Genomic DNA, 144,179 nt, shown 5'->3' on the forward strand with positions numbered 1-144,179 from the left:
AGTGAGGGAGAGAGTGACTGTCTGGCCATTTTGCTTGGCTGTGCTTTGTCTCAGAATTGGTCTACACATTTACTTGACTCTCAAGAAGGGTTCATGACACTCAAACATTTAAGAACTGCTGCAATTAAATTTGTTTTTTTGACCCATAGTTACAAACCACCGAGCTGGGTGGTGGTGGCCCATGCCTTTAATCCTAGCACTTGGAGGCAGAGGCTGGTGGAGGACCTCTGATTAGAGGACAGCCTAAAGTTCTAAAGAAAGGAAGTTTAGGACATCCAGGGATATACAGAGAAACCCAGTTTCAAAAGAGAAATAAAAAAAGGAAGGGAGAAAGAAAGAAGGAAGGAAGGAAGGAAGGAAGGAAGAGAGGAAGGAAGGAAGGAAGGAAGGAAGGAAGGAAGGAAGGAAGGAAGGAAGGAAGGAAAAAACAAACCACCGAGCTAAGAATATGTTATATGCACGTTTTCCTGGAGTCAAGGGCTGCCTTTCAGAAGTTCAAATCTTTGAGTATAGTTAAACTGGTGAGTGGATGTGCTGACAGAATTGTGTCATTGGGAAAGAAATGACGAGATGCCCAGAGGAAGGGACCTACATACACAAATGTTTGAATTGATGTGAAGTGGGACAGAAAAAGAAGTCACTGTAGTAAAACAATATATACTTATTTTTGTTTATTTTATTCCCCAAAGAAATATCTCCTAGTCAGTTATTAATATTATTAGACATTTTCTGTGTCCTCATGGGTTACTCACTGTGAATGCACGATCCTATATAATCTTTGTGATACAATCTCTACTTCCCACATAAGGAAGCTGGGATTCAGAAAGACCCCGTGCTTTGTTAAGCAACTAGTAAATTACAGTTTTTACTTTTCTTTAAAATTATTTTTTAGGCACGTTCTCCAACCCAGAAAAAGAAAGACATTAGTTAAGATGACTAAAAGTGACAGCAATTCCCATCTGAGCTGTATCGAACAATAGAGGAAATTATTTGGTCCGTTGGAGAGGTCACAGTGGACTCCAGGCAGGACTCTGCAAAGGTGTGTGTCTGTGAGTCTCATGGTCCTGACACCTCCCTGTTCCTGCATCTACACAGGGACCAGAAGGGCAGAAGTCTGAGATAACAGTCCTTTTCAGACTTGGTGGTTAGAGAAATCCCTGGGAACGGTCCCTTCTTGGGTCTCTTGTGAACAAGGAGCTATTTCCAGAGGGTCAGGAAAACTCTCTGATGCTTCCAAGGCAAAGGCATGGTCAAATAGCTTCTAAGGGTTTTGTGACATGGTTTGAAGGTACCCCCCAAAACATGTGGTGAAATCTCGAGGCCACAGAGGTGAAGCTTACTGTGGGGGTCCCCAGGGTGGAGCTAAAGGGCCAGTAATTATCACAAGATGAGGTTCATCATAGTGGTAGACAGTTCCTGTTAAAAAAAGGAATTTTGTCCCCCCACCCCCAGAAAATAATGACTTCTCCTAGAAAGTGTTGACCCCTTGGTGTTGGACTTCAGTTTTCAGAATAGTGAGGTTAGAGTGTCTGTGTTTTTAATGTGGCCAGCCTGTGGGATTCTGGTGTAGCAGTACAAGGCAGATGAAGGCAGAATAGGTTATTCTGATGGCTTTATGAGCCCCCTGGAGCTGGAATGACCTAAAGGAGATTCAGCCCCGCAAAGTTGCGGAAACAAGAAATGTTGAGGGTTGGGCTGACCCCTGGTTTTCCCTGATTGTGCCCTGTTTCTCCCTTTGTGTGATGACTGCAGTAGGGAACACGTCACAAACATCCTAAGGAGTGGGTGGTGTGCTATTGTGCTATTGTGAGATGATCTTTTTTCTTTTGACAAAGCACCGAAGTCTGACCTCGAAGGAGAGGGGTAACTAGATAGGAGCCAAATATAAAGGGACAGTGGCATTTGTCACAGGTTGCCCGGGTCCCCCCTTTTTTGCTACTTGTGGACAAAAATGTCTTGGTTAATTTATTCTGTAAGGGGGTGGCAGTTATTATAATCATCACTGATATTTACTGGTACTGTTTTTATTCATGATCCCCCAAATCTGCTCCAGAAGGTGCATGGCTTCTAAAGAGAGAAGAGCTTGCTAGAGACCTTAGAGACTCAAGTCAGCACCAGGCCACTTCATAAAGAGCGAGAAAACACTGGAAGTAAGAAATACTCACCCCCCCATGCCAATTCCATTGATTTTTTTTAATAAGAAAGAAAATTGAGAAACCTGATTCCAAAACAAACCCTGTAAAGTGCTGTCTCATTGTGCTTTGATGTTGAAGACCGGGTCTCACTTCATAGCCTAGCCCAGGCTGGCCCAGGACTCACTGTGTAGCTCAGACTGACCTGAGATTCATAGCAATCCTCCTGTTTCAGCTTTCTCAGTGCAGGGATTAGAGCTACAAGTCAATGGAAATGGCCAGGACTCTGGGCTAACTTGACTGAGGCCATTCTCAGCATCACCTAGAAACTTCCCAAGGATAAAACTATCCCATGCACAGGGAGGGCGGGAGAGCTAGTGTGTTCCACCGCTCAGTACGCATATTTTTCCTGTGAGCATCAGCAGCAGTCCAGCCATGTGAAGAAATGGAATGGTTTCCTTGAAAGAATTTCTTGGAAAAGAAATCCTTGTCAGAAGAGAAGTGTTAAAATGTCTGAAGCAGAAAGGCCTTGGGTGTAGGGATCCATGTCGGCACAGAGTACCCCAGTGCTGCTGGGACCAACAGAGAGGGTGTACACCTGTTGCCAAGCAGGGCAGGCTGTCAAAACGAGTCTGCCTCTGTGCATTGACAGCGATGGAGGCTCTGATACCACTAATGGAACGGTCAGATGACTGTCTTATTGATGGTGTGCACGGCCCTGGAGCCAGAAATCAGAGGACTTGAGGATCGTTTTTCCCGGGGGCTGGACACTGGCATACGTCTGGTCCATTCTCTTCCTGAGATACGTATTTGCTCTGTGGCTGACTTACTCCTTCCCAGGGGCCCCAGAGATGGGCACAGGAGCACAAAGCTCAGTAAACCAAAAGCACACTCACTGGTATCTTTGCTTTCTGTTACAAGGAATTGGCTTCTGAATTTTTTTATGTTCCTCATCCACTTCATGTGGAAGAGGCCTTTCCACAGCGTGTTTACACCTCCAGGCAGGCAGTCACGATTTCACCAGATGTTACTACCTCAGCTGTTAAATTAACACCACCCTCTTACCCCTCTTCCCACTCTGACAGAAGTCCTGTCTGTCCTCCTTGGCTCTCCTCTGAAAGAGATATAGAGGCCAGGGATAAGTCCAGGCAGTTTGAGAGGTGCAGAGAACATAGTGGGTACAGATGACAAGAGACCAGAGAGTCCCACAGGGCGACGAGCAGCTGAGGAGGAGTTATTTAGCTGGCAACCACAGTGTACAGCGGCCACCAACCCCGAGGGGAGATTCTGGGGAAAGGCACAAACGCATGCCTCCAAGTTGTGTGTGTGTGTGTGTGTGTGTGTGGTGTGTGGTGTGTGTGGTGTGTGTGTGTGTATGGTGTGATATGTGTGTATGATGTGTGTGTGTGTGGTGTGTATGTGGTATGATATGTGTGTGTGTGGTGTATGTGTGTGTGTGGTGTGATATGTGTGTATGGTGTGATATGTGTGTGTGGTGTGTATGTGTGTGTGTATGGTGTGATATGTGTATATTGTGTGTATGTGTGTGTGGTGTGTGTGTGTATATGGTATGATATGTGTGTATGGTGTGCATGTGTGTGCTTGTAGGGTGTGTGTGTGTGTGTGTGTGTGTGTGTGTGTGTGTGTGTGTGTGTGTGTGTGTGTGTGTGTAGGCCTTCCCTGAAATGATTTGTGCCTCCAGGCCTCTGGAGTGTGATGCAGCAGCCTCTGGGATCTCCGGACGCATCCAGTCCCTCCTGCGTTGTCCCCACACAGAGCCGTGGCTTCTCTTTTCTGCTCTAACGTCTCAGCCACTGGTTTAGTCAAACTTGTCCAGTGAGAGGCCCCGCCTCAAAGACAAGGTGGAGGGTGCTAGAGAAAGACACTCAGCACTGACCTGTGGCCTCCATGGGGGAGCATGCCTGCACACACACACACACACACACACACACACACACACACACACACACACACACAGAGACAGAGAGACAGAGAGACAGAGAGACAGAGAGACAGAGAGACAGAGAGACAGAGACGGGAAAAAGAGAACTCATCACAGGTGTAGCTTTCTTAAACTAGCTTAGCTGTAGCCTTTGTGGGTCTTCACTGAATTTCTGAATTTTTCCTTTGGTTCTGTGACCTCTGCCCCTTGGAGGTACCTCCCATCAGGATAAACAGGGATGGGCAGACAGTGTGGTTTTGCAATCTGTGAGGAAGCTGAGTCATTTAGGGCATGACTTTCTCTCTACATCCTCTTAAAGATGGCAGTCGGCATCTTCAGATCAAATTGGAAAGTAGTTCTGGAATTTTCTAGGAAGGGCCTGTAGAAATTCACCTAATCAGAGAGCTCGCAGCCAAGCCTCTCCTCCCACTCCCAAGTTTACTTTCCCAAGACTTTTTTTCCCCAACAAGAGAAAGTAATGATGGAATTTTACATTCAGAACCCCAAGCAAATAGCTCTGTTTTTCTGGCCCTCCTTCTGTCTCTTGAATCAGTACATTTATTTTGGCTGTGGGGAGTTCTGGCAGACAGTAAAAGGACTTGTTGTTGGAAATATGAGAGGAAGAGACCAAAGACAGCTGGGTGAGGGACTGGGGATTGTTGCTTCCTGTCAACAGGGAGGGCCTGGGCGCGGTGGCACACTCCTTAATCTCAGCAATCAGGAGGAAGAGGCAGGCAGACTTCTGTGAGTTCAAGGCCAGCCTGGTATACGTAGTGAGCTCCAGGCTAGTGAAAGCTATGTAAAGAGACCTTGTCTCAAAAAACCAAAAACCATCCAAAACCAAAACAAACCACCAGCAACAACAAAAGAAGACAACAGGGAGGAAAACAAGCAGGTCACAGAAACCCCTAAGTGTGATAAATGTATACACATACAAGAATACAACAGATTAGACACACCAGGGGCACCCAGGCCCATGATATGCCCTTAGACTGCCATCAACAGAGTTCACTGAAGATTAAAGGATTGAACAGACAGATGTGAATGTAGCCTGGTGTTACCTATTGGTGATATCTTGGAGACCAATTTCATAGCCCCCATATTTAACTGTCTACCATATCCAGGCACGGTATCTCAAGCCTCTAGTCCCCGACTTTGAGGCCAAGGCAGTCAGATCTCTGTGAGCTCAAGGCCATCCTGGTCTACAGAGAGTTCCAGGCCAGCTAGGCTACACAGTGATACCCTATCTCTAAATAAATAATTAAATAAATACTGCCTACCATGGTGACCTCCGTGAGTATGTACAGTGAGTATTTAGAAATGTACATGGCATGTATGTGCCCATAAAAGTACCCCCACCCTTTTCCTGTCAATCACTAGAGGCAAATGGTCAAATCTTTGGCTCATGTATACTGAGTCTGGCAATAAGATAAACATTCTTGCAAGTCGGATAGTCTGTAATTTCACAAGGAACTTTGAATTGGTGTTTGTGAATGGAGGAGAGAGGCCGTAAGAGTCCGGAAGCTACTTTTAAACATCTCCTCCTTTTCTTAGTCAGTTCTTCTGCCCAGGTTTCCCATCAACCTTCACATATCCCAACGGGGCAGGTACTTTCACATGTGCCCCATAGATATGGAAGCCAAGAAGTCTGGTAGGCTGGGTTCTTTTAAGAACGGCAGAGAAACCAAGTGTCTGGGGACACTCCACAGGAGAGGGCTGGGACTGCATGCCGGTTAAAGCTCTCATCTGTAGGTAGGGAGCACACAGAGAATGCTGTGGGCCCTGTAAGAGAGTTCATCTTCCAGAACATTCCAAGGAAGGACTAATTGCTAACTGCTCAAAGGAACCAACCTAAATAGGTTGGAATGGTTAAAATACGTTAGTCATAGAATCACCTCTCTCCAGGAGAACCCCTCAGCCTCTCCTGAGAACTGCTAGAAATGTCTGTAGTTCCTGGGGTGCGGATGCAGTGAATTCCTCATCAGGCACTGCTCAGTGCTCTCTGCAGTGCTTTTGGCTTCAACCCGTTGGCTGCACAGACTTCCCCATGGGCTGCTCTGAGCACTCACCCACCCTGCACAAAGTCGTCTTCCTATAGGTCGGGAAAAACTGAAGTTAAAAGTTGCTATGTGGGAAACCCTGTGTTTCTAGGAAGGAAAGCATCTTTTCAACGTACGACTTCATCCTCAGGGGTGACGTTTCAGCTTTCTGGATTCTTCTTGTTTCTTAGGAGCCCCAGTCACGCCGCCGCAGAATCCGCTTTCCCTGTGCGGCACATTATGGGTCCGTCGTTGTGAACATTGCTTTGCCTACGCTGCCCGTTGTGATGACCATGACCATCTTGCCTTTGGTGATTCAGTGCCGTCCCATGGCCCCTGCTACATCAGGCCCAGCTAAACCCACCGCGTTTAATTCATCCGACAGAGCAGCAGCAGCGTCTCTACTCTCAAGATCTGGCACGAAGGAGAGCACAACGAGGCTAGTCCAAGGCGCTGGTGCCCCCTTGCCATTTTGCGTCTTACAGGACTAGTGAGGGGCGTGTCTTGTGGGCCTTCCCACTGTGGAGGATCAGGTTTTACCCACTCTAACATAGCAGTTTTCCTGAGCCTTAAAATCCCTCCATCAACACTAAGCCAAGGGCTATCAGGCATCTCCAGCTCCTTCTCAGTGGGGCATTTTTCAACAAATGCTTCAGCCAACCATTCAAATAAACTCCTTACATGTTTTTTTTTAACTGTGAAAAATTCCAATATTAAATCTATAACCCTCACTCAGTGACCCATATCAATAAGCTCAGCCTGATCCAGTTTTATGTTCCTTCCACCATTAACCCACACCCCTCAAGTCCACTCCCTCACGCGTTCCCAGACTTCTGCTTGAGTGAATTAGCAAACTCATTAAGCTCTTTAGTAGTGTGGTGCACTTCCTCATGGACTACACTTTCCACCTGCCCCCTAGGAGCCTGATTAGCCTTGAGTCTGGTTATAGGTCTAGAGGCGAAAATTGGTGGGCCCAAGGGACATAAGTGTTGTCTTGCCTGGTGTCTCCATCAGGGAAGGTCACTGCTGGTTTAACAGTGAGGATTGATTTCCTCAGTCAAAGCTGACAGGCAATATTTCAGGGTTGGGGATGGGGTACATCTGCTGAGGGTAGAGAGACTACTTCCTCAGGTGAGATAAACCCTTGGGGATCCAAGAGCTCAAGCAGGGTACCTGGGACACAATCCCAGCAGAGGCAGGCAGATCTCTGAATCTGAGGCCTTTCTGGTCTACAAAGTGAGTTCCAAGACAGCCAGAGCTGTTGCACAGAGAAACCCTGTTTTGAGAAACCACCACCACCACCACCACCACCACCACCACCACCACCACCACCACCAAAAGCAATTGAGGGTTCAAAGTTCTAAGCCTCAATGGGCTCCTTCCACACATCTCTGTCCCAAGTTACAGGATTCCATTCTTTGTCGGTTGATGCCCTTACTTTAACTGCTGAAGTCCTCTAAGGGTAGGCCTTGGATTTTCTTTGTATTTCAATCTTACAATGAGGGCTTCATTTTGATTTTCAAAAACCTGGGCTCTGTGGGTGCTGGAGAAAGATTCTCTTCTGGGTCACACTTAGAAACCTTTAGGGTGCTTGTGTGTATCTGGAGCTGGTCAGTTTTATCATCTTTGTCCTTTATTGTATTCTGAGCTGCTAGAAGCTGGCTAATTTATCACCGAGATGACTTTTTCCCTTTTCAGTTTATCTAGACATGCTAGGAGCAGCCAACTAACACCACCATTTTCCTTATTTTTTTCTACAAATTGTCAAAAGTTTTATACACAGAGTCACCAAATCTGTTGCTTCTCACAGTTGGTGAATCAGGGTAATCAAATGCGAGTGTCTCCTTAAGTTTGTAAAGTAGTTCACACCATGGACTGTCAGTATTCCCGGAGATCCCAGGAGAGACTGCATTAACTGTAGCAAGGTGGAAAGCCTCTTCCAGATACTGAAAATTCATCCTTATACTTCTGTTGCTCTAGAGCCCTCCTGGTACCACAATCCACATTAGTCAGGGTTCTCTATAGGAACAGAACTGATACATAAAAGGGATTTATTAAAGTGGCTTATAGGCTGTAGTCCAACAATGGCTGTTTACCAACAGAAAGTCCAAGAATCCAGTAGTTAGTTGTTCATTCCACAAGAATGGCTGACTCAGCTGGTCTTCAGTATACACTGGGATCCTGCAGAAGTAGGTTCTAATGCCAGTGAAGGAACAGACTTGCCAGCAAGAGAGAGAGCAATCAGGCAAAAAGCGGCAGCAAGCTCCCTTCTTCTATGCCCTTTAGGTAGGCGGCCACCAGAAGGCTGGCCCAGACTAAGGGTGGAGCTTCCCGCCCCAGAAGATCTGGACTAAAAGGGAGTCGTCCCACTCCAAATGATTCAATTAAGAAAAAAATCCCTCACAGGTGTTCTTAGCTGCTTGGGTTTTAGTTCCTTCCAAACATAGTCAATCCACAACCAAGAATAGTCACCACACAGACATTTTGTTTCTCACACACTCTCATCAAGAAAAAAAAAAAAGTCTCCAATCATTCTATTTGTGTCCTGCTTTGGAGGCCTTCATCGTTTTCTTGACTTAGAATGTCCTGTTTGCTTCCCTCTGAGTGTTGTCTGTGAGCTGGTCACTGTACCGTGCTGTAGGTGCTCTGGTTTTATGTTTATTGCTATGATAAAATAACTTGACGAAAGAAACTGAGGGGAGAAAGGGGTTTATTTCTGGGTGCACTTTCAGCTTGCAGCCTGTAACTGTGAGGAGGTTTGAGGAAGGAACTTGGAACAGCTTCTCACAACACATCCACGGTCAAGAGCACGGAGAAACAACCATGTGGATGCTTGTGCTCAATTCAGTCTCCCTACTTTTTACAATTTATGCTCCGCCCCCAAGTGGGCTGGACACAGCAATTAACTTCATTAAGACACAGACATAATTTTGTGTGACAAAACTTTCCTGGGGAGATGTAACATACATGTCTACTCACCCCAGATAGGGAGCCCACAACAGACCAGAGCGTGGATGCCACCAAAGTCCTACTTAGTGAATCATGAGTTTTATTTGGGTTAATTGAAGAGGCAGAAATAATTCAAATACAGCAGCATCACCAAAGCCTACCCCAGATTCCAACAAAGCTGGGAACCGGGAACACACTGCACAGCCTCAGGCAGTTCAGCAGGTTGGAGAGCATCCTTCCAGGTGCCTCAGTTGGTCTAAACCTCTCCTAGGCAGCTCAGCTGGTTTCTGCTTCTTCCAGGCAGCAGGTCTAGTCTCACAGTCTTCTTTGGAGCTTGGCTTGTCTGAGAGAGACTCTCAGCTTTTATTGCTAATTCTGGAGGAGATGGGTCTAGTGAATCTGGTTAATTTCAGGGACTTCCTGAAGCTATTTTGATTTGTTTGCCTTCCTGCTTATACGGAACTTCTCTGTAGGATGGAATGTTCCCATCTCGGATGAAACTGACACAACACAGCACATACTCTCAGGCCGACTGAAGGTAGACAGTCCCTGATTGAGACTCTCTTCCAAGGTGAATGCAGGCTGTGTCAAGATGACAAGCCTAACAGTCACAGAGCAGTAAACAGAATGGTTAACTTAGGGCTACTAAATCATCTCTGCTATTCAAGCCAGCTGGCATCAAACTTCTTAACTGTGAGATACTTTGGAAGCTATGTCACTATCATAACTCATATGATCTTCTCTCCAAGGAAATCTCTATGAAGGTTTTCAATGTTTTTGTCCCCCCTGCTGCGGTTTGGATGTGTCTCCCCAAAAGCGGCCCTCTGGAAACATAATCCCTAACGCAACAGTGTTAGGGGATGGAATCTTTGAGGGCATTTCTTCGTGAACAGATCTATGCTGTTTGCAAAGGGTTTGAGCTACGAGCTCAATTCAGCTTCTTGTTCTCTTTGCGCACCTGACATAGGCATCCCCGCTTTGGAAGAACAGAGTAACAACTGCTGTTTTCTCCCTCCCTCCGCTCCTTCACCCAATGCCTTCCCCTTTCTCTCATGTCTACCCTATTTCTTCTTCTTCCTTCCTTCCTCCAGCCAGGGTTACGTCTTTTCTCCAGAGTCCAGTCTCCCTTCCTTAGTAGAGGGAGCCACCATGACACTAGTCTGGCCAATTAAGTGGTCTCACTTTGTATTTTAAATTGAAACAGGTTTCTAGAAAGACCAAGAAGAAGCTGGTATTTGGGGGATCCCCACCCCATCAGGCTGTTTTAAGGAGAACCCTTCCTGTCCTTTCAGCCTCCTGGCTTTCAGAGCTATCTTGCTCCCGTGTGCCTCCAAGCACTGCTCCTGGGCCTGACTCTCCTTTCCAGACGCCCTTCCAGCAGGCACCCCGTTCTTACATTAACCCGTGGTTTCTGTTGCTGATATCCCAGACACCCCAAGTAACACTAAAGATCCCAGCTTCAGAGCCCGTCAGCTTGCTTGAGAAGACGGACGCCAAACGTGAAACAACTTAAAATTACAAACTACTGAAAGATAGGTGACCTGGGTACTGCTAGAGAAAGCAATGGGGGCCTGGTTGACATGCTGGGGTTCCTGTAAGCCCCATTTGAGACCTACACAAGAGCAGGGGGCCTGGTTGACATGCTGGGGTTCCTGTAAGCCCCATTTGAGACCTACACAAGAGCGGGCGGGCTTAAGGCAGACAAAGAGAGCAGGGAAAGAGCCTTCCTGTGGAGGGCCCAGAATGGGCAAAGGCCCCGAGGCAGGGGTGAGTTTGTTGTTGGTGATTAGGGGGAGGGGCTGATCTGAAGCTGAAGATGCAGGACTGAGTTTGACTTTAAGACAACAGGAAGAAGCTATGACAAAACCTATCTCCCTCTCCCTCTCTCTCTCTCTCTCTCTCTCCCTCTCTCTCTCTCTCTCTCTCTCTCTCTCTCTCTCTCTCTCTCTCTCTCTCTCTCTCTCTCTCTCTCTCTCTCTCTCTCTCTCTCTCTCTGCTTGTGGTCGTGTCTCAGGGTGGGAGCTCTCAGTTGCTGTCCCTGATGCCTGTAGCCTGTTCCCTATGCTCAGGCATCATGGACTACAGCCCTCAGAAAACATAAGTCCCAAATAAACTCTTTCTTCTGTAAGTTGCCTTGGTCATGGTGTCTTAGCACAACAACAGAGAAATAACTAATACAGTGGGCATTTCTGTGTCAGGCGGTACCTAAATAATGCATGTGTCTCTGGAACATCTTTGCTTTTAAAGGGCTTCTGTATCTGAATCTCCTTAGACCCTTGCAGCAACCCCAAAGGTTCATGGAAACGAAGTGAACAAGGCTGGAACTTAGGGATAGGTGTCCATGGAATGTAGTTGTTGATAACAGAATGGACTGGCAAGATGGCCTAGTGGTTTGGAGCTCTTGTGGAGGAACCTAATATGATTCCTAGCACCCACATGGCCGCTCATAACCATACATAACTCCAGTTCCTGGGAGCAGGATGCCCTCTTCTGGCCTCCACCCGAAACTTCTGGCCTCCCTAGGTACCTGACACTCACACAGTGCTTGTCTGTGTGCACGGACCACAGAGCCAAACCTTCCATGTGGCTCCCCTCCTGTGTTGCTGCTGTCTCATTGACGGCCTTGGAGTCAACAGAGCCTCCAGCAGTGCCTGGAGACAGGAAGCTGCGTCTCCGTCCATCCACAGCCCCGTCGCAGGCCATCCCTGTGCTCTGCAGTATGATCCATTTCCATCCCTGGCCCTGTGTGACCACTGCTAGGCTTTGTACAGCACATGCTAAGCACTTCTGGCCAAACCATGCATTCCTGCCTCTTTGTATCTTAGCTCTGTCTGGGTCTGCTTCTACATTGTTTTGTACCTATTTATTTTAGGTGCTTGTCCTAGAATCTTGCTTCCTTTTGCCCTGTCAGTGTCGGGACTGGTGGCATCAGCGTCACTGGGCCTGCAGCAACATCACATGGTAGCTTGTTAGAAATGCAAAGATTTTGGGCTCTACCCAGCCAGACCTGTGAATGAGAACTGAATGAGAATATGGGGGTGGCCCTGCCATCTGCACTAGAGTGAGCCTGCCAGGTGATTTTGAGGCATGCCAGAGTTTAAGAACTACTGCCCCAAATCTTTCCAGGAAAAGCCAGCCAGGCTGTAACCAGATGAGCTCAGCTAAAGCTATGTTTATACAAACCTACATCAGGGGCTGACATCACTGACGTCATTCAAACACTGGGGCCCAGACTGCTAAAAGCTGGTGAGATCTCAAAGCTGAGGAACCTAGTGGAGTTGTACTGGGTCCCCACAGGACCCTCTTAGAACCTCTTCGGCCCCTGCAGCCAGAGACCAAAACAAATCTCCAAGGGGACGCTGGGAAGAGGGTCAGCAAGGGAAATTGTCTGGCCCTCATGGCCGTTGTCCTTGACACTAATGTCTTTGTTGCCCAGAAAACATGTCAAGCTAGCCCTGGTTGGTGGTCCCCTCTTGAAGACGAGGATCAGGCATGGGGACACATAGAAATATTTGTGTATTTATTTGGGGGAAGGGAGGCATTAATAAAATATCACAGAGTGGTAGCTTAAACAGTTAAAATCTTATTTATTTATTATTAATTTTTCAAGATAGGATTTCTAGTGTACCCTTGGTTGGACTGGAACTAGCTCTGTAGTCCAGTGTGGCCTCGAACTCACAGAGATCCACCTGCCTTTGCCTCCCGAGTGCTGGGATTAAAGACATGCACCATCACGACCCAGCTTGAAATCTTAATTTTAAATAATGTCTTTTTTATCTTTATGTCTTTTTAATGGTTATGGTGTGTGTGTGTGTGTGGTGTGTGTGTGGTGTGTGTGTATGTGTGTGTGGTATGTATGTGTGTGGTGTGTGTGTATGTGTGTGTGGTATGTATGTGTGTGTTTGGTGTGTGTGTATGTGTGTGTGTATGTGTGTGTATGTGTGAGTGCACGTGTGTGTGTGTGTATGTGTGAGTGTGTGCATATGCGGAGGCACATAGGTGGAGGTCAGAGTTCAACCTTAGAGGCCAGCCATCACCTTCCACCTTGTTTGAAACATTTTGCTGTTTGCCACTGCAAAAATTCAGGCTAGCTGGCCGTTAAGCTTGCTGGGATTCTCCTGCAGGAACACTGTGATTATAGATGGGCACTACTGTGCCCAGCTTTACAGGGGGCCTGGGGATCTGAACTCTGGTCCTCCCTCCGCCACTCAGAGAGATAAGGCAGGAGGACAGAGTTTCCAGGTATCGTGGGTATCACCACAGGGGGTCACGACAGAGATGTTGAACATGGTGGCTGTCACGTGGTGGCCAAGAGGGCTTTTCAAAGATCACATCTGAGACACTCTGTGTGTGTGAGTTCCCAGGAGAGAATGCCCTGCAGAGGAACAGATTGCTGGTAAGCATGGCCTGTGAGAGTGTAAGCTCCTGAACTCACCGCAAGTGATTCATGAATTAAGTTATTATTCACTCAATGTTAGCAAATGGAGAATCTGCTCCCTGCCGTTTCTCCCAACAAAGTTTCCCTGGGTCACTGTGTTGAAGGCTGGGAGGAAGCAGCGGTTACTGCGGAAGAGGAATGCTTTCTCGACTTTTCAGGGTCAGAAAAGGTGATGATCTCGTTGTGTCAGCGCTGCTGTGATAACCGAAAGCTAGCTGAGGGAAGAAAAGGCTGATCGGGCTCACAGGTGACAGTCCATCGTGGAGGGAAGCTGAGTCAGGAACGTAAGGCAGAGACCAATGGAGGAGTGCTGCTCACGGCCTGTTCCCGAGCTCCCTGTCAGCTGCTTTTCCCATACAGCACTGGCCTACCTGCCGAGGACAGCACCTCCCACAGTGGGCTGGACCCCTGCATCAGTCAGCTATCAAAAACTGTCCCCACGTGCCCACAGGCCATCTGATGGAGGCACTCCTTTAGTTGAGGTCCCTGCTGCCAAGATAACAACGAAACTAACCAGGATGGTTGGGGCGGGGGTGGGAGTGGGGAATTTAGCTGTCCCTTAACCTCTGTAGAAAGAGATAAAAATACCAAAAAAACCCCCCCAAAACAAAAAACCTCCAAAACAATACAGAGAAACCCTGTCTCAAAAAAGAAAAACAAAAACAAAAGAAAGAGATGAAAACAGGAGGTTTTAAGTTTCCTCCTATCTCCAAGCATCTTTATCATCCTCCTCATAGCTGCTGGGGTCTCTAGTCCTTACAATATGTTAACACAGCAAAGAAAATTCTCCAACCAGCATTTGTGGCGCCGCAGTCAAAGTGGAGTTGAGGAAGGGAACGCTGGGCCATCAGGCGATAAAGACAGCTGGGAAAAATTATTTTAGCTCATGGTTTCAGAGGTGATAGGCCACGGTTGACTGACCTCGTTGTCTCCAGGCCTGGAGCAAGGAGAGAGAGAGAAAGGGTTGGGAGGAAGGGGGGGGGGGGGGTCCTGCACTCTCTGCTTCTTCCCCACCTAGGTCCCTGCCTATGAGACAGTGCCATCTTCCCCTTCATTTCAAGACCACAAACCAATTTCCTCACAAACATTCTCGTAGACACACCTGGACGGTTATTAACCTCTCTGGTGTCTCAGTCAATTCACTATGTCAATCAAGACTAGCTCCCAAGAGGGAGACCTTCATGGGGCATTGTAGAGAAGACTGTGGAGACTAGACCTTAGGGAGAGATTCAGCAACTGGAACCTGAATGGTTTTGGGGTAGGCATTCTGAAACCTCGTGGATAGAGTTGGGTGCCTCTGATAGAATCTCTGCTGGTGTACGATGGATGTTCAGCCAAGGCTTTCCTTTTGCAAGGAAGGTGCAAATCCTGGATCCAGTCTGGAGTGAATGGAGCTCTGTACCCCCTCCCCAGGCCCTGTGTTTCCACGAACCCATCTGCACACCTGTCAAAGGCAATTATACCCCTGTGCTACCAGCCCACAAATCTCCACAGTGGGAACCAAACATTGATTTTCCTCTGCAGAAATCTTTCCACTTTTAAGTCAGGGAGCTGAGGACGCGGGGAGGTTTTCCGGGACAGAATGGCCAGTGCCAGCCAGGAATGGGTGGGAAAATCTCGGAGGATGGGAGGATGTGCCCTTCGGATGTGGCGGCCGTGAAGAAGAGTTTTGTTTGTGCAGCCAGCAGGGCGGAGAAGACAGCATTGGATGCGGGGACTGAAGGGCAGCTCAGCCAGGCCCCTGACTTCACACTGATATTTCTGATCCTAGAGTTCACGAGCTCCAGGCTGCTGTGTTTTGTGTGGTTTCTATGAGTTCTGAAAATGGTACCATGTCGGTTACTTTTCTCTTCTTTGTGAGCAAATATCAGACAGAGGCAACTCGATGGAGGAGCGGTTATTGTGGTTCCTGGTCTGGGGATATGGTTCACTGTGACAGGAGACATATCCTGACATCATTCAGTTGTGGTCAAATATCTTGACCCAAAGGAACTTAGTGAAGAAAGAGTATGTTTGGTTTAGAGTTGTCTGTGTGCATTCATGTATGCAAAAGTAATAAGAGAGATAGAGCAGGGATGGGAAGATGTTCCTCATTGGCAAACAAGATAAATGGTTTGTAAGAATTCAATTAGTAGAGCACCAAGGGGTTTTCCAACCTCTCACCCATCTCTTCTAGTTTTATGAAGATTTGAACTGCTTCAAAATAAATGAGTAAGTAATAAACCAGTGTTCTCCGGTTCAATTAGTTTGGAATAAAAGCTGAATATTAGTATAAAATTTCACTCTCTTGATTCAAATGTGCACCCAGTACCAAGAGCCTGGGTTCTATTACATAGATGTTTTGTTGTTTTGGAATCAGGGTTATATTATGTCACCCAGGCTGGACTTGACCTTGTGATCCTTCTGCTGTATAGCCTTTGGAGAGCTCGGATTTACAGGTCTAAGCCACCACAACTCAACTGCCTACAGGCAATGTGTCTCAAACAGGATCATAGATGCATTGGTGTGTCTGGGCCACTGGCTTAAAACGCAAATCCTGAGTCTCAGAGATGCCCAGGAACCGGGGAGTCTGGAGCAGAACTGCAGGGAAGTATCACGGACCGTTCTGATGATAATATGTGAGAACCCTTCTTGGAAGCTCCATCAGGGAGTATTAAGTCACAGTTCAGATGGCTACCACATCCCAGGCATAAAATGAACAAATGAAGCAGGCTAAATTCAAGCTAACAGAGCGTGACTGGGACTGAAGCCGATGAGAATACCTATGCTCAACTCAAAGCTCCAGCTTCCAGCTGATGGTAACAAAATGCTTTGATGATGCTCCCAGTGTGGCCAGCCATTCTTGCTTTTAATGCCATATAAGGCATCCTGAAAATGTTAGCAACGTAAAGGCTATTCAAGCACCACTCGAACTAAAAAAAATCATGTCTCAGACTATAGAATTCAGCCCACTGATAATCTCTGCCATCGTGCTCGAGGGCCACTTTCAAGTGTGCCCTCAGTTCTGCCAAGAGGAGCCCCACACCCCACACTCTGACCATGGCACCATGTCCCCAACTACGGCTTCCTTTGCAGAGGTCCTCCCAAGCACCCAGAGAGAAGTTCCTCTGATGGTCTCTAAAGGTGCTGTGTGTCCACAGTCTCCTTCTTGGGTGTTAGCTGAAGGAGAGGATGAACTCAACATAGTAGAGTTGACCTTCTGGCAGGAGCTGGGTGGTGTAGCATGCCAATGTCTCTCACCAGCAGCCAGGAAGCCACAGGGACATTTCATAGACTTCAGCACCTCTCACCCCTTGGAACTATTACAGAACAAACAGATGGAAAGTTACTTAACGAGTTGTCTTGGGACAGAGAGGCCTGAAGGGCTTCTACAACAGCTCCCTCAGAAGGGGTTTTTCTTACACTGAGGACTTCCTACAGATGCTGATGCATATCTACAGGATATAATCTACAGATACACATATGTAAAAGGCAGGATATGATGGCTCTGGTCCCACCAATGCATCCTGTTGACTTGGGCAAGTCACAGCCCCTGTCTGCACTATCAGATGCTCCCCCATGAAAGGAGACTTTGTTGATGATTCATCCGCATCAAAATACTTAAGAAACAGTGAAATTTACAACAAAATCCTCCAAGTAAATTAATCACAACGGAGGACTTCCTGGGGCAGGTTCAAGGCTGAGCAGAACTTGCTCAACTTCACATGTACCCATGAGATTCCAGGGAACAGAGTTCGAAAACCAGGAGGATTGCTTGTTTTCTGTCTTATTCCAATTTGGAAATGCCACATGCTGGATGCTTATGAACAGCTTCATGCTCTTAACTAAAGCTTCAAGGAAGGAACCTTCTCCAGACAGATTCTGAAGCCTCCCGGTTATAGAGAGCTCAGTTAGGTGCTATAATGGAAACTAGTTATGGTCTCCAGTTCCCAGAGCTAGCTAGGGTTGACCTGTGTAGTTATGATTGTTTAAATGAGAGTGTCCCCCACAGGCTCAGATGTTTGAATATGGGGAAGCACTGTTTGGGTAGGGTTGGGCTTTTCTGGAGGAAGGGTGTCACTGGGGGCAGATTTGAAACTTTCAAAGCTAGGTGACATTTCTGGTTTATTCTCTCTATTTCCTGCTTTCATTTTGAGATACACGTCACAATAAGTCCTTCCTTCAGTAAAGTGCATGGTATTTTATTACAGCAATAGTAAAGTAAGTAATATAGGGCCAAGGAGGAGAAGGACCTGAGGATATTCCAGCCCCGTGTTTTATAACCTATCATGGCCAGTCGCTCCTTTCTCACAGCCTCTGCTTTGATGAAGCTCCTTTCTGGCTTTGCCTTCCATCATTTATATCATGAAAACAATATCTATGGTTGTCATGCTCTGATATAAAAATTATATACTAATAGTGCACGGAGACAGGAGGGAGAGGAAGGCAAACATGAGAGCATATGGAATATCATGTGAAATATTATTTTGTATGCTAACTAAAAGGCAACTTTAAAAATTTTAAAAGGTAGTAGAGTATCGTAGGCTACGGTTCGTCCACAAAGAATGAGATATAATATGTCTACCCTTTCCTCATCTTGAGGCTAAATCCTAACCCTTGAGAATAACTCTCTCAGATCACTCGCCTCACTCAAACTTGAATCTTGGTGTCCTCAGTTGTAAAGTGGGTGGACATAGTATGGGGATCCAGGGCCAGAGAGCCATAAGGATGTGGAACCAAGAGTGGCCTTCGGTCGATGGTTTGGGACCTGGTGACAGGCATAGAAGGACTTCTTGCCAACTTAGCATGTTTTGATACATAAAGCATGTAAAATGAAGATGTTACTTGAACTATTTCACCCGGTTGGAAACTCAGAAGCATTTTAAACAGCATGTTCATTTGCTACAAACACGTGTGACCTGGGTTCTCACACCAAGGCCACTTCCTGACTATATACCTAAAATTTCATATTGTGAGCCCTGAGGACAGATGATGAGTTTCAGCAGTCTAAATTCCTACTGGAAAGCAGCCACTAGCTCGGCAATAACTCCTTCAGCCACCTTCAGCAGGAGCAGATGGAGCTGGCTGGGTTCCTGGGAGTCCGCAGAGTCCCCGGCAGAAAGGGTTAACACAGAGCCCCGGCAGGCACTCCCATCCCCCACCCCACAATGACTGGGTTTCCAGCTCACACTTGTCCATTGACTCTGGTATAAGTTCACGTGACGCAGTTGTGAGCATTTGGTGACAGACTAAGAGGTATATTTGAGAGTAGATGACACTAGACTCCGCCAGTCTGAAATCCCTCGCCTGAGTCCTGAAGGCTTCCCTGAGGCTGCGGGCCTCAGAAGATGGGCAGTGTAGTTTAGGGTGGGCAGGGAAGGTTGTTGTTAGCCACAGATTCAGTGAGGCCCAAGTGTGGGGAAGGGAGAGGGGGATTAATCAGGAAACCAGAGTTGCTCACATCCAAATAATCTGCCTGTGACAAAATGGCTTCCTACTAATTACACACAGAAAACCCTCTTTTAGTGAAGATAATCCTACTGAATCAACTTGATGGTTTGTTTGGTTTTTTTTTCTGCCAGCTTCTGTCTCTTGGAGCTTCAATTAAAAGCTGTTTCACAGATGGCAGACTCTGAGTCACAAAGTTAGACTCTCTGGCAATCACATGTGCTCTGGTTTCTGGGGGATTCTGGCCACATAGGCAAGGTAGAGAGCTCTCTCTGGTGCCCAGTGAAGTGCACCTCATCTAAGGTGGGCCGGACTGGCTCTCTGCTAATTCAGATATCTGGGGGCCCTGGAAACCATAGCAGGGCTTGAAGAGAGTTTGAAATCTAGATGGGAAACTGAGGCTCAGAAGAGATTGTGTTTGAAGTTCCCTCGGAAGAAAGATATGGAGTCAGAGGAAGATTGCACAGCCACGTGTCTGTACATTGGGTACCTAATGAGCCATCCCGAATTTCTCTTATATTCAAGGAGCGTCTTAAGGGACATTTACCAAAGGCCTGACAAATTGGCCAGGAGGGGACCTAGGAAATGTCACTCTCCGTCCACTCTCTGTCCACCTGCCTCTTAACAGGACAACAACTTCATCCCTTTCTCTTTAAAACGTACTAATGCTGAAGTCACAGCCATCAAACATCAAAGTCATACAGTAATTAAAGGCAGCAAGCGTGATTTTACTGGGGACTACTGCCATAGCGGAGATAGCCTGAGCTAGCTCTACCAAAAACCCAGGGTAGAAAGGGCATGCTCCAGCAAAATGTGGGGGTGAGCTAGAGCAAAGGCTCTGAGGGAGGGCAGCTGTGTGACGTCTGATCGCTGAAGCTCACTAAGGACAGGCTCCCACTCCTCCACAGAGCCGAGGAGGCAGGGGCAGGAGCCCCATCTTTCTTGGTGTTTACAATGGTTCCTGGTTCCTGGAGAAAGACATTTCTGAGTTGTACAAGACATGCCTTAAAGGGACACAGAGGTGATTTACGATGGTTAAGTATTTTGTTTACTAAGTAAGCATTTCGAGGCGAGGGAGGGTAAGAACTGATGGATTTCAGGACAAATAGTAAATTCTTTCAACAGCATTGAGCTTTCTTGGTAGGAACTCAAGAGGCCTGGGGTTGTCATTTTAGGGATGTGGCACCAGGCTGTTAAAAACTATCGTTAAGTTCCAGGCTCTTAGCACAGCCCATAAGAAAAATGATCCAGAGAAGGAGATGCTGCAGTTTTATAGGTCAAGGTCAGAGTGCCACCCACCACTGTGTGCATGTGTGTATGTGTGTGTATGTGTGTATGTGTGTGTGTGTGGTGTGTGTGCGTGTGTGTGTGTCTGTATGTGTGCGCGCGTGCGTGTGTGTGTGTGTGTGTGTGTGTGTGTTTGCTAACCATTAAGCCTTGTGGCCTTGCAAAGTGCTCAACCACTGACGTATCTCCTGAGCAGTGTTTCGAACTTTTACCTTTTATTTTGAGACGGGGGTCTTACTATTGCCCAGGATGACTGTGACGTCACTATCACACTGGCAGATCTCGCACTTCAAACCTTTCATCTTCACCTCTTGAGTGGCTGGGATGGCAGCCTGAGCCACTGTGCCCAGCAGAGTGTCTTGGTCAGTGCTCATCAGTGTCTGGACAGTCAGTTGATTGAAATATATTTTCTGTATTTTTCAGGGCAGTTTAACCCTGTGACGCCCTGTTCTTTACTGGTTTTGTTTTGTTTTATTTTTTTTAAAGCTGGTCAGTGTTCTATTCACTTCGACTCTTTGTATACTTACCCAAGCTGGGTTTTACATTGTTTGAATACAGAGAACACACATTGTATACAGGAAGAAATAATGCTTGCTTATGCCTTCTAACTAGTCACCCTGATAATTGTCCATTGGCCCTAAACTCCAGATTACATTCTATTCTCAGTGCTGCCACACTGACTGCCAGCCACGTCCTATCTCTGTAACCTTCTCTGTGATTTTGCTTTTCACCTTGAACTCTGTTTTCAGCATGAGACCAAAATAAGACTCATTGACTTAGTCTTTTGTTTTAACAATCTGCCTTCCAAAAATGTTCCCAAGGATTCTATTTCTGAAATATTCACTGAGCACCAGGGTCCCGGGCAACTTTAACCTTGACACAGCCTAGAGACATCTGACAAGAGAGGCTCAGCTGAGCAACTGTCTAAATCGGACTGCCTGTGGGTGTGCGTGGGGGGATTGTCTTGAGTGTTAATTGATTCAGGAAAACCTGCCCACCGTGGGAGGTGCCATTCCCTAGGGAGAGGGGTCTCTGAGCAGTGTAAGAAAGCAGACAGTGAGCAAGGGTCTGTGCATTTGCTTTCTTTTTGTTCTGGATTGTAGATCTGACGCTCTGCGTTCTCACCTTTTCAAGTAAACCCTTTCTACCCTGTGCTGCACTTTGGTCAGGGTATTTATCACAGTGACAGAAATGAACTGGAGCCTGTCCTGGATGTTAGTAAGAGATCAGTTGGCCAGGCTGCCTGCTCTTAAGTCATCCAGGAAGGCCGCGGGTACAACTGTGACCCGGATTCCTAGCTAGAAGCTCGGAGACAGAGGTGAGTGCACGGGAGAAACCTCCTAGCTTTGCATGCGGGCTCTCAACAGTGACAGGTGGAGCTTTTGTGTGGCTCCAGTTTACAAGGCGATGTTTACGTTTACTCTCAGTAGAAGGGGTATTTATCAAATCTCTGTCCTGTTTCTTAGAGGAGGTACTTGATTTGTTTAACCCGCAGAGAAAGGTCTCTGACGGGTCCCACCACAGTCAGCTATTGCTCTGTGGTTATTTCTTCAGCCTGTGAACTCCTCCTCCCCCCACAAGTCATTAGCTGGTCTTGGCCCTAAATCCATTCTCTTTTAGCCAAACTGGTTGTTCGGGACCTAGTTCTGTCTGAAGCTTGCAAATTGATAAATTGGTATTTCGTTTTGTTTTTCTCCTTTCTTCAGAACTTGTTTCCTTTTGGAAGGACACTGTGGTAACCTCCCTGCCCTCTGACCTCGGTCTCCCGCATGTTCTTGAAAAATAATAGCTGAGTGTTTTGCAATAGCACTCATCAGCTCCGTGGGTCCACAGTTTGTGTCAGACATGTTTGTCTCCAAACACGTTTTCCTCTGTGCAGTTTAACTTGCCTGAGTGTAACTCTTGTTTGCTTATGCAATTACAATTATATCCCTTATAAACACATGAATAAAGAAAGTTTCTGGATCCAGGAACTTCCACTGAATCCAACAGGTGCCAAAAGACAATTATAGGCTTTTATTTCGATAGTTTTGTGAATACTTAAGAGCGATTGGATACGGCCAAGCTAGTACAGTTAAAACAGGTATACTGCACTGGGTTGGTGAATGCGAAACAAACTGCAACCCAGTTTGCGAACTCCACAGGTGTCTTACAATGTGGAATTGCTTTCCTCATATTCCCTTTTTTTTATGTCTCTCTCCCTGCTTTGAAATTTTTTATTTTATGTGTCTGGTTTGCTTGCATTTAAGTGTACCATGTACATTCAATGCCCACAGAGGTCGAGAGGGCATTAGATCTCTTGGAACTGGAGCTACAGATGTTGTGAGCCACCGAGTGGGTGCTGGGAATTGAGCCTGGGTCCTCTGGCAAAGCAGTCAGTGCTCTTAAGTGTTGAAACTCTCTCCAGTCCCCGTGGGGCAGGTCTCATATTATATAGTTCAGGCTGGTCTAGAACATACTACATAGAACAGGCTGGCCTTGAACTGGTGGTCATCCCTCTGGCTCAGCGTCCTGAGCTGTATCTTCCCCCATTCTTCTATAACCAAAATGATTTGTTCCTATCTTTAGGTACTTGGATGGTATACTGATGTACTATTTTAGATTGTTGTACATACATATTTATTTATTCACGATATATATATATATATATATATATATATATATATATATATATATATATGCAAGAAGACCTGCTGACTGTCAGAGGCATAATTTCCCTGGGCAAGGAGGCGCTGAGCATTGTAAGTTAGGAGTAAGCTGCTGAGTATGTATATAAGGTTCATAATAAAAAAAAACTTGTAACAACTTCAAAGTGTCCAGTGGGGACCCTCAAACTGGTACTGGTACTGGTGTTGACTGGGCTCTCCTGGGGTGAGGCATCACCTCAAAACTTTCTTTGACTGAGAAGTTTCCTAGCTGAGGCTAGAACATCTGGACTCTTCATGTATCTCTCTCTGTCTCTATCTCTCTCACTCTCTCATTCTCTATCCCTATTTTGTATTCTCTGTGTCTCCCTCTCCCCTCCCTCTCCCCCACCCCTTTCTCATTGTATGGTCCCTCAGTGGAGCCATCCGGCATGGTAGCTCTTATATATATGGTCAGACTTGTCATGAGGTGACTGATGATTTCCAGAGTATCCCAGCACAAACCAGAGGACTGTCCATGACCTTTTCTAATTAGACAGTTGAAAATCTGGCACTGTCGTTGCTGTCACATGATGCTCATCTGGGCAGTCACAGAAGCCCACCTACTTTTATGCAGAAGTCATAGATTTCTTGACAGTAGGACTATGACGTCCACACAATCATGAGCACCAAACTCTCTTGGCTCTTTTATCTTTCTGACATTTGCTGTGCCATTTGTTTAAGACATGGTCTCACTATATAACCCAGGCTGGCTTCAAAACCGAGGTCCTCCTGCCTCAGCTTTCCAAGTGCTAGGATTACAGATGTGCACTCAGTATGTTTTTGGTGTGTGTGTGTGTCTGTGTGTGCGCGCGCGTGTGTATACAGAGGCCAGAGGACAACCTTTGGGGTCATTTCTCAGTTACTGTTACCCTTTTTGGTGGAGTGACTGATTGAGACATAGTTTCTCACTCCCCTGGAACTTGCTAAATAGACCAGGCTGGGTGTCGGGTGTCTGGGTGTCCAGGGAATCCTGTCCCCCCTCCTCACTGCTGGGATTGCAAATGCACACTGCCGTGCCCAGCTTCCAGGGATTGGGTGCAGACCTCGTATTTGCTGGGCAAGCACATTACAACAGCAGCACCTGTCCAGACCTCATATGTCACTTCCAAACACACTCAGAGGTCATTGAAATCTATGCTTAAAGTCATCCCCCCTCTTTTTCTTTTTTCTTTTAGGTCATGACTATCAAACTGAGGTTGCTTTTTCACAAAGAACCTTGACAGCTACAAATCTCACCTCCCGAGGTCTTTCTTATGAACTCGGGCAGCCACTGGCTCTGAGACGCACAGTGACCATGGGGCGTGTCTCTCAGAGGATGACAAGACAGGCAATGCAAGAACTTGCCACACACATGTTTTTAAAAACCTCAGTTCTTTTGGCTAGTTGGAGAAAAAAAACGCACTGATGACTCATCAGTTGAAATCAAATCCTTCATCTCTGAAAAAGTGGTTTTTTCTTTTTTAAGAAAAGAAAGTTTTTATTTTTAAAAAGTTTTCTCCCTTTCACCAGACTGTGTTATATTTGGTACTCCTTTTCTCTGAGTAATACATCCCATCTCCATGGAAACTGATGGCTTCACCTTCAGAGCTCTCGCTTGCAGTCGGGAGTGAGTTCAGACATCCCTCATCTACACCAACATGGCACTTTCTTTGGACATCAGCCTGTTCTTCTAAAGACTCCAGAATGGAACAGAGCGCTAACGAGATCATTTGGAAACAGTGTCCAGGTACAAATGAGCACGGCAGGTCTGTTGTCGTTCAAACGCCCAGGTACCTCAGTCTGTCTGTCTTGAAGCCAGCTCTCCACTCACGAGTCACTGTTACTCTCAACTCTCTCCACTACTAAACATTCTCTCTGGGTCCTTCCTCCCTGAACCTATAATTCTGAAAGGAAGCCACAGGATTGGTTTCTAGTGCGTGAAAACAGACATCGCACACAGTTCCTCTTGTCTCCTTAGAAGCCCCAAAACATCTCCTTGCTGGAAAACAGAAATGCTGACGTCCTACTCATGTGTGCTCCAGAACGAATGAAGTACACAGGGGAAGAAACGAAGCCCGTGTGAGACTCAGGCCTTCCTAATCAAGAGGGTGTTTACAGGGACACGGCCGGAGGGAGACAGCTAGGAGCCAGAGGGATTCAAGCAACAGCTCTCACTTTGGTTCAAGACAAAAGTGGGGCTGGATTTAAAGTGGCTATCTCCTATGCGCTGAGCTACACCATACTCCATGTGGCTGTGGCTGTGCTTGTAGCGGACTTGTGGCGGATACTGAGGCTACGTGGATTGTAACCGCCAATCTCTCTCTGTGGGAATAGTGCGCTCTTGAAAGAGAAGACAGAGCCTGTGTTCTCCAGCTTTCCTCCTCCCCTCCCCCAATCTCCTCTTTTTCCCTGTTACCCCTCTCCTCACTGTGGGGACACCGTGGTAAGGCAGCTATCCACAAGCCAGGGGCAGGCGCTTATGGGAAGCTGAGCACCCTGGTGTCTTGAGCTTGGATTCCCATCTTCTAGAGCAAGAGAACACACGCTCCCGTTTGCACCTCCTAGTCTCAGTCGCCCACACTGACCCAGGGGTCACAGTTTCCTGGGACTCTGGGGTTCCTGAGATACACAATTTCTAGCTTTCCAATCCAGAAGATCCCAGGAACACGGAGACAAGTGATAGTATCCGGAGTCTTCCCTCAGAAAAAAGTCTAAAAGTTGGGAAGAAATTCAAAAAGTCTCATGACCTTCATTGCTAACCCTAACGGACATTGACTTTCTCGTTCAGTTACTAGTTACTCTTTCAAAAACTTTAAAACTTCTTTTATTTGTGAACACGTGTGTGTATTCATCCGAGAGCTGTGTGTCTTTGGAAATGCATAGACTTTGGCAGTTGTCTTCCCTGACCATTTTTGGCCTCCTTTGCATTCTTAAAAATGCAGCTCCCAGACAGGGTTATGTTTGTGACTGCAATCCTAGCACTCAGGAGGCAGAGGCAGGAAGATTGGGAATTGGAGGCTAGCATGGGCTAGATGGCAAGATTCCATACCAAAAATCACATCAAACAAACAGATCCACAGAGTGGCCCTTCCCTAGGCCTGGCATGAAAAGTCAAACATTCTTCTGCGAGAGGAATCAGTTAATCTTGGAATTATAGATTGTAGTAAACTCTGGAAAATACGACATCTAACAATGAAGAAAACAGAAAATTATGGTACATCATAGTATTATTGTAATGTAAATATCATATGGTAGCATTTAATATTACACAACTAAAGGCACGGCCATCATAGAGACAATTACAGCAACACAGAAAATGCTAGAACTTTAGGAAAGTGTCGCATATACCAAGAGAGGCAGAGTAGATACCCATGAGCTCACCTGCTAGGAGAGGTTTTGATATTGCTCATCATTGCAATAACAAGACTGAAAATGAAAGTCTAAAGCTGGAGGAAACTGCGCATGATTTTAATGTGATGCCAGTTATGGGTAATTATGATCAATGTGGTCCTGAAACCAGGACCTTTGTTAATGACCTGAAAGCTTCTCACTCTTCCTCTGCCCCTCCCCTCTGAAGGCTGTGAGCTCTGATATCACTCTGGCTTTAGGTGCTGGGTGACTGCATCTGGGAAAGGCCACATCCTGTCATGATGAGTAGATTTGGGGCAGGGGGCTTCCAAAGGTTTATGAAGACACAAGAGACCTCAACTCTCAGAACCAGGGATGGGAATGTTAGCCTTGCTGTGGGCAGGCTCGTGGGTAGGCGTTCGGTGGGACGGCCATGAGTTCTGTCTGCCCACTCCTGACTTCATGGCATCAATTCCAGTACCAAACATCCTATTTAGCTGACTCCAACACACCATTGGGCCAGAGTGGTAAATATGCAGTCAACAGACCCCTAACTAGGACCCCAGGCTCATAACCTAGGCCCGTTTGCCTCCCATGCACTCGGAGCACCTCTGTCTAAACTGGCCTAGAGCCTCTCGTACTGGGAGCGCCATGGCGCCTGACTGTTCTGTGGAGGACAGACCTTTGCCTCCCCACTCTTTTGGAAGAAGCCACAAAAACAAAGACGGAGCCAGCTTCAGTCTAAGGGGACTATTTTCACCCATCTCCAACACTGTTCAGGCGATGAAACCTCCATGAGGCTTCCCGGAGGTGTCATGCAGCCGGTTAGCACGGGCTGGCTCTGGCCTCATTTGGCACCGCTTTCTTTTCCATGGAAGCTGATGTTTTTTTATATTTGTTCGCCTCCTAAGTGCCAGTATTTACAAACAGACCTACTTGGTTCTCCTAAAAGCATGCCTTTCCTCTGAGTCCTGCCTTCATCTCTGTTCAATGAGTCAGTCATACGCTGTTTTCTATGGTGGTGTCTTCTTGGTGGTTTTGCAAGGTCATGCATTGCTCATGGGTCATATTTTGCATTTCTTTATAGTCTGGCTGCTAACATAGTGCATAACCCCGAACCAATGGCTTTCAGCGATGTGGAACCAGCCCAGCAGAAGAATGGATAAACAAAGTTTTCATAACAGAATATTTCTCTGTTTAAAAAAAAAGAATGAACCACTGACATGTATCCAAGCAACAACACAGATGACCCTCCAAAGTAATTCCCTTGAGCGAAGAGGAGAGAAACCCACCTGGCGTGTAGGAGCACAGACTGCCTGCTTCCGTTTGCACGAAGCTTTGGAACTACTGGTCCTAACCCACGTGCTACAGGCCTGATGTGCACTGTGTGTATCTTCGCTCCCAAATCCGTATGTTGAACCCCAGTCCCCAATAAGAGTCAAACCCCCATGTTCTAAAGGAGTAACTGAAGTAACAGATGTCACAAGGATTGGTGCCCTTATTCGAAGAAACACCGGGAAGCTCACACTCCTTTTCATTTCATCATCATGATGGCTACCCTCAATCATCTACTAGACTCTGAGAATCTAGGCATGCCTGTGAGGATATATTTTGATTAGGTTCATAGAGACAAGAGCTGTCCACTGTGGATGGGTCATTCCCTAGGCTGCGATCCTGGACTACATACAAAGGAGAGAGCCAACTGAGCAACAACATCCATCCCTCTCCCTCTGCCTCTTCCTGCAGCTGCAGCCTAGCTGTCTGCCCCAGGATCCTCTCTCCACGCTTTGGCTGCCACGATGGACTGACTGTTCCCTGGAACTGGGGGCCAAAACCCTTCTCTCCCTGAGCTGTGTTTGTCGCAGTGTTTATTACAGCAACAGAAGAGTAACTACTAAGAAAATACCGTTGAGGGTGGACAGAGAAGAGGACCATCTTCAAGAAGCAGAGAGATCAGTCCTGAGGAAACTGGGCTGACCAGAGCTTTGACCTTTGAATCTTAGCTGCTGGAACTGTGGCATTTTGCTATGAAAGTGGGAATAAACCAGATTAAAGCAAGGTCAGAATAATAGTGTTTTAGTCAGTTCAGCCAGCTATAACAGAAATGCAACATACTAGAGGCCAAGCCATGGGTATATCTGTGCCTGGTGACGACTCTCCTCCTGGTTTGTATATCAAAGTCCTTTTGTTGGAGGGGGACTTTTGTCCCTTCTTCTTTTTTTTTTTTGTAAGAACACAAATTACATTTTGGAGATCCACCTTAGCGACCTCTTTAGACTTAATTATGTTCAAGGCTCCCTACTGCAAACACTACCCAGCTGGAGACCAGGTTTTCAACATACAAGTCCTGGAGGGAAAACATCAGTAGCCAGTGGTTGCATAGGGCTAGTAGGTGAGGTGTTTACTGACTGGACAGGGAACTTGTAGGGTGATAGAAATTTCTGGATCGAAACAGCTGACCTGAGCAAGTGGGAACCAGCATAGTACTGAACCAGGCCCCCTGAACGTGGGTGTCAGTTGGGAGGCCTGGGCAGTCTATGGGGCCTCTGGCAGTATTTATCCCTAGTGCACTAATGGGCTTTGGGAGCCCATTCCCTGTGGAGGGAAATGCTCTCGGCCTAGATACACAGAGGGAGGGCCTAGGTCCTGCCCCAAATGACGTGTCAGACTTTGATGATCCCCCATGGGAGGCCTCACCCTCCCTGGGGAGTGGATATGGGCGGGATGGGGACTGGTGAGAGGTATGGGAGGATGGAAGGGAGAAGGATCTGGAACTGGTATGTAAAATAAGATTGTTTTTAATTTAAATAAAAAATTATTTTAAAAAAGAAATTTTCTGCATCTTGGTAGTCCAAGAGTTGGTTTTTGGTTTTTGGGTTGGTTTTTTGTTTTTGTTTTTTCAGAATACACAAAACCTCAGAGTGGCATGTGGAAGGTGTATGCATTTTACATACGTGTACATACATTTTACATATGTGTAAAACTGCACCTCGGTAAAGAACCAAAATCAAAGTGTGTTGGGGTAATAAGCACTTCCTCCTCCTCTCTATTCTCTGTCGGTTTGGGAAGGTTTATCAGGTACAGCACAGGCTCTGGCATCATAGGCATAGCAGGGCCCTGGGGGCTGGGGATCAGCAGCCCCACTTCCTGGGTCTTTGGGAGACTTTCCAGCTCCAAAAACAGTTTCTGGAAATTCTCAGATCACAGCCACGGAGCCAGATTGTGCCAATGCTAACAGCTCGTTAGGAGGTGCAGGCGCTAGGGAAACAGCATTAACTCCTTCATGTTTCCATGGAGGCAGCTGTGGCCGGTTCCTCCGAGAACCAGGCAAGGCCTAGATCTGCTCAGCTCCTGGCCGACTCCGCTGTGAGGAGAGAAGAGACAGGGAGAGCCTGCGCAGCAGAACGTCTTCTCTTTCAGCTCCGGTTCTGACCTTACCGACTCCCCGCACTGGGGCAAATCAGGCAGAGGATGACTCACTCTGTCCTTCTGCAAGGACTTTTCTGGATGGTGTGGCATTTAAGTGGGTGCTGGCACCTTAAAACAAAAATAAGGGCCTTACCCAGGTGGTGCACATTCCTTTCTTTCTGGGACTTAGTCAAAAATGGTGAGAGGTAGTTAGACACCACAAAAGCTTTGTGACTGTAGGCAGGCAAGGGATGGGGGACTATGCGCTCTCCTTTGGGGGCACCAAACTGTTTGAAAAACACCCCCAACCCACACACACAAAACTACCACCTATTTTCATGAGTCACCACATGTGGGATGTGATATGTGGCACTTGTGTCCTTTATCACTCCCTCTGTGCCTTAGCAGACATTATTAATAGATCACAGCCTAATCATCGCTGAACCCAGTTCTGGAATCAATAATGTGCTGGTCTTGCTGGTACAAGCTCATGAGAGCCAATCATTTTTTTTTCTTTTTTGCTAACCAGTTGTTAAATACATTGATTTAAAGTTTATTTGTGAGGTCATACTTAAATGAATTATAGCAAAATATAATGGTTACCCCAAGACACTTGTTATCTTTTTATTTTACAATTACCTATCTTCTCAAATTTGATTACTTTTGTATAACTGAATGTCTATAGATTGGTAAATGCACATTCTTCCCAACCCTGAGTTCAGAGGTCAGTGGCCTGGCATAAGCAAGGATGTGGCGTGGCAGTATTTATAGCAATCATGGAGTCAGGAAAACGTTACAATGCATTTCCACAGCCTTTGCTCCCCACGGTGAGCCAGCTAAGTACCCACCAGCACACAGCTGGGTCAGACAACCCTAGAGAGAAGTCTGCCAATCAAGTCCCTGCTGGCTGTGAGAGAGGCGGGTGTGTGTGTGTGTGTGTGTGTGTGTGTGTGTGTGTGTGTGTGTGTGTGTGTGTGACCCTCTCACAGGACACTAGGCAGGAGGGGTGCAGGTCCAAGAGCTAGATCCAGCCATGTCTGAAGTTGGCCTTGTTCTTAGACCAACGTGAGGCTTACTGAGGGGATCATTTTCCTAGTCTCAGGTGCTATATGGGCCAGCATCTTGGCCCTGGAGGATGTGGGCTTTCCCCGGCATCTTCTGAGCCAGTACCTGAGACAGTCAGTCAGCCAGGGACACCAAGCCAAAGTCAGCCAAACCCAGGGGCAAGGACGTAGAACTCCAGCAGCAGGCAGTGACGAGAGGGTGGGCCTTGGGGAAGCTGTCGGTCCCGAGTTGGTTGATAGCCAGGGAAGCCTCAGAGTTGGTAGGGTTCCTCCCAGGCCACTTGACCTGGATGCTTGGGGCAGATGACTTGAGGACCCTGCTTCCGGGAATCATAGCAGAGAGATTTTCCCCTCACTGCTGGCCCTGGAGGGAACCACTCGACAGGGATGACCCTGACAATGTGGGTGGAAGGGGGAATCCTAGGCAGGGTGGAGTGGCCCCCAGTTCTGCCCCCAGTTCTCCTCTCCCAGCCGACAGCTTCCTCCTTCCTCCATTTCTTCACTTTTCTTTTTCCTTTTCAGCTGTTTGTTTGCTTAACTAAAGAATCTGCTTCTCTAAACACCAGAGCATGTCTCCCTGTGCATCACGGCGCTCAGGAACTTCTAACATGCAGATCTGGCACCTCACTCCCTGAACATTTGCTGAAGTGCATCAGGTCTGAACCTGGGAACTGACTGAGCCTGTGAGCCCAGTGGCCAAACACCTCCATTGTTTTGTCTTTTTTTTTCCAATTATGGCACCCCTGGAAAAGGCAGCAGAAGCACATTTCCTGGGACTGCATGAAAGTGGGTAGGTCTCCTTGAAGCTGTATGGACAGGCAAGACCCTGGGACAACTTTTGGAACCCAAAGACGGTGAAAACCTGGGCCCCTTGTACAAATATAACTAAGGCTTGGAAGACAATGGCAGCAAGCCTGAAGGCCACTGTGCCGCCTTACGTGAGGCTGAGGGGACTACATGGTCACATGCCCAGGAAGCTGTGCCAGTGAGATCTTTTTAAAGAAAATTTATTTATTTATTATGCATACACACTCCAGGTCTCATTTTACATGCTTATGAGCCACCATGCGGCTGCTAGGAATTGAACTCAGGACCTGTGGACGTCAGAGCCAGTGCTCTTAACCTCTGAGCCATCTCTCCAGCCCCACCAATGGGATCTTACACTACCAGAGTATTTATAACTCAGGATATCCCCCATCCCTGGTTTTCAAAGGTAAAACCTCCAGCCAAAGAGAGGTAGAGAGGTCAGCAGACCCTGGCCTGGCCTCGCAGGACATTGGCAGCTGTGAAGGACCCAACGCGGTAGATGTCCAGAACTTTGAGGTAGTCTCATCATCTCCCTAGTCCCAGAGCTCTGGCTGGGTCCACATATGCACATATGAAACAGACACAGAAATGTCTTGGAAAGGGAGAGCAGGACTCTGCAAACTGCAACCTAGGGATAAGGGAAACCACAATTGATCAGATCAGCAGCACCCAGGAGGGACCCCACCCTGCTGTCCTGCGACCGATCTGCAGTGGCCCAGGTTGACTCTTCCCTCTGGAAGGGCAGTCCATTCCACACACTGTCCTGTCTCCAGAAATCAGCTGAACAAGCACCCATCTCATTCCAATCCCAGTAAGCCTGGATGTCATCAGTTGGGACCTGTAAAGACGGCCCTATAAGCCTGGCGAGCCAGGACAGGTAGCCACCTTACAAGCCAGTTTGTGGCAAGTGACCCCTGTGTCCCATTCTAAAAGAGCTCAAATTACCCTCTTAGGGAACTGTCCATAAGGCCACACAGCTACGACTTAGCCATCCAGAGCAGCAGACAAGCACCTCCGTGATATCCAGGTTCATCTTCCTCAATGCTCCCCCCAGTGTTTTACATCATTGCCTACCGCGTACAAAGGGCATCTGGTTACTGGTGGCTGGGCTGGGGCCTGGTAACAGCTGCAGTAGGTTCTCCACGTGGAGTTGCACCCGTGCCTGGGAAATGCTCCCAACTTTCCCTGCTTATTAGAATCCCTTGGAGTGGGCCTGCTCAGGGACCCCAGATCATTCTGATGTACATCCCTTCCTCTAGGGCCGGGGACGTGGGCACGGATTCCTTTCTCCAGAACAACACTGTGAGGGAACTCCAAACCCTGCAGATATCTCCACAGCCTACCTCCCGGCAAGAGTGGGTTTGACTTGTATCCAGGCATCAGGCCTAGCAGAAGCAACTCCACTTCAGATTAGAAAGTGGGTGTGTTGGGGAAGTCTTATGTTAATAAAGCACTGTCTGGCCAATAGGAATCTAGATAGGTGGGGCTAGGAATCCAGGAGGATTCTGGGTAGGAGAAACACAGGAGAGTCGACATGTGACGCCATGGAGGCCGGGCGTTGGTGGCGCACGCCTTTAATCCCAGCACTCGGGAGGCAGAGGCAGGCGGATCTCTGTGAGTTCGAGACCAGCCTGGACTACCAAGTGAGTTCCAGGACAGCCTCCAAAGCCACAGAGAAACCCTGTCTCGAAAAAAAAAAAAAAAAGAATATGCATACTGGTCAATGCTTTTTCTCTTACTGGCTAGCTCTGCCTTAAGTAATTACCCCATAATTGTTAATCTAAGTATGTTTCTTACCGGAGAATAGTTCCCAGCGTCCTACCCCCATGGCGTCACATGTCGACTCTCCTGTGTTTCTCCTACCTAGAATCCTCCTGGATTCCTAGCCCCACCTATCTAGATTCCTATTGGCCAGACAGTGCTTTATTAACATAAGACTTTCCCAACATGGGTGGCCTCACATTTCATCTTTTGAACATTCTAGCATTGAGCACTCCTACTGATTACTTGAGCCATTTTCTCTCTGGGTTCCTGTCTCTAAAAACAAAGGTTCTGAAAGCTCCAGGTTTTATAGACAACCGTCAGGAGGCTCTATTGCTAAACAACTAGACCATTCTTGTTCTGTGGACCTAACAATGTCCCTTTCTTTCAAAGGCTGCTGGAAAGCTCAGAGTGGCTTTGTAGCAATGGTGCAAGATTCACAAAATGCACACTCAGTGTGCTATCTGCACATTTGCTTTCCTTTCTAAGTTTACTTTCTACCCAGTTGCTAAATTGAATGTCTACTGTCTTAGTTAGGGCTTCTATTGCTGTGACCAAACACTGCGACCAAAAAGCAAGTTGGGAAGAAAAGGGTTGATTTGGCTTATATGTCCATATTTCTGTTCATCACCAAAGGAAGTCAGGACGGGAACTCAAGCAGGACTGGAACCCGGAGGTAGGAACTGATGCAGAAGCCATGGAAGGCGCTGCTTACTGGTTTGTTCCTCATGGCTTGCTCAGCCTGCTTTCTTAGAGAACCCAGGACCACCAATCCAGGGACGGCACCACCCACCAAAGGCTCTCTCACATTGATCACTGATTGAGAAAGTGCCTTATAGCTGGATCTCATGGAGGCATTTCCTCAGCTGAGGCTCCTTCCTCTCTGATGACCCCAGTGTGTGCAAATTAACACATAAAACCAGCCAGGACATCTACATATGATGCCACAAACCCTTTCAGAAGTGAAGGGTATAACACACACACACACACAGTACAAATGGTGATTGCCATTACTAGGGAAAGGTAGAACGAAAACTACTGGACAGTCTGATATAGGCCACGCGGATTCTCGTGGTGCCGTCTTTGGGTGTTGATGCAAAGCTGCCTTCCAAGGATGCAAAGGCTTTCTCTGTGGCTTGTGTAGGAAGGAAGGTACTTGTGATGGGCTAATCTTGGTTGTCAACTTGATTGGATCTGGAAACAACTAGGAGATTGGTTTTGGGTGGCTCCGTGGAGGGGTGTTTCCTGTAAGAATTAACTGAGGGACGAAACCCCTCCCACACCAGAGAGGATAGCACCTTCCGGAAGTTTTCCCACCTGCCTTTGCTCCTTGTTAGCGAGTGCATCTGCTCTGCTGCTGCTTTGCTGCCCTTCACTGACTTCCCCAGCCTGCCAACATGGACTGAAAATCCTCCAGCTCGTTAGTTCCTGACCTGGACTACTGAGGCACCTATGAGTTGAGCAGCTGCTGGTCCTCAGCCTCTCCAGTGTACAAACAGCCACTGTGGGCTATTCACCCAGAACTGTGTAAGCCAACCTAATAAGACTCCTTTTATAATAGCAATCATTCTGCCACCCCGTTCTCTAGAGAACCCTAACAGAGAGCTGGTACACAAACACCCAGGTTGGTGGGTGTCTTTCAGACCTCCCACTGAGGCTGTCCTCTGGCTTCTCCCCACCATTGCAAAGAAGAGTGGAGGATGCTCTCACCAGCCCTCCGTCCTCCTCAGTCAAGCACACAGTTACTCTGACTAATTTACAAGCTCCACTCCACAATCTAGCAGACCTTGCTGCTGCTTGGAGTGCTGCCACAGTCCGCTGTTTTAATTAATTAATTAATTAATCATATTTATTTGCAGAGTTATGAGAGGGCTTTTTGAAATAAAAATGCAAATATAATTTAAATTTTAAATGGTTACTTTTAGCCAAAGACACAGACAGGCAGGCTAGTCGTAAACACAGGATGTGGTTTTCCCTGGGGTAACAGCCTGGTTCTCTCAGTATACAGATGCCAGGAGCTCAGAGAGCAAGGAGGTGGTATCAGATGTTGTGACTCCTAACCCCCATTGTCAACTTGACAGACCAGTCGCCACAGAAACAGGCCTGTGGGTGTGTCTGGGAAGGACTATCTGGATCATGCTAATGCACATGGACTGCCCGCCTTGACTGTCCCTTTCTACCACCAGGATCAGACTGCGCGAGAAGCTGGGCGCCAGCATCCATCAGGCTCTGCTGCCTGACTGCAGATGCAGCAGGGTCGGCTGCCTCAGGCTCCTGCTCACAGAGGACTGCACCCCTTCAACTACAGCCCCCAGTACATCCTCCCTGTCTCCATCTGCTCTCCCCGGGTATGTGTTACAATGGTGAGACAGTAAGTAACACAGACAGGCAGAACCTTTTCACTTTTCCCCTACTGCCTAATTTAGAAGTCCTACATGAATTTCTCAGGCATGGGCTGTTGAGATGGCTCACCAGCTGACTTGGTACCAAACCTGGCAGCCCAGGTTCAGTCTCCAGGACAAAATCCCCACAAGTTCTACACACACACACACACACACACACACACACACACACACACACACACACACACAGAGAGAGAGAGAGAGAGAGAGAGAGGATAAATACAATAAAAGTTTTAACTCCTCAGGCAAAATTCAGCGCTGATAGTGTTGGGGAGGGGTAGTAATTCCTCCTGTGAATAAAAAATTAAGAGGCTTGTCCAGAATCACATAGCATTTGGTGTTGCCATGGTGTTGCCAATCAAGCCATAATCAGGTACAGAAACTTCACGTCTAGCATCCTAGAGTTCAATTTTTCAAGAGATTTCCTCCAGTCCCCATGTGTCTCCAATCTACCCACTATGTTCAAGATGTTCCCACAACACCTTTGTGTGTCAGCCATCAGGATGCGTGGCCATCTGTACACACACTGGGGACTCTCAGAGGCAGCAGAGGCCTCTGCACAGCCCAGTCTGTGTCCTCTGTGTCCTCTGTGTCCTCTGTGGTCAGAGAACCCCTCCTTCTTGCCAGCCCCGCTCCTGCTTATAGCAAACCCAACACCAGCATCACCTTCTAAGAGAACAAATCACACTTTCTAAGAGATCGCTGATGGAGGACGTCCTTCTGTATACGTGTTTCACTTATTGGTTGATGAATAAAACACTATTTGGCCAATAGAGGCAGGAAGATAGGTGGGACTAGGAGATGAGGAGAATTCTGGGAAAGGTAGGCAGAGGGAGACCAAGGAGAGATGTCAAGCAGAGACCGGGAGGATAGGATGCACCAGGCATTCTCTGGTAAAATAAGGCCATGTAGAAATACATAGATTAGTAGTTATGGGTTAATAATTAAGACAGAGCTAGCCAATAAGAAGCCCTAGATATTGGCCAATAGTTTTATAACTAATATGATGTCCATGTGTTTATTTGGGACCTGGCGGGACAGAAACCTCCAGCAACAGATGGCTGTTCAGTACTTTCTTCAGAGACAGCCTGAACTTGAAAACGGGAACACACTTCAAATGACCTACCAGGAGATGGCTCAGTCCACCATCCAGGGGGTGGCTGCCCTGCCTTGCTGGACCTGGAATTTCCTACCTGCCAGGTATTTAGGAAGGACACTGTGTGAATTGTAGCAGGTGAAAAGGTGAGAAGGACCAGAGGGACAGTCTTCTCTCTGCCCCCACCCCCCAGTGACGGGGGCTAAGTTTTGAGCACTCACAAAGTCATCTCCTCCCCATCAACTTGGATTTTATACCGTCAGTGACAGATTCTCTCTCCAGTGCCTCTCCACCCCAAAGGGCAGCTGAAAGTGGGAGTGCTCAAGCCCAGCCAAGCTTCACAGAAGTCACAAGCTGAAGATTACTTGGTGTTCAAGATTCTAGTTAGCTGGCTGGAGTTCTTTACACACACACACACAGACACACACATAGACACACACAGACGGACACGACAAACACACAGACACACACATAGACATACACAGACACACACAGACAAACAGACACACACACACACAGACAAACACAGACACAGACAGACACACACAGACACAGACACACACACATACACACAGACAAATACACACAGGCACATACACATAGACACACACAGACAAACACACAGACACACACACATACACATACACACAGACACACACATAGACACACACACAGACACAGACAAACATACAGACACACACACACAGACACAGACACATACACACACAGACATCACACAGACACACACACAGACATACACACAGACACACACACAGACACAGACACACAGACACACACACAGACATACACACAGACACACACACAGACACAGACACACAGACACACACACAGACACACACACAGACACAGACACACAGACACACACACAGACATACACACAGACACACACACAGACACAGACACACAGACACACACACAGACATACACACAGACACACACAGAGACACAGACACACAGACACACACAGACACACACAGACACACACAGACACACACAGACACACACAGACACACACACAGACATACACACAGACACACACACAGACACACACACAGACATACACACAGACACACACATAGACACACAGACACACAGACACACGCACAGACATACACACATACACATACAGACACACAGACACATACACACATACACACACAGACACACAGACACATAGACAGAGACCCCCACACACAGACACACACAGACATAGACACACACACACACACACACACACACACAGCCAGCTGCAGGGAGGCAGAGGCTTTCCAAAGGGATTGTAAACAATGAGCTCACAGTCCCAAGCAGCCCAGCCCTCCACAGCTCAGCCAAGAAAACAGTCTCAGTGGTGACAGAAGGCACGAGGCCACTCTGGGTCAAGGAGACAGGTTGGTGGGGCTGAGCAGTCAGGCTCACAGGTTGGGAGAGCCTTTTAGAGCAGTCCCTCAGGACCGGAGAAGCTCACACACAGCCAGCTTGCTTTCTACCCTGGCTTCGAGTCCTTAGCACCTGCTGCAACAACCAGCCCACCACTAATAACCAACTCCAGAAACGAACACGGCAGCGTCACAAGGGTGGGTGTTTGAAAGGCGTCAGCCAATCTTTATTCCCTCCATGCCTCTGCTCTGGATCCCCACACACATATGGGCTGGTTCTTCAGAAGTTGCTAGGTCCGGGACACTCACTCCCTACACTGTCAAGATGGTTAATATTGACTGTAAACTTGGTAAGGCCTGGAACCATCTAGAAGATAGACCTCTGGGCATATCTGTGAGGGAGTTTCCACACTGAGCAGGCTGCACCATTCCAAGGGGTGGGATCCCAGCCAGAATAGAAGAAGTGAGCAGAGCAGCAGATCTCTCTCTCTCTCTCTGCTAACCCTGGATGCAGTATGACCAGCTGCCTCCCACTTCTGCCAACATGCCTCCCCACTGTAATTGACTACACCCCCAAACTGTGAGGCAAAATAGCTTTAATACAATCATAAACAGATTTTCCTGTACCAATATGGCAGCCCCAGAGCACCAAGACCCATGGACAGCTGGTTGACTTTGTAATGTCTGAATGAGCTGGACAGATTCTCAGAATTTATTCCCTGTATGTTTTCCGTCAGATGTGGAGTGAGGATTGTTTCCATAGTTCTCTGATGGTGAAAAGTGTCTGAGTGACGAATCACCTTGACCAAAGCAAGTTGGGGAAGAAAGGTATTATTAAGCTTGCAGTAACTTCAGCATTGCTGGTCACCCTCAAAGGAAGTCAGGACAGGGACTCAAACAGGACAAGAAGCTGGAGGCAGGAGCTGATGCAGAGGACATGGAGGGGAGCTGCTCACTGCCTTGCTCACCATGGCTCGCTCAGCCTGCTTTCTTAGAGAACCCAGGACCACCAGCCCAGGGATGGCCCCACCCATAAAGAACTGGGCTCTCCCCCACCAATCACTAATTAAGAAAATGTATTACAGTGGATCTTCTGGAGGCACTTTCTCAATTGAGGCTCCCTCCTCTCTGATGATTTTAGCTTGTGTCAAGCTGACATGAAACTAGCCATGACAAAAGGACTTCCCATATTCTACAGAGTTCTCAAATAAGACGAAAAGCAGAGATGTCACTTGTGTGTGGTGGTGCACAACCTTGACCCAGCTCACAGGAAGCAGAGGCAGGAGGATCAAGTTTGGGACAAGCGGTCTACCGGTCAAGACCCTATCTCAAAACACACTAGGAAACAGACAAACAAACAAACAAACGATGCAGCTCAGGGCTGGGCTTGTAGCTCAGCTGGTACAGTGCTTGCTTAGCATTCACTAAGTCCTAAGTTTGATCACTTAGTGCCGAATGGTGCTTCATGCATGAAACCCCAACACTTGAGGGGTGGGTGGAGGCAGGAAGACCCAAAGGTCACCCTCAACCACCTCGTAAGTTCTCAGGAATCCTGGCGTCTGGAAACCCACCCCAGATGGGTGGTTCAGGCATAGGCAAGCCTAGCCTGTCACACTGGTCAGGTGCTTGCAAATTCCACTAAAGAAAGCTGCACTGGGCATGGCGGGGAGCTTTGGACTTTAGCCTATGGATTCTACGACACTTGCCTCGGGATGAATCAGGACTTAGATACTCAGGCACGCTAAAAGTCAGAGAGCTCTGCCAACCTTTGAGGTAAGATGCAAGAAAGACCCTCAGAAGCAGGTGAGCAGAGGAGGTGACGGCCACTGAAGCACGCACGTGTCGCTGCTGATGCACCTCACTGGTAGGAAGGGGCTGTGGTTGCTCTATCTTCCTGGTTTTCCATCCAGCTTTCTTCTCCCACAGTTGTGGGCCATGCCTCAGTTTCTCCAGCAAGCCTGTTCCAACTGTCAGAAGCAACAGGAGTTAACATGGATGTAGTCTACCTTCATGCACTCTTACTTTGGGCTTATTTGTATCTCCAGTGGGTATCATCCATCTGTCCTTCCCAAAAGTCCACCCAGAGGTAGAGTATTCTCAGCCATTCAATGGGCTAGCTGGATGTTTCAAGAATTCCTTCCCTGGGGAGACATATGCATCTTCTATCTCCCCCACACACATAAGGTCCCAATGACAAACCAAAGTAGGAGTCCATCACCTTTCACTCTGGGCAACCAAAGAGTTTAAGCTTTGTTGTGGGATATTACTTTAAATATGTAAAGATGTGCTAGAATTGTTTATTCTGTGCAATATGACTTTAACTATGCAAGCTGTATTGTATTCATTTATGCTTCATTCGTTTAGCTGTGTAAAGATGTGTTGCTGTTTCACCTTGCCTGCCTAAGTCACCGGATTGGTCTAATAAAAAGCTGGACAGCCAACTGCTAGTCAGTAGAGGGATAGGCAGGGCTGGTGAGCAGAGAGTAAGTAGGAGGAGGAAGCTGGGCTCAAGAGAGAAGAAAGAATGAGGGAGAAAGAGAGAGACACCAGGGCCAACCAGCCAGCCAGACACAGAGGAAGCAGTGAATGTAGGACACACAGGATGAAAGGAAGGTAAAAAGCTCCTGGGCAAAACACAGCTGAAGAGGAAACAGGCTAAATTAAGTTATAAGAGCCAGCAAGAAATGAGCCCAAGCTAAGGCTCATTCATGACTCATATTGACTCTCTGTGTCATGATTTGGGAGCCCAACAGAAAGCCTACCACATTTATTTTGTTGTTGCTGTTTTCAGGGTGAAAACCTGTGAGCTCAGAGAATTAGAGTAGCAACTGGCTGTTTTTCTCTCATAGCTGGTGTCCCAGGAAGCCTCTCTCCTCCCTGCTACTTCATGCAACCCCACCTCTCTGAGTCCTGGTTAATTTTATTTAATTAACACAAACGCAACACATCTTTACATAGTTAAACAAATGCGGCATAAGCAAATGTAACACATCTTTGTCTAGTTAAGCAAATATTCCACAGTAAACCTTACTTACAGGGTGGGAGAGGGCTGGCAGTGATGTAGCTGACCCTAAAGCAATTGTAGTGAAAATGTTTCACCTAGTGAGAATGATGACTCCCTGCACAGACAGAACCCCTCTCCCTTAACCCTCCTAAGATTCAGAAGACACCTGCAACCAAGGCAGAATTGCGTATAAATGGCTGGGAGGAGGGGCTAGTATGTCAGGGGAAGGTCAAAGAGCCTCCACACCCCTCATTTCTGCAGGAACTGTCAGCAGTCAGCACACAGCACAGATTCTTGCAAGCAGGCACAGCTGGTCCGATAAAGATGGCAGCTGTTTGCTTGAAGGACCACATTTTACAACACTGGAGGTGCACACCAGCCGCAAGTAGATGGACAGCTCAATAAGCAGGGCCAGTTTCCCACAAGAAGGACGGCACCAACTACATACCAGAGACCTCCACAAGTCTTGAAGAACAAGGATCCTTGGACATCTCATAAGCCTTAAGCATGTGGGGTGATCCGGCTGCAGCATCTGTCACTCCATTTGGCACCAGGGTCAATCCAGCTGATCTTCCAGCTGATCTGGCTGGCTAGGCAGGTGTCCCTTTCTTTCCTCACCACTCTGAGTGTCTTCCTCCTGAAGCTGTGTGCTCAGCTCAAAACGGTGACCTTCTCTAATCAGGATGGTTGGTCTCAGGTCAAGTGTATACAAGTAGATGCACTCTTTTGATAGTACCTCCGAATAAGCTCCCATAATCCTTGAGGCAGCTGTTGAGGTGCTCAGTGACTGGCTCTGACAACTCCCAGTGAGCATGTGCAGAAGTTTCTCCTAGGTGATAATTCAAAGCTATAGCATAAGAGCCTCCTTGACGTCAATGGACGCTGCCCAGCTGTTCACCTGCCAACACCAACTTGCACTCCTGCTAACAGCACTGAGAGGTCCCTTTTCCTGTGTGTTTGAGCGAATTGTACTTAAGCTATTGAAACTTTTAAATAGTTTAGCTTCTCTGTGTCTAGATTCCTTGTTGTGGTCCACTGACTTGTTCTCCCTCGTGTGCCAATACCACGAGTTTTAGCTAGCAGTTACCCGCCTGATAGCATGAAGAGACAGGGGGACCTCTGGGAGGTGGGGACTACGGGAGGTCACAGGCTATTGGGGTGTGCTCTTGACAGAGGTACCAAGCCTTGGTCCCACCTTCTCCCTCCTCCTTCTTGTGCCTCAGCCTGCAGTTTTCATCCGCCATGTTGTGTTGGGGCCAACTAATCACAGACTGAAATATCTGAGACCACGAGACAAAGTAAACATCTCTTTATAACTTAATTATCCCAGACATTTGCTACAGTAACAGGTGCCATTACTGATTAACATGAAGTATGGAGGTAGAGGGATTTCTCGTCTTGATCCTAATAGTTAATGCATCTTCTTAATTCCTTTGCGCTTCTGGAAGAACTGACGAACAGCTTCCTGGGGCCTGTGGAAGGACGAGTTGTAGCTTTGAATATGACGCTGGCAAGTTTGTAGATGAAGTTGAAGAGAGCTGACTGACATTTTCGGTTCTCTCTCCGTCTGGGATGCAGCTGTGTCTGTCCAGGTTTGGTGTTCCTGCAGTAATAAGATGCCAGATACCTTAAAGTTGTTTTTCTTTGTGGGATGCCGTTTTTCACTTACCAGATTGGCAAAGATCAAAAAAGTTAACAACACTTTCTCCTGGTGAGATTGTGGGGAAACGTGTGTTTAAATTAATGTGAAGTCTAGAAGGGTCTGAGAGAGTCCACCCCATGTCACACCTAGCCTGTGGGGCTAGGATGGCCAGCTAACATTCTTGGTTACACATAGATGCCTCACCTCAGACTTAACCTTCATCTTGTGGGGTTTCTCCCCATGCTGTGTCACTGCCCAGTTGTCCCCTCTGAGAGGACACCAGTCAGATTGGACTAAAAATGCTCTTCTGACACCATTTTATCTGATCATTCAAAGGTGTGTGTGTCCTGAGAAGGCCCCATCCCAGGTCCAGAGGAAGGGGTAAGTTCTCCATGTCTAAGAGGACAAGATTCAACCCATCCCAGGAACAAAGTGGGGTGAGGGGAACAGACGCTGAGCCTCCTGATGGGTGATAGAGGAAAGGGCATGGGTTTTAGGCACTAGTACCCCAGAGAGCTCACGAAGGGAAGCCCTGAGATGCTGGGCCGCAAGGAGCCGCAGGAAGTCTCCTGTTTCTGGGACCAGGAGGAACAGGTGACTAGAAGGGTTTTTGTAGTCTATTTGTGGAATCCATGGCTTGGTTAGTTTTAGTTCTGGTGGACAATGGAAGAAGGATGAATAGTTTTACTTCTAGGGGTTCGCTGAAAGGAGGACTCTGGCTGTAAGAGAAGAGAAGCCGAGGCCAGTGAAAACGCACTGCTGGTGTCTGGAGAGGGCCGTGCAGGAAGGAGGTGTGTGTGGGAAACAAGGTGACATCCAAGCGAGGAGCTGGGAGCAGGCAGAGCAGAGACGGCAGGACCTTGGAGCCTGCAATTCAGAAAGCTTCCTGCTCCCTCTAATCTAGAGTGATGCGAGAAGCCTGGACCGCGGGGCCCCTTTAACACAGTGATACCTTGGCAGGACCCTTGAGAATCCATTGCAGTGAATGTCCCAGGATCTTAGAGGGATCCGAGCCTGGGTTGTTCCTTGGGGACTAAGGAGCCCAGTGGCTGAGCCTGGTGACTAAGCTCCCCGGTGACAGACACACCAACACTGTCTGTTGCATCCCTGACACAGCAGCCAGAACACCACAAGCATTTCCTGAGTTTACTGTCTATTTTGGAGGACCTAAGAATCAACCCTTAACATGTCAGCCCCCGATTATGGGCTGTGTGAAGCCATGGGGAGCTGCTCTCAACCCCAGAGAGCAAGAAGACACTCAGACCTCATACTACCCCGGTCATAATGGCCATATGGCGGTCTCTGCATTCAGTCACCAAATCTCTATGGCGCAGCTTTTCTATGTAGGGTTAAGTGTGTGTGCGTGCGTGTGCGTGCGTGTGTGTGCGTGTGTGCATGTGTGCGTGCGTGCATGCGTGTGCGTGTGTGCATGTGTGCGTGTGTGCGTGTGTGTGTGCGTGCATGTGTGTGTGCATGTGTGCGTGTGTGTGTGCGTGCATGTGTGTGTGTGTGCGTGTGTGTGTGCGTGCATGTGTGCGTGTGTGCGTGTGTGCGTGTGTGCGTGTGTGCGTGTGTGCGTGTGTGTGCGTGCATGTGTGTGTGTGCATGTGTGCGTGCGTGCGTGCGTGTGCGTGCGTGCGTGTGCGTGTGTGCGTGTGTGTGCGTGCGTGCGTGCGTGTGTGTGTGTGTGTGTGCGTGTGTATGTGGTCACTTGGAAAACAGCTGAAACAAACCACCCTCGGGCACTGATGAGCATGTGTCTCGTATGGGTGAGTGAGAACACCAGACATTCCAGAGGCCTGAGTATTTAACCTGTCAGGTGTTGAGGGAGCCACATCCTCAAGAAAGACAGCAAGAGGCTGGGGTGCTGTGAGTGGGCAGAGATGTTGGATTTGGAAAAGAGGGCCTGGGCAACTCGTGTAAACATGGAAGTGGAATGTGAAACACAGGACCACATGGCTGCATCCTGAGGAAAGGGACTGCACTGCAGTTTGGCTAAGGAAGCAGATGAAGGCCTGGGCTGGGATGTGTAGTGAGTTTGAGGTGAGCGTGGCAGGAGAGGAGGGAAACGTTCTGTCCCAGAAGACGATGACACTACCCTCCGAGGTTTCCAATCTGAAACCCTTGGTTGCCTCATTCTTGTCGACTTTACGGCGTCTCAGAAAATCTGGACTGCGTATCCCAGGGTCCTGGCCTCTTGATCTTGAAGGGCATGCAAGCTTCCTTGACCCCGCCCAACTCTGCCCCAGCTCCTGGCATGCCTCACTTCCCAGGCCCGGCCTCCTGTCTCACACAGCTTCAGCAGATCCCGGTGTGCTCCCTCTACCCCAGAGTGCTCCCCTACCCCAGAGTGCTCCCCTACCCCATAGTGCTCCCCTACCTCGGTGTGCTCCCCTACCCCAGAGTGCTCCCCTACCCCAGAGTGCTCCCCTACCTCGGTGTGCTCCCCCTACCCCAGTGTGCTCCCTCTACCCCAGTGTGCCCTCATCACGTTTGCCCTGCTCTGGTCTGGCCCGCACTGTTCCGCGCTCCAGGCCCACTCCTTGCACTCCTTGCGGAACCTAACCTCTGCTATTTCTTCGCCCAGCTCTGCTCCTTGCATGCCTGCTGGCTCTTCCAGGAAAACCGCAGCGCCACTTACGAGTGACGGTCAGGCCGCAGCCTGCATGCCCAGGATCCCATCCCTGTCTCACGTTCTCCTCCTAAGTCAAACACGGTCGGACCCACTGAATCCCCCAGTGAATTGTCACACCTCCCCCCCGCCCCGTCGTCATGAGCACCATGCGATCCCAGCTTGGCATTCTTCGTGCTGCACTCCAGGGAGCGGTTTGGGGGCGCACAGGAGGCGCCGGCTGCATGAGCAGGAGCTGAATGGAGTCTGAAGACTGAAAAAGCCGCAGGCACGCCTCTCTATCAGCCTCCAAGTGTTCTGTGGGGCCCAGACACACCGGGGCTCCTTCAGCCCCTCACTTTAGGAAAGCGAAGGCCCGTGGGCCCCAGGAAGGAGCACAACACAGGGGAGCACTGTGGGAGGCTGAAGGTGCTGGCACGCAGCGGCTCCTGGCATCTGTGTCTCCTTGGCAGCCTGTTGAGCCAGGAGGGAATTCTCCTTCCTGCTCCTCGGGGTGGGGAGAGGACACCGCCGCCCTGTGAATGGGGCTCACGTCCTGGGAGGATGCTGCTTTGAGCTGGCTCTTGGGGTGATGCTGTGTAGTACAAAGCCCGGAACAGTGAGGGCGTTAGGACCAGGAGTGACACACATGCTCGCACGCTCGGCTCCCCCGTGTCTGGCAGAGGGTTCCTGCGGAGCTGCATCTGTGTGTGTGTGAGTGTGTGTGTGTGTGTGTGTGTGTGTGAGAGTGTGTGAGAGTGTGTGTGTGTGAGTGTGTGTGTGTGTGTGTGTGTGTGTGAAAGGAAACGGGGCAGTGCCTGCCGGCTTTACACGTGCTGCTCTGACCTGACTCAGGGCGTCCAAAGGCGGATGTCTGTCATCCTGGCTTGACCGAATCCCCAGACGTCCCACAGAACCTGGCCATTAGCATGGGGCTGACCACCAGAGCAGAGTGGACAAGAGCAGGTTGAGAGGGGGGCAAACATCACAGCTCAGAGAGGACCCGGGGGGCCCCAGGCTCCTGGGGAAGCGGGTCTTACGAATGCCCCTGGCAGCCACGTGGGATAAAAGGGGCAGTGACTGGCAAGACGCCTCTCAGCTGGAATGAAGAGCCCAGGTTCAATGACGAGCTTGACGGTCCCTTGAGCCCAACGAGGAAGCAGACCTCATCAGGACCTGTTGCTGTGGGCAAGGGGCTGCGCCATGCTCCCCCCGGGGAAGCGACCCAGGAGTGGACGCTGCAGGCTCCAGCTCCTCCTGCTCTTCCTGGCGCTGGGATGTGTCCTGATGACGGTGACCGTGCTGCGTCCTCCCCCGCCCACCGTGCGCCAGGCTGTCACAGCCCAGGCCAGCAAACACAGTTCTAACGCTGGGTATCGCCTGGACTTTGGGGACTCCCAGGAATGGGTCCTGGAGGCTGAGGCTGAGAGTGAGGAGTACACCTTCTTGGACGGCCTGCCCCCCTTCGTCTCCCTGCGGGAGGACCAACTGCTGCTGGCTGTGGCTTCACCCAGGGCTAGGAGGAATCAGAGCCAGGGCCGGAGACACCAAGGCAGCTACCAGTTCATCAGACACGCCAGCAGGAGGCGGGGTGAGGGAGCCCAGCAGAGGGATTGGAGGACAGAGGACGATGGGGAGGAATCAGAGGAGGAGGCACCGACCCCGCTCAGCCTGGACCCCGACAGCCTCGACAAGGTACTAGGGGCCGGCTGGCCCCTGAGGAGAGTCCTGCCTGAGGCCCGGCACCCGATGTAAGTAAGGCCCAGCACTCCCTTCCCAGTGGTAGCTAAGTCAGGGGTGCTGACTATCTGTAGTCTGCCTCTCCCGTCCTTGGCGTGGTACTCCCTGAGATGTGGTCCCGGGGCCCCATCAGCCTTGCTAGAATTGAAGATTCTCAAATCCCGTCGCAGACCTGCTCAGGCAGAAGCCCCGGGTCCATAGATCTGCCACTAGCAAGTCCCAAAGGAAAGAAGATCTCACTCCTCCACTCCCTTCCCAGTCCTGGGTTCTAGTCCCTCTGCTAGTGTGCCTGGGTCACAGGGTTCTAACGGGGACATGGACGCGGGAGTCCTCCTGCTGGAAGGTCAGCTTTTCACACTGGGTCATTGTTAGTGTCTCCTTGATCTGGGATCGAAGAAGCAACCGCAAAAACCTCAGACACGCTTCTGTGCTTCTTGCCATGAGACTGGCTTAAACCTAAGCTTTCCGCGTGCAACCCAGAGAGTCCCAGGCAGTCCCCTGCATGTGCTAGCTGAGTTCCGTGCCTGGCTGAACAGTGAGGAACAGAGAGGCCCGTGGCCTGCCTGCTGTAACACAGCTGGTACCCATCACAGTAGGAATTTGCACCCAGGGATTTAAGTGCCAGTCGGGTCTGAAGCAACACTCTCCACCACCCTCCTCAGTCCCAACAGGAAAAGAACAGTTCCCAATGCCCAAGAGCTCATGCGCTGATTACAGCTCAGCCGGCTGGGTGCCCTACCCCAGGGGTGGGATGTGTACGTGACGTGCAGATCTGTGCCTAGGGAGACGGTGGCTCATTCCCCAGCCCCCGGGTCCCTCCCCCCATGAATACAGATAAGAGATTGCTTGCCCAAATCCAGAAGCAATGTGGCTGGATAGCTAGAGTGGTCTAGAAGCCAGGGCTCTTTCCACAGCCCATCGAGCTTTCTGGAAAGCTAGTACATCGTCTACCCCTGGAAGCAAAAGGACGCATGTGCAGTGACGGCTGGAAGCCATGACTCTTAGGACCCGGCTTCCTCTCTGCCTGGCTGCTCAGGCACTGACCACAGTGAGCACAGTTGTCCTTAGCTCTGGAGGACTCACTGCCACAGTCCCAGCTCTGCTGTGAGGACTTCACACATTGACTTTAGAAGTTCTGCCCCGGAACCTACCCCAGTCCGGTTTCAGGCTCCCTCTGCTCTCACGGCACTCACAGGACAGGCACTAAACAGCCGTCAGCGTGTGTGTTTGAGCGCTGCTCCCCACACGGCGCTGAGAGTCTGCAGCAGGTTGGCACCAACCGTGTCTCAGCGTCCAGCACACACAGCCCTGTACAGAAACGACTGCTGGACGAAGGAACAGCTTTCCAGTCCTTTCCATTCATATTACCATTGGTCGAGAGCAAGAGTGAATGTTTTTATTCTGTTAACAAGAAACATTGGCTCTGGGGATGTGTGTGTGAGACTCTGTATCTCCAGAGCACTCTGCATACGCACACTTGTGGGTAAACTGCACGCGTGCTTCTACACATATGCACTGTGTGTAGAGTGTGCATTATGCTGCACATATCAAATAGGTGTGTGTTGTGTGTACTAGTTTGGGGTTTGGTATATACAGGTTGTGTGTGTGTGTGTGTGTGTGTGTGTATCATACCACTCATCATAGGACACAGGGGTGAGCTATTCTGGCCCGGTGTCACGTGTGTATGCATGTTGTGGATGCGTGCAGTGCATACATATATGTAGTGTATGTACTGTGCATTGGGGCATGTGTTGTTTTTGATGTGTGTTTGTGTAGCGTGTCTGTGTGCTGTGCTGTGACTGTTTTGTATGTATCACGTGCATCTGTGTGCAGAGTGCCAGTGTATATATTGTATGTGTTGCAAGTATCGCATGTATTGCACATGCACTGTAGGTGCACTGTATGTAAGACACATGTGTGTGTGCTGTGCATGTCTCACGTGGTGTGTGGACATGTGGTGTGTGCGTGCACTTTGTGTCAAAGTGCCGTGCACAGGGGTAGATGTCGTGTGCATGGCATGCGTGAGCATGCTGTGTATACATGTGGTATACGTTACGTGTTTCATATAAACAAGTTAGATGTACTGCGTCTATATGCACATGTGCACATTATGAAACAGGGTTTATTTTTCATGTGTGTGTGTTACATGTTGCAAGTGTGTAACGTGTTGCAAATGTTTCTTGCTACGGTCATGTGACTGTGTTCAAGTGTGTTGCCTGTGTTATGCTTGTGGTGTGGGGTACATGTGTGAATGGGGTGTTGCTGGTTCAAGCAGATACGGACAAACCAGGTGTGTTGTGATGTAAACAAGCCTGCACATTTGCGTATATGTTGGGCAGACAGCCTTGTTGTCTGTTTCTTTTCTCCATGGTAACCAGTGCATTTCAGTTTTCTGGGTCTTGCCCCCTTTCAACACTGAATGACTCCGGCTGTCAAGAAATCTCTCTCCATGAGGGGGAAACGCATAGTTGGGTTGGGCTCTCCATTTCAGGGTTCTCGCAGTTACCAGCTCTATGTAGTGGTGGATAGTGCCATCTGCTGGCCCCCTGCGTGAGTGCAGGCTGTGCAGCCAGAGCTTGCCTCTGCAGTCAGACTGCAGGGCCCATACTTCCCAGCCTTCTAGAAGGCTCCAGGATACCCCCAGAGTCTCTGCAAAGCCAGGCACAGCCTATTCTCTATCCAAGCGACAGTGCCCTCTTCCCTCCACTTTCCACTGGGTGGAAAGACAAGAAATGCCACATACGGAGCAACTGTCTGCTGCGTGGGGACCTGAGCTTTCTTCTCAGGGGTGGGAGACCTCTGCCTCTAAGGTCGTCTGCCGCACTCTTCCAGTCTCCAAACTTCCTGTAAGCTGACTCCTAACCCAGATATGTTCTTCTAACCTTCACCCAGACACCACAGTACCCTGGCTTTTGTCCACGCCCTTGCTAGGTTCCAGATCTCCTCTAGGGTCATGGCTGGGGGTCGCCTTGCGTAGGGGGCATTACCAACAATGCAAGACTGAACCAGTAAAATATTAGAGTGAGAGGAGGCGAAAGACAGGCTCTGGGGCCATGCATGACGGCGCAAGCCTGTGCCTCCTGCACCAGGTGACGGGAGGCCGAGGCAGGAGCACTGTGAGTTTGAGGATAGCCTGGGCTACCCAGTGAGTCCCTGCCTCAGAACAAATATCTCTGAAAGAGAGACAAAACTCTAGTGATCTTTTGGTGAGTGCTATTTACTCACTAGGGACCCCAATGCATGGGTTTATTTCCTTAATCACCTCCACAGCTCTGTGAAGTCGGTTTCACTTTATGAATGAGAAAGACCAAGATGTACAAAGGTGAATGGGTGCCCTGTGACCTGACAGCCTGTTTGGAATGGGTGCCCTGTGACATGACAGCCTGTTCGACCAGAGTGAGGCTCCTAACCACCATGATAGACTCCGAGGCTGCCGCTTCCCCTGCCCTTGAGAGCACGTCGGTGGGTGACTACCACAGCATCCACAGCAATACCAAAGATCTGAAGCTGCCTGGCAGCTCATCCCAGGACACTGGAGGGCTGGACGCAGCTTCAGAATGCCCATCTGGCTTAACACTTAATACTTACAGTGCCATCCAAGCACCCGGAAGGCTTGTGGCAGTCACAGGTTGGGGCATCCTCCCTGGGCTCCCGGGCACCACAGTTATCTGAAGACACATCCAACTTCAAGGGTCCTTGGAAATGCCCTACTGTGGGATGAAGCCAGACACAGAGGCCCCCAAGCCAGCATCCACGGGGCAGGTGACAATTGTCCACACTGCCAGGCTCCAACTCACTGGGTTAGCTGTACTCTGGGGAGAGACACACGCACGGATCACAACACACAGACAAGATAAAGACAGAGACCCCTGCGAGGAGCCAGGAGCTGCTGCCACCGGGGGCCCGAGGGTCACCCATGTCCTGCTCACTAGAGTCCCACAGCAATGACAACTTACAAAACTCTCCCAGGTCCCCCACCGAACCCCGCTTTGGTTGTTCTGGCTTCCAGTGTGGACAAGGAGGGAACCAAGATCCAAGAGGCTCCCGGGCAGGGAGGAGTGTTTCGCATCCCAGAGTCCAGGCCATGGGTTCTGCCAGGCTGTGCTTCATACCTGTCACCCAAGCCCCGGAAAGCTTGCTGTGGGCTCGGGCATCCTCCATGGGCTCCTGGGCGCTACAGCTACTCTGAAGATGCTTTGGGAACCCTGTGCAACGTCCCCGCTGTGGGCCAGGTTGTGGAGAGTAGGGATCCTTGAACTCCAGCATACCTGTGAACGTACAGCAGTGTGCTGACAGGCTGAGTGGGTTCAGGAAGCTGGGGCCGCAGCCTGAGATGCTGAGCTGCAGTGGTCCACGGGCCCTGCGTCAGCAGCCGGAGAGTCCCGAGTATGTGCACGGCAGGCTCACCCACCACGGCTGTTAAGACAGACATTTGGACTCTGTGCCCACTACACAAGTGAAGCATCCCAGAGAGGTGGCTCTAACACGCTGAAGACCAGGCCTTAATGGCACAAGGGGTCGGCAGTCTTGAAAAGCAGCGGGGAGCTGGGGAGGGGGCTCTTCTCCTGAGCCGCGATCAGAGCAGGGAAAGGGGGCACTTTGGTGTTGTCAAGCAGAAAGCAGTGTTACGATTCACAGGGGTCATTCAGTGCCCTGTGATGCTGGGGCATGCCGGGCAATGAGTGAGTCACTGGATGACTCTTGGCCATCTTGTGAATACAACAGTCTGACCTGTAAGAGACTCAGAAGCATGGCTGACGCAGCATCCGTCAGTCAGAGAGCAGTCTGAGAAGCAGAAGGAGGGGAAACAGGCTAGGCAAGGACGCAGCTTCCCCATTCCCACTGAAAGAGAGGACGAGACACATGCCATCAGCAAACTTCTGTACCTGGGCCTAGGTGGCCGCGTCATGAAGACAATCCCTCCTCCTGCCACACGGCTGCGGCAGAAATGGCAGCATACAACACACATTCCCAAAGTGCTTAGTGCTAGTGTGAAAGGGGCCTCCTCTGCACTTCCATAATTCAGCTGGCCTTGGGGACCTGCATAGAGGGTGTCAGTCTGTCTGCACACTGTTCGCTTTAACTTCTCCCCCCACCCCTCCCTCCCTCCCTACCCCATCCCTCCTTCCCTCCCTCCCTCCCTTTCTCCCTACCTCCTTTCTTCCTTCCTTCCTTTCTCTCTTTCTAGACAAGGTTTTTCTCTGTAGCCCTGGCTGGCCTGAAACTTACTCAGTAGACCAGGCTGGCCTTGAACTCACAGAGATCTGCCTGCCTCTGCCTCCCGAGTGCTGGGGTTAAAGGTGTGTGCCACCAGCACCCAGATGTGTTTATACCAGTGTTAGTTACCTGGTGTTGCTTCAAGTGGGGTTCCCAGACTTGTAGCATCAATACTGCAGACTCAGGAGCTCTACTCAGACAGGTGGGGTGAAAAATCTCCACTCTTAACATGATCCCTGGGGCATTCACACTCATGTTAAAGTTGGTGTTCGAGATATAGCTCAGCGGAAGGGCACGTGCCCACACATGGTCCAAGAACCAAACTCCAGTGCTGGCGGCAGGAATGTGAGGCGGGAGAGGTGGGTCAGCAGGTGACAGTCTGCACTACTCCCACAGATAGCCTGAGTTTGGTGCCTTGCGGCCGTGCCGGGGTATCGTTCACAGCTGCCTGTAAGTCCAGCTCTAGAGGGACCAGTGCCCTCCCCTAACCTCGGGAGGAACCTGTGCACACGTGTGTGGGGGTGCACACTCACACGTTTTTAAGAGTCTTTTCGTTTGTCAGTAAGTAAGCAGGTAGGCAGCAGACTTCTGTGTCAGTTGTATTTGATAACTCCTCATCTTAATTCACAATCTCTTCTCACATATACCCATATGATCTGAGGTCACTTTTCTGAAAATGCACTAAAATTACTTAAGCTTGCCTTCAGCTTTTACAAATGTTAATAAAAGTGTATTTAAATGCGTAGTCTCAGAGTGTCTGAGCTTAAACTCCTCCAGTGCTAAAGGGAGGTCCGCAGTGGATGGAGTTGTCGTCCCTATAAGAGCCTCGTGTAGAAGGCACGAGGCAGGCAGAGGACACCACCGTGTGCACAGGCTTCAGTCAGACCAGACCGTGCAGGTCTTCCTGTGCTCACAGGCTGACCTGGCCCTGCGGAGCAGTATTGTTTTATTGTCCTCTCTTTTGTCCCACATGGGCTTGTCCCACTGTTTTGTAATCAGGGCAAAGTAAGAGGTGTAATTCGTCTAAGAATGCTTAGCCACAGCCGGGAGGTGGTGGCGCACACCTTTAATCCCAGCACTTTCGAGAGGCAGAGGCAGGTGGATCTCTGCGAGTTCAAGACCAACCTGGTCTACAAGAGTTAGTTCCAGGACAGCCAGGGATGTTACACAGGGGAAGCCCTGTCTCAGCCCCCCCCCCCCCACCCCAAAAGAATGCTTAGCCACACCTCAAGCTGTCTTACTCAGATACTTGTGTCCTTCTGAACACACACCGAATTTCCACCTACAGTTATCGTAAAGACACACAGTTGAAAAGACAGCTGGAACATGGGGAAGGACTGCCACCACCCTTGGGCACCGTGAGCGAGTTTGCAAATGGTGGTGGGCAGGACCACCTAGGGAGTCCTCCCCAGGAAGGTCTTTCAGGGCCTGTGGCACTGTTGGTACACTGCTCAGAGGTCAGAGACACTGCCCTAGTGAGTTCTTTCTGTGGCTCAGAGTTCCCAAGTAGCTCAGTATTTGACTCGATTCCTCTTCCTATTCAGATCTCTCCAATTGTTTTCATCCACACGCAGTATATAATCCAATGTGGCAAAGTTGATCTCACCATCTGCCATGCCATGTGGTTCACTGGGGCTGTGTTTTCTCACACAGCTCTGCCCTCGCTCAACAGAGGGTTCCCGCTCCATAGGTAGATGTAGCTGCATTGCTATCCTCTGATTATCTGAAGCATTTTCATCAGTTACTAGTTTTCTGAAAACCATCTCTGCAATGGGCAACCACCAAATGTCACCGAAGCTCTGACTTGGACCAACTTCTGCCATCTTTCAGTGCAGACCCTGACACCCAGTGGGACATACAATTTTCCTTTTCTTTTTTTTTTTTAATGTGTGAAACCCTGATGAGTCTCCAACAGGACTGGCTGGAACTCACCCTCTGAGTGACGCCCTCTGTGTGAGCAGCCAAGAGCATTCGCAAGGCCATTGGGTGTAAAGACAGATGTTTGCCTTACCTGAGGGACTGGCCTTAGACGGGTCTGCAATGAGGACTCTCGGGATGGACAGACTGGAGAGCAGGGACATGTGGGAGACTCCCAACCTATTTATTGCCAAGGCTCTGGCTTTCCTGACACCCCCAGACACAGGCATGCTGGCTCCTGTCCAAGGGCTCTGCCCTGTCTCTTTGCCTGCTACTATCCTGCTAATGACAATTACAGCTGTGGCCCAGGGCTTCCACAGACTGAAACGCAAGGCTTTGGGGGCTGGACAATGCAGACACGCTCAGTGTGACTGTGCATTTAACAAGATCCCTTTGATAGCGGTGCCCCCACGCATCAGAGCGCTCTGAGACGGCCCTCCAGGGGTGTCCTCCTCGTCAGAGTCCTATCTCAGTGGCTGGTCCTCTCTGAACTTCTAAAGAGCAAAGTCTCTGGATAAACATTCTGGAAGGTTTGTCTGGATGCTGCCCAAGGAAGGCTGGCCCTGGCAGGTAGAGCTGTTTCTTTAGGATACTTCTTGGGTCTCTGATCAGGGTTCAGACCCGTGACTCCCATTTGTTGCCCATCTGTGATCTAGAGCAAGGAGCTAGGCTCAGAGGTAACTAGGGACGCCATGGAGTCCCTCCTAAGGGTGCTACTGCCCTCAGAGGACGTGTCCTACGGTGAAAAATGGCAGGCGGCAGGGGCAGCTTCCTCATAGACTCTGCCCTTTTCAGGCACCTGTGCCATCTCTGAGCATCTGGGCCACTCTCCTAAGTGTTTCTCTCCATCCATGTCCTGACCCCAGCATCCCCACGCCTTACCAGGAAGTTGCTATTCATAGCAATTATCCACAGGCAAGTAACGATGTTAGGACTTTTTCATGATGCTGGAAGTTGGCTTTATGACATTATTAACTCATCCTTGAGAACAAGATCAGAGCCTTCCTTCACTCTTCGAACAAAACATTTTTTTAAAATTTCAGATTTATTTATTTTATGTCTGTGAGTGTTTGCCTATGCCGTATGTATGTGCATCATATATGTGCCTGGTGCATGTCCGAGGAGGCCAGAAGCAGGTATCAGATACCCTGGAGCTAGAGTTAAGGATTGTTGAGAGCCATATGTGGATGCTGGGAACCAAACCTGGGTCTTCTGCAACAGCAACCAGCGCTCTTAACTGCAGACCAGCATCCGAGGGGCGGTGGCGAGAGCTGGGTTACGGAAGGCCAACAAATGTGTGCTTCCGCAGTGGGAGCAGAGAATCAATCAGTAATGCCAACCTGGCTCCAGGAGACTGACAGAGAGCTTTCTACCTTGGCCGAGCACCACAGCCCGGCCATCTGGTATAATGCGGTGACTCAGCCTCTTCAGAGTCACCATCCGAATGTGTTTGCCAAGTTTACAGGGCACATCGAGAGGCAGGGAGAGGAGGAATGCATGGGAGCCTGGTCCTGAGATCCTGGAGTGTGACACAGACAGGGAGCATGCGTTGAAATCCTCCTTGTCATGGGGACTGTCCCTTTGCATTCAGGCCACACTCCTTACCTGGAGAAAGGTGGTGTCCCTGTGCCGGCTAATTGGTGATGTCAGTGGAAAGGGCAGGCTCCAAACCTGAGCCAGCATGGGTCTAAAGTCCTCTGTTTAGGCTCTCCCAATGCTCCACTCAGAGGATGAGTCAGTGTGGGCTGGGGGGTGGGAACCAAAAAATTGAGTTGGTAAGGTATTTGCCAGAGAGTGGAAGGAAATTCGAAGCACTCCCACCATTTAATAACAACAACACACACGACTTTCAAGGTCTCGGCATAAGGGACTAGTCACCTTCAAAGTCCCAAGGCCCTTGTAACTTCACTCCCTCACTCACAAGCTGAAGAAGGCTGCACCACAGACACGGCGACAATGACTCGTGTCACATTCAACACACATATTTCAAGGGGCAAAGTGACCTACTGACCTGGGGCCTATTGCCAGGATCAATCTGTTTTTCATTGACCTTATTAGTTCAATTGATTTGAAAATGACTTAGAAAAGATACATCTCAAAATAGAAAATTGTTGTTATTGTACATGTGTGGTAATAAAAGTTAAATATAAATCTTGTATTTTGGGATATGTTTCCCCAGCCCCAGGTCCATGCTTGGTCCCTTCCCTTTCCTGGTCCCGGGAAAGACCTGCTCTGCTCCATCCTGCTGGGACAAACACCCCAACTCTCAGAGGTGAAAGAAATGTCAAGGGCAGAACACGGCTCACATAGGAAAAAATTTACCTCCAGTGCCAGGATGGTTAGAACAACTGGTTAACGCCGATGTCACAGAATGGGGGGGTCACATCCCAACACAGACTGATGTGTGTGTGTGTGTATGCCTGTGTGTGTGTGTGTGTGTGTGACACACTGGCAATTAACCCATGATCCTCCTGACTCAGCCTCCCAGGAGGGAAGGTTACATGTGCAGGGCCACACCTGACCGCCTGGTCACTCAGTCTTTAAGGATCAGGAGAGACACAGACACAGTCTGTGCATCTGACGTTTTTCTGAAAATCAGAGAGGTCTGGGAAGAGGGGCATGGATTTCTGCTGGCTGGCATCGGCCGAGGCTTTGGAGGTAGGGAAATAGGATCCGGGTCCCTGCCCCTCTGGGTGCCTGTCAGCCCACAGACAATAAATAGTGCTCTCTCTACCCACAAACAGAGGGGTCGGAGCACCTAGAGGAAGTTGTCCCAAATAAGCTCTAGGACCTTTTTAAAGACTGCTGTTTTTTTAAACAACTTGGGTGGGACTTAAGGCCATGTTGGACAGAGCAGCAGCCCCGTGGTGCCCAGGAGGACGGAACGGATGGCACGCAGGGAAAAGCCTGTTGTTGTTTCTGGAGCACTGTGTCAGTCCTCCGGTTGCATTGCAGGACTCAGAGGGAGCAGAACTCACACGGTTAGCTGGGCCTACTGTGTGTTCTTCCCGCCAGCCTGGTCCCAGAGCCGCGTCAGTCCCAAATGAACACGCAGGACGCTATATTAATTATGAAGCTGTTGACCGTTTGCTTTAATGGCTAGCTCTGCCTTAATTATTAACCCATAATTACTAATATGTATTTTTATAAGGACTTATCTTTCCAAGGACACCATCCTGATGCATCCTCTCCTCCTGGGCACACATGGCGACCCTCCTCTCCTCTAGACTGCATTTCCCAGAATCCTCCTCAACTCCTAGTCCCACCTATCTTGCTTTCCTATTGGCCACCAGTGCTTTGTTTATCTGCCAATAAGACAACATATACACAGAAGGACTTCCCCCATCAGCTGGGTGACACTCAGGTGATACTTAGCTAATTAGCAAAAGCTGTGGACATAGCACAGAGTGGGTCTCTTTGCTTAGATGAGCTTCACACAGCTTCACAATGTAGTTCTAGTATCCTCACTGGGCAGAGGAAATTGAGCCCAGAGAAGTATCCAGAGAGACTTGTGGGAAATGAGCATTTTCTGAGTTCTTATGAGCTAAGCACTTTTTTGTCCTTTATTAATTTTTAATTTAAATTAAAAAAATCATGGTTTTACATACCAATCCCAGTTCCCTCTCCTTCCCATCCTCACATCCTGCACCATCTCCCCATTCCATTCCCCCATTCACTCCTCAGAGAGAGTGAGGCCTCCCATGGGGGATCATCAAAATGTGTCCCTCAGACAGGGCAAGCGCCAACACTGGTCACTCTGACTTCTTTCTGAAGAGAGACCCAGAAACAAGCCTCATTTTAGCATTCTAGGAGGGTCCTTTTGTGAAGTTCAACGTCACCGTTTCCTCCACAGTGGACTCCACGACAGTGAGTCAGGCAGACGCTGAGCTGCTACATCCCCACAGGGCTGAGGGGCTCATATAGGCCCTGGGGTCAGGGTATCCAGGCAAGGACGGCTGAAGCAGAAATCACCTAGGAATTCTGAAGGGAGAGTGTCTTGGGTTCCTTGTATCACTGACAGGACCTAGTGGAGCCTGGCCCCCTTCCTGAGTTTCAGGTCCCTCCCCAGAGACAATGGCATTATCATTCATTCCCACTGTGTAGTTGGGGGGTCATCATCTCCGTGAATGGGATCAGCTCCCCTCAGGTACAAAGAAGGTGCTGGGTTCAGCAGAGCAGAGTTCTTGTGACCCGAAGGCAGAGAGTCAGAAGGTCGTGCTGTAGTGTGTGATGGGATGCTTGTGTGGCTACTTGAAGAAATCCCAGGAGAGCATTGGATTGGAGGGATGCTGTGGTTGTAGTGGCCCAGCCTGAGCTGAGGAGGGGGGAAGGGGGAGGGGGGAAGGGGGAGGGACTGGCTCCCTAACACTCTTCTCCTACAGGTGTCTGCAGCAGTACCCAGCAAGTGGCCTGCCTACCGCCAGTGTCATCCTCTGCTTCCATGACGAGGCCTGGCCCACGCTCGTGAGAACCGTGCACAGCATCCTGGACACAGCGCCCAGGGCCTTGCTGCAGGAGATCATCCTTGTCGATGACCTCAGCCAGCAAGGTAACTGAAGTTGGCGCCTGGATCACTGGTAGCGCCGGCCTTGGGCCAGAATGGGGAGGGAGGGACAGAGGGAGCTGCAGTTCCGTGTCAGGCAAGGTTCCCCCTTGCAGAGCTTCAGGCAAAGAGGGAACATCTACTCCAGGGTGAGTGATTTACTACTGAAGGGCCCCAGAGGAGACCAGTGGACAAAAGAGGAATATTCCAACCAAGAAGAGTCCTGGGACAGGAACTCCCAGGAGAGGGTACACCCAGAGGCCCCTGGGAGAGTCGCTTCAGCCTGATTCTGTTGGGGTTCTCCTCCTCAGGCGCCACCTCGCCCTATTAGCCTCTCCACAAGATGTGCTGTCTAAAGAAGGTGGTCTTGACAAGGGTGCTCACTGTCTCCTGGGTGCTGGGCAAATCCTGTCCAGACGGGACAGGCTAAGAGGAGCAGAGGTGAGCCCAGAGCCCTGACCATAGGGTTTACTTGGCTGCTGCAACTGGCAGGAACTCACGACAAGAAATAAAGAAAGAAGGCCCCGCCTGACCTCCAAGTGAGCGGGTCTCAGCTTCTGCTCCCCGAGCTCCAAAGACAGGCTTGTTAAAATGTGTGTCTGCGGTGCAAGTGGGAGCTTGTAATCCCGGCTGCGGAGGGAGCCTGGACAGGGATTCCCAAGTCCAAGAAAGCCAGTTTATAATACAGATGGGGTTCCAGGTCAGTTTATACTACAGATGGAGTTCCAGGTCAGCTTATACTACAGATGGAGTTCCAGGTCAGCTTATACTACAGATGGGGTTCAGGGCCAGCTTATATATAGATAGAGTTCAAGGTCAGTTTATACTACAGATGGGGTTCAAGGCCAGCTTATACTACAGATGGGGTTCAGGGCCAGCTTGGGCAATTTAATAAGAACACGTATAAAACGTTTTAGAAATATGAGCCAGCTCTTACCTTTCATCCTAGTTCCATGGAGGCAGAGGCAATCAGGTCTCTGTGAGTTCAAGGACCATCTGGGCTACATGTTGAGACCCTGTCTCAAACGAACATGCCAAACCAGATGGGCAAAAGTCCACAAAGCCTCAGTATTCCACAAAGAACTATAGGCAACAGGAAGGCCGGGAGCAGGAGAGGTGCTTCTCTGCAGGCAAGAGTTCATCAACTGTTTATTCGATGCCAAACAGCCAGCCCTGTAACATACATACGAATAACATTGTGTAGACTCAGCAGGCTGTATTTACATATATGGCACATTTATGTGTGCAGTAACAATCAGTGGGAAAAGGGGCCCTAAACTTGGAGGAGGGCGGGAAGGGATATATGGAAGGTTCTAGGGGGAGAAATGCTGTAATTAAATTATAGTCTCAAAAAGTAGAAAAGAAAACTAACAAACAAAGGGTTGTGTCATAGTCCCGTAGTAGAGTGCTCGCCTGTCCTGTGGGAAGCCCTGGGTTCCACCCCCAGTACCGTCACTGGATCACCCCAGAGTCTCTAGATCTGGGTTGTACCCAGCTGAAGCTGGCCAGGTGAAGCGATGCCATCATCTGATGGGCCCCACATTTGCGTAACTACTGATCTGGTCTTTTCTTGGGGGTCAAAGTCCTCCACTCTTGCTCAACTGACATTTAGCAGCCCCTCTGAGTTAAAGGGAAAGCAGAGGCTGAGCCCTGCGGAGGTCTGCACAGCCCTTCTCCAGCCAAGGCAGACTGGAGGTGTGCAGCCTCTGTCGGGGCTTTCTGGGATCCTCCTGTCTTGAATTTGCCAGCCTGGCCTCCACAGAGGGTCAGAGCAGCTGGAGGCACTGGGGTCGTGTGGGATTAGCAAGGCACATTTGGCCAGCATTTGTCGAGGTTGATGGGCAGGCAGCAGGCTGGGCTGCTTGGTAAAAGAGCCTGTTAGGGTCCCAGCTGGGGCAGAGCCCTCCAGAGAACAGGCCTGTTGTCCCTTTCTGTCAGCTGGTGAGCTCTGGCTTCCCTCGGTGATGTAGGGTGACTCAAGAGTTGTGAGAAGAAATAAACCTTTTTTTTCTCCCCAAGTTGCTATTGGTCATTGTGTTTTATCACAATAGAAACCCTCCCAAGGCCTCAGCTGCAGCCCTTCCCACCCGAGGGCATCTGATCCTTGGCCAGCAGCTTGACCACAGCCCTCGCATCCTTCCAAAATCCCACAGCTAGACGTGCCCCTGGCTTCTCATCTCCCTCTTCTCGGACTCACCCTGACACTGGGATGAAACCCGAGACAACACCCGTTGGCTACCAGCTGGGGTTCCATGACTCCCTGTTCCTAACCCCCTTGTCCACTGCCTTTGGTCGGATTGTCTAGACCAGAGCCGAAGCCGGGGTGTGCGAGCAGGTGGTTCTCTTGAGGGGTGTACTCTCGTTTGGAGATCATTCGTGAGGTCCCTCCTCTTCTGGTTTTCTACTCCACCACCCCCCTGGTGGCTAACAGAGAGGACTGGGCCATCGCAAACCTTAGAAATGACCACCCTTTAGTGATGCATTGGAGGCCCAGAATCTGGTGCCCACTGGGGTCTCTAAGTGAGTCACCACTGAAATGCTCATCACAGCCCCGTCCCACGCGGCATCTGTGACCCCCGTTGACAGGACCCTGTCAATTCCAGAGCAACTGAAGTCCGCTCTCAGTGACTATGCGGCCCGGCTGCAGGCTGTCAAACTGCTCAGAAGCAACAGGAGGCTTGGCACCATCGGGGCCCGGATGCTGGGGGCCGCCAGGGCCACGGGGGACGTGTTGGTCTTCATGGATGCCCACTGTGAATGCCACCCTGGATGGCTGGAGCCCCTCCTCGGCAGAATAGCTGATGACAGGTAACTCGTTCCGCCCAGGATCTGCTAAACAAACAGCGGGTCAGGGAGAGGCATCCCGGGCACAGACTCTGGGAACAGAGCCTCCACCCATCATTTGAGAAGCACGGTGGTCTCCACTGACTGCTGCCGACTCCTTGGGGTTTCTGGATGCTTGGGCCTTGTAAGAAGCGTGGGGAGTTCCTGCTGGAAGGGAGGCTAGAGAACATCTTCTGTAGCGTCCGGACACAGCCAGTCCCGCTAAGCTGACAGGAAGAGCAGCACCCAGCACGCTTGTCATTGCCTCTAACTTTGACGCCGTTTCCATGGAGATTTTAACACACAGTGGGGGAACAAGTTTCTCAAGTAGCCTAGACCACAGGTCATCCAAGCCCAGGCGTGTGCATAGTGCTCCCAACGACACCGAGTCTGGGAAGCGAGGAGTGGAGAGGGCCTTTCCACACCCCCTGAGTCAGCGTTGTTTTCACCCCTGTCTCTCGTCTTTCCCACCCGCTGGTTCTCATCTCCCCTGCTTCCTAGGCCTGGCCTATCTGCCATGCCCCTTGTGTGAATACCCTATTGGGAAAGCATAACCCTGGTAGCCAGGGGTCGGGAGGGGCTCAGGCATTCACCACCCTGCCACTCAACCAGGCCTGACGCACAGTAGGACCTCCTGGCTCCCACCCGGGTGGGGTTGTCAGAACCAGACCTCGTGGCTCCTATTCTTGCACTCTGTGGCCAGCATCATTAAGTTGGGGGTGATTGCACAGAAGAAAAAAAATTCTGAATCAAGACAGACGCATTAGCCCAATTCCACGATGGACACCTCTGCCTGCTTTTGGCCTGTGTCCCAGTAAGTAAAGGAATCGTGCGCTGTGTTTAGCACCAGGCCGAGGACAAGAAAAGTTCACTGAGCCTGCACGGAGGCCTTCTTTGATCCTGTTTCGTGGGCCAGCTCTCTCAAAATCCTGGAGCCTTTGTGGGTCACAGGTTTCCTGGACCATTTCCTGGGTGTTAAGTCCACCCCGGTGTAACAGATGGGTGACTCAGGGGCGTCTTGGGGAGCGCCTCGCCCTGCCTCATGATTTCACGCTGAAAACCCCATTTGTGGACATTTGGGGACTAAGTAATGTTATTGTCCCCTGTTTCCGTGACCCCCTCCCTGCCCCTTGGAGTGGCTCAGGCAGGTGTTCCTGCTTCTGTTTCTTGAGGAGGAAACTGAGGCTCAGAGCACTGACGCCGCGTGCAGAGCGTGAAGTTCGGGCGTCCGTTGGGGCTGCCCAGTGCCCAGTACGACCTCGTCTTAAGAACCACTGACGCCCTTCACAGAGAAACGGCCCCTCTCGTCTTTCCCTAGTGCTGGGACGTGCTGAACGTGACGTCATCCCTCATGTCAGCTCCTCACACGAGCGCCACCCCAGAGCGCCAGAGTCCTCACTGTAGGAGGAGGCAGAGGGTGCTGGAGAGTCTTGGCAGTCCTCTGCTGTTACACATGAGACACCCTCAGGAGTTCCAGGAGCCTCCCGTCCAACCAACCAGCCTACTACCTACCCCTCCCCCCCTCCCTCTCTCTCTCCCTCCCTATCTCTCTCTCTGTCTCTCTCTCTCTCTGTCTGTCTCTCTCTCTCCCTCTCTCCCTCCCTCCCTCCCTCCCTCCCTTTCTCTCTGTCTCTCTCTCTCCCTCCCTCCCTCCCTCCCTCTCTCTCTGTCTCTCTCTCTCTCTCCCTCTCTCCCTCCCTCCCTCCCTCTCTCTCTGTCTCTCTCTCTGTCTCTCTCTCTGTCTCTGTCTCTCTCTCTCTGTCTCTCTCTGTCTCTCTCTCTCTGTCTCTCTCTGTCTCTCTCTCTCTCTCTCTCTCTCTCTCTCTCTCTCTCTCTGTCTCTCTCTGTCTCTCTCTGTTTTATGCTTGCCCCAGTACTTCTGGTTTTGAGTGTGATGTGGCCTTCTCTTCCCATGCCTGCTGCTCTCTGGGATTCCACCATGTTTTATGCTCTCATGGCCTCTTCATGGCTTCTGGCCCACCTTGCCCAGCTCCTTGAGAATTGGAAAGAAGCCTATGTCTGCAATGTGAGTAACCCTATCTGGACTCTCCACAGGGCACTTTGAGCAATGGGCAAGCCTAGTACCCCAGTCTGTGTAGCTTCCTCAGGGACTCGGCCGCCAGCTCTCCTGAGCTGCTCCACACCTGCTCACAGCACAGCACACCACACCAGTCCACACCAGTCCACACCAGTTCACACCACACCAGTTCACACCACACCAGTTCACACCGCACCACACCAGTCCACACCACTCCACACCAGTCCACACCAGTTCACACCACACCAGTTCACACCACACCAGTTCACACCGCACCACACCAGTCCACACCAGTCCACACCAGTCCACACCACACCACACCTCAGTGAGCGCTAAGATGCTCTGGCCTAAGTGGCAGAGCTGTATGCTCTGTGAGACAGAAGGGGTGGGTGGGCTGCTGCCTCTGGAGCCTGTGTCGGGAGACATTCTGTCATCAGATGAGGACCCAGTGTCTCCAAAGGAGGAAAACTCTCTAGGAACTTTCACTATACGGGTGCAGAGGGAGTACAGAGGGGACAGTGTGGCCACCAGGCAGCTGCTTTGCCGAGCCATAGCTTCATCCACACCCTGGTCAACGAGCCGGAGTCCGCCTTCAGCCCTGGGCACCTGATCCTGACAGGGAGCTCACCATCCTTCATGCTCCTCAAACACTTGTCATAGCGCACTGGTTATGTTGTAATAGACAGCTTTCTTTCTTATTGCTATTTTGTGTCTGTGCGTATGTATATATGTATGTGTGTGTATGTATATGTGTGTGCGTGTGTGTGCATGTGTGTGCGTGTGTGTATGTATATGTGTGTGTATGTGTGTGTGCACGTGTGTGTATGTGTGCGTGTGTGTGCATGTGTGTGTGTGCGTGTGTGCGTGTGTGTATGCATGGGCAACACAAGTGTGGTGTGAAGTTGAAATGAAGGTCCCTGTGAGCTCCTGACGTGGGTGTTGGGAACTGAACCCGGATCCTCTGAAAATCACCACTGCTTTTATTAACCGAGCCATCTCTCCAGCCCTGGAATAAAACGTTCCAGTGTCTTCTTTTATCTAAGGAAACTGTAAAAGTAAAAGTTCATTTTATAATACGTATGGTATTTGAGATGCTCTCCGGGGCTAAATGACTGTGTCATCCCAGGTTGTTGTCCACGACTGCCTGCCCTGGTTCCTGTCTGAGGCACGTAGAGACCTGAAGACACAGCACAGTGCCACACAGAAGAAACACATGTTCAACTAAAGCAGTCATGTTATAAAGCAAAAACAGCTGGAACTAATTTTAGTAATGTAAACCCAGTACATTCAAAATATCGGTGTGTAATCAATATAAAGATTATTGGAAGTTTTCACATCTTTATTTGTAGTAATTCTTCTAAACTGGGATTATTGCCTGGGACAAAGCACAGATTTAAGGCCAGCAGGTGTGACTGGCCTGTGGCTGCAGGACCACACATATAGATCTTGTTTCTGTCCTCCCGCCGGTAAGTTGTCTGCATCGTTTCAAGACTCTCCGTTCTTTCCAGGAGCCGAGTGGTGTCTCCAGTCATAGACGCGATTGACTGGAAGACACTTCAGTACTCTGCATCCGAGGGGTTGCAGCGAGGGGTGCTGGACTGGAAGCTGGATTTCCGATGGGAGCCCCTGGGGGAGCAGGAGCAGAAGGCCCTCCCATCCCCCATCAGCCCTATCAGGTGAGTTCCACACTTGGACAGCAGGCCATTTCACCCAAGTCCCAGCTTCCTGAGGACAGTGCCTAGCACATGGGACAGGTATGAAAGCCAAACAGACAATGCGTACAAAACGTTCAGCCAGTTGCAATGCTGCTGTCTTTGTGATATCAATAGAGTCCAGAGAAGCCCTTCCAGAAGCTTCTGTGGATGCCCAGGGTGAGAAGGCGGCAGAAGCTGAGCTGACCATGACCCCAAGTAACACAGCAAATTCCTTGTTCTCAGGTCCCTGCTCAGAGAAAAGGAAGGATTAGCTGGCGGAACACTGTGACGCCACAATTCTCAGTTTAAACCCAGCTTTGAAAGCTGCTACTCCTGTGCTTGGTTTCTGAACAATTATTTTATTTCAGTAGTTTTTTTGTTTTTGTTTTTTTTTGTTTGTTTGTTTTTTTTTTTTTGCTCTTTTGTTCGTTTTAGAAATTCTCTGCCAGGTAACAAACCACTTCAAATTTAGCATGTGAAGCAGCTGTCCTCCAAGCTCACAGGACTGCCTGTCTCTGCTCCATTGTGCCCAGGACACAGACAGATTTAATTTCCAACTTCATGACAGTGGAAATCCAGGGTAGCCAGCACCTAAAAATCACATACGTCCCTGCTATGCTAAGCCGGATGCTGGTACACATCCGCAGTCCACAACTGTAACCACAAAATCCAAAGCCCTCTGGAAACCATGTATGCAGATGTGGACCTCAACTGACATGGTGACCACGCCCGCTCTGAGAGTGGTCACTCGATGACTGAAGACGTTACCATGGCACCTCACTACAGAGTGCGGCCAGCAAGGCTGACAGGCGATGTCATGCATGTCCCTTTCCAAAACCCCAGATTCTGACTCAAAACACACCAGGAGCCAGATGCAGCTGGTGCCCACCTGATATCCCAGGAGAGATCACGGGTCTGAGGTCAGCCTGTGCCGCACAGTGAGACCTTGTCTCAGAAAGCAAAGACAAAGCGGCAACCAACAAAGGAAAGCAATAGCATTATGAGTTTCAGGGAGGAATAGTGAACGCAGAACTGCACCCTTCATACTTAGTACGGCACACGTCCAGGGCCTGGCACTGCATGCAACTTTTTATTTCAATCCCTGCAAACCTCCGCTGTGAACTGATTTTGTGTTTGAGACGGCGTTGCACTATGTACCCCTGGCTGTCCTGGAACTCACCACATAGGCCAGGCTGGCCTTGAACTCACAGAGATCCTCCTGCCTCTGCTTCCCAAGTGCTGGGATTAAAGGCATGAGCCACCAAACCTAGTTTGTTTAACACTCTTCTGAGGAATGTAGTTTCCATCCCGTTTCCTTCAGAGTGTCTCACTCTCTGCAAGTATAAACCATGCATTTCCCCCAGTGACTGTGAGGACCTATGTACTTCCAGAATTCCTGTTAGATTCATCTTAAAGTTGGGGGGGGGATAGATGACAAAAGAAAACAGGAGGAGGGGGAAGAGAAGGGGAAAGAGCGTGTGTTACCTTCCTCCTCCCTTTCAGGAAACGTCTGGCAGAAGCAATTGAGGCAGGAAGGGTTCACAGTTCCAGAGGTCTCAGTCTATGGCGGGAGGCTGACAGGATGGCAGGAGCTGCTCAGTCGGTCCTGCAGGTGCCTGTGGTGGGTGACTGCCCACACGGCTCAGGCCGGAAGCTAGACCAGAGAGCCAGGGGTGGGTCCAGCCTTCAGAGGCCCACCTCTCTATCTCTCCCCACAAGGCCCCACATCCTAGGGGTCCAAGACAGCGCCATAGTATGGAGCGATGGAGTGTTTAAAACATGAACCAGGGAGATGTCTCAGAATCAAGCCGCAAGACAGCCTGCCTGTTCCTTTGGTTTGGGCCTGGCAACTGCCTTCCTTGGGGTGTCTTATTTTAACTAAAGTCTCCTCTTCCTCAGACATCTCTCTGACAGACTCAAGTGCAGCCACTGGTCCCTTCTATACCTAGAAAGACTTGGGGACAAGCTATCAGGGCCAGGGAAGGCTAATTCCCTTAATCTTCAGTATGCTGTTGTTTACGTGTCTGTGGGACGCCACGCTGTGTGTGCAGGTACCATAGGGGCGGGAAGAGGGTTGTCCAGTTTCCTGGAGCTGGAGTCACAGGCAGTTGTGAACAGCTTGACCTGGGTGCTAGACCAAACTTGGGCCTCTGGAAGAGCAGCCGGCACTCATAACCACTGAGCCATCTCTTCAGCCCCCAGCTCTCTTTATAAACGCCTTGGATTTCCAGCACTCTTGCTCCGCTCCCGGTTTTGTGGATCAAAATGTTGAGCTTCACCAGAGCCCAGAGCTGGCTGTCTCGTTCACTGGACCTGCCTCTGGGAAGGCCCACAGGCCCTGTTTCTGTTGCTGCTGTCTCTTATCCGGTTTTCTCCATGCAGGAGCCCTGTGGTACCTGGAGAAGTGGTGGCTGTGGACAGACGTTACTTCCAGAACACTGGAGCTTACGATCCCCTCATGTCACTGCAGGGTAGTGAAAATCTTGAGATGTCCTTCAAGGTAGGTTCTATGTCAACAGTGGACATGGCTGGTTACCTCTGGAGTCGTGCATGCAGTCCCCTCAAAGGCAGAGATTAGAAAAGGCAGGTGTTGGGAATAAACTTGTGGGCAAATTATGTGAAGTCACGCAACCAGGCATGTCCCCTGCCAGGTCATGCCTCTTGTGACCTTCCATGGTTTTCCTCTCAGCTTCCTCTATGAACTTGACTTTGAGAGTCCTCATCGGGAGAAGGTGAGCTGTCAGTAATTCACATCTCAGCGCAGAGAGCCCAGAGCTTCTGGTACATTCTCTGTTCCTGGTACCCTTAGCATTTAGGGGATCTTTTACCCACCAGCCAAATGTGAAACCGCTCTTGGCACTGAGTCGGTCCATCTAAACAATGGGTACTCGCTTGACTTAGGACCTGCTGGGCGTAGCTGGCTGGGAACCGCGTGGACAGCTGCCGCCTGCACTTTCTGTCCCACACTGGTTCTAGCCTTATACTCGCCTTTTAGTGACACCCATTGCTCCAGACCCAACCCAGAAAAGACGCCCATCATCTAACATGGGCAGACTAATCTAATGTAGGCGTGTGAGCTACATCAGGCTTGGAATTTTTGCATAATGTCCAAGTTGGCTATTTCTCTAAAGCATGAAAAATGCCTGCAGAGCTCTTTGAATCCTCTGAGGTATCTAGGGACATGAGGTTCGAGAACCCCATGTCTAGTGTTTTTTTTCAATTCTTTTATTTTTATATATTTTAATAATTTATTTAACTTTATTTTATATGCATTGGTGTGAAGGTATTAGTCCCCTGGAACTGAGTGACAGACAGTTGTGAGCTGTCATGTGGGTGCTGGGAACTGAAACCCGGTCCTCTGGAAAAGCAGCCAGTGCTCTTAACCTCTGACCCATCGCTCCAGCCTGCCTAGTGTGTTTCTAGTTCCTGAACCACAGCCTGTCCAGGACTACCAACGGTAATTCTGTCACTAAGTATATGATGATGGATTCTTGTCCAATGAGCAGTGGGAGCTGGGAGAAGCTTCTGGAAGGAGTGAAGAAGAGGGCAGGAGGTGTGCTTTTGTCTCTGGTGTCTTTGCAGCAGGAGCCATCACTGGCTTTTAGAAATTCCCTAGCTGCTGCAGACATACTTTCTGCAGAGGATGCTGGGAAGGCATCCTGTGGTAGGAGGGGATGCTGATCCTGCGTTGCTTTATGTGCTGACTCTGCACGTTTCCGGGTGGCATGCTCAGGTGCATTGCTGTCAGCCGTCACCCGTCAGTTCCATCCTAGGACAACTGCCCTCTACGCTCCCCCATTGTGGCCCTGCCGACCACACGCTGGGATCGAAGAACTGCACCCTGAGGATCTGAACTGGCCATCCAGGTTATGACGTCCTGGTGCTCAGTCAGGTAGAAGGGACAGCCATCCACCTTCTTCTTCTGTGACAGGCCTGGCTTTGCGGTGGCTCCGTCGAAATCCTTCCCTGCTCTCGAGTGGGGCACATTTACCAAAGCCAAGATGCCAACTCCAGGACTGACCCTGAGGTCATCTTGAGGAACAAGGTCCGCATTGCTGAGACTTGGCTGGGGTCCTTCAAAGAAACCTTCTACAGGCACAACCCAGAGGCCTTTGCCCTGAGCAAGGTAGGGAGGGGGCCAGCATAAGATCACCAGCTTGAGGTCAGCCAGGAAGGACCCTCTCCCTTGTTTCTGGCTTGAGCTTCTCTGAGCTCGCCCCTAGAGCGACCCTTCTACCTGGTGGGACTATACTCTGCCCCATCGCCTCCCCGGAGTGTCACAGCTGACCTTGGCCTGGAATTCCCAGACTGATAGAGGGTGCTGTGAGCCGGAGGCAACCTGTCACCACAGGGCCAGAGCGGGGTGAGTCTGGATAAGGGATGAGTCACATCTCTGAGGGACCCTTTTGTTCTGTGATGCTCGAGGGTTGAGGAATATCCAAGACGAAGAACAGATGTGAGATCAAAGGTAAATTCAAGGAATCCATAAAGCCACAGAAAAGTTGAGACTTTAAACATGTAATTAATTGTCCCTCGGTTCACTATTGGTTAGTCAGTTCCTGTGGTGTGGCACACGCATGATGTCTGCTGTGAGTCATGGGCTGTCATTACACCCACTAGACTGTAAGTAGGGTCCCAAAGGAGCAGCTTAGTCAGGAAACTGTCACCACTGCTGGAGAGCTCAGATGAAGGCAGGGTCCTCAGGGAGACACACCCGTGCCCACTACATGCAGGGAAGTCAGACACGGGGCAGCCACACAGTGCTCCCTTTTCCTGAAGCTCTCAAGAGTTTGTTCTTCTTTATCCAGAACCCCCCCTACCTACAGAAGACAGACCAACAGACAATTATCAGAACTCCGTGATTGTAAATCCCTTTGTCTCTTTACTGGGAGATGGACACACAAAATTTCAATTCAATCCCAAGGTCTAGGGTAGCAGAGTTCCCTCTGGGTCGCCGTGAGTGACTCCAAGCATCACCCCAAAGTAGCATCAGTTTCCTTTGCACACAAGGGGGACCCCACTGCTGTAGCTTCTGGCTGGGTGTGCAGAGCAGCATTGGAGATGAAAGGGTAATTCTCACCAGGACTCCACTATATCCTAAGTCTAGACATCCGGGAAGTAGTCCCCAGAAAGGCCGAGCTTCAGCCATGGTTGCATAGGATGACTCAGGCCCCAGAGGAGGGGTTGGGGGAAATCCTGAAGCCTCTGAGGGTTGAGCTGAAGGGTTTAGACTTTACCCAGTTGATGCTGGGCAGTAGGAAGCCCCCCACAGAGTTCTATAGACACCGCAGAGAGACTGTGACGTTCCATCTCTGGGCTTTCTTTAGGCTGTTTGTTTCTCCCTGTCATGTAAAGGATGTCAATTCAGTATTTTCTATTGGCTTTCAGAGCAGACTTGCTTAATATCAACACAGATTTCATTTATAAAGAACCCATAAAAATGAAATATATCCATGCTTCTGATGTTCCCCGGTCCCCTTTCACTAACAGGCTCATCAGAACACAGCATGTTGGATGAGGTTAGCCCAATACAGGATGTGAAGTATTTGCAGCCTGGTTGGCCCCCCTGTGTCTTACAAAAAAGCAGCGACCACCAAGGCAGAACACTGACATGGACGTCACCCCCTCTTTTTATTTTTCCTTTCCTATTCCCTCCTTCCCCCTTTCCCACCCCCTATCTCCATATTTGGTTATTCCAACCCCTCCTTAGAGCCTCTCTCCCCCAGGAAATTTATACTAACCCTCTGCATGGGTTTCTTCATATCTTACCAACTCAGCCTAAAACATTAACTAGTGTTGAGGACTGCTGCCCATTCTCCTTCAGTTGTTCATAAAGGGAGGGGCCAGCTTAGCCTAAATATGTGGTTCAGTGGGGAAACCCAAGACTCGGGGAAGAAGAAAAATCACCTTGTCCTTCCTCGGCCCCACCCCAGCGATTTCCCAGCTGACTTTGTCTCTTCTACCTCTCGGCCAGTTCATGGTACAACCCAGGTAGAGTCCATCATTTCTTTGAATTCCAGAGAAAAAACTTTAAGGCACAGGCACCATGGTCTTTGCAGGCTGAGGGTTTGGAGGTGAGGGTACACTGCTTTCCATCTCCCTGGCCGCATGCTTCTGTCTAGAGAAGTTACCAGACGCTGTACCCTCTAACCCTCTCTCAACACCCAAGCCTTCCAGACGCTGTACCCGCTAACCCTCTGTCAACACCCCAGCCTTCCAGACGCTGTACCCGCTAACCCTCTGTCAACACCCCAGCCTTCCAGACGCTGTACCCGCTAACCCTCTGTCAACACCCCAGCCTTCCAGACGCTGTACCCGCTAACCCTCTGTCAACACCCCAGCCTTCCAGACGCTGTACCCGCTAACCCTCTGTCAACACCCCAGCTTCCAGACGCTGTACCCTCTAACCCTCTCTCAACACCCCAGCCTTCTAGACGCTGTACCCGCTAACCCTCTGTCAACACCCCAGCCTTCCAGACGCTGTACCCGCTAACCCTCTGTCAACACCCCAGCCTTCCAGACGCTGTACCCTCTAACCCTCTGTCAACACCCCAGCCTTCCAGACGCTGTACCCGCTAACCCTCTGTCAACACCCCAGCCTTCCAGACGCTTGCAATCCTGTCCCCATCCTTCTGCCCTTCACGTAACACCTCTGTCCTTCCCCGACTGTGTGGGTTTGGAGAGGGAAAAAAGCTTTCCTGGCCTTACTCCCCATGTCCTCCTCCAACTGCAGGTTGCAAAACCGGACTGCGCGGAACGCCTGGAGCTGCAGAGGAGGCTGGGTTGTCGGACGTTCCACTGGTTTCTGGCCAATGTCTACCCCGAGCTGTATCCGTTTGAGCACAGACCCAGGTTCTCTGGAAAGGCAAGGCATGGCTCGGTGGAGGTGGGAAAGAAGGGAGAGACGGGGCTGCTTGCTAACACAAGAACATTCATCCCTTCCATTGGGCGACCAGTTGCAGGCTCAGGAGGCCTTCAGAGGCCTTTGGACTCCCCCTCCCACCTCCCTGCCAGTCTGAGGAAAGCGACCATGTTACCCTATAACCCGTGCGAGATCCATTCACCCAAACTAGTGTGGCTTGACTCCTTCTGGAGGCTTGTGTCTTAAGAAGATGAGTGGCTTGGGCGTCACCCAGCTCGCTGTGACTGAACCACACACATTGGGATGAGGTCTAAAGAGGACAGAGGGTTAGAGTCTGCTTCGTGGCATCTTCACTGTGGAGTTCAGAGTCAGGTCTTTGTGGAGGTCAGAGTCAGGTCTTTGTGGAGGTCAGAGTCAGGTCTTTGTGGAGGTCAGAGTCAGGTCTTTGTGGAGGTCAGAGTCAGGTCTTTGTGGAGGTCAGAGTCAGGTCTTTGTGGAGGTCAGAGTCAGGTCTTTGTGGAGGTCAGAGTCAGGTCTTTGTGGAGGTCAGAGTCAGGTCTTTGTGGAGGTCAGAGTCAGGTCTTTGTGGAGGTCAGAGTCAGGTCTTTGTGGTCAGAGTCACATCTTTGTGGTCAGAGTCACGTCTTTGTGGATGTTCACTTTCAGCTCCACAACACTGGGCTTGGCTTCTGTGCAGACTGCCAGGCAGAAGAGCACACCCTGGGCTGCCCCATGACATTGGCCCCTTGCAGTAACAGCCGACAGCAACAGGTAGGTGGGTGACAACGCTTCCCGAGATGGATTTCAGCCACGGAAGACGTCTAAGTGGGTGCTGTTTCCTAGGGTGCCCTCCAGTTCCCGCCAAAGGAGCTCCTGCCTGTGATCCCATGCCCCTTGACAGGCCATAGTTTCCCAGTGTGATAACTTGTCACAGGTCTACCCACATCGTCCTCACCTTAGATCTGGACCAGCATCAAAGAATGAGCATCCCAGTTAGAAGGAATGAAGAGGCTCCTTAGCCAGCCCTTGAATGCGGCCAATGAGGAAACTGTCAGAGAACCACCGGCCCAGGGATGCCCACCCCAGATTCTCCAGGGGAAGGGTGGAGTCACTCCCCTTTGGCTCTTAGGAAGGTCACTTTGATCCCTAGAGTGTGTCCTGTTTTTCATCATAGGATGAATTGATCAACAGAAATCTGACCATCCTGGCTGAGAGCTCATGGGTTCACTTCTTTTCGAAACTTAAATAACTTAGTATAGTCTGGTCCCAGACCTGAGTCAGACTGTGATGGGAGGGGGTTCTTTGAATTGAGCTGTCATTCTTCAAAGTGACCTAAACAACAGTTGAGTGAGACCTGGAGAGCCTGGGGAGAAGGTAGAAACATCTCCATGAGAAGTTTGGGGCCCATCCTTGCAGTGCAAGCCTCGGCCATCTCTATGGTAAGCTGGTCCCGGCCTTGCAGTGCAAGCCTAGAGTGCTGGGCACAGGCTCAGGCCTGGAGGGTACAAGAGGAAGGAGTTGGCTCAGCATTCACTTGGTCTCTCTGTACTTTACCATTCACTCCTGAAACACCAGTGGGCATTCATAGTGGGTATATTAGTGAATGTTAGCATCCCTGACAGAGACGTGGTCGGAAATGTTTCTTTCTGTTGCTGCTGCTGCTGCTGGTGGTGGATTTTTAAGTTCACAGTCTCAGGAGGGTTTCAGTTTACCACGGGAAGGGCAGGGCAGTGGGAGTGGCTTGGTCTATGGTGGCTGAAGTATGAGACAGTTGGTAACTTGCTCACATGGTGAAGACTGAGGAGCAGAGACAGCAGGCCAGGTGCGTATAGCCCTGAGAGTCTCCTCCAGTCAGGCCCTGCCTCCCCTAAGGCCCCACAGGCCTCAAAGCAGGGCTGCCAGCTGGGACAGATGAAGCAGGGGCCCATGGGGCGCAAGTCACATTTGAACCGTTAACTCTGGACACAAGAGATGAACACAGGGAGAGTCAAGCAAAGATGTCACTTGTTAGGGTGACAGCTGTCTAAGCTTCGCTGCCATCTAGAGCCGGGTTTGAATCAAATTCCCACTGGCTAGGTGTGCAACCTTGGCAGGTTTTTTTTAATCATCTTAGTCACAGTTTTTTCATGTGCTATAGGCTCCCTTTAAACAAAGGGAATATTTGTTCTGTGCATATACTTTTTTTATTAGTGAGGTCTTCTGGAGCCTACAATATTGGAAAGACGGTAAGTTGACCCCTGGGGGGAAAAACTAGATATGTACCTAATTAAAAGAATGTGAAATGCCCCTCTCCGTGTGCAAGTCATTAAGTTTACAAGAAATAAAGAAAAAATAAACACCCAGGAGCTAAAACCCAAATGGCAACCGAAAATAGAGCCATTTCCCTGAGTTGGGCTCCCTTGAGAGGTGACAGAGATCGGTGGCCGCCAACCTCAGGAGCTCAGGAGTGTGGCTGCAGGCAGGGAGAAGGGAGGGGGACCCAGCTTCAGCTTGTGAGAGATGAGGCTGGGAATGAGACTTCATATTATCCAGCTTTGACGTCACAGGGTAGCCCGCCCTTGCACAGCTGCACTGAAAATGTCTCCCCCGTGACCACAAGGAGGCAAGGAAGTCATCTGTCTGCCACGACGGGTGGGATGGAGTAAGAAAAAGTTTACTCCCTCTTGAGGATTGCCCATAGGTTTCTGAGATGTGCGGGGTTCAAATGTGTACTAACTGTGCAGTTTGGGAATTTAAATATTTAATTTGCAAGCTAGCAGGGCCTAGTGCAAGCGGGAGATTTGATGCCTCGAATTCGACAGTTATAGTAAGAATTTCGAGACAGTGGCAGCGACACACAGAGTGACGAGATTAAACCAAGAGCGCCAAGACTTTCTGAACTCAGGGCTCGCGTTACTGCACAGGCTGCATACCCGTGATGCCTGTCCCGTCTCGGAGTCACACGGTGAACATAAAAATCAGCTTGGGCTGCATCTGCCGGGAATAAGCAGAAGACTGTTTTGCCAAAACACGCTGTCCAGTTGGTAAACAAAGTGACTCACAGTTAAAATCCCTGGGCTAAGTCCACACAGTCCAGCTCTAAAACCCTGGGGCAAATGGGAACCGCGATGGAGATAATGGGAGCCATGCCGGAGGCACTGGGAACCAAGAAGGAGGAGACGATGGTCTGCAGCCACCACCAACATCAGGGGAATTAGTCAGGGGCGGGGAAGATGTCTCTAGAAGGAAATCAGCCCGGGCCTCAGACAGATCTTCCCCAGCAGTGCTCACCCAGAACCTGCAGCCTTTTAAAACAGCCTCGTCTGCATACAGGAAATAGAATGGATACCGCACGAACAGGCCAGGTTGTAGAAACAGGAGCATGGGGAAGCCAAGGTGCTGGCACACCAGAACCTAGCAAGAGCCTTGTTGCTGCCCCTGTAGAATCCGCAGAGCACGGCTCGGCTGTGTGCTCCCCTCGCGGCTCTGGAGAGGGTGTCTCTCGGGCTGCCAGCGCTAACTGCCGTCTCCTTTGCCCCAGAACCTGGAGCACACCGGCAGGAAGGAGATCCTCTTTGGCAGCCGGCAGCGGCTGTGCTTCGATGTCAGGGGCGAGCAGGTGATTCTGCAGAACTGCAGGGAGGAAGGCCCTGCTGTCCACCAACAGCACTGGGACTTCCAGGAGGTAACTCCCCCATCCTGGAAATGCCGACTGATCGCAGGGACCTCCAGGCAGCTAGTTGACCTTGTTAGCTCGGCAGCCTGGGCCCTTCCAGGACAGGGCCTCTGCTGTCGTTGAGCTTAATGGCTTGGCACTGGGGTCTCTGGTGAAAGTAAAATCCACCCAGCCACAGGAGGTGTCATTAGCCACGACGGGTCATTAGCTTGGACCACAGGTAGGATGGTGGAGCATGTTACACAAACAACCACTCAGTGGTATGCAAAATTTAAAAAGAAGTAGATATTGAGATACAAATATGTAGCTACTGGGGCTGCAGAGATAACTTGGTGGTTAATACCAGTGGCCGCTCTTCCAGAGAACCTAGGTTTGATTCCTAGCACCCATGCGGGGGAACTCCGGTTCAAGAGGATCTGATGCCCTCTTCTGGCCGCTGTTGGCACTGCATGCAAGTGGTGTACAGGCGCAATTCTATTTACATGAAATGTTTAGAACGGAGACGAGTGATTTTCAGTGGCTGGAAGGAAGGAAGAAGGGCAAATGACGGCTAATGGGTAGCAGTGCCTTTTGGCAGTGATGGAAATATTCTGCAGTATACTAAAGACAACTAGTTTATTTAAAACAGCCTGCAATTTTGAATATCACAATAATGACCAGTAATTTATAACCTTATGGCTAAAATTATTTAATTTGGTAAAGAAATCAGATTTTTCCTGAAAGGGGAATGCTACAGTCAATATTGAATCCAGTGGAGTCCAGTCATACCTTTCACTTGGCTGGTCTAATTAGACCTTCAGGATAGCCTCAGTCTTGCTCTAGACTGCAACCTAGTGGCCACAGTTTCAAATTGCAGGATTAGCCCAGGGTAGCACTAATGAAACCCTTTTGAAAGTAGAAATTCATGAAGGCAGCGATAACATTGACTCTGACAATACAACACAAAGATTGAACACACCATAACCAGTTACCACGGCCGGAACTTCCTAAGAGATGGCATAAGCACATAACAGCAATACAAATAATTGGGTTTATGATCCATTAGGCGTGAATGACATCTAAATTTTAGGGTTATTGAGATTATATCTTCTATTAACTAAAAGTTCTACAATTCCTTCCAGGCTAGGTCATCCCATCTCTGCTAGTATTTCAGTCAGTGCTCAGCACAAATCTTAAAATCTTAAACATGTCCTCCTTTGCTGACTTTGTCAGGAACCGGCCCCTTCCTTCTCTTTTCAGGATGGAATGATCGTCCACATTGTTTCTGGGAAATGCATGGAAGCTGGGGTCCATGCAGACAGTACGGATCTGCGCTTGAGTCAATGTGATGGGAAGACCAGACAGCTGTGGCGATTTGACCAGGTCCACCTTGTGGATGAACGCTGAGTCACAGTGGCAGAGAGTAAGGCGGACAATGAGCACCACACTACTGCCCCGTGTGCCCCGGGCCAGTCCCCTGCGCCCGGGCTTCTGTTGTAGGAGGGAAGAAATCGCCCCACGACTGCTGGCTGCTCTTTGGGAAGAAGCAATGGAGTCATTGTCTTCATCTCCGGAAATGAGCATCGCGAAGTGGAGCTGCGTCTTTTCTTTCCCCACTGAGCGCTTAGCTTTGGCTTTAGCCCTGACTGCGGGAAGAGGCGGAGGCGTTGTCTGACAGCAACCCCAGGAGACATCAAGTGCAGTAGATAAGTTCTCTGACCTCACGTAGCCCTTGCTCTGATGGTGTGCGTGGCCAGTCGTGAAAGTTAGAGTGATTTCTTTTAAGATTTGTGCTGAGCACTGACTGTGCAATCTTACCAAAAGCAATATACAGATTTAACACAATTCCCATTAAAATCCCAGCACAATTCTTCACAGACCTTGAAAGAAAAATAATCAACTTTATGTGGAAAAACAAAAGACCCAGGATAGCCAAAACAACCCTGCTCAACAAGGCAACATTTGGAGGCATCACTATCCCTGACTTCAAGCTGTATTACAGAGCTGTAGTCCTGAAAATAGCTTGGTATTGGCACAAAAATAGACAGGTAGACCAATGGAATCAAATTGAACACCCCGACATTAACCCATACATGTATGAGCATCTGATCTTTGACAAAGAAGCTAAAATTATACAATGAACAAAAGAAAGCATCTTCAACAAATGGTGCTGTCATAACTGGATGCTGGCATGTAGAAGAATGTGGATAGATCCATGTCTATCACCATGCACAAAACTTAAGTCCAAATGGATCAAAGACCTCAACATAAATCCAGCCACACTGAACATGTTAGAAGAGAAAGTGGGTGGCACCCTTGAGCAAATTGGTACAGGAGACAGCTTCCTGAACATATCTCCAGTAGCACAGACACTAAGATCGACAATTAATAAATAGGATCTCCTGAAACTGAGAAGCTTCTGTAAGGCAAAGCACACATTCATCAAAACAAAAGGGCATCCCACAGAATGGGAAAATATATTCACTAATCCCACATTGGACAGAGGGCTGACCTCCAAAATTTACAAAGAACTCAAGAAGCAAGTGTCCAAAACACCAAAGAATCCAATCAAAAAAGTGGGGTACAGAACTAAATAGAGAATTCTCAATAGAGGAGTCTAAAATGGCTGAGAGACACTTGAGAAAGTGCTCAACATCCCTAGCCATCAGGGAAACGCAAATCAAAACAACTCTGAGATACCATCTCACTCTTGTCAGAATGGCTAAAATCAAAAACACTAATGACAGTTTATGCTGGAGAGGATGTGGAGAAAGGGGAACACTCCTCCACTGCTGGTGGGAGTGCCGACTTGTACAGCCACTTTGGAAATCAGTATGGATATTCCTCAGGAAAATGGGAATCAGTCTACCACAAGGCTCAGCAATTCCACTCTTAGGCATATGCCCAAAGGATGCACATTCATACAAGGATGTCTGTTCCACTACGTTCATAGCAGCATTATTTGTAATAGCCAGAACCTGGAAGCAACCTAGATTCCCCTCAACTGAAGAGTGGATAGAAAAAATGTGATACATTTACACAATGGAGTACTATATAGTAGAAAAAAATGAATTTTGAAATTTGCAGGCAAATGGATGACACTAGGCAAAACCATCCTGAGTGAGGTAACCCAGTTACGGGAAAAAAATGGTATGTACTCACTCATTTATGGATTTTTAGACATGAATAAGGGGAGTGCCAGCCTACATTCCCACTGCCAGAGAGTCTGGGAAACAGAACCTTCATCCAGTGACTGATGAAAGCAGAGACAGACACCCACAGACAAACACTGAACTCCTGGAATCCAGTGTCAGAAAGAGAGAACTGATGGGCAAAGGAGTTAAGACTGGGCTGGTTTAACCCACAGAAACAGTCAACCTGAACAAGGGGGAGCCCTTGGACCCCAGATTGATGGCTGTGTAGAAAGCATGGGACTGACCCAGAACCCCTGACTGTGGGTGTCAGTGAGGAGGCCTAGGTAATCTAGGCCTTGGGTAGTATTTATCCCAGGCATGCAAATGGATTTTGAGTGCCCATGCCACAATATGGGAGGCTCTCTCAGCAAGGACTCTTGGGGGAGGGCCTAGGCCCTACCCTGGATGAAATGACAGACTCTGGAGATCCACCATGGAGGGTCTCACCCTCCCTGGGGATCGGAATGGAGATTGGGTGGGGGACTGGGGGACCTGGTGAGGAGGGCAGGGGAGGAGGGGAGGGAGAGGGAGCTGGGATTGACGTGTGAAACAAGCTTGTTTCTAACCTAAAAAAAAATTCCTACTGTCACCAAACAGTGTTATTGAATAGCACTGTGTAGACCCATCTCCTGTAGAAGGAAGAGATTTTAGCCACCATCTTCTTACCCCAGACCTGTCTATATTAAACACCCCTGCATGTTGATACAGGGGCGGAGCTTAAAGTTTTCAAGTGACAGCCTTGTAAAGGGCAGCAAACATTTCTAAAGATCTGTACTCTGAAATGAACTCTGTTATTGTCACTGTGATTAGTTGAAGCTGTTGGAATAAATTAATATAATTAAATAAAAGACTAAATTCTGTTGTGTGAGTTGCACTTGGTGGTGATTAACAAAAGGACCCAGATGTCCTATTGCTTAATTGTTCTAATTAAGCAAGAATATGGTATCTCTTGCTTCCTTAACTATCCCTATGATTCATCATTTTACTACAGGAATGGCTGTCAACTCAGTCCCTCCCTGGCTGGTGCTTACAGACCATAAGTTTAAACAGAGCAGACACTTCTGCCGGCTTCTGAAAAACAACCTCCTTACATTGTAACAAGTGTCTGAATTCTTATCAATGGTCCAGTTAGAAGGAGAAACCTGGCGGTTGAGGAATCTGATTCCCGAGTTTAGTTTTGCTTGTCTGTCTTAATTCTAGACTTTTCCATAAAGGAGGTGTTTTTGTGAATTGTCTCCCAAAGCCAGCACCGCTCTGCAGGGGTGGTATGGAGAGACACGCACCCTGCTGACTGCAGTCTCTGCTCTTTATGCTGTGACATGACTGTGAAGACAGACGGGGCCTCATGTGTCTCTCCTTTGCCTCCGTGTCGTCCACCCCACATAATGACAAAGCCAGAGGGGACAGAGGGACAGGAGAGCAATAATACAGGTTTCTTCCACGCACCACCAAATGCTGCCAACTGGGATAAAGCACTTCAGTACATCAATACTGTAACGTTAGCCCGTGGGTGTGGCTGGAAACTCTTCTGTACCAGGCCAGATAGCAGTAGCTTGCCTTGTGGAACTGTGGTCTCTCATTAAACTCAGCTGTGTACTGCTGTGCAGAAAGGGCCATGGATGAAAATAGACAAGTCACCAGGGCTGTGTTTTAATAAAACTTGGCGAAATCAGCTGGTTGGACAGGCCGGTCTGACCCCTGCAGTTTCCTGTCTCCTGGCCTGGGGTATTTAACCCCGATGTAGAAGAAGATGGATTGTATCTATTAAAAAATGAGACCAAGAAGTGTTACCAAAGAAACCATGAATGGAGCTGGGCGTGGTGGCTCGTGATTATAGTCCAGTGTTTGAGAGGCCAAGCCAGCTTGAACTATGAAGTGAGACATTGTCTCGAAAACACCGAGAGGAGGAGGAAGGAAGGAAGGAGGGAAGGAGAAAATGGTATGGATAGAATACCACTGGTTTACATACTTTAAACATATCGATGCTGTGATATACTTTAATAAAGATACTAGAAAAAAAAAACCTTTGCAGAAAAGCAAAAAACACAAAAATGGGTCTTATAAGCAATAAAAAAGCGAAACCAGATGAACAAATAACAACAAAATAATAATGAGGGGAAAAGAGACTCTCATTAATTTTAGATGCAGGAGTAACCCTTGAAAGATAGAAGTGGGGCGATCAGAAGTTCTAGGTCATCCTGGGTTCATGAGGTTGAAGCCTTCCTTGGATACATGATACTTGCCCCCCCCCCCCCATCACGCAGATAAAGAGTAGCCGTCAGCATTTAGCCAAGCCAAGTGAACTGAATCGCACTAACAGATCCAAGGGACACTCCGGTTCTCACTGTGGCGAGGGCACCCTTAGAGGCACTGTAGAGAGAAGCCTTTTCCTTGTCAGCTGCTTTGGTTTTTCCCACAAGTCGCCTGGGCTCTGCCACGTTGTAGTCCTCAAATAACACACAAGATGCTGTATTAATTATGAAGCTGTTGGCCTTGCTTGTTTCTTACTGGCTAGCTCAGATGTAAGTATTTATCCCATAATTGTTAATCTAAGTATTTCTCTTACTGGAGAAAAGTTCTGGACATCTTACTTCTCTGGCGGGCTACATCGTGACTCCCTGTGTTTCTCCTACCCAGAGTCCTCCTCGACTCCTAGTACCACCTATCTTGCTTCCCTATTGGCCAACAGTGCTTTATTGACATATACACAGGACTTCCCCATCAGGGCACTATGCACACCCTGCACACTCAAACGATTCCTCTGCATGTGGATGTAAGGGAATCTGAAAAAAGCAGAACAGTGACCATCCAAACAGAAATGGGCAAAAATAAGACCTATGTTGTTTTAGGGACTGCCAAAGTTTACCTCCATTTGGATGAGTTTGGATGCAAGTGACAGAATGGCCAGCTGGGGCTTCAGAAACACCTGTGCCTAGCCACACTCAATCTAAAGATAAGTATATACCTGGTGCAATGGTTCACGGACACCTGTGATTTAGGCTTCTTTTTGTCTTTGTTTGTTTGTGGGTTTTTTGTCTCCCTTTGTAGCTTTGGTTAGCCTGAAATTCAGTGGTAGCTTAGGCTGGTTTTGAACTTGCTGTAATCTTTCCCAAGTGCTGGAATTATAGACAAAGATACTCAGAAAGCAAGCATCTGGGGCTTATAAAATAGTGAAGGGGCGGCGGCAAGTGGCTCAGTGGTTAGAGCATTTACCTTCCACTCACCACCCATGTTGGTGTTTGTTTTGAGGGTGTTCTGTAAGCTTTGATTGGCAAGTCCTTCTTTAGGTTGGGAAAGTTTTCTTCTATGATTTTGTTGAATATGTTTTCTGCACCATAGAGCTGGGTTTCTTCACCTTCTTCTATACCTATTATTCTTAGGTTTGGCTTTTTCATGGTGTCCCATATTTCCTGGATATTTTGTGTTAAGGATTTGTTGGACTTAAGATTTTCTTTGATCAATGAATATATTTCTCCTAGTGTATCTTCAACACTGGAGATTCTTCTATCTCTTGTATTCTGTTGGTTATGCTTGCATCTGTAGTTCCTGATCATTTACCCATCTTTTCTATTTTCAGCATTCCCTCAGTCTGTTTTCTTTATTGTCTCTATTTCAGTTTTCAAGTCTTAAACTGTTTGAATTGTTTCCCTCGCCTGTTTGATTGTTATTTCTTGGATTTCCTTGATTTCTTTAAGAGATTTGTTTATTTCTTGTATTTTTGGTTTGTATTTTCTTCCATTTCTTGAATTTTTGTTTGGTTTTTCTTACATTTCTTTAAGGGATTTTCTCACTTCCTCTTTGAGGGCCTCTATCATCTTCATATAGCTGTTTTTAAGGTCATTCTCTTCTCCTTTATATGTGTTGGGATGTTCAGATCTTGCTTCTCCAAGTTTTTAGGTTCTTAATCTTCACCAGAGTGTTCTCAGGATTTCAATGCAGATCAGAGGTGGACACTGTCTAACTCCCAGCTAACCAGAAATAACCAGAAGGGGTGTCCAGGTAGTCCTGGAACTTGCTCTGTAGACCAGGCTAGCCTCAAAGTCACAGAGATCTGCTTCTGCCTTCTGAGTGTTGGGGTTACTTAAGGTCCTTTTAAAAGGAGAGATCAGGTGTTCACAGGGGCAAGAGAGTCAGCTGTTATAGATTGTTAGAAAAATACAGTGAAAGGAGGAACAAAGTCAGGATATATGCATCACACGGACAGGGTCCTATATTAGTGTAGGTTGAAAAACCATGTTTTCCAGATCCAATAAACAGGAACTAATTCTTAATTACAAATAGAAACCTTAATGTACAAGGACATAACACATGACCAACAACAACTGATTATTTTTTTAATTGAACTAATTAAATTTTAAATTATTTTATTGAGTTTTCCTCTACTCCCCTTCCCTCCTTCCCTCTCCCCTGCAACCCACCTACATCAGGAATTTCTTTATTGCAAAATTTTAACACAGGACAAACCAGAACTTACTCTTATCTGTCTTAACAGCAGATAGAACCCTCACCTGCAAGGCATAACCTTTGATCCAAGGCACACCCAGGGTGATGCTCACTGAGGCTACCCCTGCAAAGTGGACTCGCTTCATGATCACCTGGCTGTCTGCCTCACCAACGCTCTGTGAGCTTGGCGCACCTGCTGCAGAGCCTGGCCCCATCTGTGCCCTAGAAGAAAAGCCACAGCAGAGGACATGACGCAACAGGGAAATGTGCTGGGGACAGGCTTCCAGCTACTGCCTCTGAAGAGAAAATAGATTCTATTTGGCTTAGCATGAAAAGAACGATGGGCATGGAGGGCACTCTTTGTGCCAGAAGAGGAGGCTGGCACAGGCTAGGAACGAGTGAGTGCCAAGGTCAGAAGGGCTCAGACTATAGCCAAACTCTGTTTGGTCAGCATGTGTCTACTGGGGTGAGGGCCACTGGGTGGTGAAGTTTAAAGTGGCCAGCTCTTGCTGAGTAGTAAATGTTGTCATGGAGCTGGCATCACAATACATAATGTGAGTTTTCTTAGGGGCCTAGAGCATTCAGAAAAGTTGTTTGCAAGTCCTTTCACATTTAGGAGCATTCAGCCCTAGATGCAAGACACAAATCTGCTCAGAGCCTGGCAAGGATGCTGCGGCAGGGTGCTTGTTAGTTTTTATTATCAGACTAAAGCCAGACCTGAGTCACCTGGGAAGATCGACTCTCAATGAAGAATTATCTAGATCAGGTTGACTTTGAGCATTTCGGCGGGAGGTCTTACAGACTGTTATTTGAGATGGGAAGACTCATTCTGAAAGTAGACAGTAGCATTGTATTGTCTGGGATCTGAAGTGTGTAACAGTTTAGGAAGCTAGAGCATAAACACAGGCAAGCAGGCAGCACGGGTGTGTTCATCTCTCTCTGCTCTTCACTGTGGATATTATGTGACTAGCTGACTGAGTGCCTGCCTCGACTTCCCCAAAGCAGACTATCACCTGAACCTGTGGAGTAAAATCAATTCTTCCCCTGCGAAGTTGCTGGGCCTGCCTCGACTTCCCAAAAGCAGACTGTCACCTGAACCTGTGGAGTAAAATCAATTCTTCCCTTGCTAAGTTGCTGGGCCTGGAACTCAAGGCAGCAAAGATGCTAAGAAGCCACTCTGTGACACTGGGATTGGCCCAAGTCAGTGAGATGTAAAAGTAACTCAGAGATGCTCAGCTGCAGCCCATCAGTCCCGGGAGAGGAAGTCCTCCTCCGCTCTTAACAGAATTCCTGTGGGGTTTTTCTCACACAGCATCACATAGGCACAAAGACACCCACTGACTCATCCACCAAGTAGCCCTGCCCACAAATGGCTCCAGACAGTATCTCACCATATCAAGTGCTACCCCAATTTCTTCTAATACACTAAACAAAACAGTCGTGCGTCATTGCAGTGTATTGTCTATGGCTTCCCTGACCATTAGAATGTCGAGATACGGAGAAAAGGATCTGAAATCACAGCCCTGGGGATGAATCTCCACCTTACTCTGTGTCCTTCCTGGGAGTTCAGGAGAAGGTCCTTACAGGTCAGAACATAGAAGCACCTTAGCTGCCAGGGATGGGGGTGTAAATAATGAGTGGCAATGTGTCCACTAGTTACCTTAGGTTAGAGATTAACCCTAGGGCTGATGACCACACATCCCTGGGAGGAGTTCCTGGCTCCCCTCTAACTTCTATGCTTCCTTAGATCTTTCATAAACTTCCTCCTTCAAAAATAAATAGAAGAGATTTGAAGGGAAAGTCCCTTTATGAGGTCCTTTTCCTCTTAGGACATGTGACAGCCCCTTCTGAGCACCTTTCCTCTAATCAAAGAGATCACCAACACTTCCAGGGTTACCAGGTAGATGCATCCTTGCATGGTTCTTTAAGAACAATGATACTTGTACTCATGAATTCCTGGGATTTGTTAACTGGGCAGTGTCTGGTGTTCAGCAGGCTGATATTCTCAAAAGGGAAGTGATCTGTGTGCTTTTTTGATGTCTACAAATAATAAGAAAGAGAAATCACATATGACCTAGCAATTCTTCAATAGACATTTTTGACCTTTGGTGTCATGAATTCAAGCCCAAATATCTCTGATTCATATTTCTCTTGCTTGCTTTTTTAGCCATTCTTTGTAAGGCCTTGGCGATTCAGTCAGCTATAAACACGAGGGTAGAATAACTAGAGATACTCCACAGCCTTCTGGGGTAAAAATCATCTTACCTGTTCTCTCAGAATTGTGGAAGAAACGATATCAGATGAAAAATATCTGCTTCTGGTTGTGTATCAGCACAAGTGGACATGCAGGGTGCTCAGAGTCTTCCTGAGTTGTGTGTTGAGGTGACGCTGGCCCATGTGCATAAAAAAAGATGATACTGTTGGTCAGAGGAGCAGGGATATTACTCCACAGGGCAGAGTGAGGCGAAGTACACAAGGAGTCAGTCCCCTGCAGAGCAGAATGTCAGCTACTGTTTCCTCAGGTCCAGAGAGAAAAACATAGAGCTCCACGGCCAGGAAATTTTTTCTTGAAGGCTTCTCAATGACAGAATGAGCACCTGGTATTTCATGAAACTACTTAGCCTCAGTGAGAGCTCTGCAAAGTCCTTTGCTACAGACCCCCCCCCCAAAGTAAGGTCTAGTGCATTGTTCACGGCTGTGGGTAGTACTCAGATTTAATAAGTGGTGCACTGTATACAGTACTGGTCCCTTGCTTGGGTACTGATCACTTCATCTGTCTCTTGATTAATATGTGCTAACATATTTGCTGTAGTATTAGTACCTTTACTATCACAGAAGCCATATTTGACATCTCTATTTATATTCCAGCAACCATTCCTAGGATTTGTTACAAAAGCATAAAAAATCATTAGCATGGCAAAACAATATCATACTGCCTCCTGACACAGGGGTGCCTTTATCCATCTCACAAAAGTGGATTTTGCATTGAGGTGAGAGTGAACATGTAATAAGTCAGTAAAAGTAAAACAGCATCATTTCTGAGTCAGTTAATATAGTGTCTGTAAAGGGAAGCCTTCCCACCAGCCTGGTTCCAGAGCCGCATCAGTCCCAAATAAATACACAGGAGGCTATATTAATTATGAAGCTGTTGGCCTTGCTTGTTTCTTACTGGCTACTCTGACTTAAGTATTTACCCCATAATTGTTAATGTAAGTATTTCTCTTACCAAAGAAAATTTCCTGGGCATGGCAGCTACATCTTGACTTCCTGTGTTTCTCCTACCCAGAATCCTCCTGGACTCCTAGTCCTACCTATCTTACTTCCCTATTGGCCAACAGTGCTTTATTGACATATACACAGGACTTCCCCCATCATCCCCTCTTTTCTGTCTAAACAAAAAGAAAGGTCTTAAATTTAACATAGTCAAATTATATATAACAGAACAGTTATCAAGTAAGAACACAGTTACAATATTTTGTCTATCAACATTTAGCAAGATTTTAAAAAGTATCATCTGTCCCATCCTTGTGAGTCCAAAGTTCTATATGTAGCTTATCTTTTCATCATAACTAAGGAAAACTACAATTATAACTATCTGTCTTCAACTCCATCAAAGACCACAGAAGGATAATATGCAAACACTAGGATTGACAGAGACATCTGGCACTGTGGATAACAGATTAGTTATTGAGGAGGAGCTAGTTGATACTGAAGGAAACAAAAAACATATTCTGGCAAACTTCTGTACAAGATCGTAGACCCAAATTAGCTGTAAAAATGAGTAATAAATTATTTTTGGGGTCTTAGACACTGGAAGATGTAACAATAATAACTCAGAAAAACTGGCTGGTAGGTTGGCCCTCTAAAGATGCAAGTGTTCAATTTCTAGGAATCAGGACCTTATCTCATGTGAAACAAAGTGTCAGATGGATAGAATGTATTGGACCAGAATGGCAGAGAGGAAGTTTGAGGCCATATGTCACAGCTATTGCTATGAATCTTTGGGGTCGTGATTTATTACAGCAACGGAATACCCAAATTAACATTCCTCCTGTATCATAGATGAATCATAGACAAACTATAGATGGTAGAAGAAATGTTGTAAGTTATTACAGAAAGCAGATGCCAAACATACAGGCTGTACAAAAACAGGATGTTAATGTCAAACCTACAGAGCAACCGAAAGCTCTGTCCTTAAAATGGCTAACGGATGAATCTGTCTGGGTAGGTCAATGGCCTATGACATCTGAGAAGTTAGAGGCTTTGGAGAAGTTAGTTCAGGAACAGCTAGATGCTGGACATATTGAATCAACTAGTGCATGGAATTCACCTGTTTTTGCTGTCAAGAAGTCTGGTAAGTGGAGAATGGCTACTGATCTTAGAGCCATCGACAAGGTAATTCAGCCTATGGGATCTCTACAACCTGGGATGCCACTACCTTCTGTAATACCTAAGGATTGGACAATTATAGTTGTATAGACTTAAAAGGTTCTTCACCATACCGTTACAAGAAAACAACAGAGAAAAGTTTGCCTTCACAGTACCTACCTATAATAATTCCCAACCGGTACAGAGATTCCAATGGAAAGTACTGCCTCAAGGTATGTTAAATAGCCCAACTTTGTGTCAATATTTTGTGCATAAACCTCTAGAAATAATTCATAAAAAATTTCCACATTCGTTAATATATCATTATATGGATGACATATTACTGTCTGATTCAAATAAGGATACTTTAAAAGATGTTTGAAGCAGTAAAAGAAACTTTTCCTTGCTGGGGATTACAAATTGCCCCAGAAAAAAATACAAAGAGGAGATTCTATTAACTATTTAGGTTATAAAATAGATGCTCAAAAAATTAGACCGCAGAAAGTACAGATCAGAAGAGATCGTTACCAGACTCTTAATGATCTTCAAAAACTATTAGGAGAAATCTCTCAATTACAGACAATTATCGGTGTAGAAGAGCATGATTTAAAACACCTGAAAATGGCTTTAAAAGGAGATAAAGACCTAAACAGCCCACGAGTACTATCAGCTGAGGCTGAAAAAGAATTAGAATGGGTAGAAAAGAGAATATTAGAAGCACATGTGGACTGTGTGGATCCAAAACTGGACTGTATTCTGGTCATTTTACGATCTAGAGAATACACCTCAGGAATATTAATGCAGAGGGAAGACATCATACTAGAATGGGTATTTCTACCACATAAACAGAACAAAAAATTAAAAACATATATAGAAAAAATCTCCGATTTGATATTAAAAGGTAAGTTAAGGCTTCGTCAACTGACTGGGAAAGATCCAGCTGAAATTATTGTACCTTTAACTAATGAGGAAATTTCCTCCTTATGGAAGGATAATGAGTATTGGCAAATAGCTTGCAGTGACTTTTTGGGAACTATTAGTAACAACTATCCCAAAACAGAGAGAATCAAATTCATAAAGAAAACAATTTGGATTCTTCCATGTATCATGACACACACACCTATTTCTGGAGTTCTTACCTTCTACACAGATGCAAACAAATCAGGTAAGGCAGGGTATAAATCAGGAAATATAAGTAAAGTAGTTCAAAGCCCTTACAACTCTGTATAAAAGGCAGAGTTATATGCCATTCTCATGGTACTTAAAAACTTTACAGAGCCTCTCTATATAGTCACGGATTCTCAGTATGCAGAGAGAGTTGTCTTGCACATTGAGATTGCAGAATTTGTTCCTGATGGCACAGAATTAACCTCATTGTTTTTACAATTACAGGAAACCATCAGAAACAGGACTCATCCTATATACATAACACACATCAGATCCCATACAGGTCTGCCAGGTCCTCTGGCACAAGGCAATGATGAAATTGATCATTTATTGATAGGTAATGTTTTGGAAACTTCAAAATTTCATAAGAAACACCATGTTAACAGCAAAGGTTTAAAGAAGGATTTTTCTATCACCTGGCAACAAGCCAAAGAAATAGTAAGAAATTGCCCCACTTGCTCATTCTACAATCAAACTCTGTTACCAGCAGGTTGTAATCCTAAAGGTATTCACAGAAATGAACTTTTGCAAATGGATCTATTTTACTTCCCAGAATTTGGCAGTTTGAAATATGTACACCATACTATAGACACGTTCTCAGGCTTCCAATGGGCTACTGCCCTCAGCTCCGAAAAAGCTGATTCTGTTATTACACACCTCTTAGAGGTGATGGCTGTCATGGGTATACCTAAAACAATAAAAGCTGACAATGCTCCAGCATTTGTCTCCAGTAAATTGGAACAATTTTTCAAATATTATAATATAAAACATGTAACTGGTATACCTTACAATCCCACAGAACAAGCAGTGATTGAAAGATCTAACTGAACCTTAAAAGAGATGCTTCATAAACAGCCAGGGGCAACAAAGACCCCCAAACACAGGTTACATAATGCTTTACTAACGTTGAATTTTCTTAATGCTGATGAAAAAGGACAAACTGCGGCAGAAAGACACTGGACTACAGAGAAGACTTCTGAACTGAACCAACCAGTGTATTTTAAGGATGTTATGACCTCAGTCTGGAAACCAGGATATGTGATACATTGGGGAAGGGGTTTTGCTTTTGTTTCCACAGGAGAAGAAAAACTTTGGGTTCCATAAAAATTAATTAAGATTCGATCAGAACAGAAGACATCTCAGGAGGAGGAAGATAACAGCTCATCTACAAAATCATATTCTACCATTAGGAGTGACCTCCTAAAAGGAAAGAGAAGTGTTTTGTTTTTTTGTCTTCACAGGTAAACTTAGCAAAGAATACTGGATATATAGATTCCTGAAGAAGAATGAATAGCTACCCGGAGGACCATCAAACAAACAGTAATTCACTGTGTGGTATCAAAGTCTAAATCTCTCTATATATTGTTTTTTTTTTGTTTTGTTTTGTTTTTTGTTTTTTGTTTTTTTGTTTTTTTTTTTGGTTTTTACGAGACAGGGTTTCTCCGTATTGTTTTGGAGGCTATCGGTCCAGCCCGGCCTTGAACTCACAGAGATCCGCCTGCCTCTGCCTCCCGAGTGCTAGGATTAAAGGCATGCGCCACCACCGCCCGGCTATATATTGTTTTTTATAGTACCTTTTTATCTTTGTTTCTTCATATACTTCAGTCCCCATTCATTTAACTGAAGCTGGCTTTGGAGTTGGATTGGCTCTCCTACTCTAAATTCAAGCATATTATTTAAATAAAATTCAGAATTTCTATATTATATCAAAGAGCCATTGATATAAGACACAAGAAAATAAAATTAGGGACTGTTATCTGTGGATTTCTTTTTCTGAAAAGTCTAATTTCCTTCATGTTTACCATCTTTCCTATTGTCACCTCTTCCAGTATGCATACATATAAAAGTTAAAATATTTCTTTGTTAACATTAATGTTTGAGTTTTCCAGAGAACAAGGGATTTCCTGACAGCAATCTTCAACTGCTTCAGAAAGAGAATGAGGATCCACTTCCTTGACTCCACCTGATTGGACTGGAGGCATATCTGAACTGCCCCACATCATTGATTCCACCTGACAAGCACTATCCTGAAACTGGCTTGAAACTACATCACTCGATACAACTCCAGACCAAGGAACTGAAACAGCACACCTTCTACAATCTGGCCAGAGCTTCAGATGAGAGCTTCAATCAACACTAGAACCCCAGTCAGGAACTTCAATCAAGCATCTCCTGCCAAACAGAGACTGTCTGATCTACTGAAGATTTTGTTACACTAACATTTTTCTTCTCACAGGTCCCCCATGAGATTGTCATTGTTCCATCTCAGCAGGAAGTAGTTTTGAGAATTCCACTCCCCCTCTCCCTACTATTGATATTATAGGATAGTTTACACCTGTTAGTGTTAGTTTTCAATTATTTTAGAGTTGGGATTGGAAAGAGGTGTTCAGACTTGAGTGTTTCTTTCAGATAAGTTTAGGTTTAGATGATATACATGTTTGATACATTTTGTTCATTGACACAAGTTAGTTGTTTTAAGTTTAAATATGCTTTTTAGACTAAAAGGGGAATTGTAGGAGGAAAACAGAACTCCGCCATTAGCCATGTGACTTATTAGAGGCGCATACAGATGAGGTAATAAAAGGGAGGTTTACCACACCCTTAACCACACCCACTTTAGGCATGACTAAAGACGTATATGGACGTAGGTGGTGAACTACATCACTAGCCAGGCCCACTTTTGGGCATGGCTAGGGGCGTTACGAAGGAAGGTATAAAAGACTGAACAACAGAAGTCTTGCTCTCTTTTTCCAGCTTTCCGGCTTCCAGTTCGGCCACGGAAAACTACTCAGCTCATCTGGGTTACTTGTTTGTCTCTTGTGAGTAATTTCTACAATAAATACTTATTTTTACTTTCAGTAAGTGTGCCGGTTATCGTTGCAGCATCAAGGGCCAGATGGCTTCATTGCAGAATTCTACCAGAAATTCAGAGAACAGCTAATATCGATTCTCCTCAAAGTATTCCACACAATAGAAGCAGAAAGGTCATTGCTAAACTCTTTTAGTGAGGCTTCAATAACTTTGATACCCAAGCCACACAAAGACACAACTAAGAAAGAGAACTTCAGACTACTATCCCCCATGAACATTGATGCAAAAATTCTCAATAAAAATCTAATCCAAGAACACATCAGAAAAATCATCCACCATGATCAAGCAGGCTTCATTCCAAGGATGCAGGGATGGTTCAACATATGAAAATCCATCAATGTAGTCCACCATATAAGCAAGTAGAAACAGAAAAACTACACGATCATCTCATTAGACATTGAAAAAGCCTTTCACAAAATTCAACACCCCTTCATTATAAAGGTCTTGGAGAGGTCAGGGATAATAGGAACATACCAGGCAATATACAGCAAACCAACAGCCAACATCAATCTAAATGGAGAGAAACTCAATGTGATTCCTCTAAAATCAGGAACAAGACAAGGTTTTCCACTCTCTCCATAACTCTTCAATATTGTACTTGAAGTTTAGGCTAGAGCAATAAGACAGCTAATAGAAATCAAGGGGATACAAATTGGAAAAGAAGAAGTAAAACTTTCACTATTTGCAGATGGTATGGTAGTCTACAAAGTGACCCAAAGAATTGTACCTGGGAACTCCTACAGCTGAAAAACACCTTCAGCAAAGTGGCAGGATACAAGATTAACTAAAAAAATCAGTAGCCCTTCTATATATAGACAATAAATGTGCTAAGAAAGAAATCAGGGAAACATTACTCTTTACAATAGACACAAACAACATAAAATCTCTTGAGGTAGCTCTAGCCAAACAGGTAAAAGACCTGTGTGACAAGAACTTTGAGACATTTAAAAAACTAAAGAAGATACCAGAAATTGGAAAGATCTCCCATGCTCTTGGATAGGTAGGATCAATGTAGTAAAAATGGCAATCTTACCAAAAGCAATGTACAGATTAAATGCAATCTCCATCAATATCATAGCACAATTCTTCACAGACCTTGAAAGAACAATTCTCAACTTCATGTGGAAAAACAAAAGACCCAGGATAGCCAAAACAACCCTGTACAATAAAGGAACTTCAGGAGGCATCACCATCCCTGACTTCAAGCTCTATATAGAGCTACATTAATGAAAACAGCTCGGTATTGGCACAAAATTAGACAGGTAGACCAATGGAATAGAATTGAAGACCCTGATATTAACCCACACACCTATTAACACCTGATCTTTGACAAAGAAGCTAAAACTATACAATGGGAAAAAGAAAGCATCTTCAACAAATGGTGCTGGCATAAGTGGATGCTGGCATGTAGAAGACTGCAGATAGATCCATATCCATCACCATGCACAAAACTTAAGTCCAAATGGATCAAAGAACTCAACATAAATCCAGCCACACTGTACCTCTTAGAAGAGAAAGTGGGAAATACACTTGAACAAATTGGTACAGGAGACTGCTTCCTGAGCATAACACCAATAGCACAGAGACTGAGATTGACAATTAATTAATGGACCTCCTGAAACTGAGAAGTTTCTGTAAGGCAAAGGACACAGTCAGCAAGACAAAAAGGCAGCCCACAGAATGGGAAAAGATATTCACCAACCCCACATCTGAGAGAGCACTGATCTCCAAAACTTACAAAAAACTCAAGAAACTAGTCTCCAAAACACCAAATAAGCCAACTAAAAAATAGGGTGCAGAACTAAATAGAGAATTCTCAGTAGAGGAGTCTAAAATGGCTGATAGACACTTAAGAAAGTGCTCAACATCCTTATCCACCAGGGAAATGCAAATCAAAACAACTCTGAGATACCATCTTACTCCTGTCAGAATGGCTAAAATAAAAATCACCAATGACAGTTTATGTTGGAGAGGATGTGGAGAAATGGGAACACTCTTACATTGCTGGTGGGAGTGCAAACTTGTACAGCTACTTTGGAAATCAGTATGGATATTCCTCAGTAAAATGGGAATCAGTCTACCACAAGATCCAGCAATTCTACTCATATGCATCTACCTAAAAGCTGCACATTCAGATAACAAGGATGTCTGCTCCATTATGTTCATAGCAGCATTATTTGTAATAGCCAGAACCAGCAAGCAATCTAGATGCCCCTCAACTGAAGGGTGGATAGAGAAAATGTGGTACATTTACACAATGGAGTATTACTCACTGGAAAAAAAACACTGGAATCTTGAAATTTATAGGCAAATGGATTCTGAGTGAGATAACCCAGTCACAAAATGACAAGCATGGTATGTACTCACTCATGTATGGATTTTAAACATTGAGCAGGGGAGTGCCAGCATACAATCCCACTACCATAGAATCTGGGATACAGGGAGGACCCTAGGAGAGATATGCAAGATACCCCAGAGAATGGGAAAGGGACAAGATCTCCTGAACAGATTGGGAGCATGTGGGGAGGGGAGAGGGAGCTGGGAGAAAGAAAAGGGGTGAAGAGGAGGGGAGAGGAGGACATGGGAGAGCAGGAAGGTTGAGTGGGGGTAAGAATAGAGGAGAGCAGGATGAGAGATACCATAATAGAGGGAACCATTATAGGTTTGAGGAGAGATCTGGCACTAGTGAGATTTCCAGAGATCTACAAGGATGACACCAACTGGCAAACCAAGAAGTAGTGGAGAGGCTACCTTAAATGCCCTTCCCTGATAATGAGATTGATGACTACCTTATATGCCAATCTAGAACCTTCATCCAGTGGCTGATGGAAGCAGAAGCAGACACCCACAGCTAAACACTGAACTGAACTCCTGGAACCCAGTTGCAGAGAGGGAGGAGTGATGAGCAAAGGGGTCAAGACTGGGCTGGTGAAATCCGCAGATCTGGACAAGGGGGAGCTCACGGACCCCAGACTGATGCCTGAGAGACCAGCATGTAACTGATCCAGACCCTCTGAAAGTGGGTGCCAGTGAGGAGGCCTTGGTAATCTACGGGGCCTCAGGTAGCAGATCTGTATTTATCCCTGGCGTATGAATGGGTATGAATGGGCTTGGAGAGCCCATGCCACATGAAGCGATGCTCTCCCAGCCTGGACACATGGGAAGGGTCTAGGCCCTTCCCTGGATGATATGACAGACTTTGGAGATTCCTCCACGGATGGGGTGGAGGGGTCTCATGGGGGGCAGGGGAGGAGGGGAGGGAGATGGAGCTAGGATTGACATGTGAAACAAGCTTGTTTCTAATTTGAATAAAAAATTAAGAAAACATGATTAATAATCCATAGCTGTAAAATTCATTATACCCTTTGCTAGTAAAAGCAGGACCATTACCTTTTTTCAGTTTAATGGGAGTCCTAGAAAGGACATGCAGAAAGAGCCATTTGACAGAGTCAAGTCTTAGATATGACACAATGGTATTTTGTGGAGATGTCAGCGCCCCGTGCTAAATAAACGCAGGTTGCACTCTGCAGCTGACTAGCTAGAAGAGACACCATGCATGCCTATAGTGAGTTCTGAGCATAGATCTCTACATAGTCAATAAGTGAGAATGAATGGTTTTAGGAGAACACTACCAAATTCTCTAACTTGTACTGATTGCATGTACTGGGATTGGAATGTAAAAAATAAACTAATAAAAAAGAGGAAAAAATAGAAGAATAAATAATGTCCTGAGAGAAAAAAACAAAAAACAAAAAAAACCAAACCAAGCAAACAAACAAAAAACGCCCCCAAAACAAACCCATCCTAAGCTTGTTCACATTGTTATTTTTTAAATTTTTCTGTTGTGCAATAATATAAATTTTAAAAATTAACATTTGATAATCACAAATGCAAAGTATATGGGTGATGTATTCTCATCCATTCTCTGGAAGACATAAAATGAAAATGTCCCCATTTTTATGTTAAAATCAAAACAAAAACTTCCTTTGCTAGGACTGTAACACCCCAATGGACAGGTGTGTCACTGGACCAGGCATCAGCAGGGAAAGCACCTAGAGTCTCAGTAACACACAACTCATTGCACCAAGCCCTTAGACAAGCCTCCTGCCAAAAACCTGAGTTCAGGCTGCTTCTGGCTTTTCACCTCGGCAAGGTCTTTGTTCTGTGTTGTCTGGAGATAAAGGGGCCAGCAGTTCTGTCTAAGTGTCACGTTTTAATAGATTTGGATTTACTATTGTATTTACCTTGTTGCAAAGCAAGTTCCTTTAAATAAAGGAATAGTAAGAAGCTACATTGAAAGCTGTCTTGTGAGTTTGTTTCTCTTAGCATGAAGGTAAACTGCCTATGTGAACGAACCTCACTCATGTTTAGTCATTGCTTTACCCATAAATGTGAAAATATGAACAGATTCTAGTGGAAGCTGTCCCTGTAAATTATTACATTTGTACATAGTATGACTGCAAGCATAGCTTAGAGCATTGTTGTTGTTCTTACTCTTTTAATCTTGGATATTTTGGGAATTCCACTCAGCTCCCAAATAAATAGACACGCAGTCTTACTCTTTCTTGTGAATGCCCTGCCTTAGCTAGGATTCTTTCTAGCCAGCGTTTCTGAAACTAAACTATCCCATCTACATTTTGTCTCTGGGCTTTTTCCTTTCCTTCTGTAAATCTTACTTTCACTCTTGCTCTGTGGGTAGCGGGTTGCTGGCCCCTAGAGTCCTCCTCTCCTTGTTCTCTTGCTTTCAACCCTCTTTTCTCGTTTCTTCCTCTCTTCCCAGATTCCCGCTCTCATTTATTCTCTCTGCCTGCCAGCCCCGCCTATCTTTCTCCTGTCCCACTATTGTCTGTTCAGCTCTTTATTAGACCATGGGATGTTTTAGACAGGCAAAGTAGCTTCACAGTTAAACAAATGCAACATAAAAGAATGCAACACACCTTTGCATCATTAACACAAATGTTCTACAGAATAACCCAGTGCGACACACCTTAAAATAAAAATCTACAACTGAGCATGTTACATAATTTGATCATTTATGTGGTGACTGATCATTAACTTATATGGGCAAATTGACTTTAACAACTTATGAGTTGGAAGCTTTTTCTATGATTAGGATTCTAAAATTTTATCCCTGTGGAGGCTGTGTCATAAAAATTTGTATTGAATGTTTAATATAGATTGTTAATATCAAATGTAAAAAGTAAATAAACCATTACCATCATACAATGGAAGTTTATTGTTTATTCTTTCCGTGTGAACCATTAGAGAATATCAGTTTCTTGTATAACTAAGGATTTAAAAATGGCTAAAGCTTAATAAAGTTGGGAAGGACAATGAGGCTAGACATAATAACACCTTCAAGAGAGTTCTGTTAGCCTGAATAAACATTAGGAGTTCATAAGCCTTACTCATCAGAGGCACGTGGCTGTTGCAGCCTCCATCCACCCTGACAAATATGAAGCTTCCTCTAAACACTGTTTGGCTGGGGAATCAAGAGGGGCTGCTAACCACACCTCCACCACCAGGAGGGTCTTCTCGGCTCTGTATTTCATCAGACGGCCCTCATCTACTTTGTCATCCAGGATGAGAAGTGAGAGACCTGCTCCAAACCTGACAATAAGAGACACTGGGGCAGGATCTTTTTTTTAATTTAAATTAGGAACAAGCTTGTTTTACATGTCAATCCCAGTTCCCTCCCCCTCCGCTCTGTCGCACCTGCTGTGCAGCCTGCATCCGAGAATGTAGCGAGGTGGTCGGGATAGATGACACAGAGACTGGTCGGTTGCTTTAAGAAAACTTTATGCTTCCCCAGTCAGCTTAGGAGGAGAGCCCCAAGAAAAAAACGCTTCCCTTTTCAAGGACTTCTGTCATCCATCTACATATAATTCCTCCCGAGTTCTCACAGCTCTCCCAGACTTCTCACCCTCCTGGCTGGTGGTTTAATCTCCGGCCCCAGAATCGGGGAGACACAGCAGGGAAGCCTGCTGGCCGTGACTTGTGCTTAGGCGTCTTCGTGCATGAGCAAGGACTGGGTTGAAGAAGCGCTGCTGCCGACGGAATTGACCCTCACAGAATGGTCCACCACCACGGGGTTCTCCGGGTTGGGATTGTAGTTTGCTAAGTTGGAGTAAATATGCTTGGTGCTCTCTGAGATCTGCTTCTCAATGAGCTGCACAACCTGCTTGAAGGTCGGCCTTTTCAGGGGGTCGGCATCCCAGCAAGTCTTCATTACGTCATACATTTCTGTAGGGGCATGTTCCGGACTCAGCATCCGGAAGCCTTCCTTGATCATCTTGTAAAACTTGGAATCGACTGGCATCCCTGGGTAGGGGCTGCTTCCTAAAGAGAACAGCTCCCACAGGAAAATCCCATAGGACCAGACGTCACTTTCAAATGTGTACACGCAGTTGAAAATGCTCTCTGGTACCATCCATTGAAAATGCTCTCTGGTACCATCCACTTCACGGGCAGTCGGGCGTTTCCTTTAACCACATAATTCGAATCATTCCTGATGTCTCTGGCTAGACCAAAGTCACAAATCTTTGTGATCCGACAATGAGTGAGAAGGATGTTCCTGGCTGCCAAGTCTCTGTGAATACAATTCTTGGAGGCAAGGAACGTCATGCCCTTGGCCACTTGGTAGGAGAAGCTCAACAAATCTTCCAGGTCCAGAGCCAGCTCGTCATCTTCCATGATGGCAGGAGTCACATCTCTTTCTATATACGAGTCTATTCTTGTGGACCTTCTTTTGTCTGTTGGTTGGTACAACATAGGAAACTCCAGGCTTCATGTCCATGTACTCATTTGTACTGTCACTGCAGGAAGTCTCCTTTGAATGCAGGAGGCTCTTATAAAGTGCCGTTTCTGTCTGATCTTCTTGCTTCGAGAAAATAAATGAATCACGTTTTCTTCTCAAAACATTTAAGAGATCACCATAGCAACAATATTCTGTAATGACCAGGGTGGGCCCTCCCACAGTGCAGGCTCCAAGGAGATTCACGATAGTCATGTGATTGCCCAGGTAGCTCAGGACCTTCAGTTCTGACATGAGGGCCTCTCTTTCCGTTAAATGGGCACTTGGTTTGAGCATCTTCACCGCGACTGTCATGGCAGCATCCGACTTAATCAAACCATATGCAGTGGCTTCAACAACCTTCCCGAAGGCACCGGCACCCAACGTCTTCCCAAAACTCAGCCTGTTTCTGGGAAACTCCCATTTGTGATCATAAGGAAGTTGTGTCGGGTCTATGTAAACATAATTGTTTCCATTTATCTCCTCGACAACCTTCCATTGTACTTCATACATGGGTTTCTGTAAATATTTGTAGGCAAGAACCATCACAATGATGCTCATTATGCCAGCTGTGACCACGGAGCCAATGAGCAGCGGTGTGAACAGCGTGTGGGGCTGGATTTGCTCTTTAAATGCAAAGTTAAAGAAGGCAGAACTCTTGCCCACATCGTTGTAGGCCTTACACTCCACTGTGCCATTGTGCCGGAAGACACTGGAGTCTATGGAACTCTGAACCACCAGTCTTCCAAATGGAGACACAGAAGCGGTCTGGATCTGTACATCCACTGGTGGGACAGAAACGGTACACCTTTGCTCTGCTCCCGTACAGAAATACCAGTCTATTGTGGGCTCCGGGAATCCCACTGCCACACACTGGAGCATGCCATTTGTGAGCCTCTCAGACGCCAGGGCCTCTGGCTTTCTGTTCACATAAACGTTAAATGTCACGGAAGCGCTGACATCAGACTTGGACACCAGAAAGGTGTAAGTGCCTCCTTCTGTGCCTTTTAACCTGGTCAGATGGAGCTCGTTCACATATCTGATGTTACTTTGGTTATCGGATTTGAGATAATCTTCCCCCTTGTTAGTGGCGGTCCTGTTCATATATATATCCACTGGTGGTATTCAGGTTTGGGGTAGGCTTCATACTCAACAACCAAATCTACATTCTCTCCATTGTTTACGAAAATTGTAGTGTTTTTCACAGGGAAGATGTTGATGAACCCTTTATCTACTACTTTCAAGGTTGTTGTGGCATTTGCTGATCCAAAAGTATTATTAGCATAACACATGAACACTCCAGAATCTTTAACTCTCGCTGAGCCGATAGTCAGTGTCTCCTGGCGTTCATAGTCGAAGTCACCCAGATGCCAGCTACTGCATTTTACCTGTGCTTTAGCCTGAGTGTTCCCCTTTATCCACATCGAGCCCACGGAACTAGACACATCTTTTATGGTGCATGTCACTGAAAACGTGTCTCCTTCCCTAAGAAGATGACTTGCTTTGGGCACAGACACAACAGGGATAGCTTTGATGGCTGCCCTCACTTTTATAAGGATGTATTAAAAAGGGGGTACCAAGCTAGGGGTACCAAATTAAATGTCTAGGCCCTTGCCTGACAAAGGTCAAAAAAGAAAGGAAACCTAAGAGATCACCCTCCTGGCTGGTGGTTTAATCTCTGGCCCCAGAATCGGGGAGAAACAGCAGGTGGAACAGGAAGAAGCATATAGCGGTAGGGGGTGTCAAAGTCGTGGTGTTTCAGTGAGCCAGCCCTTATCTGAGCCCTATCAAGAGCTTTATAGCACTGAATTGTTTTCAGTAAACATTATCTCACAGCTGCCTGCTCCCAGGCCGAAGGGGAAGTGGGTCTCTGTTCAAGGTCTGGTGTCCCCACGCCGCTCCTCCCCTGCCCCCACCGAACCCCTATCCCATTCCCTTACTGCTCCCAAGGGAGGGTGAGGCCTACCATGAGGGATTTTGAAAGTCTGTTCTATAATTTGGAGCAGGACCTAGGCCCTCTTCTGAGTGTCTACACTGAGAGGGCATCCCTCTATGTGGAATGGGCTCCCAAAGTCCATTCGTGTACCAGGGATAAAAACGGATCCACTACCAGAGGCCCCATAGATTGCCCACACCTCCTAACTGACACTCATATTCAGGGGGTCTGAGTTGGTCCTATGCTGGTTTCCCAGCTATCAGTCTGGGGTCCATGAGCTACCCTGTTGTTCAGGTCAGGTTTTTCTGTGGGTTTCTCCAGCCTAGTCTTGACCCCCTTGCTCATCACTCCTCCATCTCTGCAACTGGATTCCAGGAGTTTGGTCACTGTTTAGCTGTGGGTGTCTGCCTCTGCTTCCATCAGCTACTGGATGAGGCTCTAGGATGGCATATAAGGCAGTCATCAATCTCATTATCAGGGAAGGGCATTTAGGGTAACCTCTCCACTATTGCTTAGATTGTTAGTTGGTCATCCTTAGATCTCTGGACATTTCCCTAGTGCCAGATTTCTCTTTAAGCCTCTACTATGGCATCTCTTTTCTTGCTCTCCTCTAATCTTCTCCTGTCTCAATCTTCCTGCTCCCTCATATCTCCTCTCCCCTCCTCATCTCTTTCTCCTAACTCCCTCTTCCCTCCCCCGCCCCATGCCCCCAATTTGCTCAGGAGATCTTGTCCCTTTCCCCTTCTCTGGGGGGACCATGTATGTCTTTCATAGGGTCCTCCTTGTTCCCTAGCTTCTCTGGTGGTGTGGATTATAAGCTGGAAATCCTTTGCTCTATGTCTAAAATCCATATATGAGTGAGTACATACCATGTTTCTCTTTTTGTGACTGGGTTATGTCACTCAGGATGGTTTCTTCTGTGCGAATTTCAAGATTCCATTTTTTTCCTGCTGAGTAGTACTCCATTGTGTAAATGTACCACATTTTGTCCATCCATTCTTCAGTTAAGGGGCATCTAGGTTGCTCCCAGGTTCTGGCTATTACAAATAATGGTGCTGTGAACATAGCAGATGTCCTTGTTGTATGAATGTGCATCTTTTGGGTATATGAATAAGAGTGGAATTGCTGGATCTTGTAGTAGATTCCCATTTTCCTGAGGAATCTCCATACTGATTTCCAAAGTGGTTGCACAAATCAGCACTCCCGCCAGCAGTGGAGGAGTGTTCCCCTTTCTCCACATCCTCTCCAGTATAAACTGTCATTGGTGTGTTTGATTTTAGTGGGGCAGGGTCTTGAAACCATGGATTGCTTGTGTGGGTGTCTGGCATTGTAAGGCAATTAGCATGCCTACATCATGCATTTGTCCCTGCTGGTCTCCTGCCATTTCTCTCTGCTTGGGGGTGATCCGCTACATCTGATAGAGCACACGTGGAGAGAAGGACAGAAGTCAAGTTCAGGGCTGGGGAGACGGCTCCTCCCTTTGAGTATGTCTTTCTCCTAAAAGGCCAACGGAGAAGCGGAAAGCCTCCAGTTTCAGGTGGAATCTGATTCCCTCTTCTGGCCGCTTGTGGAATTACATGCAAGTAGAGTATAGCCCTCAGCAGGCAAAACACACATACATGTAAGAAAAAGTAATACATCGTTTAAAAAATTGCAGTGTTAAGGCCGACAGCACTAAAAGCGATGCCACAAAATCTCAGAATTCACTCTGCTTGTGGTTATTCCAGATGTTAAATTTAAAGGAAACAGACACAGATAGCTTTGGTTCACCTAATCTCTTTTTAAGCATTTGTATAGACTCTCCGCTGGTTTCACATCATGCTCCCAATCCGACTGCTCCTCCTACGCATTCCCTGGTGTCTGCGCTTGGCTCTTTAAACCTCCCCAAACAAAAAAGTGAAAGCAGCACTCCAAACCCCAAATTAAAAGCGAATGAAAGTCTAGGCGATGGGGCTGTCGCACAGCGTACCCTTCCGTCCCTACGTCTTTTCTTCTAAGTGCCGCAGGCCTCTGGCTCCTCCACACTACAGATGACCTTCGCTTACTCTCTTCTCGGTGTCCTGTTGTTGCCTGTGTCACGGAGGGCCTGGGTTGTGCCCGTTTGGTCGCCCACACCTTTCCTCATCTGAACACCCAGGCAAGCTCTTCAGCGCGGCTCCGGCCAGTTCACCCCATACGGGAGGAAAAGGAAAGAGGCCGGTTCTCCTGCTCCCATCCGGCCCACACACGTTAAGACCACAAAGGGCCAGCTCTACTGTTTGACCCCGGTAAGGCGGAGGGCCTACTCTCCCAATTGCTGCAGCTGGTGAGAGGCTGGTCCAGCTATCCCATTCCCATGACCCAGATGCCAGCTCCCCCGCCACCTGCAGGCGGGCTGTGCTCAGGTGGGGCAGGCGTCTTTCCCTCACCCTTGCCAATACAAGGAAGAAGTGGGCTCCTCTGCTCTCACACCCTCAAGGCAGGGCCACCAGTGCTCCCCAACCCCCCCCCCGTCAATTCCACTGTGCTGCTCAGTCCAGGTGCAGGACTCACTCTCCCCAGTGCTATAGTTGGTGAGCACCTGGGTCAGTTCTCCCTAGGGCCACAGCCAGCAAAGTGAGGTGTTAACTCTTTGCATCCCTAGCTTGTCTTCAGTAGAAACAGGAGCCACCAACATCAGCATAGACCAAGGCTCTGACAGATCAATGGATCCAGATATAGCCCTTGGCAGTAGCCTAGGCCCCTGGAGGTCACCAGGGCCTCTCTGGTGGCAGCAAAGACACTCAGATCTGTATGGCCCTTAAAGAAGCACAGCCCTTGTACACTAATATGGTCCTTGGCTGCAGCATGGGCCTGGATGTCACCATGGCCCTGGTTGGATATGGGGGTCACTCAGATAGGCATGGACCCAGCAGCAGCATGGCCCCAAGTGGTGGCCCAGACTCCAGTCACCCACACTATCCTTGAGGGCAGCAGGAGCTTGGGACATCTACACAGACCCTGGATGCCCCAGGGCCATAGACCCAGATATAGCCCTCACAATAGTCCCAGCCCAGATGTCACTATGGTCCTGGGTGATAGCACAGGCCTGTGAGATACACATGCCCAATGTAGACATAGCCATTTGACACCAAAATGGTCACAGCTGGTGGCCCAGATTGCAGGTGGCTGCAAGGCCCTCAGTGGTTACAGGAGTCAAGGACGGCGACAGAGAATCCCACAGCTGTGTCAAGTCCATGGACCAAGACATGGCCCTTGGCAACACCCCAGTGAGGGACATCATCATGACTCATAGTGGCAATCAGACCACGGATTTATTTCATACTCTCTTGTTTCATTTCCTGAGAGGCATTAGAGTGATACTATTGTGTTTCTCATTAACTTGGTCCAGATGATTATTTGATGAAATGTGTACACAAAATAGGTAAATACATGGCAACAAGGATACAGTGTGGATACAATCTATTCAAGGAGTTGACAAGACCGCCCACATCCAAGCCACGATTCCCCTGTGTAACCTTAGCTGGCAGGGAGCTATGTAGCCGAATCTAGGCACACAAGGGTTGTGGTGTTAGAGGAGGTCTGGGGTTACTGCAGTGAGACACCATACCTGACCAAAGAAATTGGTTCTAAGAGAGAAGAGTTGGAAATCCCTCTTTTATTAAGAAAAATACAGTCACTATAAACAGTGAGAACCCTTAACAAAATGCCAATGCAACAAGAACTAAAGAAAGAACAAAATTTCAAACAATAACAAATAAAACCAAAACACCCAAAACAAATAATACCCAACAAAAACCCAAACAAAGAATTAAGCTAAGCCACATTCTCTTGCTGCAGATTTTCAGAACAGACTTACAACCTGTGGCTGGCCTCGGAAACATGGTAGAAAGGCAGTCACCAGACGCAGACAGCTTTTGAAAGCCAGGATAACCATGCCTCCTTGGGGCTTTGTAGGCCAAGCCCTCATCGAGGCTAAGTGTGAAACAAGTTCCTAGAACATTGTTTGTGGCCCTATGGGAAGATTTGATAAATTATCACTCACTGCCGACCCTGTGATATCTTGTCCACCATTGGCCTGTCTCAGCCAACATGCACTTGTGTGCTTACGAGAGACCCAAGAAATCCGGGGGCAGCATCTGAGTGCCCAAGACCATCAAAGATGACACAGATGTCTTCTATAAATCCTCCCTCAGGACCAGTCACTTCAGTCCAGGCTGGGAAACTGAAGAATGCCCACTCATTTTACATATGGAGGATCACATGACTCACAGGAGGGGTGAGGGACGGCCACTATCTCTGGAGTGCATTTTCTTCAGTAACGCTTGTGCCTGACATGGCGCTTCAACACTGGAGAGTGAAATAGGATGGTTTGGGGTGTGGTCCTTCTGGAGCTGCTTGACATCAACACGGTCTTCCATGACAGATTTCCTACCACACAGGGAGGGCCGAGGATGCGGACAACTGCCAACGCCATCGTCGTTGAGCTGACAGAAAAGTCTTGCTCATCAACATGGGTGCCCTCCATGCTGTTCCCTCCCAGGGCCGCACTCTGTCGAATGTCAGGCTTCCCAGTAACTCTTGTCTCAGGCTTTGTGTATCTCAACTCATTTTTGATGTTTCCTCTCCTTCAGGAAGACCCATGGATCTGATTGTGACTGGATCAGCTGGTATTTGCCTCACTGGTGAGTTCACAGCTATAAAAAGTGTCCTCTTCTGAGGCGGCCTTGATCCAAGGGTGGAGTACTTCATGGGTCCAAGGTGTCTGTGGCTTCTTAGGCTTCCTTAGTTCTCTCAAGGGCTGCTGTGTGACAAGGAAAGACAGTCAGACCCACAGGCAGTCTGTCTGGACCACAGAACGGACAGAATCAGGGCCTCTTCACACGGAAGAGGGCGCGGTCAAGAGCCCACCACCACCAACGCCTTGGCTGCTGGGGCTGGGAGGCAATGGTGGCTCCCTTGCCTGTGAGACTCAGTGCTCCTGCTGCAGCGGCTCTGTCTGCAGGAGGCTCTCACCCTGGGCCGTGGCCTGTTCCAGCTCAGTTTGGAGACTGTCTGACCCAGAGGGAGGAAGGCAGTTAGGGACCAGGCCTGGTGGGGGCCTGCTATGTCAGCTATTGAGCCTGAACCAGCTCTATTCAGCTGGAAAATGCAGCATGACCTCTCAGCTGAGGTCATTCCCCCATTCCCCAAGGGAGAAAGGTCAGAGTTCATCTGGACGTGGATTTTCATCTCATTTTCTCAAATTTGCTAGAAGATGAGTGAGAACTACAGTTGCTAGACAAGAGAATATATCACATTTCTACAGTCATGTGGATCCACTAATTTGGGGAAAAATAACAGTGTAGCAATGTGTGAGTAGCAGTTAAGGAGAGATAACCATGGCCTTGATTAGGTAACAGGTGAATGTGAGCAACATGGGAATCTGAATGTAGACCCTCTGGGGAAACCTACAAAATAAAAGCAGTGAAGGTTCTACTTATTCCTACAATACAGAAAACTGCCTTGATCGACTCCTCAACCCATAAATCTTCTTATAACCAGAAAACTCTTTTCACAGGAAACGGGTGCACACTGCCGAGAGTCTGTGATCAGCAGGTCTGAGCTGCATGCAGATCTGCACAAAGGTAGGAACTCCTCTCTAAGGGTGGTGTTCTGGAAGGAAGATAAAGTGGCAGGAGCACACACGTTCTCCACAGCTAACCTCCTCCTGCCAGATTTAGGACTACATTGGGAGATTTGAGGGACACACAGGGGCCAGGGGACCGGGAAAATACCAGAAAGCTCAGAAAGCAAAAAATCAGTAAACAATGCCCAGAAACACTAAGGATCAAACAGTGTTTCTGGAGAAGTTCTTGTTAACTGGGCCAGCACAATACACTGAGGTGATCTTATCTGGCCGTGGCTGAGAGCCATCCAGACAGCAAGAATCCCCCAAAAGGAAGAGATCCAGTCCTGGTGACCCTCACGGTTCTAACCACTTCTCCCAGATTGCGCTCCTACCTCATCTCAGGGACACAGAAGTGAGGCTGCAGCTTCTCTGCCAGGTCCCTCGGCTGCGTGACCAGCGCCTTCTGCTCCAGCAGGTTCTCCAGGGTCTCACCCAGGCTTTCTTGCCCCTGTTCATTAAAGGTTGTGTTCTCTGTGGAGGGTTGCTCACTCACATGCAGACGCACAAACTCGTGAACACACACAAGTGCATGTATGCACACATACAAGTACACTGTAATGCGGGAAAAGTTTAGATTCCCGGTTAATATAAGGAGCAATCACCAAGGATGTTGTTGAGACGAAGGTTAACTTTAGTTGGATGAGAGAACACACAGTGGGCCTGACAGATAGGCAGCTCAGTCACTGAAGTGCCTGTCCTGTTAACCTAATGCAGACACAGGTGGGCCTCTGGGGTCCTGGAACATTAGCCACCCCTGAGAGGAAGTTCCGCAGGCTGTGTAGAGTAGGAATGTTTCCCAGCACAGGAGCACTGGATGGAGGTAGAGCAGCTCACTGGTCTTGTTCACTGCTTCCCAGTTTCCTCCAAGGTGACCAACTTCCTCCAGACAGATCTCCCTTTTCCACAGGCTGCCAAATATTCGACCCAAAGCAATGAGCTCAGGACATTAGAAAACCTCCACAACCAGGAGTCAAAATAAGCAATTCCTCCCTGTAAGGTGATTGTGTCGGGGATTTGTCTGAGTAACAAAAGGATGGCTAAGACATGGCCAAATGATTGCATGTATTATTTCAAGGTGAACAATGTTCCATGTAAGAGCTCAACCACATTGTAGTTTTTCATTCATCAAAGGATGGACATCTGGATAATTTCTACTTCGAGGCTAATCTGAAGAATGCTGCTATGACCCTGATGTCCCCTAGCTTCTCTGTGGACATTACCTCATGTTCTGGAATCACTGGGTCACCTGGGGACTGCAGTTTAACTCTCTGAAGAACTGGGTGTGGCTTCTCACTACCCTATATCATTAGATCCCCAGCAATGTCTGAGGGTCTTCATTTCTCCCAGCCCTACATGGGGCTGATTTAAACTCACAGTGAACAACTTTGAAGAAGAGCAGTTACTGAGTGCTCCAGACACAGCGCATGGTGAGTGCTTTAGCCCATGGTGAGCCTGAGAGGGGAGCACTGAGACCCCCATTCTCACACCGCAGCCCGGCTCTGGGACTTCTGCTGGACTGAGATGCAGCTGGGATCACACTGCAGGTCAGAATCTCTCAAGGAACAAATCCAGGCCAAGCTCCAAGGCCAAGGTTAACTGAGCCAAGGTTATACAATGGTAGAAAGAAAACGGTAATAGACAGTGCTGATGAGGACAAAATCAGGGTACAGAGAGCACACAGTGAGCCACCTGACCATTGAGTGTGCAGTCACCATTCACCCAGAGCAGAGAAAGGACACAAACTTCCAGCCAGCCCATCCTGCCTCTCAGCCACCTTGATTAGCCACGTGGCCTCCTTCTCACCTTTCTGTACCACACTCTTTTAGTTTTCTCCAAAGCCTTTCCTTGCAGATATTCTTCCTCTACACATACTGGAAACCATCAAGTTACAGTAGTTTTGTGTCCATTTGTTCTAGAGGGCAAGGTGGTCATGCAGAAACACAGCAGTGGCGAACGATATTGGATGGATGCAAAGTGAGACAGCACAGTACTGTCTCAATAAAGAAGGACTCGTCATTGTTAAAGGTATTTCATAAGTAAGCACATATATGACAAAACACATGCATCTATATATATGCATATATCTCTAAAGTGATGAGGCCATAATTTAGTGCTGAAATTGTCTGCATTACAAATGCCTTGTATAATGACAGCCTTAAACTGGTGCCATTATTTTTCAATGTAAAAAGACAAGAATGACTCCAAGGTTTTCCAGGATAATGGATGAATGAGCAGTCCCTTAGTTTGCATGTAGGTACAGTCGGAACACCACAAGTGGACTCTGCACTACTTTAACAGAAGTAGGTTTTTAATGTAACAGCATAAGTCAGTGTCAGTTATGATGTATTTGGGGGAATCAGTTCACTAAAAACTGTGTGTAATCATTGTACAGTAAATGCTTTGTAGGTTTCCCCCTACTAAGTATGTAAGAGGAAAATATAGAAATGATAAATATATAAACCAAAATATCACAAATTAAAATTTAAATATTAAATATATGTGTAAGTATAGTTCACTAAACGGCAGTGGTTTACACATTTGTAAATGAATCAATAGATGAAATGTCTTTGTTGTATGAATGTGTATCCTTTGGGTATATACACAAGAGTGGACTTCCTGGATCTTGAGGTAGACTGACTCCCATTTTCCTAAGAAAACACTATACTGATTTTTAAAGTGGCCACAGAAGTTTCACTCCCACCAGTAATGGAGGAGTGTTCCCTTTCTTCACAACCAGCACAGACCATCATTGGTGTTTTTGATTTAGTCATTCTGGCCAGTGTAAGATGGTAGATCCAAGTTGTTTTGATTTGCATTTCCTTGATGACAAATGATGTTGAGCACTTTCTTAAGTAATCTGGCATTAGGGAAAGGTCCAGAGATCTACAAGGTTGACCCCAACTAATAATCTAAACAATAGTCCAGAGGCTCCCTTAAATGCCCTTCTCTGATAATGAGATTGATGACTACCTTGTATGCCATTCCAGAGCCTTCAGTTAGTAGCTGATGGAAGCAGCAGCAAACACCCACAGCTAAACACCGAGCTGAAATCTGGAATCCAGTTGCAGAGAGGGAAGAGTGATAAAGAAAAGGGTCAAGGTCAGGCTGGAGAAACCCACAGAAACAGCTGTCCTGAACAAGTGGCTGCTCATGGACACAGGCTGATAGCTGGGAAACCAGCATAGGACTGTTCCAGACCCCTGAACATAGATGTCAGTTTATTGGTCTGGTTACTCTATGGAGCCTCTGGTAGTGGATCAGTATTTATCCCTACTACAGGAATGGACTTTGGGAGCCCATTTCACATAGAGGGACACTGTCTCAGCATAGATACATGGGGGAGGGTCTAGGCCCTGTTCAAATGGTATGACAGACTTTGAAGATCCCCTATGGAAGGTCTCACCCTCCCAGGGGAGCAGAAAGGGGATAAGGATAGGGAGCCAGTGGGGCCAGGGGAGGAAGGGAGAGAGTGGGAACTGGGATAAAAGAAGCTTGTTTTTCATTTAAATTTAAAAATGGAAAGAAAAAATAGAATTTTCTATTTGGTTCTGTACCCCACTTTGTAATTGGATTGTTTGGTGTTTTGGTGACTAGCTGCTTGAGTTCCTTGTGTGTTTTGGAAACCAGCCCTCTGTCAGATGTGGGGTTGGTGAAGATCTTTTCCCATTCTGTGGCCTGCTGTTTTGTCTTGTTGACTGTGTCCTTTGCAGAAGCTTCCCATTTATTAATTGTCCATCTCAGTGTCTGTGCTAATGGAGTTATGTTCATGAAATGATCTACTGTACCAATTCATTCTAGAGTACCTCCCTTTTGACAAGATATTTCTTTACACAACAAGATTTAATCAATACTTATATATAAATGCAGCATTACACAGGAATCCCAGGTGAATCAGAAACTTCTGTCTACAAACAGACACACACACAGAGACTTTCACACATATTACCACCATACTCACAAAACAAAAACAAAAACAAAACAAGAATTAACAATCACTGGTTATTAATGTCTCTTAATATCAGTGAACTCCATTTGTCAATAAAGAAGAGTAAATAACCAAATGTATGTGAAAACAGGATCCAGCTTCCTGCTGGATACAAGAAACACACCTCAACTTAACTGACAGAAATCATTCCACATTAAAGTGTTAGAAAAAGATTTTCCAATCTAAAGGAGCTAAGAAGCAAGCTATTATAGATAACCTAAAATCTAACAAAATAGAATTAAAACTAAAATTAACCAAAGGAGACGGAGAAGGAAATTCCATATTTATCAGTGAAAAAACCCATACAGATGAGTCTTAATTCTGAAAATCAATATCCCAAATAAAGGGCACCCACATTTGTAAAAGAAGCATTACTTAAGCTTAAATCACACATTAAACTCACACATCAATTCTGGGAGACTTCAGCAACTCACTCTTACCAACGAGCAAAAATACCAGACAGAAATGTAACAGAGAAAAAGAGAACTAACAAATGCTATGACTGAAATAAACTTAATAGACATCAACAGAACATTTCACCCAAACACAAAATGATTTAAAACTGACTTCTCATCACCTCCTGGAACCTTCTATAAAATTAACCACATACTGGGTCACATGGTGAATTTCAACAGATAGAAATTTTGGAATAACCCCTTGTATCTTATTTGATTGCCATGGGTTAAATTTAGAGTTTAAACACAACACAAAACCAAGTAAAGCCTGAACACTCGTAGAAACTTGACAACTCTCAATTGAATTACCACTGTGTCAAGGAAAAAACAAAGAAAGAAATTAAAGAGTTCCAAAAATTCAACAAAAAAATGAATGTACAACATAGACAAACCTAAGGGACACTAAGAAAGTGGTGTTAAGAAGAATGTTCATAGCACTAAGAGCCTGCATAAAGAATGTGTAGAACTCTCATACTAGTGACTTGCAGCACATTTGAAAGGTCGAGAACAAAAAGAAGCAAACTCACCAAGGAAGAGTAGATGGCAGGACATAATCAAACTCAGGGCTGAAATCAATGAAGTAGAGAGAAAAAGAGCACCACAAAGGATCAATGAAAAATAAACAAGATAGACAAATCCTGCCCCAACTTTCTAAAGGGCAGAGGCAGAATAACAAATTTTAAAAAATCAGAAATGAAAAGTGGACATAACAATAGACACCGAGGAAATCAGAGAATCATACTACAAAATCCTTATTCCTCGAAATTACAAAATATACAACAAACCCACATTTTTTGTTAGCTGGCACATACCAAAATCAAATTAAGACCAGTTAAATAGTAAAAGAAATCTATATAGAAGCAGTCATTAAAGTCTCCTAAGCAAAAAATAAAAAATGCCAGAGTCAGGAGTCAGGCAATAGCATTACAGGATTCTACCAGAAATTCAAATAACAGCTAAAACCACTATTACTCAAATTCTTCCACAAAATAGAAACAGAAAGTTCTTTTCTAAGTTACAGTTACCCTGATACCCAAATCACACAAAGATGCAACAAAGAAAGAGAACTACAGACCGATATCCCTCAGGAACATTGATGCAAAAATACACAATAAAATGCTGGCAAACTGAATGCAAGAACAAATCCAAACAATTCTCGAAAATAATTAAGTAGACCTCATCCAAGAGATGCAGGGATGGTTAAACATAGGAAAATCTGTCAATATAATCTACCATATAAATAAATCGAAAGAAATAAATGACATGGTCATCCCATTAGATGTTTAAATGTAAATATGGTATTCTCATTAAAATTAATCTACAGATTCAAAGCAATCCCCTCAAAATTCCAACAAAATTCTTCACAGACCTCGAAAGAACAATACTCAAGGATAGCAAAAATAAAAATACCCAGGATAGCAAAAACAGTCCTGTACAATAACATAAATTCCATGGGTATCACCATCCCTGACTTTAGGCTCTACTATAGAGCTATAGTAATAATAATATAAAATGGCATGTTATTGGCAGAAAAACAGATAGGTTGATCAAGGAAATTGAATTATAGCCCCTGATATGAATCCACACACCTATGAACACCTTATTTTTGACATAGAAGTCATATTATACATTGGAGAAAAGAAAGCATCTTAAACAAATGGTGCTGGAATACCTGGATATCAGCACGCAGAAGAATACAAGGAGACCAATATCTATCATCCTACTCTATACTCGTTCCAAGTGGATTCAAGACCTCAAAATAAATCCAGTTACACTGAACCAGATAGAAGAGAAATGAGATGTAGCCTTGAATGCCTTGGCACTGGAGACAACTTCCTGAACAGAAAAACAGTAGCACAACAATTAATAAATAGGACCTCGCAAGCTTCTATAAGGCAAAGGACACTGCCAATAAGACAAAATGACAGCATACAGAATAAGAAAAGATCTTCACAAACCCCACATCTGACAGAGAGATGAACTCCAATATTATATATACATATATACATATATATGGTACAGATCTAAACAGAGAATTCTCAACAAGAGAATCTCCACTTGAAGAATTGTTCAACATCTTTGCCATGAGGGAAATGCAAATCAAAACATCTACAAGACACTGCTTTGCTCGTCACAATGGCTAAGGTCAATAACACTACTGACAGATTACATTGGAGAGGATGTGGAATAAGGTACAGGACTTAAACTTTCCAGCTAAGAACAGCTCTATAGTGATCTGTGTTGTGCCTTTACCCTAGGACTGGACATGTAGTTCTTTCCATTTCCTCTTGTTGTTTTACTGGCTTTCGAACTTGAAGGTGAATGTTCGTACTTTTCCTTAGTGCAGATGGCATAGAGGTTGCAGGTGCAGCCCAGAGCGATGGCCAGCAACAGCCCCCACACTAGGCTGCCAATGACTGCTGCTGTGATGAGCTTTCAGAGCAGTGCTTAGGAGGAGTCCCACTCACCAGTGCCATCAGCACAGCCTGGCTGTCCGTCACTCACCCATGTGTCATTCACATGCTTCTCGTGCCGGCATTGGATGTTACCAGCTGGTAATGACGGCAGCGCCCTTCATCTGCTCCATCCGCACAGAATGTCTGGTCGTTGTAACGGTCGGCGGGTAGGTACCAGGCTGTGGCAACAGGGGAGCCAAGAGGTGCCCATGGGAAATGCCCAGGTGGGGAGCCAGGGCAACCCTCCTCATCTGTGACATTGGCACAGTCCCACGAGCCATCAAGGCACTGAGCCTCACTCTAATACCGGTCACCTAGATTTTCCCTAGTCCCCAGACCTAAACCCAGGCCACAGAGTCTTGGTAAACAGTGTCCCCAAACATGGTAGGTAGCATTTAAGCCCAGGCCACAGCCCTAAGCTACTGTGCGATAGGACACACAGCCTGACCAGACAGGACTCCACAGTGACATCCTTGCCATGGCTGACGTGGGTGAGACTATGCAGCATTCACGGGGTCTCAGGGGACACAGCACCATCATATACATGCACTGTATCTCCGTAGCCTAAGTCCAGGCTTGTGAAGCACAGTCAGCCTCCCCTCCCGCCATCATGGGTTCCAGCAGCCACAGGCAGGACTGTGGGAGGGAGACTGAGGCCAGGCGTGAATATCCAGGAGAGGAGAAGACCCCACGACAGTCCTCAAGGTGAGATTGCAGGGTGGAGTTGGGCAGGGAGTAGGTTCAGGTTAGGAACGGGTCTGAGCCTCAACCTGTCTCATGAGAGCCATCGCCACGGACATGGATCTCATCACAGTGCTGAGGGGCTGGTACACAGGGGTGGTTCAAGAACTGGAAATCTTCCTGCAGGCACAGGAATCAATCTAGACTATGACAGAGCCAAACTCTTCATTATTAAACGGGAGTTTTAGTCAGGTGAGTGGTCAGAGTCCTGTAACTGCAAAATGCATCAGTTAGAGTGGAGCTCTGCAACTTCTCCATGGCGACACTGTAAGTTCCCAGTCAGAGAGAGAAGGTGACTTGGGCGTGGATGGCATGGCCTACTCCATGGATGTCTACCCTATGATGCAAAAAGATCCATATTCGACACCTCATATCACATGTTAGCTACTCCAAACAAATGCAGTCTACATACATACATGTCCATGGCATGATCATGCATATACTGTTATTGAGAAATGCATCTGTGTATTCTTTTTCTGATGGTTTTTTATTGTTTTCATTAACCACATGGTACTTATTAAAGTGGAGAGAGAGAGAAAGCAGAGAAGAGGGGCAGAGAAGGGAGAGCGAGAGAGGAGAGCGAGAGGAGGGGGCACAGGGAGAGAGCACGCCTGTGTATTCTAACGCATCTCAGGAAATGAGAACTTTCATTGTGAGAGTATAAAGAAATCGGGAAACCCACAGCTATCTGATCCTCTTTACCTTGAATGCTAGCACCCGTGCTAAAGGCAACGCAGAGAACATAACCCTCTAAAGCACATTGGGACATGGTGTCCTATAAGGTGCTGCTGCTTCAACTACATATTTCACACATCATTTTTTCAGATTCATTTGCTTATACTCAGGGGTATGGGTATTTTGGCTGCTGTCTATGCTGCACAGAATGCAGTTTCCACAAAGACCACAAGAGGGCGATGGATTCCACATGGAACAGGAATCACAGGGGCCTGTTAGCTGCTCTCTGGGTCCTTTGACAGAGCTACAAACCTTAAAACTGAGAAAGCTCTCCAGAGAATGTACTCTATGTACTTCCAGCATTGTGTAGTGTATTAGCATGACTGGATCGCCCCCAAACAAAAGAGATGTTCCTGGAAAATGTAGGGACAGCTCCATGGGGTAGGCATGGGAGATTGTATTGTGAGGCTAAGCTTTCAAGAAGAGTGCTCCTAGTTCAGGATTGTCCCTAAGCTTCTCTTACTATCAGGGTTGAAGCAGTCATGTCCCCTCTCATCCAGAGGACAATGCAGGTTAGGCCCATCAGATGAATTTCAGAATTGAGAAGACTCTCCAGGGAATGGAGGTTTGCTAAGAAATCCCTGTTGATGCACCAGCTAAGCAGTGTTCCTAGGAAGCTTCAGACTAGCATGGGTAGGAGGAGCCTGCAGCAGAAGCTACCTGCCTCTGATGGAGAGCATGTCTGTGCAAGACTAGGAAGGGAGAGGGACGGTTTATGCAGCTCAGTAAACACAGCTATTCCCATCCCGGCAGGGTCCAGTCCTCCCAGAGACTGCCAGTGTCCTAGTCCCTTTCTCTGCACACAGGAGGCCTGTTTACATCATGCCTTCTGGTGCCCTGCTGGGAGCCACCTGAGGCCTGGGGACTGTGCACTGAGAAACCTATCTCAGTGGTCCATCCCTCCCAGAGACTGCCAAGGTCTAGGTACTAGTCCTGCCTCCATCCACAGGAAGAGGAGAATCATCACAGTATTGGATTTGCTTGCACCCACCAGAAGGGAACCTTAGACTCATACCCACCAGGAGAAGAAGAGACAACTCCTGCGTCCACTGGAAGAAGGGATGGGAAGAAGACAATATAGAAACACATTCAATAACAGAAAAACCAATGTGTCACCACCAAAATCTAGGGACTCTACACCAGCAAGACCTGAACACCCCAACACAGGTAAAGCAGAAGAGAATGACCTTAAAACAACTTAATGAAAATGATGGAGGCACACAAAGAGGATGTGAGAAAATGGATGAAAAAAAAAACAAACCAAAAAATGCAAGAAATCAAATCTCTTTAAAAACTAATAGAAGCTATGACCCAATTGGTATTAACACACATCTATAGACCATTACATTCAAACACAAAAGAATATACCTTCTTCTCACTGCCACATGTAACCTTCTCTAAAATTGACCACCTACTTGGCAACATAGCAAACCTCAACAGGTACCAAAAATTGGAATAACCCCCTATATCTTATCAGACCACCATGCTTTAACTTTAGAATTCAATAACAATGCAAATTGCAGATACCCTACAAATTCATGGAATTTGAACAATGTGCAATTGCACCATTCCTGGGTCAAAGAAGAAATAAATTAGAGACTTCCTAGAATTCAATGAGAATAAAGGCACATCAGAACCAAACTTATAAGACACTTTGAAAGCAGTGCTAAGAGGAAAGTTCATAGTACTACGTGCCCATGTGAAGAAACTGGAGAATAGTCACACTAGATAATTAACAGCACAACTGTTAATAACAAAAAGAAGCAAACTCACCCCAGAGGAGAAGACACCAGAAAATTGAGGGCTGAAATCAATACAGTAGAGACTAGGAAAACAATACAAAGAACCAATGTAACGAAGAGTTGGTTCTTTGAGAAAATCAACAAGATAGATAAACCTTTATCCAAACTTATCAAATGATAGAGTGTGAACATGCAAATCAACAAAATCAGAAATGAAAAGGGGGACAGAACAACAGACACTAGGGAAATCCAGAGAATCATCAGGTCATACTTTGAAAATCTGAACTCCACCAAATTCAAAAATTTAAAGGAAATGGACTATTTCCTGGATAGATATCGCTTACCAAACCTAAATCAAGAACAGATAAGCAATTTAAAAAGACTTCAAGAAATAGAAGCAGTCATCAAAATCTCCTAACCAAAAAAACTCCTGGGCCAGATAGCCTCAATGCAGAATTCTACCAGGAATTCAAAGACCAGATAACACCAGTTCTCCTCAAAGTATTCCACATAATAGAAGCAGAAGGGTCATTGGCAAACTCTTTTTAAGAGGCTTAAATAACCTTGATACCCAAGCCACACAAAAACTCAACTAAGAAAGAGAACGTCAGACCAATATCCCTCATGAACATTGATGTCAAAATACTCAATTAATACTGGCAAATCGAATCCAAGAACACATCAGAAAAATCATCCACCATGATCAAGTCAGCTTCATCCCAGGGATGCAGGGATGGTTCAACATACAAAAATCCATCTATGTAATCCACCATTTTAAAAAGCTGAGAATCAAAAATCACATGATCATCTCATTAGATGCTGAAAAAGCCTTTCACAAAATCCAGCATCCCTTCATGATAAAGGTCTTGGAGAGATCAGGGATAACAGGAACATACCTAACCATAATAAAAGCTACATACAACAAAGCAACAGCCAACATCAAACTAAATAGAGAGAAACTCAATGGAATTCCTCTAAAATCAGGCACAAGACAAGGCTGTCCCCTCTCTCCATATCTCTTCAATATTGTTCTTGAATATATTCAATATTGTTCTTGAATATAGTACTTTCATAGCTAGAGCAATAAGACAACAAAAGGAGATCAAGGGGATACAAATTGGAAAAGAAGAGGTAAAACTTTCACTATCTGCAGATGATATGATAGTTTACATAAGTGACCTAAAAACTCTACCAGGGAACTCCTGCAGCTGATAAACACCTTTAGCAAAGTGGAAGGATACAAGACCAACTCATAAAAATCAGTAGCCCTACTATATACAGACGCTAAAACGGCTGAGAAAGAAATCAGAGAAACATCATCCTTAACATTTGCCACAAACAACATGAAATACCATGGGGTACGCTATATCGCAAGAAGTTTGAGTCTTTAAAGAAAGAAACTAAAAAGATAATAGAAAATAGAAAGATCTCCTATGCTTTTGGATAGGTAGGATCAACATAGTAAAAATGACAGTCTTACCAAAAGCAATCTACATATTAAATGCAATCCCCATCAATATCCTAGCACAATTCTTCACAGACCTTGAAAGAACAATAATCAACCTTGTATGGAAAAACAAAAGACCTGGGATAGCCAAAATCAACCCTGTTCAACAAAGCAACGTCTGGAGTCATCACTATCCCTGACTTCAAGCTCTATTATAGAGCTATAGTCCTGAAAACAGCTTATTACTGGCACAAAAAAATAGACAGGCAGACCACTGGAATTGAATCGAATACCATGATATTAACCCATACACCTATGAACACCTGATTTTTGACAAAGAAGCTAAAATTATACAATGGTGCTGGCATAACTGGATGCTGGCATGTAGAAGACTGCAGATAGATCCATATCTATCGCCATGCACAAAACTTAAGTCCAAATGGATCAAAGACCTCAACATAAATTCTGCCTCACTGAACCTCTTAGAAGAGAAAGTGGGTGGTACCCTTGAACAAATTGGTACAGGAGACTGCTTCCTGAACATAACACCAGTAACATAGACACTGAGATTGACAATTAATAAATGGGACTTCCTGAAACTGAGAAGCTTCTGTAAGATAAAGGACACAGTCAACAAGACAAAAAGGCAGCCCACAGAATGGGAAAAGATATTCACCAACCCCACATCTGACAGAGGGCTGATCTCCAAAATTTACAAAGAACTCAAGAAGCAAGTCTCCAAAAACACCAAAGGATCCAATTAAAAAGTGGAGTATAGAACTAAATAGAGAATTCTAAGTAGAGGAGTCTGAAATGGCCAAAAGACAATTGAAAAGGTGCTCAACATCCCTAGCCATCAGGGAAATGCAAATCAAAACAACTCTGAGATACCCTCTTACTCCTGTCAGTAGAGAAAAAACAAACACCAATGACAGTTTATTCTGGAGAGGATGTGGAGAAAGGGGAACACTCCTCCACTGCTGGTGGGAGTACCAACTCGTACAGCCACTCTGAAAATCAGTATGGAGATTCCTCAGAAAAATGGGAATCAGCCTACCACAAGACCCAGCCATTCCACTCTTAGGCATATGCCCAAAAGATGAACATTCATTCAACAAGGACATCTGTTCCACTATGTTCATAGCAGCAGTATTTGTAATAACCAGAACCTGGAAGCAACCTAGATGCCCCTCAGATGAAGAGTGGATAGAGAAAATGTGGTACATTTACACAATGGAGTACTGCTCAGTGGAAAAAAAAAAAAACACTGGAATCTTGGAATTTGCAGGCAAATGGATGGCACTAGAAGAAACCATTCTGAGTGAGGTAACCTAGTCACAAAAAGACAAACATGGTATGTACTCACTCATATATGGGGTTTAGACATGGATTAGGGGAGTGCCAGCATACAATCCCACTGCCAGAGTCTGGGAAACGGGGAGTACCCTAAGAGTGATGTGCATGGTACCCCAGAGAAGGGGAGTTCAACAGGATCTCCTGAGTGGATTGGGAGCATGGGGTAGGGGAGAGTGAGCTGAGAAAAAGAGGGGGGGGGGAAGAGTGGGGGAAGAGGACATGAGGTAGCAGGAGGGTTGAGTCAGAGGGTAATAGAGAACAGGATGAGAGATACCACAATAGGGGTTGGAGGAGAGATCTGGCACTAGTGAGATTCCCTGAAATCGACAAGGATGACATCAACAGGCAAACTAAATAATAGTGGAGAGGCCACCTTAAATGCCCTTCCCTGGTAATGAGATCGAAGGCTACCTTATTTGCCATTCTCAAGCCTTCATCCAGTGATTGACGGAAGCAGAGGCAGATACCCACACTGAACTCCTGGAACCCAGTTGCAGAAAGGAAGGAATGATGAGCAAAGGGGTCAAGACCAGGCTGGTGAGACCCAGAGAAACTGCTGACTTGAACAAGGGGAAGCTTATGATCTCCAGACTGATGCCTGAGAGCCCAGCACGGGACTGATCCAGAGCCCCTGAATGTGAGAGTCACTGAGGAGGCCTCGGCAATCTATGGGTCCTTACGGATAGTAGATCAGTATTTATCCCTTGCATACAAATGGACTTTGGGTGTCCATTCCACACAGAGGGATGTTCTCTCTGCCAGGATACATAGCGGAGGGCGTAGGCCATGCCCTGGATGAAATGACAGACTCTGGAGATCCCCATTGGAGGGCCACACCCTCCCCGGGGAGTGAAGTGGGAACTGGGTGGGGGGCTTAGGGAGCAGGGAAGGAGGGGAGGGAGAGGGAGCTGGGACTGACATGTGAAGCAAGCTTGTTTCTAATTTAAATAAAAAGATTAAAAATAACACTAATTGAAATTTAAATTTTATGTGTAAATATAGTTAACCAAATGGGCAGTGGTTTACCCACTTGTAAATGAAAGATGCCATATTTCTACAGTTCAACACACTTACATCCAAACAATGTAAGGCTTGGAATACAAACCGTTACCGGGTTGAGTCATTGAGCTGGTGTAGACGCCTGGCCTGGACAGACTCTGCCACTTCTTCTCTACTGCAGCCTAACAGAGCATCAATGCTGGAGGCCGTGTCAAAGCGTTACAGCGAAACAGAGAAGACCACAATGACACAGGAATATTACGAGGATGGTTCCTGGCTTTGGGGAAGGACAACATTCACTTTACTGGAGGAGCAACTCTTCCTGTGTTTTCACTGCCAGCTTGCATCTGCTTACACAAATCAGGATAGACCATTGTGTTCATTAAGTGGTGTCTAGACGCAGATCTCTCTCTATCCCTCCCTTTCATCCTTCTTTCCTTTCTCTCCCTCTCTTGAAATAACCTTTTGTTTAGTTTAGCAGGTCAGGAACTTAGTGTGTAGACCAGGCTGTCCTTGAACTCATATATTGACTCCCTGCCTTGGCCTCCACAGTGATACGATTAAATGCACCATCACAACTCTTCATAGGACGTGATGAAATATTTTCAGATCTTTTTCTCAATCATCTTTATTGTTTGTTTTCCACGGTATACCATGGAGTATACCATGGTAAAGTAAACATGGGTCTCTACCGTGCAACAATATTCTGAGAAATGCAGAAAGATGATAAAACTATTACATGTGCAGGGCTTTCATTTGTGTTGTCTTTAGATTGCATAATGAAGAGGAAACAATGAGAAGAACAATGAAAATGTATCTAAAGTTGGCAAAGCTCGCACAAAATTAGTGTATTCCTTGTGGTTCAACTTCATCTGACAAAACCTTAGGGATCATTCCACATTTCCACCTTACACACTAATGACGAGTGTACACACTTCAACCTCATTATTTTCATCATTAATCTGTCTTAACTATTTTGTGTCATCACTTCTTTACACTATACTGTCTCCTTATGTTTTGGAGGTTTTTTTTTTAAATGAAACTGAGGTTGCATAATCAGGAAATTGGATATTTGATACCAAAAGATGCTGAATACAGAGGTCCTCGGAGCTTTTAAACCTGACAAAAATCTCGAGGTAACAAAAGTAAACGTATGTGAGGCTTTTCATCTGTCAAGTCAGATTGGATTAGTCTGTAAGATGCAAGCTTGGTTTACTCTTACCTCTGCGTGTGTATGGATGCTTCTGTGCATTTGTGTCTGTGCACCCCACGCAGGCTCTGACACCCCTGGATTTCACAAGAACGCACTGGATCCCCTGGAATCCAGCTCACACTGACGTGAGCTCCCTTGTGGGTTCCAGAGGAATGGGAGGCAGCAAGGGAAACCCGCTGCTTCGCATGCACCTGCCCAAGGAGAAGGTCACTTCCAGGTCGTGCTGTCTTCACTGAAGAAGCAGTAGCCTCATCTGCTGCCCCTTGTCCACATTAAGGGCATCTTTGGGCTGCCCCAGTGCACTGAGGTCATAGGCGAGTAGCGGTCCTGCCCCGGCCCTGCAGCCTGTTAGACACCCTTCTCCTGCAGCTGACTGAGTGAGTCTATTTAGTGGCAGAGGCCCCTGATCTACCTGTGTGACAAGGGTGGCAGCTTCTCTCTTCGCCCACAGGGTAAGGGACCAATAACTCAATGCAAATTCACCCCTCCTTCCTCTGCTCTGCTTCTCTCTGGGAACAATAACGTGATGACTAAAGTCTTTCCTTCCCCATCCTGCTGGTCACTGCTCAGCATCCTCAAGAGGACACCATGTCCTGTGTCAGGGTGGAGGTGGGAGAAACCTTGGGAGGATGTGGTTATGCCCTTTTCTGAGCTCCTCGCCACTTGTCAGCACATTGAAAGCCATAGGCTGATATCACCAAGATGGGATTCTATGCCAGGCGCAGAAGGCCTAATAGTTGATCCCCACATCTCTGTTTTAGGATCAAAAGTGACTTTTCTTTTTGTGACTCTTCTTATTTCCTGGAGCTCAGCTCCCAGTGGGCCTGCATTTGCTGTGAACTATGCACAACACCTTCCCCACTTCCCTTTCAAATGTGGTGGCCGTTACATCACCAGGTGACAATTCTAGTAGTGGTTGGTGAGGCTCAGTTTCCTTAGCAGAGGGCTGAGTTCTCTCTGAACGAGAGCTGGTGACTGACTCTTGTGATGCCGCCCTTTTGAAGCCTGTGGTCTTGACTCGGAAGCGGCTGATTTGTAAGAGTGCATAGGGAAAGGGGTGCTGCTAGGAATCGTGGTAGACTTGGCCGGACTGGGCTGGGGAGAAAGGAAGCCTGTGCTGACACATTATTTACACTTTCTTACAGTTTGCCTGAGCATTCAGAAAGCAAGGCTCACCACAAGCTATAGAGGTCAGGCAGTGTTGTCACACATCTTTAACTCCAGGACTCGGGAGACAGGTAGATGGATCTCTCTGAGTTCAAGAACACCCTGACCTACACAAGGGTGAAGAGGAACAGACCTCATACCTTTGATGTTCAGGAAGGATTGAATGTCAACGTTTTGAATTATTCTGTGTTGCTATAGTTATGTTCAGAGCCATGAGATAGGACCTGTGTCTCATGTGTGTATTGGATGTATTTATAATGTATTAATACACATAATATAATCATTATCCACAAGCCTGAAAAGGAATAAGAATGAAGGGAGCTGAGAAAGAAAACAAAAAATCAAAAAGAAATATATGTAATTTACAACCCTGGGGGCCATAGAATTATCATTAAGCTATCCTTTACCATGTCTCTTTACTTCCATTAATTAAACTGTTTTTGGATGCAAAAAACTTGTGGAATCTTGAGCTCCTGAAGGCGTTAGATTAGATACAGGATGATTTGCTGGACTTACTTCTCACTGACTAAGACAGGGACTTTAAAACAAAGACAGATTGATTCAAATACTGGGAATGTGTGTCACTGTTCATTCTCCATGCCACCTGTCCTCAGTGACCCTTCCAACATTATAGCAATAGGTCAGACATTTTCAAATACACAATCCAAATTCTGGAACATTCAGCATGTCTTCTCAGGAGAGGCCAGGGTTTAATTCACACATATGTTCTGTTCACTAGAAGGTACCTATATGAATGTAAGACACATGTAAAAGTAACTTGTGCTCTCCTGGTAAATGGGTGCAGTCACTAGTGAATGTGATAAGGTAGGGTAAGTGGGTGCTGTCACCAGTGTGACTCTTTGGCGGGGAGTGTGTGAGAGAAGAGACAGCCCATGGAGGCAGGCTTACAGTACTCTGAAGACACTAGGTGAGTTGGTGGTGTCACTTGTGCAATGTCTATTCTCCCAAGGTTACTGGAATCCTACTGGTTTCATGTGTCAGTGTTGTTTGGGATCAATGACGTAACCCATCTGAGTTTGAAAGACTGTAAGAGACATCTTTGGGTAGATACAGGCTGGGGTGGAGCTAGGCTTATATCACATTCATCAGACTTGTCAATCACCAGATCCAGACATGGTCTTTATTCTCTCTACTCCTTTCCTCTCCATCATGATGATAATGGACTGAACTTCTGTAATCGAGGCAACACAATTAAATATTCACTTTATAATAGTAGCTATGGTCATGCTGTCTCTTCCCGCAATAAAAACCCTAACTAAGACACCCAGCTACCCTGTCATCCTCCCCATGGCCAGCCTTCCCTTGCAACTCCTGCAGACCCCACAGGCACAGGCACAGCCCACACCAGTTGGAGAAACAGTAGACTCCAACGGTCTGGCACAATCCACACCAGTGAGTAGAACAAGAGGCTACACTGGAACTAGGTACACAAACACCCACAATCTTCAGCTGAAAAAACCCTACCGACCGTGGACACTTGCCAGTCACCAAAACCCATGGTCACTCAGTACAGAAGATAATAAATGAAACAGATACTAAAGGAACAAAACACCCGTCCAACAAAGACAGCACAAGAGTCAACACTCATACCTATAACCATGCCAACCGCAGATGGGTGAATGCCAGTGTAAGAATATATACAGTTAGCCGGGCGGTGGTGGCGCACGCCTTTAATCCCAGCACTCGGGAGGCAGAGGCAGGCGGATCTCTGTGAGTTCGAGGCCAGGCTGTACCGACAGCCTCCAAAACAATACAGAGAAACCCTGTCTCGTAAAAACCAAAATTTTTTGATAGGCAGCACATACAAAAATTAAATGAAGGCCGGGCGTTGGTGGCACACGCCTTTAATCCCAGCACTCGGGAGGCAGAGGCAGGCGGATCTCTGTGAGTTTGAGACCAGCCTGGTCTACCGAGCGAGTTCCAGGACAGCCTCCAAAGCCACAGAGAAACCCTGTCTCGAAAAACCAAAAAAAAAAAAAATTAAATGAAGACCAGATGAATAATTTAAATAGACCTATAACCCTAAGGAAATACAAGCAGCCATTAAAAGACTCACAGCCAAAAAAAAAAAAAAAAAGTCCAGTGCCAGATGGTTTCAGTGAAGAATTCTACCAGAATTTCAAAGAGCAGCTAAAACCACTAGTCTTCTTATTGTTCCACACTAGAGAAACAGAAGGCAAATTACCAATTCTTTTTCTGGGACTACAGTTACTCTGATACCCAAATTACACAAAGATGCAACAAAGAAAGAGATTATAGACCAATCTCCCTCAGAAACATTAATGCAAAGATACACAATAAAATACTGACAAACAGAATCTTAAAACAAATTCAAACAATTATCCACCATAATTAAGTAGACTTCATCCCAGAGATGCAGAGATGGCTCAACATAGGAAAATCTGTGAATATAATCCAACATATATATATAAACTGAAAGAAAAAAAAGCCCACTTGATCATCTCATTAGACACTGAAATATAAATATGGTAATCTTACCAAAATCAATCTACAGATTCCATGCAATCCCCATCAAATTTCCAACAAAATTCTTTGCAGATCTCAAAAGAACAGTACTCAATTTATTATGGAAAAACAAAACAAAAAAATACAGGACAGAAAATCAAAGCTTCACATGTCTATAGAGTCCTTGCCCAGCCACATGGCGTGTGTCGTAGCCATGACACATAAGGGCCTGCCTGAATGCCCGTGTGCCTACCTTTCCAGTTGCCAGGGGCGGGGGCGGAGTCAGAATAATATCTGAATCTTTATATTCTCACCTTTATTCAATATTAAAAAGGCGAGGAGCTAGGCACATCAGGTTAGGGAGTAAGGGCGTCGAGTTCTCAAGACTACTTCCTGCTGACCTTGGGGACGTCGCCCGTCTGTGGGGACCTGAGAAAGCTGGGTGCCCCCAGGTCCTGGGGTAGTTGGAGGTTTCCTTGCAGTCCAGGCTGTGTGGAACTCTCTGGAGCCTCTTAGACCTGGGAAGACGTTGGCAGAGCAGAGGGCAAGGTTAAGTTTAGGAAAATAATTTTCTTAGGTCTTGGTGCTTTAGGGGAGGAGGGTCTTAAAATGAGGGAGGGGTTCCCGAGGGAGTCCCAAGGTGAGGGAAGGGAGTCCTGGGACCAGGGAGAGGTTGAATAATATTTATCTGGAGTGAATCTGACCTGTTTGGGTGGGTCCAAATCAGCACCCTGGGAATTCATGAAAATTTTTTGAGTTTGTAAAAAGACAAATTTTAGACACATTAGCATTTCCATTGTTAATGATCTGTAATGAAATTTGCATTGTAGAAATGGCAGTATACTCATTTCAGAATTGACTTGGTTGAAAGCATTAACATTTTTAAAACTGACAAGTATCTTTACCACAATGAAAGGCATCTTAAATTCGAGCATGCAGTTATGATTGCATACTGGTACAGTATGATGTTCAGTACCCTGTCAGAGTTGGATTAATAGCTTATCAGAACCTTATTGATTAGTGTTTATACTATGAATAGCAGCACAATAAGAGACAGAAACATGTTTTACTGTTTTGAATGTCTCAAATCACTTTTTTGTCATCACTTAAGCTTTTTTATCCTCAGACCTTCTTCATAACTTGCATACTCAAACCTTTATACACCTGACACTTTCCTATCTTCTCATAAACCTTAAAACACCTGTTCCTGAAATCTGCTTTGTGATGGTTGGAGCCTTGGCTGCTGCTTTAAGCTGGCAAAGCTACCAGTCATCAAAAGCATCAGAGTTCTTGAGACGGATAAAATTTTACCTGAATTAATGACTAGAGAGCAACAGAGACTTACTAGCTGGCTGCATGGACAGCCACCCCCAGAGTCCTCCATAGTTGTTGAGGGTAGAGGCTTTAAGGACGCCTGCCTTCTGCTGTTAGCAAGGGGTCTGAGCATTAGGAGCTTTAGGAAGACTTGCCTACTGTTGGGCCAAGCAAATGTGGAGAAAGTCGATTCCTCTGTCCTCTTGTCCACGCTCTGAAGAGTCCATTGCAGCATTTGGGGTGAAAGGCAGGATTAGCTCAGGGGAAACACCTGCCACTTATGAAGCAAGTTTCGGGTGGAGTTTCTTCAGTGTCCAGTCTTCTTTGGAGGAGATGGGTGGTGCCAGCAGGTGACCTGTCTCTCTGTTATGCAAGGCTTTTTAATAAAACACGTTAAATGCCACATTCTCTACATCTCTGAGCATTTGGGGGATGTCTGTCTGTTTAGTACATCTCAGTAGACAAAATTTGTCTTTAGTTACTTGCCGTAAGCACATAGGTGGCTAGGTAAGGTTTTATCACAGTAATTAATTAATTTGTACTTAGTGTGGCTACAATAGCATCTGTCTGAAGAACTGGAGTCAAGCTGAGAGGCTGGGGAGGGTTGTTTTACTCAGAGCCCTCCAGTCTGACTGTAACTGGTTTTAACTTAGTAGGTTAGACTTATGCCTGTAAAGGACAAGGAAGTAGAGAAGATCCCCTTCTGTAATAAAAGCTTAACCTTTGTAAACAGCTTACAGGAAGGACTGGGTGGTGTAAATATTTTTCTAATTTGAAATAGACCTTAACTAATAACCTTAAATTTTTATCATCATATAAGAATACATAGCAATTTAGAAATATTTGAGACTTAGCACAGTTATATTGAGTGTGAGCTTACATTCACATATATGAAGTTAACTTCAAACCACATGTACAGAGACATGCAGACACATCAAACATGACTTGTACAGGTAAGAAGAAAGGGAGAACCAGAAAGCACTTTCTGATTTGCACTTTGTAGCAAACAGACAGGACATTCACAGAGACGGAGTAGACTTAAATCTACCTCTCAGTGACAGGAAAGCAGTTCCGCTGCAGACGGAACAGGCAGGTTTTTTGGTTTTGGGTTTTTGGGGTTTTTGTGTGTGAAATATGTGCCCTACCAGGCTCTGGAAAAGCATGCCATTACACAAACAAACCATGAGCAACAGAGCAGGTGAAAGAAGAAATTAGAGACAAATAAAGGCAAAAAAGTAAATGAACTATGTCTGGCCGCAGCGCTTGTTGACAGGAGCTGGCTAGACTGTCCCTCTACCTAGGCTGAGGGAAGGAAGTAGTCCAGAGAGTGGGCAGACCTATGCCTAGGCCACATGGTCGCTCTCAGTCAAGATGCTAGGGTTCAAAACCCGAGAGACTCCTTGCGAGTCTGAGAAGCGAATTCACCTATCAGTATGGACCGTGCTAGGGTACAAACCCCGAAAACCTCATTCGTGGGGAAAAAAATGAAAACTCCCAGAGTGTCCTGAGCAGAAGCTGTCTCCGGCCAGGCTACAATGAGCCCCTGGCTTCTGCACAGAGAAGAAACCGAGTAGCACAGCTGGATAGAAAAGAGGAACCCACCCTATCCCAGGCTGAATGGCTTGGCAGAGATGAGACAAAGAGGAGGGAGAGACTTTTTGCGCAGGAATATAAGATGTCTAACTTCCCAGGCAGACAAAGGTTCCCGCCTCAAGGAAGGACTGGTCATGCTGGGAGGTGGCGGAAAGCGGGAGAGTTTTTAGCAGCGAGGAAGAGAGAAACACACACACGTGAAAACGAGCAAGGCCTCACTTTTAACTGTGGGTCCTGTTTTAGCTTCCATAGCTTGAAGGACATGAGATGGAGAAGAGGAAGAAGAGGAGGAAATGTCCAGCTGAGAGACAGAAGGAGGTCTACACACGCGGTGACTGCTTTCATTTATCTGTCTGCTGGCTCTAATTGGAAAGGTCCCATAAAATAACGGGATCTAAAGAGCTGATAAGTGGCCAATTTGACTTATTATCTAGGGGGTATTTGGGTCATTTCTTAGCACAGAGGTGAGTGAATCTGCGGACCTTCACACGCTGTGTTAGGTGAGGAGGTTTGGGGTTTCTTACAGGCATCTCAGCAGAGTGGGTGGGCTTATATTTCTTGTTGGTTTACTTCCCATGGGTGAGATACAGAGTACCACAGACCATTCATGTGACTCCTCAGTCCAAGAACTAGGGCGAAGGGCTAAAACCAACAGGATTCCTTAGTCTGAGAGAAGGCAGTAATCTGTAACCGCCAGAGGCATGGGGCAGAAAAAGGCAAATGTACTGCCCAGTGAGGGTGGTGTTAGGCCTTGCTCGTGGGAATTCTATCAAAGGCGATAGTCAGCAAGAGAGATCAGCCATGGCCTTGTATGCTGTGCCTGGGGGGGGGTGCCACCCCCGCCTGCTTCCAAAGACGCCAGAAGGGTGCCAGATGATCGAACCTCACTCCCAGGGGTTGAAAGAAATGTTTATGCTGCTTGGGAGACAGGATACCTTACCAAACTGTAGCCGGTGTGTTTTGGGGGAGGGGTGTCTCAGTGGATGGAAAGTGGGCTGTCGATTCAGGATCAGGGTGCCCAAGTGACTCTGGCTGCGTGCCAGCAGGTGGCGGGAGAAATTACAGAGAGAGTCTGAGTTTCATGGCATCAAATGTTGTTGCTTTGCAAAACTCAATAAATCCCATTTGGAATTTACTGGGGAAAGGGAACAAAGGGGGGCAGGTGTTGATCAACCAGGGACAGAGATGGAAGGGGAAGGGAAAGGGGCGAACAGGTGGGAGGGGCTAAAAAGGGAAAGCTTACACATGCGTACAGAGTCCTTACATGACCACTAACATGAGAAGTAGCCAGACAACACAGGGCCCTTAGAGCTGTCTAAGAATCTGCCTGAATGTCAGTGCGTGTACCTTGCCGGTTGCCAGGGGTCTGAGTCAGCATAATGCCTGAGTCCTTATAGCTACAGTAATAAAAATAGCATGGGATCGGCAGAAAAACAGACAGGTGAATCAATGAAATTGAATCAAAGACCTGGACAGGAATCCACACACCTATGAACACCTCATTTTTAACAAAGAAATAAAAATTCTACAACGGAAAAAAGAAAGCATCTTCAACAGTGCTGGCAATACTGGATAACAGCATGCAGAAGAATGCAAAGAGACCAATATCTGCCACCCTGGACTAAACTCAAGTCCAAGTGGATCCCAGACCTCAACATAAATCCAGTTACACTGAACCTGATAGAAGAGAAAATGGGAAGTAGCCTTTAACAGCTTGGCACACCATATAACTTCCTGAATAGAACACCAGTAGTGGATAAACTAGGGGTGGGGCGAAACAGGGACTAGTAACATGGGGGATTGGGTTGGATGTCTTGGGCTCCAGAAGGAAGGGAGAGTAATGAAAGAGATATCTTGATGGGGGCATTTCAGGGTAGGGAGAAGCCTGGTGTGAAGGAAACTCCCAAGATTCACAGGAAGGCACTAGCTAAGAGTCCTACCAAAGGTAGAGACAGTGTCTGAACTAATGAGTGACTACCCTCATTGTCATCAGAGAGCCTTCATCCAGTAACTTATTGAAGCAGATGCCGAGATCCACAGGCAAGCACTGGGCAGAATGTTGGATGTCCTCTTGAACAGAGGGAGGAGGGATTGCATGATCCAGTGGGGAGTCAAGATCATGATGGAGGAACCCACCAGGACAGCTGAAGTGAACTCATGAGAGCCTACCGACTCTGAACCAACATCTAGGGAGCCTGCACAGGACCAACATAGGCCCTCTGCATGTGTGTGACAGTGTTGTAGCTTGGTCTATTTGTGGGGCTCCTTTCACTGGGGTGACCAGGATCCCTGTACAGGACTGGACCTGTCCCTGGCACTTGAGCTGGCAGGAGGAGTGGAGAGAATGAAAACTGTGCACTGGATGTAAAATAAAAGAAAAATATTAATAAAAATCTGGAAAAATATAAATTAGAAAAAGTTTAGAGGTTTTCATTCCTTCATGACTCTATTGTTACATTCTAAACTTATTTTCTCTCAAGTTTGGTTATTTTCCATTTTTAGTTTATCTCTATCCTTCATGTGAAAATTATACATAAAGTGATTTAGAGTATCTAATGGCTCAGCAATTTTTAATAAAAGCTGATTGGATCTCAAGTTCAGGCACTTGAGCTGTATACCCAAGGGAGAGGACAATATTTGTGAAGTATGAGTAATTTGGATTTGAATATATATTTGTTATCCTTTGCAGAGGAATCTTTAAAAGCGTTAATAGCCGTGTCTACTGTACACCCAAGGGAGAGGACAATATTTGTGAAGTATGAGTAATTTGGATTTGAATATATATTTGTTATCCTTTGCAGAGGAATCTTTAAAAGCATTAATAGCCGTGTCTACTGGAATTTTAGTTGTAATATTATGTACAACTCATGGTGTATTATAAAATAGTCTTCAAAATAGATCCTTTTGATAGTGATCTCCTATAGATCACAAGAAATATGCTCAAATAACACCAGTGATACTCAATACTCACACAATAATTTCTGTAGACTCTTTACCAGGAAGTTGTGTAAGAAGATTCCTTCTCATCAAGTCTATGCTTTCCTTTAAATAAGGAGATGCTGGTAGTACAACTGTACCATAAATGAATCCGTCATACCATTACCACCATTACCTTGTGCACATATAATTTCAGTAGGACATAAGACTTAAGTCCCCCATGGGGCACATGCTAACAGATTTCAAATCAGTCTGAGATCTCTAGTTTTGGAAGAAGGAGGTGCTGCAGGGTTTGCCTTGTGTCCCAGGAGAGATTCCTGGATACGGAAACCTGACTTCTGCTGAGTTAAGAGGAAAGCTGGCTAGCAGGGAGGCCATGTTCATTCCACATGACATCAGTGGCCCCTTTCCTGAACATTCCATTGTGTCCTGGAGACCATGGAGTCCTGTGAGGTCACCTGTGTTGTAGCAACACCAACTGCCTTTGGTGAGGCCTTCAGTGCCACTAAGGTTCACAGACGAACATGTTGGCAAGACTGAGGAATCTCCTTAGGAGAGAAAAAAGGAGACAGGAGAGAGACCAGAGAGAGACCGAAGAAACCTGACCTTCAGCCTCAGTTTAAACCATCAAAAAAGAAATAGTTCAAAAGAAAGACCAGTAAGTCCTGGGCAGAAAATGGGGAGCTCCCTGGAGAAGGTTGACTTTAGTGGGAACTTTGGATAATGGGGAAGAAATTGAACTTTGTTGCCTGACAGGGCTCCTGGAAATCAAGTATTTCAGGGTAGTAATTTGTCTCTCCCAGAAGCCAGGAATTGGCAAGGCAAAAGCTGTTCTGCTGGGAGCTCTTGGCTGTCAATCTTACAGGACGGTGAGGGTTGATGGAGGACCAGCATCAAAATGAGACCAGCCTGGGGGAGGGACTAGCGGAGTGTGCCCAGCTGCAGACATGGCATCACTGTACTTCAACGCCAGTGGATAACTTTAAGTACTGTGTGCCTTCTCTGTGTGCCCTGGGTTGTCATTGACATGACTTCATGAGTCTGGTGACCATGTTCTGCTCCTGTAAGGCTCCTCCCCATCTATAGCCATGTGCTTGGAGTGACATGTCTGGATTTGGGGTGTCTCATAAAAGACTTGAGTGCCTGTGAACTATGGTAATTGCCTCCTAGCTTCTAAACCCAGACTTGTGAATTCTACAGGCAAGTTGAATGGAGACTCTGCAGCTGTGAATAAGCCTGAGGAAGTTCTTTCTTTCTTTCTGGGAAGTATGTGCTGAGGGGGCAGGGAAAGCAGCTGACTGAGACATGCAACTTCCTTCAGAGATAGGAGAGGTGAGATCCCCTGGAGGGGCATCTCAAGCCTGGGTCAAAATCACAGGCACAGAAGCTTTCTCAAACATTTTTTAGGGCTCAGAGTGATCTGTATATCTTCTATGCCTTGTCACAATACAAGTTTATTTGTGTTCACCTACCCAAAGGGGTTGCTGGACAGCCATCAACACCCCCAATTCCCCTCACCAAAACGAGGTGAAATAAAAGATGGAGAGTCTGAACAGTCAGCTAGAGCAAGTGACCAAATAAACAAATGAGCTGTAAGATTGCCTCATCTCTGTCACTGAAGGATCACCTCTGACAATAGGTATTCATTGTTTCCAATGCCATGGTGACCAACTTGCTTCGACAATTTCACCCTTAGTTTCTTTGATCTAAGATCTGAGCTTCTAGGTGTCTACACCTTCAGGGTGTTTCTTTGCCCAACACTGTTATCTCTAATTGCTTCCCAGAAGCAGAACCTGAAACCTGGCCAGAGTGAGATGGGGAGAGACTATTACTCTGTTTCCTCCAAATGAAAACCAGAGCCTGTAGCCTGAGTCACATAACTCAGGGATTGACACAGAGGTGTGACTTCCCAGGATGCATTTGGAGAGATCCTGTCAAGTGGCAGCTTCTGTGAGACGTAGGCTGCTGTGAGTTTATGGTGATTGTTTGCCTGGCACGACACTGTATGCTGGGTTCTTAAGTAGCCAATTAGAGAGGCCTGGTCACACATTTCAGTGTGCAGATACAAGGCCTGGAACTGATCCCTGCACATTGTGGTCCTGAGATGACACACCTGCATGCATTTATTTAATATCCCTGGGGTCCATCCTTTCTCTGTTTCTCTCTGTCACACACAGGTGTGTTGTGTATTTGTCATGTGTTTGTGCATTTGCGCATGTGTTTCCCCCTAGACCCTGCAATCAGGGAACGAGGTGCTTCCTGTCTCACAGTTCCAGGTGATTCCTGTGATGAGCATTGGGATCCCCACTTTGAGCATTAAAGTTCTGCCAATGTGTGCACCTTGTTGCCTTGTAGATATGCCCTGAGGAGTTTATAAATCTGTTATGAGTTCCATTCTCCAAAATGTTGAGAGTTCCATCCACAAAAGTCTTCGTGGTGTGATTTTGGGCTCCACTGTGACAGGCACCAGGATTGAGAATCTATATTTTGAAGACAGGAGAAACATCGCAGTTTTTGGTGGGTACACCCCATGAGGAAGACAATAGGGAACTTCTCGTCCAGCTATGTCAGCAGTCTCACCTCTCTTCACATGAACATCCTGCCTCTGCTGGCCTAGGGTCAGGATAGCAAGTTTAATTAGCAAAAGAATTTCCAAGTACATGGGGTGTGGCATTCCATGGGCTCTAGTAGTCTTGAACACAGGCTGAATTCATGCGATTCATGAAAACTTTGTTCACGGAGCTTTTTGCTTCTAGCTCCATGCCCTACCATCATTCAGATCCATCAGCAGAAGTGATCAAGATTAGGTGTAACTAGGTCATGGCAAACCTGCACAGGTTAGAGAATGAGAGCACCAAAGCCTTAGAGAAATTCAATGAGCTCGACATGAAGCCACTCTTCTATTGGTAAGTGCCTGCTCCCCATAGAACTTCTATTCCCCTGGCTCTTCTATCCTCCCTCCAATAGGATTTCTCCCCTACCTCCTGATGTGGCTCCATTATCATGTTCACTTATGGACACTGAGGGCCCCACACACACTGGTAGAGATACTTGAATTTCTGTTGGCATATTCAGAAATAGTTTGATTCTTTCTGGAATTCTCTTTCCCTACTTTTGGCCATCTGAGAGCAGGTGGCATGCTGCATTGGCCTCCTTTCTGTGTCTCTTCTGGGAACCTGAAGACCAGTGGGATTGGTGGGTTATGGAGGCAGGCGTGGCAGGAGGAGCCTGGAAGGGCTTACTATACAGCGTGTTTCCAGCAATCTGCAGTACCGACTCCAGTTAGAGAAGACTCAGGTGCAGTATGTACTGGACAAGCTGAGGCAGGAGACCAAGAGAGCGCTAGGGGAATGGATTCTGCTGCAGTACTACTTGGAAGAGTGATCTGTGAGGACCAAGAACAAGTCATCAGAGATCTCCAGACCCAGGAGCAGCAGGTAGGGACAACCATGGTCAGGGTTAGGTCCAGCATCATTTCCTCACGTAACATTGCTGTCTACCCATCCACCCAAATGAGCTTTCACTTATCACCTTACCTGCCCTCCCACACACGTTCATCCCCCTCACTCTCATGACATCCAACTGCTCATTTCTGTGTCCATGCATCAGTGTTTCTGGGAAGTGAATCTCTTGTAAGAATCAATTGGCAAACAAACCCTGCTGCTCTTCTTGAAGCTGCAGCCCAAGCAGGGAGATGGGTCAATGACATACATATCACATTTCTACATGTCATTGTGATGAAGGAGTGTTATGTACTGACATGAGGGAGGGAGTTCCATGTCCCATGGCTCATTTTCTTTACAGGGTTCATGTGAGATCCCAGTGGGGTCAGGGAGAGCAGCTTGCAAGGAAAGCCTACTATAAATTCTCTTTGTCACCGTGTTGGATGGCAAGTGGCCTTTCTTCCTCCTATTCTTTGCATCCAAAGTCAGTTTTTTTCACCATTCTCAACTCCTGCTTCACACTGACAGAAACCTCAGTGAGAATTTGCCAGAAGTGTTTCCTTGGCAAGTTCTCCCATCATGGAGCTTTCAACATGGTCCTGATGGGTTGACCAGGCATGTGGAAGTGGCTTGTGACAGGCTGAAAGTTTATGTGGGAGATCTGAGGCTTCTAGACAAAAAGTCACTCAACCAGCTCAGCATAGTCTGGCCAAGTAGACCATATTCCCCTATGCAATATTAGTTCTGAGGGATGGAGAGCAGAGTCATTGAATTCTTCTGAAAGAGCTGCTGTACTTAGTCCCAATTTACATGATCATCTAATATGCTATATCCTCAAATTTATATTCCTCTGTCTATGTCTCTCTCGGTCTCTGTCTCACTCTGTGTGTGTGTGTTGGAGTGTGTTTTGGAAGAGAGTGTGGGGGTAAGAGAGGGGTGTACCGTGCGTGTGAATGATGGCTTGAAGAGACCAGTCTCTTTTCTTCCTTCCCAGAAGCTTTGTGTTTTGGTGAGACTGGAGACCATCAAGCTCTTGGGATCCACCTTGTGTGCTTGTACTGTTTGAGAGTGTATTCATACCTGTTCTCAAACCTCTCTTAAGAACACCATCTTCTAATGAACAGGAGCAGCAGAGAGTGGAGGAAAACCTGCAGTCCCAGCAGAATGAGATGGAGCTGGTCATCCAGAAAAAGAACTTAGCACGAAAGCTGCAGCATTTCTTGGCCATCCCCCAGATGAGTTATGAGCTGGACTGGGAGTTGGGAGTTGGATTCAGGTAGATCTCTTCTATCTTGGATCTCTGCCCTTTGTGGGATCTGCCTATAGACAAGAAATAACACTCCCGAGTTGTGCTGATCCAATCAACAAAAACTTCCCTCCAGGAAATAATATGTTTGGTATTCAGGTAGATGTAGAAGTGTGTCCCCCATGCTCCCTTCTGAGTTCTCTGGTATGTTCTGAGAGGACTTTCCTTGAACTCACAGAGCTCTGCCTTCTTCTGCCTTAAATAAAGGTGTCTGTTACAATGCCTGAATAAAATTACATTTTCATTGAGGGACATAAGCTGTGGTGATGAGAGTCCTACTCTTGGTCATCCTTTGATATAACATTGGCTGTCTTCTTTGTTTGACTAAAGTGTTCTATAGATATAGTAAGTTTAGTCATTGCCAGATGAGCCCAGACAGGTGTTTCTGCTGTAGTATTGTGTTCAGAACTTTCACAGGCTGTTGTGTAACAGACTCTTGTAGAGAACCATGGTGTAGATTCCCAGCTTTCATCCTAAGGAAAACAAGGCTGTTTTTCTTAACTAAAAGACCCCGTGAAGAGCCTGTGTTCTCCAGCACACATCTGAGGAAATGTTGCTCCAGCATGATAGGCTCCATTTTGCATATTGCCTGGAATAAAGTTCCTTTGCTGCAAAAGGCATGAGCTACAATGTTGTATTATATCTATCTATAAAATGAGGTGGTCCATGTGTAATTCACCATGAGCATTCTGTATTTCTCCCCTGTGCTGTTGTCCTGTGCTGTTGTCCATGGTTTTCATATGCTATTCCTTTTGTCATACTGTTGTCGCCAGACTCCCGGAGAATGTTCTGTTCTTTCTCAAAGAGCACATAGATACAGTACTCGGATCAACTTGTGACACTTGTTAAAGTCTGACAAAAATTCAAGGGCAAACTACTCTGTGGCCCTTTTTTCTTCGGGATACAATGACTTTTGTCAAAAGATCAATGTTGACTGTCAGGCACAATTGTGATGTCAGAGCTTGACAGTTGCCATGCCAGGACCCCAGTAGGATTGTGCTCTGTCTTCCTTCCTCCTCCAGATCTGAAAAACTGCAGCATAAGCTGGAGCAAGCTTCAGGGCACAATGAGAGCCTCCTGCAGACCCAGATGCTGCAGCAGGGCACTAAATGTCACAGGCGAGTGACCCTCCATTGTTGACATTTCCAGAAACCATGGCATTTGAGGGGTGGATTTTCTTTCTTGACTGTGGTTTCCTATGTGTGAATGGGCCCTGATTTTGTCTAGTCATTGACAGAAAAAAGGCTGCTTTTCGATCTGATTGCCTCTCTTTCTCTCAGAGCACGCTTTCAGGGAACTGAGGAGGCCTAAGGAAGCCACAGACAATCAGAAACCTCAACATTCTCCAATAGAGAAACAAGACCTCCTCAGAAGAAGACATGTCCTTCTTACTGTAAACTCAGCATTGAGGGAAATATGAACCTCCCTGCAGCTGTTTTATCCCTAATCTTAATGATGTGTCTGTTGGCTCACTGTAGAGTAAAAAAAACATCAGAAAGAAGCTCAAGGTACCAAAAATATTGCCAAGAATTACTCAGGACCCAGACATCCACCAGCAAGTGGGCCTCAACAACTTGGAGTGAGGGTGTATATCAAGGTACCAAAAATATTGCCAAGAATTACTCAGGACCCAGACATCCACCAGCAAGTGGGCCTCAACAACTTGGAGTGAGGGTGTGTATCCGCTCATAATTACTCTGAATGTTTGTCACTGAGAACATTTGCCAGCTGATGAGTCCTCAGCCCTTCACATTTGAAGGGAAATCTGTCAAGGGAGACTGTATTGATGTCATGCTGCCATCCAGACATCAAATTCTCATCCTGTCCAGTGCTGAAGCTACTGCATGTCATGTACCTGGGATGCTGAGGTCAATGCTCTACAGAGATGACAACTGTCCCCCGCTGGTTCTCATCATTTGTTCTTCCATTGTGAAATCGACTGCAGATTCTCCTGTCTCACTGCCTTGATGGAAGAGAGCTGTCCTGAGAAAAGATTGAGAGAGGATGTCAGAGTGGCCTTTTATGTATTTGGACAGCAGGTGCTGCCCATTTCCTTCTTTGGTCTAGAGTAGGAACTTAGACATATGGTGATGAAAAGAATAATATAGTGGCCAACATGTTATAGGATCATCCTTGGTGACTGCTTGACCTTCAAAGCCCCAAAGGACCCTGGCTATACTTGTCATGAAAACCTTAGTGCAATCAGTGGCTGCCTTTGTATTATGCGTCCAAAGGTGGCCACAGAGTATAGTCAGTGCAGCTAAATCTGACTGTTGAAAATACTCCTTAGCTTAACTTTCTTGTTTGGGCTTTTGGTTTGAAATTTATTTGATTTAAACTCTGTTTTGCTTGGAAGTTTTGTTATTTTTTGGTCCTATCTTTTGTTCTTGTTTCATATTTGATATTCTGCTAAGACTATATGCTTTGTGTATCAGATGTCCTGTTCAAGCCCCTATTGAGTCAAATGACTATATTTTCATAAATAAGAATTCAAACTCAAGCCGGGCGGTGGTGGCGCACGCCTTTAATCCTAGCACTTGGGAGGCAGAGGCAGGCGGATCTCTGTGAGTTCGAGGCCAGGCTGGACCGACAGCCTCCAAAACAATACAGAGAAACCCTGTCTCGTAAAACCAAAAAAAAAAAAAAATTCAAACTCTTCATTCTTAAACTAGGCTTTTAATCAAGCGTGGTATCACACTCCTGTAACTGCAAAATTCAACAGACAGAGATAGATCTCTGCAGCTCCCCGGTGACTTTGGCTACATTATAAGTTCCCAGACAGACAGAGCTACAAAAGGGGTTGTGTCTCTGTGTGGATGGCATGGCCTAATCCATGAATATCCACTAAATGATTCAAAAAGATCATATACCACACCTGACATCATGTGTTTGCTACTCGAAAGAAATGGAGTCTAAATACACGCATGTTCATGACATGATCATGCATATACTATTTCTAAGAAATATACGTGTGTTTTCTAATGAATCTCAGGAAATGAGAACCTTCATTATGGATGTATAAAAGAAATAAGGAAACCCACAAGTATCTGCTTCTGCTTTCCTTGAAATATAGGACCAGTGATAATGATAACAGGAAAAAACCCTCTAAAGCACATTGAGACATAGAGTCTTTTAAGGTGCTGTCGCCTGGACTTCATATGTCACACAAATCTTTTTTTTTTTCAGATTCGTTTACTTATGTTTGTGTCTACTGGTTATTTGCCTGCAATCTATGTACCACAAGCCTGCAGTTTCCACAGAGACCAGAAGAAGGTAGTGGATAAGGGAACAGGGATGTTTCTGGGGGAATTTTAGAGACAGGTCCATGAGGTAGGCAAGGGAGGTTGTCCTGGGATGCCAGACATTCAAGCAGAGTGTCTCTGGGTTCAGGACCATTCAGTTAGGCCCATCTCTTAGTATAAGGTTGAAGCAGCCATGTCATCTCTCATCTAGATGACAATGCAGGTTACATCCATAGATGAAATGCAGAATTGAGAAGACACTCCTGGGAATGTAGGTTTGCTAAGAAATCCCTGTTGATGCACCAGCTAGGCAGTGTTAATAGGAAGCTGCAGACTAGCATGGGTATGTGGAGCCTGCAGCAGAAGCTACCTGCCTCTGATGGAGAGCATGTCTGTGCAAGACTAGGAAGGGAGGGGCGTGGTTAATGATACTCTTTACTATAGTATTTCTCAGAGGGTAGTGAGGAAGGGTTCATTCCAGATGAGGGCTTTATTCTTGTGAAGTTCCCCTGGAATCGATGTGACTTCTCAGACTGATAGTCTGGAGTTAATGTGTTAAGGAAGTATCCCAGTGGGTTCCAGTCTGTTACTGTCCAAGCAAAGCTTTAAGAGCCCTAAATTCGGAGAGGGAGTGGGTAGACTTCAGCTATTGTCTGTGACTTTGGTCACCTTCTCTTTCTGAACTGACTCTGACAAATAAGTCATACCTGTAGCCAACTGGAAACTAACTGAGACTTCATCACTCGACACTACCAATTACAGCCATGTGACATGGGCCTCCTTGACCATCTTTCCATTTTCTGAAAGAACCTGGGTCTAACCATGCCTTACTTCCACATGGGTCCTCAGCATAGACTTTGGAGACTCTGGAAGATGTATTGCTCACAGAGAAAGGAGGAAGACTTGGATCTGTGCATGTCAGTAGACATACCCGTTTTCTGAATGGACAGAGACACAGAGGACAGAAATATTGACAACAGTGTGACAGTAGAGGTGAGGCAATGTCTTTCCCCCTTTCTACTCTGCTGGCTCTGAAATATTCCACCACCATTCACTGCTTAACTACATTCTGTTTGATTACTGGATATGCTAATAAGTCTGTCTTTATCCTCCTATAATAGGTTCATTCAGATGAAAATTATGGAAGGTTCCTAAAGTGTCAGCAGATAGGAAGGGAACATCCAATAAAGATGGGACACTACACAAGGTGGTGTGTTGACATGCCAATGACCCCATCACCAGGGAAGTAGTGGCAAGAGGACCCAGAGTCTTGGGAAAAAAAGCCTGGGCTTCATAAGACCCTTTCTGAACCAATAATTTAAATAAAAATGAAGAAGAGCCTGCCTTCACAATAGTGAGACAGCTAGCTGACAGAGCAATCTGTGGAAACATGGCCAGGCATGCTCTGTGTGCTCTGAAGTCCTGGTTCTCAGAAGATGATCAGTTATGGACCTGAAAGTCTCTTCTGTTTAGTAGACCAGCCTGAATTTCCCACAGCAGGAAATCCCTTCCTCACCATTCAGCAGACACAAGGCCTTGGAGACAATTGCTTGGCCTCAGAATGTGAAAGCCTTATGTAAAGTCAGGGGAAAAGATCCTAGTGGAAATACAGTCATAAGCATCTTTGACACTTCCTGGAGAGTCTTCATGGGGTCCTGGCTCATTGGAATCTTTGAAGCAGGCTTATTATCCTAGTGAGTCTACCTTGAGGGTCTAGGCCATAGCCAAGGAATCTGCATATCAACAAGTGGTTTTCAACCTTCCTAAAGCTGCAATAGCCCTGTGTAGAAGGCATTCCAGGGAGGGAGAATCTGCCTGTCTGAATAATGGAGGTCAGAGAGACTACGTAGAGTCTGTAATCCCTGAAAACAAAAGTACCAAATGACAAGGGAAAGCAGATGTCTTTTCCCAAGGAACTGCTGGCGTTTTCTTATTGGGAAGCTCCTATAGTCCCACGTTTTTGTGTTTGGGCATAGTCTCAGTCCCATTGCTTCTTGTCCAGGACTAAACTCAAACATCTAGAATTTCCCATAATGATCCTAAGCTTGTTCTTCTGGGCCATCAGCAGAAGAGGAAGCCGGGAGCAGGTCTGGTTCTTAGAGACCTCTGGAGAAGCTCACCTGCAATAAGAAAACCCATGACCTGTGGATGCCAGGCTCCATGCTGGAGTAAAACGAAGAGAAGTAGACCCTGGGTACACACAGAATAAGCAGTGGTTATATGTCAGCTGACTTGAGGTTAGAGGGTACCAGGGAATGGGATGTATCAGGTGGCTCCCAAATCAACGCATCTTTCTCCTAGAAGATTTATGCTCATAATTATCATTTCATTTTAAAGGGAAAAAACTGAGCCACCCAGCTGTTCCTAGATACTTATGCTGAGGACAGGGACATTATTTAAAGAAGGAAAGGATGCCGGGCAGTGGTGGCGCACGCCTTTAATCCCAGCACTCAGGAGGCAGAGGCAGGTGGGTCTCTGTGAGTTCGAGGCCAGGCTGGACCGATAGCCTCCAAAACAATACAGAGAAACCCTGTCTTGTAAAAACCAAAAAAATTTAAAAAATAATAAAGAAGGAAAGGTCTTATTACATGTGACAGATGGAGGTTTGCCTTAGTGCAGAGTTAGAGACTCATTCTATAACTCACTTTTATAAAACCACCCCTTAAGATTGAGAAGCCCATCTGTCAAGACAACATAGTGAATGGGATCACGGCAATAAGGGCCACCTGTTTGAAAGGTTCTGGAGGTGTTTTCAAGAGCTACTCTGCCACATCTGACCAGTCATTCTAGGCCATTGCTCTCAAAGACCAAAACATAGGCTGTCTTAGTGAGGGTTACTATTGCTGTGAAGAGAGCACAGCCACAGGTACATGGAAAACATTTCATTGAGGGCCTTGCTTACAACCTCAGAGATTCAGTCCATTATCACAGTGGTGGGACCTGGACGGCAGGCTGGCAGACTTTGCATTGCAGGATCTGACAGTCCTCCATCTCTCAGACAACAGGAAGTTAACTGACACACACAATGAGGGAAGCTTGAGCAAAAGAGACCTCACAGCCCACCCCAACTATGAAACACCCCCTGCAACATGCCATACCTCCTAATAGTGCCACTCCTTGGGGGGGTGCTTTTTTCTTTCAAACCAAAACCTAGGACAACTGTTGGTTAAAAATGATGAATGACCAAGTCCCTAACCTCAACCACCATTTTCTCTATCTGACCAATTTATTTTTTTACAGGAGAAAATAAAGCTATTTTATTCAACTAGTAATAGCAGAAAACATTTATGTACACACTATATAAGACATCTCTTCAATATGACAATGCTATTATATAAAATGATGCTTTATAACTCTATAGGTATATGCAGTTTTTATCTGTAAGAATTTAAAAGAAAAACACTTTACTAGTTTGTCGAGAACCAACGTCTTCACAACACAATTTCCCCCATCACTCTCATGTAAAAAAAATAAACACAAATTCAAAAAGTCTAGAATCTCATTCAAACTTTCTTTGAAACTAATCATAAGATCACTCATTCATCCTTCTTGGTTTTTTTGTTTGTTTGCTTTGTTTTTTGGTTTGCTTTTTTGAGACAGGGACTCTTGGTGTAACAGTCCTGGCTGTCCTGAAACTCACTCTTTAAAGCAGACTGGCTTTGAACTCACAAAGATCTGTCTGCCTCTGTCTCCTGAGTGCTCCCCAACTCCCCAGAATACTCATTCCTTCTAAAGCAGACTGGCTTGGAACTCACAAAGATCTGTCTGCCTCTGTCTCCTGAGTGCTCCCCGACTCCCCAGAATACTCATTCCTTCTAAAGGTGAGATTTGCTCATTCTTTACATGCGTCATTCAACAAAAGCCAATGAACAAGAGTCTAATATTAAGCTATTTATTAAAAAATCTTTACAAAGTCTATGTATTTGCCTTTATTTATGGTGCTGCAATAACAATGTTTATTTAGTTATAAAGAGTACTTAAAAATCGTCTTGCTTAGTTTTTGTCAACTCCACATGCACTAAAGTGACCTGTGCAGAGGGGACCTCAACTGAAGAATGACCTCCATCAGACTTTCCTGTGGGCATGTCTGTAGAGCATTTATAGCATCAATGACTGGTGTGGAAGGGCCAGCCCACAGTGGAGAGTGCACTTCCTGGGTGAGTTGGCCTGGGCTACATAAGAAAGCAAGTCAAGCAAGCCAAGAAAAGCCAATCAATAGCAGTGTCTTCTGTGTCTCTGCTTCAGTCCTCCTTTGGTCGTCCTTAGGAAGTTTTCCTTGTACACAAAGAAAAAGCCCTCCTGTATCTGTATCTCTACACACACACACTGAGAGAGAGACAAAGACAGAGAGAGACAGAGAGACAGAGACAGAGAGAGACAGAGACAGAGAGAGAGACAGAGAGACAGAGACAGAGACGAGAGACAGAGAGAGAGACAGAGAGAGACAGAGACAGAGAGACAGAGAGAGAGACAGAGACAGAGAGAGACAGAGAGAGACAAAGAGACAGAAAGACAGCGAGAGAGACAGACAGACAGACAGAACAGTCCACTGACTCCACCTCTGTACTACTGTTCAGAGGCTTTCAAAAACTTGGTGAAATCCAGGTATCTCAGTAGTAACTTCATTGCAATATCTTTCGATTAGTTGATTTAAATCTTCATTCAAAAGTGAGTCTCCTTGCAAAAATTTATCCTTTTGGAGTTTGAAGGTTCAACGAAAGGGTTGAATGTCATTGCTGCCATGCTGTAAGCCTCAAAAAGTTCAACTGCAGATCTTCGGCTCAGCTCAGGCTTGAGGGCCTCGACGCCTTCAGACGGTGCCCCAGCGACTAGGTGAGCTGCAAATGTTTGCACAACAGGATGGAAATGTCTTCACAGTGCATGCAGCTCCCACAGCGCGGTGTTCTGGGCGCTAGAGTCCTCTGTCTCCTCCAACTAAGGCAGGACCACCCCACTGCCCTGAGATTTGTTTTTAAGCAACAGATCTGTTCTGGGGAACGTGTGCGTCAATATTCTGGTAGTGGCTAAAAGGCCAATGTTGAATTTGGAAGAACCTGCAGAGCAAGCGTACAAAGGCGCTTGATGAAGGCCAGCGCTCGCTGGCGAGAAACCTGCTTTCTGCGCTGAGCTAGCATGACGTCAGGCAGTGGAGTGCAATCTCAGCGCCATCGTTGGTAGCACCTGAGTGTAATTTAAGCAATGTTTTGTAGAAATGTGTATAGAATTTGACTGGGTCAATATTTAGAACATC

The 144,179-nt window shown here is 46.9% G+C and overlaps 2 protein-coding genes, 2 long non-coding RNA genes and 2 pseudogenes across 9 annotated transcripts in view; 1 reads left to right on the forward strand and 5 right to left on the reverse strand.

Annotated features, from left to right (window-relative positions):
* Positions 1-42,461: 42,461 nt before the first annotated feature.
* On the reverse strand, positions 42,462-48,503 carry LOC121140948. Its single transcript, XR_005877902.1, has 2 exons — positions 48,312-48,503; positions 42,462-42,770 (listed from the first exon to the last, which is right to left on the reverse strand). It is a non-coding gene; the product is annotated as an uncharacterized LOC121140948 (long non-coding RNA).
* Positions 46,015-77,760, forward strand: Galnt15 (polypeptide N-acetylgalactosaminyltransferase 15). Of its 6 annotated transcripts, none has more exons than XM_040747757.1 (11): positions 46,016-47,171; positions 58,677-58,843; positions 61,441-61,645; positions 63,651-63,686; positions 65,207-65,374; positions 67,775-67,892; positions 69,324-69,437; positions 72,126-72,257; positions 72,921-73,025; positions 75,775-75,918; positions 77,149-77,760. In XM_040747757.1, exons 1-11 carry the CDS (start codon positions 46,624-46,626, stop codon positions 77,293-77,295), a joined length of 1,884 nt encoding a protein of 627 aa, XP_040603691.1. In that variant the 5' UTR covers positions 46,016-46,623; the 3' UTR covers positions 77,296-77,760. The 6 variants fall into 6 exon arrangements, with proteins under 6 accessions (XP_040603694.1, XP_040603691.1, XP_040603692.1 ...); XM_040747756.1 differs by having other exon boundaries at positions 46,017-47,171; positions 69,324-69,518; XM_040747760.1 differs by lacking the exon at positions 75,775-75,918 and having other exon boundaries at positions 46,015-47,171; positions 69,324-69,518; positions 72,126-72,244; positions 77,149-77,260.
* Positions 77,761-97,825: 20,065 nt separating this feature from the next.
* Positions 97,826-99,922, reverse strand: LOC101833265 (mast/stem cell growth factor receptor Kit-like). Its single transcript, XM_040747761.1, is given in 3 exon segments — positions 97,826-98,364; positions 98,367-98,688; positions 98,690-99,922. Coding segments are annotated over 3 exon segments (1,893 nt in total). The 5' UTR covers positions 99,829-99,922; the 3' UTR covers positions 97,826-97,932.
* A 6,716-nt stretch (positions 99,923-106,638) lies between these two features.
* On the reverse strand, positions 106,639-114,082 carry LOC101823123 (annotated as a pseudogene).
* An 11,107-nt stretch (positions 114,083-125,189) lies between these two features.
* LOC121140949 overlaps positions 125,190-144,179 on the reverse strand; it is a 24,468-nt gene continuing 5,478 nt past the window's right edge. Inside the window, exons 4-5 of the long non-coding RNA XR_005877903.1 lie at positions 137,542-137,669; positions 125,190-125,824 (exon numbers count right to left, since the gene is read on the reverse strand). This is a non-coding gene — a long non-coding RNA (uncharacterized LOC121140949). The remainder of the gene's footprint in view (positions 125,825-137,541; positions 137,670-144,179) is intronic.
* Positions 143,495-144,179, reverse strand: part of LOC121132729 — a 1,628-nt pseudogene continuing 943 nt past the window's right edge.

The sequence above is a fragment of the Mesocricetus auratus genome, unplaced genomic scaffold (genome assembly GCF_017639785.1).
Source record: "Mesocricetus auratus isolate SY011 unplaced genomic scaffold, BCM_Maur_2.0 Super-Scaffold_100006, whole genome shotgun sequence".
Lineage (NCBI taxonomy): Eukaryota > Metazoa > Chordata > Mammalia > Rodentia > Cricetidae > Mesocricetus > Mesocricetus auratus.

Bases quoted from the DNA above. Each gene is read 5' to 3' on its own strand.
- Galnt15 (XM_040747756.1), top strand. From the start codon at position 46,624: ATGCTCCCCCCGGGGAAGCGACCCAGGAGTGGACGCTGCAGGCTCCAG. The intron at 61,646-63,650 runs GTAACTCGTTCC...CACCTTGCCCAG, and splicing joins GGCAGAATAGCTGATGACAG to CTCCTTGAGAATTGGAAAGA. The intron at 65,375-67,774 runs GTGAGTTCCACA...TTCTCCATGCAG, and splicing joins TCCCCCATCAGCCCTATCAG to GAGCCCTGTGGTACCTGGAG.